The sequence below is a fragment of the Martes martes genome (genome assembly GCF_963455335.1).
Source record: "Martes martes genome assembly, chromosome: 3".
In the NCBI taxonomy this organism is placed as follows: Eukaryota; Metazoa; Chordata; class Mammalia; order Carnivora; family Mustelidae; genus Martes; species Martes martes.
The window spans coordinates 186534280-186678458 of NC_137890.1; the positions used below are offsets into that span (position 1 = coordinate 186534280).

The following is a 144179-nucleotide window of genomic DNA, read 5'->3' on the forward strand; positions in this document are numbered from 1 at the left end:
CCTAACTATGGAGCATTTTAAACTAATTATCCACATAACTGTCCTCCTTTGCAACTAAATAAAATCTTTTTATTAAAATATTGTAATATAATTTTTTTTATATTTGGCAGTTTTCATTAGCATATTGTTTTTCCAGCAGAAAGACTCTTCTGTGGAAAGAAATCCTCAAAAGTGCTACCTAAAGACTAAAGTGTTTGTTTTTAAAAAAACAAAAAACTATTTTTCTCCTTTTAGACTCCAGAAACAGTTTCCTCTTAAAGTGACTTCCTTTCTGGAAATGATTTTTGTTTCCAACCATCTTGAGAATCCTTTTTTTTTTTTTTTCATTCCTTCTCTCTTATTCTTTCTCTTTCTCCCACCCTTCCTCCCTCCTTTTGCTTTTCTGGTAATAGCAGAGAGGAAGGAGGGGGTGGGCACAGGGAAGAGGGAAAAGAGAAAACAGAGAAAGAATTGCATGCCATTATGCCTGAATATATCCTTTACTTGTAGATAATTCCATCCGAGTTGCACTTTTGCCTTTTATTTCCGTTTTTGGACACCTCTTTTATCATCCAGCCAACTGGGACAGACAAAGCACTCTTGGTGCCCTGAGCGACAGAACTCTGGTAGGGGGCTGGCTGCAAATTGACGTGGCATGGAAATTCTCCGCTAAGTTGTAGCAGCTTGCATGTTTCTCCTAAGATCAAGCCCAGCCTCCCAGAGCTGTAGCTTAATCATCATGGGTTCAACGACTTTACAGAAAAATGGATAGAAAAAGTCTTCAGCTCCTTTCTTTGGACTCAAATGTTTTCTTTTTGACTACTTATGGTTTAGCTGGAAAAATCAAAGCAGTTAAGTCTGTAACTTTCTTTTTGCAGCTAAAACAACAGAATTTGCTGCTCTCCCTCCCCTATCCTGCAATTTAATTCCTTACAGATTTTGCTATGGGGTGCGGACTTAGAAAGCTAGAAGACCCTGATGATAGCAGTCCTGGAAAAATATTTTCTACCCTGAAGAGACCGCAAGTGGAAACAAAGACAGAATTTGCTTACGAATATGTATTGCTGGATTTTACTTTACAAGGTAATTTTTGCTTCTATTTTATTTGTTAAATGAAATCTTTCAGGGAAGGCACTAGTTTTTTTAAGTGTTGCTTGTGAATTTTCAGACTGGTCTTCACGATAGATTGTATAAATCTAACAATAATGCTTTGTTTCTTGATTATATTTTTGGAAGATTTTTGTTTTGTTTGCTTCGTTTTTTGTAATATGGCTCATATGTACTTTATAAAATTAGAAAAAAATGCCTGGAATTATTTCTTTCATTTTTAAATCAAATGCTTATTGTAGAAGTATAGATAAAAATATTTGACTTCCCAGCCAAATAGCTGTAGCCTTAATGACAGTTTGGGTCTTGAAAAAGATTTGAAAGTCACAAGAAGGTAGCATGTAGGGTACATGATTTGCATCGTGAGGAAGAGTATTTGCTAAGATAATTCTGAGGTTTCCAACTATGTAAAATTTTGTGACTGTGCTAACCATTTTATATTTTTGACCAAGCTAAACTTGAAGTTTGAAAATACAGTAAAAAAAAAAAAAAAGAAAAGAAAAAGAAGGAAAAAAGATAGTCTTCTGTAAGACACTTCCTTTGCTTGGTGCCCCGTCCCTAACAGAGAAACTCCCTGTTCCAGAAAGTTAGAAACACAAATAAACAAGCCCAGATGGCAGCCCTGTGGAAGGAGCAGAGGCAGCTCAAACTCACAAATACTTTGCCTCACTTCCTTTGGAAACTTTAGAGTATACAACTGCATGGATAAAACTGAGTTTTTAAAACAGAACAATATCTTTAATCATGAGATACTGAAAATGAAATTTAGGATGTCTTGCTTGCTGTTAGAATTTCCAGATATCAGTATTTTAAGTTCTTATTACAATGTTACACTTTCACTCTAATAAGGTACACATTTTATCAGTTAATAGAAAGCTTATACTAAATAAGTTATCATGTTGGCTATTAATTTCTTTTCAACTTAAACACAAATTCTCCATTTTTTGGTTTGTTGTGTGAACAGTGCATCTTTGTGCCACAAGCAAGAACAGCCCATTTTTCTTTGTCAAAAATTGAGCTAGCCAGCAAGCAAACTCCCTTCCAGGGACACACAAAATCTGTACATATACTTTCAACATATTCACATTCCTATTTTTATCTAAACCTAAGGCTGCCAAGGAAAAAATGTCAATACTCTTCATTTTATTTTTAATTATGGAAGTTAAAAGTGGATGGAGGAAACAGTGACAATCAGAGAACTAACCAATCATGTGAATTTTTTCCGTACTTTTTCAAAAATCATCCTTAGAGAAATATTCATGATGTGCCATGTTTTCTCCGTTGATGGTTCTTATCCGTTATTTTTAGGGCAAGTTTCTGTAAATTCATAGGACACAAACACACACTTTCCTTAACCTTAAAACCTTGTCTACTCAAACTTTAGGCCAGAGCCATTTTGATCTGCACTTTAAGAACTGCTGCACAATCCGCCCTAGGATCCCAGGGCTTAAAGTAACTTGACATTTTTTTTCTGATTGATTTCCTTCTAACCATGCTAACAGTCTCGAACGAATGTGTATGAATGCAGTCATGCTTGAATCAGAAACGTCTACAGCTTTCTTCAGGAGGCATTCTGGCTTTGTTGTTCCCAGAAGCCCTCCTCTCTGTGAAGGGAGTGTCATTGCTCCCTCCACCCTAGGTGTTCCGAGGAGGTAACAGAATGTCACACTGTGAAGTGTAGGTACGGTCACAGATGGCCAAGGTTAGCACAGAAAGCAGGCACGTATTTTAAAGTTGCATCTGGTTCCTATTTGGTTGAGGCGCCGCGTCTCCTGGTGCCCCTTTCTGTCCAGTTCTTCCACACTTTTTTTTTGTTGTGTTTGTTTTGATTTTGCCTTTGCCTTTGCCTCAGAAGCCAAGACTCTGTATCCGCCCAACTGCACAAGCCACCTTTCTTTATCCCGTCCTCTGACCTCCACCTGCCCCTCCAGTGTATAGAGGAACGAGGCCGGGGGTGGGGGAGTGGGGAGAACATGCCAGCCTTCTGTTTAGCGTGGGCAGCGCCGTCCTGGGATTGCTGTGAGTTCTAACTAGTGGCACCTCCTGCTTCTCAGGGGCCACTGTGAGCGACCTCTCAGGAAACAGAATGGTCTGGTGACAGCTGTGTGTGCTCATGATCAGCCTGTCTCGTACCTTGTTTTCCTCCGTTTTTCCAAACAGAGGACATGAGACAGAGAGTAAAGTCTCAGTGGGTCAAGAGGAGGAGGCCCTTTGAAAATACCAGGGCCCCGTGTTCGGATGCCTAATTATCCTGAACGATTTCTTTATTTTCCATTCAGTTTCATTCTCTATTTCTTTCTCTCTCTCTCTCCCCCTATCCCTCTCCCTCTCGTGTGTGCTCTCTCTCTCTCTCTCTCTCTCTGCATCCCCACACTTTTTTTGGATGGGTGGGCAGGGGGACTTTGAGCCATTATTTACATCTCCATGGGAGAAATAATGACACAGTCATTAACCACACAGGACTCTGGAATCAAAGTTTTCACTCTCTAACTGTGGCAGATTTCTAAATGTTGCTATATCTCAGTTTCCCCTTCTGAAAAAAGAAGGGTTCTGATGGTGCTCACATAATAGAGTTGTTTTGAGGATTAAAGAGGATAATACAAGATAATCCACTTAATAAAAGTTAACTATTATTATCCAGCCTGGCTTTGTGCCAGGTCTACCAACTGCACTAGTGAGATTTTGGTACAATTTTTGTGATAAGTTTTCTGGATTATTGTATAGTAACCCATGAATGCGTATTTATGCACGTGTGTGAGTGTATATATGAGCGTGTTACAGAATTCCTTAATGAATAGTTAAATTAACTCTGCGAAGGATCCAAAAGTGTTGGTTTCATCCTTAAAGCCCAGAAAAGAATCTGAATAACAATAGCCTTAAGGATTTTTAAAGCACTTACAGCTTTAAGATTAAAGGAGTTTTTACAATACTAAAAACCCAACAGGACAGATGGTAGCTTTGAATTTCTAGTAAAATTATGTAAAATATATGAAGTAAAATGTTGCTGGCCTCTAACTTGCTTCCTTATTATTAAAAGAAGAAACTCTCGTTTTTTATCACTGCTGTTCACAGCAATCAATACATATAACATATGTATTCTGTAGAAGATGTTGATAAGTACTAGAAATTCAAAGAGGAATGAGACAGTTTCTGCCCTCAAGTATTTTATATTTTGTCCAGGGTCAAACTGGACAAGATCATGAACGCCTCAAAATCCAGAACTAGATCTTATCCACCTTTGTATCCCCTGTGGCTAGCACAGTGTTTGGCACATGAACAACGGTCAATAAGTTTTATTGAATTAATGAATAAAAAATTACAATACAAGATACAAGAGGTGTCAGAAAAAGGAACAAATCAATTTTGAATAGGATCAGTTGGAATTGGAACCAGGACTTTAACTGACCCTGAAGAACATATAGGGCTTATTAGTCAGAAAAGGATTAGGAGGTTGAGACATATTCAAGGACCACTGACTAGAGCGGTGAGCAAAGGGGCAGGGGCGGGGGCGGGGGGGTCGTTGGAGAAAGGGAGAAAATGAGGTTGGAAATAAATGGAGTTTGAAATGCTATGAACCTGGCTAAGGAAGGATTCTTTGATTCTACTGAAATTAAGTAGCTGTAAAGGCTTTTGAATGAGTAGTCAACAGGTACAGAGAAGTACTTTGAGAAGATTAACGTGAGATTGAGTGGGAAGAGGTGGCAGCGAGGCTACTGATTTGGAAGGCCTCTTGTGGTGGCGAAGGCTCCAAGTGACAATGAGGACACACATGTGGGGAACAGCAAAAGGATGGACTGCGTGGGGCAAATATAAGGCAACATGAAGAAGGAACTTACTAGCTTGTGGCTGGCTGGATATGAAGGGACAGAAAGAATGAGGAATCCGGGATGACTTCCTGCTTCTGAGTGAGTGAGTGACTGAGCCTGAGTAACTGTGGAAATAATGATGCCTCACACAGCAGGAAGGGCCTCCCAGAGAGTCGGTGTGTGGTAAAGAGCAGTTCCATGCCAGGCACGTTGCATTTGAGGGGGCAGGGGACATCTTACAGATACATAAGGACTGCTTCTATAAGAGACCCTTACAGATACTGGAGCTGGAGTATGGTGATTTCCACCAAGACGAATTGAAACAGGGAAAGTCTTAAAGAGACGGAATGTGGGAAGAGCGCAAGCATCTTGGGCTGAGTTGTCAGGCATATTTAGCCATATTGAGACAACTCAACAAAACGACAGAGAATGGGAAGACAGTCAGGACCATGTAGCACCAGAGAACGCAAGGAAAGGAAAGGCTTCAGAAAGCAAGAAGTGGTCAGTAATTTTAAATTGTAGAGAACTTTTTAAGAATGAAGATACAGCCCTGAAGAGAACGCATTGAGGAATCAACAAGCAGTGAATAAAGGATCAGAAATGAGGGAAGGAAGTGGATAGGAGAAGAAAAAGAGAAAGGAAGGGTGGGTCCAACTAAATTTTCTGTATCTGTCTGAGTCTAGTAAGTTCATGAGCATTTCCTCAAACAGTCAAAAGTGACTAACTTTACTCAAACATCAACGTAATCCCTGTCATAGTGCCTAGCCCAAATTCCTACCAGGTGATAAAACCTATATGGGGAGTTCCATTATGTTTGAAATGGTGAGGTATTTGGTTTAGAAGAATAATAAAACCTCACAAATCCAGACTATTGTGGAAGAGAACACCCAGCCTGAACTGGGAGAGAAGAGAGTCTCTGATAATAGCATACAGTTGATCCTCTTAAATACTGATGCTGAGAGAAAATGCATATACATTTCTATCGGCAGTGTAACTTGTATCTTCTATCCTACATATACTTCTTATATCTGGGTGGACAGCTACTCATTCATCAAACTAATATTTACTGAGTACCTACTGAGCTAAGAGCTAGGGTACAAAGCTAAATAAAGCCTAGTCCCTGGTCTTTATGAACCTATACCCTAGTGAGCATCCTGCTGAGGGACACTCAGTGAGAATGTGTACATCATACACTATGATACAGGCTGTGTTAGAAGTGTGAGAGTTATAGAAGCATATACCTGATTGGTGGGATCCAGAGAGATTCCTTAAAAGATGGGTCACCTCAATCTGAGGTGTAGGATGTAAAGAATGAGTGGGACTTAGACAAAGGTTTGTACCCACAATAGAGAAAATACAACTGCAAATTGATAAGGAAAAAACAAACAACCCAACAGAAAAAAATGCACAAGGAATTTGGACAGGCACTTCACAAAATAGTTAATCCAATAGGTCAATGGACATATGAAACTGTGCTCAACCTTTTTAGTAACCGGGAAAATACATGTGAAAACCACAGTGAGATACCACTAAAAATCATCCAAAATGGCTAAAATTTTAAAAGACTGCTGATACCACATGTTAAACTGTACACCATTTTGGGGGGGGGGGGTGCTTTAGCATTATCTGGTTAGCTGAAGATACACCGAATACAGACGTGTGCACAGGCATACTGTGAGGCACATACAAGAGTGTTCAGGGAAGTGTTATTTATGATAGCCCAAAAGAATGAACAACACAGAAATCCAAGAATAAGAGATCAGAAAAATCAGTTGTGGTATACTCACACAGTGGAACACTATACTGCAAAAGTCAGCAAACTCTTTCTGTGAGGGGTTACACAGTAAATACTTTAGTCTTTGTGGGCCACGTGGTCTCTGTCACAATTACTCAGCTCTGCCATTGTAGTACCAACGTACCCTATGTTATGAAATAAGCCATAGGCAGTACTTCGCCAACCTGGACTGTACTGCAGTGAAAATGAATGAACTAAAACTACGCAAGCTACACAAGACAAATCTCACAGGCATAATGCTGAGTGAAAGAAGACAGACACTGGGGGCGCCTGGCTGGCTCAGTCAATACAGTGTGCGACTCTTGATCTCGGAGTTGTGAGTTCAAGCCCCATGCTAGGTGTAGAGATTACTTAAAAAAATAATAATAAAAATTAAAAATCTTCAAAAAAGCAGAAGAAGATAGATACAGAAGGATATGCCATATGATTCCATTTATATAAAACAAAAATGGGCAAAACTGAACTAATGGTGTTTAAGGCTGCATTCTTGGGTAGTAGACTAGAAAGAAGAGAAAGGAAATGATGGCCATAAAATCCAAGATAGCCCAGAGTGGGAGAGGGGGATTGTGATTGGAAAGGGCAAAATGGAAAGCTTCTGGAGTGCCCGCCATGTTCTGATTTTTGAACAGATGGTGGTTACCCACGTGCTGTCAGTGTTAAGTATGTTTTATCTTATTTGTGTATGCTAGTGACATATCTACCCCTACCCAAAGATCTTTAAAAGATTTTTTTTTTAAAAAGGCTAGGAAGTATAGGTAAAGCAAAAAAGACTGAAAGACAAGATATACAGATTCAGAAATGAGAGAAAATTTCATGGTCTGTCCAAGAACCACAGATAAACAGAATGGATGGAGAGAAGGTCAGGACGGAGGCAGCAGTGAAACAGAAAGCTGCAGGAGTCTGAACTGGTCATAATTTGATCTTTCATTCATCTGTCTATAGTAACGAACCTGTAGTTCAATAGAGTTTTAGCATATTTGAAACTACAGTTACATTACTTCGATTAAATATACTAATGAGTGACTATAAAAATGGCAGCTTCCATGGAAACATAAAAGATTACGTAATTTGGATATTGTTCATCTAGCAGTTTACATTGCTAAATAATTTTAAGCATTTTGATAAGTAGAGTAAACCAAATAGTCCTATTAATATCCATACGTGAAATTGCTTAACAATTTATTATAGTCCAAAAGCTTTAGCCTAACTCATGTCTGAATTTTCACAAATTCTTAACATGACCCAAATCAATGGAGTTTTACTTTCGTACAGGCGCTGAAGTGTATGGCTGTGGAGTCATCTTGTCTGGTTTAGTCACAGCATCACCACTTACTAGCAATTTGGACAAGTTACCAGATCTCTCTCTTCCTGCGTTTCCTCATCTGATAATAATGATAGTACCTACCTTATGGAGTTGTAAGGGTTAATTAAGATTAGGCATGTAAAGCATTTCTCATAGGGCCTGGCACAAAATAGGCATTTGGTATATGTTATGCATTATTTTTTACTATAATTACTAAACATATACGGAGATTGACAGTCTATTCCCTTTTGAAAATATGGTGAAATTACTTGCCAGTGTTTGTACATTGTATGTTTATCTGAGGAAACAATGTTTCATAAATATTTCAAAAACACATACCAATCTTCAGAAGTAAATTGGTGGAAAGAACATATATACGTCTTGGACAGTTTTCATAGAGTTATGTCATCAGAACAAAGCTTTTGGCATTGAGCAAGTTCTTAGCTTTATACTGGAAGGTAAATCTTTCTGTTTCTAAAATGTGATCTTTGCCTAAGAAGCTTTTAAGCAAATGAGCATAAAAAAGTCTATTTATATTTTATTTTAGAAACTATGAGAACAAATGTTAAAATGTTGCTTGACCTTCAGTGTTTTTCAATTTTAATCATAAAAATCCACTTTGCATTTGTATAGTTTTCAAAGCAATTACAAAATACTTTCTCTCATCAGTAATTCACAATAGTCTTGTAAAGTATAATAAAGCATTTACAAATCATGCAGCATCAATTTCCCAGTAACCAACCATACCCAATAATGCTGTGAACAGCACCATTTGTTCCTTCTCCCAAAGAACTGAGAAAGGACGGAGGGTGGCTGCAGAGCTAAGAGGAGGAAGACGGATGGCTTGCAGCTGCTGCTCACCGCCTGTGCTGTTCAAATTCTAGCCAAAACAACTACCACCTCCCCCTGAATTTCCTGGTTTCAAAAGTAATAGAGCCACGGGGTGCCTGGCTGGCTCAGTCAGTAGAGCATGTGACCTTGATCTCAGGGTTATGAGTTCAAGCCCCACATTGGGTATAGAGATTACTTAAAAACAAAATCTTAGGGGCACCTGGGTGCCTCAGTGCATTAAAGCCTCTGCCTTCAGCTCAGGTCATGATCTCAGGGTCCTGGGATCGAGCCCTGCATCGGGCTCTCTGCTCAGCGGGGAGCCTGCTTCCTCCTCTCTCTCTGCCGGCCTCTCTGCCTACTTGTGATCTCTGTCTGTCAAATAAATAAATAAAATCTTTTTTAAAAATTAAAAAAATAAATCTTAAAAAAAGTAATTAAAAAGATAAACAACAACAACAAATTGACCCTCTGATATTACTGCCCCAGTAAAAAGACATCAAATCAAAGGCTTGGCCTCAAACACCGAGCCTGTTGTGGAGGGGAAGTACTCACTCTGGTCAGCATGATGAAAATTCCTCTCTGTGTGCACAACTCTCCCCTTCCTCACATCTCTCAGCTCAATCAGGCTTCTAGTTTCTTTTCAGCACAAGTAACAATCGAAGGGACTTACATGAAGGGAAGTCCTCATAAAAATTCCTGGATTTATTTTTCCTCTTTATGCTCCTGGCTTTACTTTTCTTGAATGATGCTGGCGTGTTTAAAGCAAGTCCCAATGTCAGATAAGGAGGACAATTTGTTAAAAGAGTGAACCCCAGCCCTTCTATCACCATCCTTCTCCTCTTCCCATTAATGAAGAATTGGATCACTTTTTCTGTGTCGTAGGATGCTGGACACTGTCTAACATGATCTAGGTGGCCTGGCCTGGACCTGAGCAGGCTCTAGTCAGCAGAGTTCCTGGTGTGACCCACAGCAGAAGTTGCAAACCAAGGAGATAATGGGCCATATTCAGCCTTCAGACAGGTCTCACTTGGTGTGTACAGTATTAAAATACTTGAATTAACTATCATTTTTTTAAATGTGCAAATATTACATAAGAATCTGGATTTGGGGTTCTTCTTAAAAATTGGAAGATCCAATAACAACTGGGCCCACATGCTTATATGGCAGCCCTTAGCTGAACCTAGTGCTCTCTTTGGATGAGGTTCTGAGTCTTTTCTAGGTCCCACAGCCTCCTCCAGAACAGGTCCTTTCTTCATTTTATCAGCCTGGCGCCTTCAGCTGCCTTACTGGACACTTAAGTGTCCTTACTGGGACTCAGTGTACTAAGTCAGTGAGTTAGGAAGCCCTGATCTGGAGTGTGAGCTTCGGAGCACCTAATCCACAGGGTGAGTTGGGACATGAGATCTAGAGCATGCATAAGGACCTCTGATCTAGAGTGGGAGTTAGAGACCTCTAGAATTCTACAGGATGGGAAGCAGGCCATGTTTTTGGAATAAATCCAAATCTCTACAGTGATCTTTTTTCTGGAAATTTTTTAAGTGTTTTTTTTAAAGATTTTATTTATTTGACAGACAGAGATTACAAGTAGGCAGAGAGGCAGGCAGAGAGAGAGAGGAGGAAGCAGAGCTCGCTGAGCAGAGAGCCCGATGCGGAACTCGATCCCAGGACCCAGGGATCATGACCAGAGCCGATGGCAGAGGCTTTAACCCACTGAGCCACCCAGATGCCCCCTTTCTGGAGATTTTTAAACCAACAATGACATCCTTGAAGACACCTTCCCTGGAAGCTCTCTTTCCTGAACTGGACCACCAAGAGACAGGCACAGCCCTGGTGTCTGAGTTTACTTTGTGCCAAGTACTGGACTCATATTACTATTGAACAATCTATGAAATACTAGAGTTACTTATCCTCATCTCAGAGAGGCAAAGTAACTTGTTTCAGATCTAGTAAATGGCATAATCATGATTTGAACCCAGGTGACTTGCTTCAAGAGCCTAACACTCTGAGGAAAATACTGCATTTCCTCTCTTTCTGGAGGAAAGGACCTTATTTATTTAACAAAGCAGGCAACCGTTGTATGGCACATACTGCACACCAGCTACTTTCTAGGAACAAATATTAACTTATTTAATCCTTCTGACAATCCTATAGGGTAGATCCTCTTTGCGGTGGGGGAAGGGAGGGGTAGATCCTATTCTCATTCTCAGTTTGCAGATCCTATTCTCAATCTCACTTTCCAGGCTAATAAGTGGCAGAGCTAAAATTCGCATCCAAGTTCTAGAGTCTGTTTTCTAAACCGATGCTCCGTGAGAACCCTGAAGCTCTGTTCATTGAATACCTAATTTTTATACCTAATTTTTTCATTTGTTGGTCCTTTAATAAGTATTCTTAAGCACTTCCCATAACTGTCATGTCTGTGCTGAGGGCTGCTTACAAAAAGGCACAGACCTGCAGACAGAAGAACATACACACTTGAGGTGGGTCAATACTGACCATAAGGCACTGAGCCCAAAGAAACATGATCTCTACCTAAACTTATGTTAAGATATAGTTGTATAATTTTTTCTCCCTCTCTCACTTTTCTAGATTTCTGTTTGGAATTCCTCCCCAAACCACTGCATGTGTGTGTGTCTGTGTGTGTGTGTTTAGTGCATTAACATTTCTTTTGCTTTGAGACTCAAGACAATAACCTTATTTTAGTGAGAGTGCAAGAGGGTGTGGAGTCGACCTGGAAAGCTGGACTTATTCCATTGACATCACCAGAGAACGAGGTGTTCCTTAGAAATACATTCTCCAGGGGCGCCTGGGTGGCTCAGTGGGTTAAGCCTCTGCCTTCGGCTCAGGTCCTGATCTCAGGTCCTGGGATAGAGCCCCGCATCGGACTCTCTGCTCCTCGGGGAGACTGCTTCCTCCTCTCTCACTGCTTGCCTCTCTGACTACTTGCGATCTCTGTCTGTCAAATAAATAAAATCTTTAAAAAAGAAAAAAAAAAGAAATACATTCTCCACCTGTACAGGAACCCCCTTAAGCACCAATGTTATTCTGTTATAATTATCTTCTTGGTGATTGTTTTTAACATGTTACGTAACTCTGCCTTTGAAAACCATATTCTGAAATAAGAGAATGGAGGGTATGAGCTCATTTTCATGATCAGTTTGGGAAAATGAAGTGTAGAAAGCCCATTAAGTGACCCTAAACTTGAAAGTTTTTATAGTTCTTTTATCCAGTTTTATAATTCATTTTATCCCTCTGATGTCATCTGTCTCCCTTGCTACTGTCATTGTGTCCTTGCTCCTCAGTAGGTCTCTGAGCCTCGACCAAATCACTTGGCACTGGACATGAGATGCTTTCAAGTTGTACACACAGGCAGAGAATTAAATAACACTGAGTCTCATAGACAGAAAGTTATGCCCTTTTCAATTCTTTTTAGCCCTTCCAATTAATTTGGAATTAATGTATCTTTAACACCTCTCTAATGGCTAATTTTCCTTTTCAACAAAGAGAGAACAGAGGTATGGCTCAGAATCTTTGGTAGAGATCAGTATCTCGCTAGAATCTAGTATTTTCATTGTATTCATTTGTATGACAGCTTTCTACTTATGGTAAGTGATTCTGCTTTTATGGTCATATGAGAAATATAGATTCCTTTTGAAATAAATGCAAGTTTAAATGAAAAGTAAGAGGCACCTGGGTGACTCAGTCAGTTGAGCATCTGACTCTTGTTCTCAGCTCAGGTCTTGATCTCAGGGTCGTGGGTTCAGGCCCCCGCACTGGGCTCCACACTTTAAAAAACAAAAAAGAAAATCAAAAGAGGAAATTTAAGAATATGGAAATCCAATGGTACTCAGATATGACGAAAATTGTGAATGTGTGCTCAGTGACTTAAGTTTGGGATACACCACCTCAGTCCAAACACGCCTGGTAGTAAGGGGAGCTGAAGGCTCCAGGCCTCTCATGGAAAAGCGGGTGATCCTTGCGAGGCCCGCACCTACACTTAAAGACCTGAGCATGTCAGAGCCATGCTGTCCTTCCCGGCCACCTGCAGCTGGGGTGAATACTCCTCCAGGTAGCTGTCCCCTCCACCGTTCAGCCAGTGCCACACCAGCCTGCTGCTTCTGTGGGACAGCCCTTCACATACATCCAGATGGCATCCTGGGTCCTCCCTTACTTGACACATAATTGCAGAACACCTGTAAGGGCCTTCAGATCCCTCACTATCCTGAGCACCTTTTTTTTTAATGTACTCCAGCTTGAAACTGCGTCTGATTTGGCCCTTACATTGAACACAATCCACTTAGTAATTCAACAAATATTAACTGAGCATCGGTGTGGTAGGCACTGTTCTAGGTACAAAGAAATAGCGGTGAACAAAGTGTGAATATGCCCCTGCCTTCATAGAGCTTTCAGTGTGGTGAGGGAGGCAGACCTTAAATAAGATAACGGGGTGACGGGCACCTGGGGGGCTCAGTCAGTTGGGCCTCCAACTCTTGACTTAGGCTCAATCATGATCTCATGGGTCAAGGTATCAAGTCCCAGTTTGGGCTCCACACTCAGCGGGGAGTCTGCTTGAAGATTCTCTCTGCTGCCCCTCCCCTGACGCGCGTGGACGTGTGCGCACAGGTACCCACTCCCTCTCTCTCTCTCAAATAAATAAATCTTTAGAAGAAGATAACCAGGTGAATACACTAGTATATTCTGATTATTACTTAGATGGTGATAAATGTGTAGGGGAAGGAAAACAAACAGGAAGCATTCCAGTGTTGCTACACTGAGCACAGAATTCAGTGAGCCACCTTCCTGTGGCAATTTTCTTTCAGATGACCATAATCACATTAGATTGACTGCTAACTTATTTTTTTAAGATTTTATTTATTTATTTGAGAGAGAGAGAGACAGTATAAGAGGGGGAAGGGTCAGAGAGAGAAGCAGACTCGCCACGGAGCAAGGATCCCGATGTGGGGCTTGATACCAGGACCCTGAGATCATGCCCTGAGCTGAAAGCAGATGACCCGCTGAGCCACCCAGGCACCCCTAACTGCTAACTTACAATTAATCTGTGGTCAGCTGAAGTTTCTAGGGTTTCCACCTTCCCCCACCAAATGAACATGTATTAAATCAGATTTTTCTCATTCTGTGTTTTGAACTATGAAAAGAACTAAGAATTTATCCCTGTTCAGATTTTTTTTTAACATTTATAGCACCCAACCAAGAGTTCTTCAAATCCTCATTCTCTTAGCCAATGTATTTGCAACACTTCTTTGTATATAATTATCATTTTTCATTGACTCCAAAACATTGTTGATTGTAAAACACACTATTACTTTATGTACTGCTAAGGGAGAAAAAAAATGTATGAATTAAACTATGACTTACTACTTTCTCACTTAGTAATTTGATTTTTACCAATGATAAAACATCTTTCAGACATTTTTAAACATTAATTATTCCTTCTACCTCTCTCCTACATACATAGAAAAAGGAAAACTAAGTGCAATAAAGATATCCCTAAAACATCTTTAATTACACTCAAGCCCCAGTTCTTCCAAATCACTTTCAAACTCAGAGCCCATGTGTCCCCTTTTTTCCACATAATTTTTTCCTCTGGGCTGTCAGGAGCATTGGAAATGCCACATTTCTTAAAAGACTTTGGGCTTCTCTCTGAAGCACCTGACACCCATTCTACGGGTTTGCGACTGGGGCTTCCTTGATATTGCCAGAAGCTACCAATGGCAAGTTTTCAGGCAAGAACCAGGGAACTAGGACTCACAGTTGTAGTTCAAGTGATCCTTAAATGGTTTGTTGACTGAAACCTCAAGCACTCTGTTTAGTCATGCCATATGGAAAAACAACCCAACTTCACACAGGTAATGATACCCACTGTCATTATCACCTGCCAACAGTAGTGGTTAATGCCAGGATAGATTTCCAAGCCAAGGCATATCCCTTACTCTTGTATTGAATTTTATAATTTATGAAGACACACTTTCATAAAAATGAAATGCTCATCTCTACTCACGTGTTTTTAAGTTATCATCTGTAATCTACATACATCTGTGTTTCACTTTTGTCAGGTAAATAGTATTTCTCATAAACTTTAAAATTTCTTATACTTTCATGAATTTTTAAGTTTTCATTTTGCAGTCTACCTCATTAAGGTCATCATTAAAACCAATGGGAAAGCATCAAAGTTTTTTTTATCTATCTGCCATCATTTTGAGGAAGAAGTAATAAAACACCTTTTCTTTTTATAAACTTTTTTTTTTAAGATTTCATTTATTTATTTGTCAGAGAGAGTGAGCACAGGCAGACAGAGAGGCAAGCAGAGGTAGAGGGAGAAGCAGGTTCCCCGCCGAGCAAGGAGCCCGATGTGGGACTCAATCCCAGGACCCCGGGATCATGACCTGAGCCGAAGGCAGCCACTTAACCAACTGAGCCACCCAGGCATCCCAAAACACCTTTTCAATGGGTGAAAAAAACCCACTGAGCCTAGGTGGCTCCGTGGGTTAAGCCTTTGCCTTCAGCTCAGGTCATAATCTCAGGGTCCTGGGATCGAGCCCTGCATCGGGCTCTCTGCTCAGCAGGAAGCCTGTTTCCCCCACTCTCTCTGCCTGCCTCTTTGCCTGCTTGTGATATCTCTCTCTGTCAAATAAATAAATAAAATCTTTAAAAAAAAAAAACACCTTTTTAAACCAATAAACAAGTGCCATTATACTTAAAAAAAAAAAAAAAAAAACTTTGACCTAAATGTAAGACCTAAAGCTATAAAACTCCTAGAAGAAAACATATGGGAGAACCTTCATGACATTGGATTTGGCAAAGATTTTTCATATATAATACCAAAAGCAGAGGCAACAAAAGCAAAAATAGGTAATGGGACTATAACAAACTTAAAAACTTCTGTACATCAAAGGGCACAATCAACAGAGTGGAAAGTCAACCTATGAAATGGGAGTAAATATTATATCCAGAATATATAAAGAACTCCTATAACTTAACAACAAAAATAACCCGTTAAAAATGGGCAAAGGGCTTGAATAGGCATTTCTCCAAAAATGATACACAAATGACCAATGAGCATATGATGTTCAACATCACTAATCATTAGGGAATTGCAAATCAAAACTACAGTGAAATATCACCCCATACCCATTAGGATGGCTACTATTTAAAAAAAAAAATGTACAAAAAACAAGTGTTGACAAGGATGTAAAGAAATTAGAACACTTGTACACCGTTGACGTGAATGTAAAATCATGTGACTACTATCGAAAACAATATGGCTATTCCTCAAATAATTAAAAATAGAATTTAACATATAATTCAGCAATCAACTTGTGGGTATATATCCGAAAGAACCGAAAGCAGGATCTCATACAGATATTAGCACATCTCCATTCATAGCAGCAGTATTCACAATAGGCACAAAGTAGAATCAACTCAAACATCCACTGATGTATGAATGGATAAACAAAATGTGGTATATACATACAATGGAATCTTCTTCAGTCTTGAAAAGAAATCCTGTCACATGCTACAACATGGATGAACCACGTGCCATTATATTAAGTGAAATAAGCCAGTCACAAAAAGACAAAATTTAAGTTGACCTACGAACAACACAGATTTGAACTACACAGGTTCACTTACATGCAGATTTTTTTATAAATGCAGTACAGTACTCTAAATGTCTTTCTCTTCCTGATGATTTTCTTCATAACATTTTCTTTTCCCCAGCTCACTTTATTGTAAGGAGACAGTACATAATACAATGTGTTAATCGACTATTTATGTTGCTTCCAGTTGACAGGAGGCTATTAGTAGTTAAGTCTTTAGGGAGTCAAAAGTTATCCGCAGATTTTTGTCTGCATGGGGGTTGATGCCCCAAACCCCACCATTGTTCAAGGGTCAACTGTAATGTATGATTCTACTTATATAAAGTATCTAAGGTCATCAAATTCAGAAGGAGAAAGTAGATTTTAATATGTACCTATATGATATATATTTTCTTTGACATAGAACCTTTTTTATTGTGGTAAAATATAAAGTTTACCATCTTCACCATTTTTTTAAAGATTTTATATATTTATTTAACAGTGAGAAATATCACAAGTAGGCAGAGAGAGAGAGGGAAGCAGGCTCCCTCCTGAGCAGAGAGCGCGATGTTGGGCTCGATCCGAGGACCCCGAGATCATGACCTAAACTGAAGGCAGAGGCTAACAATTGAGCCACCCAGGCGCCCCATCTTCACCATTTTTACGTGTACAGTTAGTGGCATTAAGTACATACACATTATATGCAAATAAAGATTATAAGCAGATACCATACAAGCTTTAATGATGAAGGTGGCATTGTGGAACTAAAATAAATAATATTAATTATTACTGAACTGCTGAGCACCTGGTAAAATACAGAATCGTTGAAGTACTTTCAAATATTCTATATTTACTAACACCATAAGTGCCTTTTGAACTCAGTAAGTACCTTTTCTATATCGGCTGCCGCAGCCCTCCACTCCCTGGGATGGTGGCAATTTCACAGAGAACAAGCAGAGCGAGGGATGTCTGAATTGCTCGAGGAAAGCAGACTTGTCCCAATCCTCAGTTCTTGGTTTCTGGGGTTTCATTCCAACTTGTGGCAGGAGAGTAGACTAGGTGAGACAACATGGGACCAAGCAGTGACCCCAAGCACAGCAGCAGGGGAAGCAAGACCAGCAGGATGGAGGAGCTCTCCAAGCCTACAGTCTCATTCACTGCATGGGATGTGGCCCTTTGACAAATTTCTCCAGTTTTCACTCCAAGGTGGAGCTAATTACACCCGATGTGGCTCTACCTCTCATTCCTTTTTAACCTCCTTTTCTATGTGGTTTTCTCATTGCAATATTATTAATGTAAGGAACATAAAATGGGGCCTGAAGGTAGAGCCTTCTGAAGTGAATATGACCTTGAACTCTCCCTGGTTGGATTCTCACCAGGTTCTTGACCACCTTCACTTTTACAATCAAAAAAGAGTAGCAATTCCACAGCACTGCCTGTGTGTTCGTTCTCTGTTGTGCCTCCCTCCAACAAGTCCTAGAGAAATTGTACTTTTTTTTTTTTTTTAATTTTATTTATTTATTTTTTACACACAGAGATCACAAGGAGGCAGAGAGACAGGCAGAGAGAGAGGAAGGGAAGCAGGCTCCCTGCCAAGCAGAGAGCCCGATGTGGGGCTCGATCCCAGGACCCTGAGACCATGACCTGAGCCGAAGGCAGAGGCCTTAAGCCACTGAGCCACCCAGGCGCCCCGAGAAATTGTACTTTTGTTCCTGAACTTACTAGATAACTTTTTTGGTTTCCATTAGCTAACCTTGATGGCTTTCCCTCCTTTATGCAAAAATTTCACCTCATAGTTCCCCTTCTGAACAGAATTTCCAACTTAACATAATAACCTAAGGAAAACACTGAGCCTAGAAAGAGTCATAGGGTAGGTTCCTTGCCCTGAAGGAGAGACAAACATAAAAACAAGTAACTCTCAAGTCTGAAAGGGAACTAGCAGAACCACAGCACAGGGGAAGAGGTGATTCACCAGGCACAGGGAGCCGGAAGGGAAATCAAAGCCTGGCGGCGTGAGACAGAATGCGAGGTTCAGGAAGTGCAGTAGTACACGCCCGCCGAGAAAGACGCACCAGAAAACCGGTGACAAGAGTGAAGGCTGAATGAGAAGAAAGAGGCCAGACCATGAAGATTCTTTGGTATCATGCTAAAGCATTTCCACTTTGGGCAGTAAGCAACAAGATCCATTAGAAGACTGCATTTCTTTGAAATGTTGTGGAATTAGTATGCAATTCTAAAAATAAGTTTAGGTTATGTTTCATTCCTTAGTCTTAACAGTTTATTCTGTTTTATAGTTTGTCCTTTTCTTTGTTTGAAAATCAGGGTTGGTCATTAAAGAATAAAACCTCATGAATGGCAGAGTGATCGCCACACACCACGCAGGACAGGGCCGTTTTGCCATGAAACCCAGCTGTTCCTCCAAAGTCCAAGATGATTCTCTTGTGTTTTCGTTCCTGTACATAACGATAAAGAAAATATATTGTAAATAGATTCGTGTAAATCCAAAGGAAGATCAGAATTTGAGGAAACGGATCTGTCTTGGTTTATTTAACTTTCCTATTGAGTGTTTTATTTTCTTTTGGGAAGTTGGCATGAATACCTAGTGTTGGAGGTTCTGTTCCATCACGTGGATATTAGTGTAAGGGGAGGTGGGGATTTCCTCTGACCCTTCTTCTTTGTCTGCCTCTTAACCTCCTTCCTGTGTTCAGGCAATTAGCAGCAGTTCTTTGCTGGACACCCCCGGCCAAACTGGCAGAAGGCGAACAGCCAGCGTTGCCTATACCTGGAATTAATTTCATATGTTTTTCTACTCAAGAGAATCAAACTGCAGGTCTATTTCTAGATACAAATTCTTGATTGTTTTCCAGAAAATGAGGAATATTGTTACAGAAAATAAAATTGTTTTTTAAATTAACTCTGCTTGAACATGAAGAACACTTTCCCAAATAACACACCCTTTTCCTTTTGCTAAAAACTGTACACAACGTACTGCTCTATAGTTTCTACAGATTTGCCCTGCTTCAAAGAGATAATTCAACTGCGTATCAATTTTGCATTTAAAGTTCCTCTACATTTAGGAATTTTACTTATTAAAAAAGAACTTCTGGGGCACCTGGGTGCTCAATCAGTTAAGCATCCAACTCTTTAAAAAAAAAAAGAAGTTTTATTTGTCGGAGAGAGCACGTAAGCAAGGAGAGTAGAAGGCAGAGGGAAAAGCAGGCTCCTGCTGAGGAAGGATGCCAATCCCAGGACCCTGAGGCCACGACTTGAGCCAAAGGCAGATGCTTAACTGCCTGAGCCAACCAGGTGCCCCAAGTGTCCAACTCTTGATTTCACCCCGGGCCATGATCTCAGGGTTGCGTGGTTAAGCCCCGTGTCAGGCTCTGTGCTGGCGTGGGACTGCGTGAGGTTCTCTCTCTCCCTCTGCCCCTCCCTCCATTCTTTTTCTCTCTCTCCCTCTCTCAGAAAAAAAAGACTTTCTGGTTTCCTTTACTTTTCAATTCCTTTCCTCAAGCATTTATATAAGTATTAAAATCAGTATTCTTCTAAGTGAAATAAGTCATAGAAAGACAAGTATCATATGATTTCACTCATGTGGAATTTAAGAAACAAAACAAGATGAACACACACAGGAGAAGGGAAGTAAAAAGAAAATAAGTTTAATAACAGAGAGGAAGGCAAACCATAAGAGACTTTACAGGTAAGAGAACAAACTGAGGCTTGCTGGAGGGGAGGAAGGTGGGGGTGTGCTAAATGGGTGGTGGGCATTAAGGAGGGCACTTGCTGGGAATGAGCACTGGGTGTTACACGTGATAGAAATAAGAAAGCACTTGACGACCTCTGCTTAACAAATATCATTACATCCACTTGTAATTTTTAGATTTGTATGAATTTTATATTAAAAAATTTTGCATCGGGGGCACCTGGGTAGCTCAGTTGTTAAGTATCTGCCTTCGGCTCAGGTCATGGTCCTGGGATCGAGCCCCATATTGGGCTCCCTGCTCAGTGGAGAGCCTGCTTCTCCCTCTCCCGCTGCTGCTCCCTCTGCTTGTGCTCTCTCACTTGCTCTCTCTCTCTCTCTCTCTGTCAAATAAATAAATAAATAAAATCTTTTTTTAAGTTTAGTTTAATTTAAAAACAAACAAACAAATAAATAAATATGCATCTTATCCTGTTCAGAATTGTAAAAACAATGAGCTCTTCAACTTAATATTGTTTCTCTTATGTATGTCTTCAGTATCTATTAATGGAATACAGTCACTCAAAGGAAATCCTAAAGAATAAAGCTACCTTAACTGAAAAATATGTATAAGGCATTTTTACTTTAAAACATATTGGTAATATAACATATCCACCAGCATAGAAGGTTACTTTTGCTTTTTTTCCACAATTAATTTAGATATAATACATGTTAGTGTAACTTTATTTGAGATTAAATCATATGAATATGCTTCCTATTCATTAGGATTATCACACATAGATAGAAATAATGTTTTATAAAATAATATTTTATAAATGTACAAATTTCTCATTGCATTTGCTATTTCAGCTTCGCCGAACCCAGAAGTCATCAAGATAAATTCAATTCCAGATATAGTAACAAAAGTGGAAGACTACTATCTTAAAGGATACATTGTTGGAGCCATTCATTCCGTGATACAACCTGTGGGGCAGAGGAAACACCTACCCGCAAGTTACATGTACAGAGTGGTGCTGTTGCGCTTGAAATCAAGGTAAGCCTGGGGCTCAAGGACACAGACTAGGAAGCTGTTGAGACAGTTTCTTCAGCTACAAGAAAAGGAAGTTTGAATGTGGTAATGAGGAATAAAGGATAATTAGGGAGGTTGGTTTAGAGCACATTTTCCAGTAATTCAACCTGGATTGAGAGAAGGAAACTTACACCTCCTTCCTTTTAAAGCTCCTCATTGATTTTAGTGCTTTGCAGAAAATGCATCTTACGTGAGGATGTCAGTGAACAAAGGAAAAGGAAAACAGACGCAAAAAGTTCCTAAAGGAAACAAAAGCGAAAATGAACTTTTGGGACTTCATCAAGATCAAAAGCTTCTGCACAGCAAAGGAAACAGTCAACAAAACAAAGAAGCAACCCACGGAATGAGAGAAGATATTTGCAAATGACAGTACAGACAAAAGGTTGATACCCAGGATCTATAAAGAACTTCTCAAACTCAACACACACAAAACAGATAATCATGTCAAAAAATGGGCAGAAGACATGAACAGACACTTCTCCAATGAAGACATACAAGTGATTATCAGACACATGAAAAAATGTTCATCATCACTAGCCATCAGGGAGATTCAAATTAAAACCACATTGAGATACCACCTTACACCAGTTAGAATGGCCAAAATTAGCAAGACAGGAAACAATGCGTGTGGGAGAGGATGTGGAGAAAGGGGAACCCTCTTACACTGTTGGTGGGAATGCAAGTTGGTGCAGCCATTTTGGAGAACAGTGTGGAGATTCCTTAAGAAATTAAAAATAGAGCTCCCCTATGGCCCTGCAATTGCACTACTGGGCATTTACCCCAAAGATACAGATGCAGTGAAAAGAGGGGCCAGCTGTACCCCAATGTTCATAGCAGCAATGGCCACGGTCGCCAAACTGTGGAAAGGACCAAGATGCCTTTCAACGGACGAATGGATAAGGAAGATGTGGTCCATATACACTATGAACTATTACGCCTCCATCAGAAAGGATGAATACCCAACTTTTGTATCAACATGGACGGGACTGGAAGAGATTATGCTGAGTGAAATAAGTCAAGCAGAGACAGTCAGTTATCATATGGTTTCACTTATTTGTGGAGCATAACAAATAACATGAAGGACATGGGGAGATGGAGAGGAGAAGGGAGTTGAGGGAAATTGGAAGGGGAGGTGAACCATGAGAGATTATGGACTCTGAAAAACAAGCTGAGGGTTTTGAAGGGGCGGGGGGTGGGAGGTTGGGGGAGCCAGGTGGTGGGTATTAAGGAGGGCACATATTGCATGGAGCACTGGGTGTGGTGCAAAAACAATGAATTCTGTTATGCTGAAAAGAAATTAAAAAAAAAAAAAAAGTTCCTAGACCCTTCAGCAGAGTAACCGTCAGCTACAGGTGCTGTCACTGGACTGAAAGAGCTGACTGGACCAATGAAGGCCACTTTCACTAAGCATTGTTTTTTAACTGTCCTATAGTATTTTATTTATAGTGGCGACAGAAACACTCTCTCCCTGTTAAAACTTTCACAGCAGAAAGACCTACCTGCCAAGTTCTCACAAATCAGATAGACTTACCAGCTTTTTCCAAAAAAAAAAGTAGGATGTAAAAACCATTTTTTTCACTTTTTTCAAGAAGCTGTTTTCCCAAACAATACTGCAACCATTTTTGTCAGCCTAACTTGTAAGTTTGATAGTTTTCAAAATACAATTGCCCTTTCCAATGAAGAATGAAAATAACCAAGCCAATGTCTTTAACACATCAATTTTTTTTTTTTTTTACACAACTCTGGCACTATATCAAGCCATCTCAAAGACCAGGGTAAACACTGTTTTCTCTTTTTAGTGCTGGCCTAGTAATTGATCACTTTAACTAGGAAAGGGCTAAGCAAGGAAAGAAAAATGAAATAAGAAGAGAAAAAAAAAACAGGAAAATTGAAAAAACAAACAAACAAACAAAAAAGGACTTGAAAAAATTCCAGTTGTGCTTTTAAGGGACACTGCCCTGCTACTCAGTAATTGCCAACTTATAGAAATCTGAGAGGGTTTGTACAGGCCCCAGCTTTCACCATGAGATGGAACCTCATCTAGTATTTCAAGCATTAGTAAATAAACATGCTATTTTATGACATGGTAGCAACGCTTATGTCCTAATTACAAATCTGTTAAACTGTGTATAAATTACTGTTCCTCTTTTAGCATAACTTCCGGTGGACTTAGCAGTGCTCTGACAAGGCTAAGAATAAGCAAGGGGTAAAGATCAGAAAAGGAAAAAAAGGAAAAAGACAGGATGATATTTTTTGGCACTTAAATAGGACACTTACTTGTGCTTCTGTACAAAAATGAGGTATAACAGTGATCTAAAATCATTTCTCACAGTTTTTATTAAAACGACTGGTGAATTTTTTTCTTCCATATTAAATTAGAAAATAAATTAATAGAGGTTTAAACTAAGAAAATTAAAATTAATAGAAGTTATTCTGTTTTTCTAGTATTTTTACCTAAGAAGACAACCATTAGGCTTAGGGGGAAAAAAATTGTCTTGACCTTATTTATGAGTTGCTCACTCATTTTTACATTGAGCATATTAGCTGAAAATAATCAACTAACTTCCAACATGAATACATTCTCTGTTACAGCCCGAAGCATTCAGCAGTACCCAGCGGACAAAGACGCCCGAGACTTGTGATTGAGGAATGTCCTCTAACTGATGAGACACAAACAAATGACATAGCAAAAGAACTGATAGAAAAGGTACATGTATATAATTTTTCATGTGGTCTTGAGAAATACTTGGTATTTCTTCTTCATCAGTTTCCTTTCTTACTTTAAAAAGAACAGGGAAATATGGTCAGTGACTTCTTCTACCAGAGGTTAAAACATACTGAAGCACACATACCAAATTGTACACTTAGAAACAGCAATGCAGGCCAATGAAACAGAATGGAAATGCCAGAAATAAATTTACACACATATAAGAAGTTTGGTAATAAACCTGATGAAATAAAATGGGGCACAACCATTATTTAGTAAGTGCTGCTCGGAAAATGGATAATTGTTCTGTAGAAAAATAGACTCCACACATTTTAAATGAGATAAAGGGGTAACTTTTTTACCTAAAAAAAAGTCCAGAAGAAAATGAAAGAGTATACTGAGTAGATATACTCAATTACAAATAGGTTGAGGAGTTTGAGTATATAAATATAACTTATATACTAGGAAAATTAAGCTTTAAAAAAAGAATGGTGGTGAGGAATTCCCAACAAATGTGTCCTATGGGAGCTTCATTTAGAATTTACAGGAAACAAATCCAAATACATGAAAGTAATACCCAGTCTTGAATGGACAGACAGAATCCATGGACAGCAAAATACAAGGAAACACGAAAGACACTTGGGAAAGGGTCAACCTAACTAATAATTTTTTAAGTAAAACAGTATTAATACCTCACCAATATTAACTGAGAAATTAAATTGAAGATATTAAATCTAGTGTTGAAAGAGCTTTAAGAAAGCATGTGTATATTGCAACTGGCATTGTAATGAATTAGTACAGTGTTTCTGAATATCAGTCTGGTGATAAAAATCATAAATCCCATTTTACCTCTTCTATTAGAATTTATCCAAGAAATTAACTAAAAAAGGAAAGACTTGCACGCCTAGGTGGCTCAGTCAGTTGTGTCCAACTCTTGATTTTAGCTCAGGTCATGATCTCAGGGTCTTGGGATCAAGCCCTAAGTGGGGCTCTCTTCTTAGCAGGGAGTCTGCTTCTCTCTATCTCCCTCTGACTCTCCCTGGTCCCGCTCCCCCCCACCCCCGCTCATGCATGTGCACTCTCCCTCTAAAATAAATAAATAAATCTCTTTTTAAAAAGAAAGAAAAGGGGGGAAATAATTTTTATATGAAGATAGTTTAATGATCAGTGAATAAGGGGCCAGATTCTTAATAATCGGAAAACCGAGGAGGCGGCAATAGTACATCCATACAATGTACAGTTTATGGAGATTGAACAACTATATTGACTGTTGAGCTAGAAAAGTCTACACAATATAACTTAATTGAATCTCAAATGAAAACCTGAACACTATATATACATGTTAATTAAAACCCAGAAAAATTATACATTCATGAGTATTCTAAATTGATGAGATTTTAAGTGAAAGTTTGTTCTTAGTTGCATTGACGTATTTGTAAGGTTTTAGCTTTTTTTTAAGTGAATACAGCCAAAAACCTAAGGCATTTCAAGTAAGCAACTGTGAAATTTGTTCACTGTCTCTATTATTGTTGCCAAGTTTTAAATGGCCGTGTGTGTCTGTAGTTTCGTGTACAGCCAGATATAGCTGCTAATGATGTTCCCTTTTAGGTATAATGTCACCATTCAGTAATGTTTTCAGGAACAGTCCTTGAGACTAGATTTTTATAAACAACCTACACATACTGTTTACTACTACCATTCTGGGAAATTTCAATTTGTTTTTCTGGGAATAAATCCACTCCAAAAATTTTCTTTTGAAACAAAAATGTAACTACTAATTTAGTCTTGATAGATCACCATCAGAGCCCTTGTTTCCCATTTAACTTCCTGGACACAGTTAAAGATCTATTTAAACAGGAAAGTAACTGTTATTCCAGCAATTAGAGTAATGGGGTTATTCCATGAAGAGAAAAGCTTCAGGAAACATAGCACGTGAGCTCTTTGAACATTGCCCCATGTGTGGACAAGAGCAGTAGACGAATGCCAAAAGTTATTTTGGAACAGCTGTCTTACAAAAAGAGTTTATTGTTAAATAGCTAGATTTTAAGTCATTTTATCATTATATCAATATTTACTCTATTTTTAAAATTAGGTTTATGAGTGTTTTTTCCCAGGATTTTAAAATAAAAATAACATTTAAAAAATATCAATTTTCCAACTTAAAAAAATGGAAAAAAATTAATATTCTATTTGTTACCAGACTTTTCCAGATAAAACTTTCTAGTAATAGAAAATAGAAAAAGCCTTCTGAACTTTTTCACCCAAATGAACTAATAAGGCCTAGAGAAAGAACTGACAATAAATGTACCCATTCCCACCTGCAGAACGATCCCTCCTTACCACTTCTCTTTCCTCTCCCAGGACATCTGATACAAAGGACAGTTTGTGGTTACTTTTAAGACTTCGTGCATCGTTACAACCTCAGTATGTTCGTTTATAAGAGTAAATGATACTGTGTCAGTGTCGGCCTCTGTCCCAGCTCCACACACCCGCATCTCTGTCCTGCTCAGAATTCTCATTTTTGGCTGGAGCTGAGTGACCATTGTGGACATTGCTGTCTGGTTTTGCCCCAATTGTTCCTGGCCCTTTTCATTTATTTCATTTCTGACCATAGGTGTTTGCATTTGCAACATCCACCATAAGTCTTTTTCCCCTCCCAGGTAACATTTAAAATATTTAATTTAGGGGTGCTTGAGTGACTCAGTGGGTTAAATCTCTGACTTTTGGTTTTGGCTCAGGTCATAATCTCAGGGTCATGAGATCAAGCCCCACACCAGGCTCCTCACTCAGCAAGGAGTCTGCTTGATGATTCTCTCTCTCCCTCTTCCTCTGCCCCTCCCCACACATGCACTCTCTTTCTCTCTCTCTCTCTCTCTATCAGATAAATAAGTCTTTAAAGAAATAATTTAATTTAAATGTTTAAAACAGTGACCAAATAAAAGATGTTGTTATTTCTTCATTTTTACTTATTTAACAAGTACTTATAGAGCACCCACAGGTACAAAACAGCACAATACAGAAATGATTAATACACACACACACAGACATACACATATATATATATGTATATATACATATATATATGTATATACAGTCCTAGCCCTCAAAAGAATTGCCAGTTTAACAGAGGAGAAAAACATAGATACAAAAAAGAACAAAGAAATGAAGCAAAAGCAGAGTAAGGGAAAGGTGCCTAGCAGAAAATCATCACTCTCAAGGTCTCACATTATTTCACTACATTATATTATGTGCTCCTGAATCCTATTCTTTAACTTACATGATTGAATCTAATCATGTGCATTTGGCCCGATAGAAATAGCATCAAGATGTAGGCATACGTGAAACCTTCCTGAGAGCAAATCAGGCCTACACATTATATGTAACACGTTTGTCAAGAATTAGACTTGTGACATTTTTCTTTACCTGCATCAAGAAAACGATGCTGTATGTTTTTGCTTTTAAATTAATGTTTCTTCTCATCGCTTCTCGACCTTTTGGCTAAGATCAAGTGAAATTAATATTTCTTCTTTATTAATTAGGATTGTGTTGTTTTTAGATGTCTTGGAATAGTTTTTAATATTGTCTCAGTGAGAGAAACCATTGTTAACAAGTCTGCAAAAATCATGTTATAGAATTATTAGTTCTTCCCAAATAGTAACCTTTTGAAGAAAAACATGATTTTTGTTCTCGTAATTTCTAAAGTGTATCTGTTTGAAGTTCTGTTTGAAGAAGTCACAGTAATAGTGTGACATAGTCTTAGGAGGAGTGCTTTATTGGAGGTTATTACTCTGTGTATGAATGGGTCTTTGCTTAGTGGTCAATTTACTTCTTCTTATGGATTTCCTTAATAAGCCTGTAGGCTAACTGATGAAGTAATCAATGTAAATGAATTTTACATTTTGTTCTACAATCTCTTTTCAGATTAATATAGCTGCTAAGAGAGGAATGAAATTTGTTGGATTCATATCACAGCCTTACCCACCACTTAAATTCTGCAATGGAATCAACCATGATGGAGATACAGAATCAACACTATCTGTGAGACACACTTCAGAGGAAAACTGTAAAAGTTGCAATGAAGGAACATTAAGTGGGCAATCATCTGAGAGTGGAATTGAGGAAGAACTTCATCATGAAAGTGGACAGTGTCAAATGGACCGAGATGGCAGCCCCAGTTACTCTAAATCCAGAAGAGGAGAAGGTAATAGACAAGAGAAGTAGAAATAGTGCAATAGTTTACATTAAGCAAAAATAAATTTTTCATTTTTTTTTAGAAATGTGAGGCAAAGTAAATTTCTAAAGATTATAAACACTGAATAAACTAATATAAACTTGTCTTGAATTTTTTTGAAATTATTATAGCCAAAAATAAGATAGGGCAGTTTATCAAACAGCTGTCCGTGGCATGGTCATACAGTGCCATCCACATAAGGAAATTTTGTTTTGAAAATTGGTTTCCACTTAGTCATTCACCAACTCCTGTATAAAATGGAGGCTGTGTGTGTATACAGAAAGTGATTCTATAAATATAGAAAGCTGTTCTGACTTATGTTTGTTTTTTAAAAACAGTGTGTGAGAATTTTAGTTTTGGCTTTTCCCATTTCTTGGATGGTTTTTGCCTTTGAAGTTAATTGGCTTTCTTTGATCATCAATTAGAATAAGAAAATGCAATTCATGATGAAACGATTAATATAACAATAGTGCCTGCATCCTAAAATAACCTTAAACATGAGTCTTATTCTACTTTGCCAACTGGCAAGTCTTCCAAAAAATTGAGACTGCTTTTTCATGTATTTTGGCCTGCTCAGAGTTTTCTGCTACCTTCGCAGGCGTGCTTTAAAAGGCACTACTAGAGACAGTCAAAGACGATGCATACCTTAGAATTAAGAGCTCTGGAGTCAGGCTGCCTCAATTTCTTCATAGAAAGGGGGTTGTTGTGAGAAGTTGCTAAAGATAAGACACTTAGTCCAGTGCCTGCCGCAGAATCAGTTCTGTATTAAGTTAACTGTTGTTGACCAATCCTTTGATCCATGCCAGGGCTGAAACTGCACACTCTGGTGTAACACACCGCACACACATACACCGGCCTTCTAGGTTGTAGTGAGATGTACTCAACATTCTGAGGATGGCAGAGACCCACTCGACCATGATCAGCACCATCTTTTTAAGAATGAACCAGAAGCATTTTCTAATTCATCATCTCACCCCTCCTCACCACCACCACCCTCCCATTTTTTTCCCCAGCTCCCTAGCTAACAACCATCCCAATTTTCCTGCAGTGTAAACATTTTAGGAACAAAAGGGTTGTTGGAGCTATCGTCAGAGACCTATTTTCTATCTTCCATACAATGCTACCTTTAAAGTCCTGCTGGTTCCTATCCTAACTTCAATAACATCAGGTGTTTATTCCAGTCCTTTTAAGTTCTAAATCCAATATGCTACCAATTTAATTTGATTATCCATCTTTAGTTTCTACTTTCTTTTTTTAATTTCTTTAAAATTTTTTAGAGGGTGGGTGGAGGGACAGAGAGAGAATCTTAAGCAGTCTCCATGCCCAGTGCATAGCCCAACCCAGGGCTTGGTCTCACAACCCTGAGATCACTACCTGAGCTGAAATCAAGAGTCAGACGCTTAATCAACTGAGCCACCCAGGCGCCCCAGACTCCATTTTCTAAATAGTTTAAATCATAAACTTCTTAATAATTTGTCTGTGGCAGTATTTCTTAACCTTGTGTGCAGGGGTGGGATGGTGGCAACATGAGTTAGAGGGAGACACACACAAAAGGCCTCTTAGAGAATCTGCTGAAACCCATGGAGACTCAATCCGGAAAATTGTACATGGGGACACCCAAGTGGCTCAGTTCACCGGGCATCCGACTCTTGGTTTTGGCGCAGGTCATGATCTCATGGTCATGAGATCGAGTCCTGCATCTGGCTCCACACTCTGAGTGGAGTCTGCTGGAGTTTCTCGCTCTCTTTCTCTCCCCCTGCCCCTTCCCCTACTTGAACACTCTCTAAACTAATTAATTAATTTAATTAAATAAATAAAATCTTTTGTAAAAAATGCACATGACATACATACCCCCAAGTACTTCTGCAACACAAGTGGCGTTGGTCTTCCTAAGCATAACCATATAGGTGGGTCCGTAGACCACTCCCCAAGTTAAGAATTTGTCAACTTATAGAAAACTAGAAGATATGACCCAGCAGTTCCATGTCTAAATAAGTATTCTGGAGTCACTCCTACATGAGAGGCATGAATAGTGCTTACGATAACAAAATTTTGGAAACAATATATCAACAAGAGAATAATAAACTGGAATATTATACAGCAGTTTAACTAAATGAATAAGGTCTATGTGTATTAACTCCACTTCAAGCATAAAAAAATCAAATTATAGTGGCACCTGGGTGGCTCAGTTGATTAAGTGTCTGCCTTCGGCTCAGGTCATGATCTTGGGTTCCTGGGATCAAGGCCCCCTCCCCCCGTCTCCCCTCCTTGGGATCCCTACTCGTGGGGAGTCTGCTTCTCCCTCTCTTTCTTCTCCTCCCCCCACAACACTTTGCTCTCTCTCTCTCTCAAATAATATATAAAATCTTTCTAAAAAATCAACTTATAGGGATGCCTGGGTGGCTCAGTTGGTTAAGCCTCTGCCTTCGGCTCAGGTCATGATCCCGGGGTCCTGGGATTGAGCCCCACATCGGGCTCTCTGCTCAGCAGGGAGCTTGCTTCCCCCTCCCTCTCTGTCTGCCTCTCTGCCTCCTTGTGACCTCTCTCTGTGTGTCAAGTAAATAAATAAAATCTTTAAAAAAATAAAAATAAAATCCCTGACTGACTGACAAACAAGGGACTGACAAGCTATTTAAAAAAAAAAATTTATAGATCATATATACAATATCATACTGCTTTAAACGTTTTTTCAAACTGCAAAACATAATATATACTAATGGATATATAAATGTGCACTAAGAGAGTAAAAGCTTGATTGAGAATAATAAACACAAAATCATTATGGTAGCTTCTCACAACTACTGGAGAATTGGATTAGGGAAGATTACAAAGTGAGCCTCAACTACATCCATTTCTCATTTCCTGGCAAAAAGTCTAAAGGAAACATGGCATAAGGTTAACATTTAATAAAGCTGAGTGTTAGGTAATTTTATTATTCTCTATGCTTGTCACTTTGCTTGAAATACATGAGTAATAAAAAAAATTTTAGGAACCTTTTTAATAAATGAATAAATAAATATTTTTTCTTCTTTCTGAACATCTATCCCCAGATAACAAATTGTATATGATATTCAATGTTTTTGATGATGAATCAACCTGTTGGACCTATCAGGAAGGCATCCTGTCAATGAAAGTAACAAGAAAAGGATCTGTCATTAGTACGCTTGATGCTGATTGGCTGGAATTAACTACATTTTATTATAAGCAAGGCTTGTCTTTAATTGATTCTTTTGTATGCTGGGAAACATCTAAAGGTAAGTTATATATTATGATATATTCATAACTAAAGAATTTGACCTGTGTCAGAGCTGGTGGAAATGTTTTTGCCTCTCAAGATCTGTGGCTAAAAGGACAGGTATTAATCATTAGGAATTAGATTGCAATTATGACACAGCCATGTAGCTCTAATTTAAAAGTTTAACCATCATGCTTTCCTGTTGCCCCTGCTTTTGGCAACCTTGAAAGGAAAGAAAATAAACAGGTAACAGAATTTCCACAAGACCCCGAAAAGCATTAAGGAAAACCTTCTTCCCTCTGAGCCACAGGTCCTGATGACCCAGATTTTGGACAATGTGTCACATCTGGTCAGGGCCAGTGACTAAGAAGCCCAATCATGTTCCAATTTGTATAGCATGGGTCGGCATGACCGTAAATGAGAACAGCAAGGTGTAAACAGCAAGGTCTTTCCACATCCCTGTGAAACAAAGGTCTTCAAGCTTAGCCTCCTTGAAGAGATGGCCTATGATCTGTCTCCCAGCCAAACACAGGCTTGTGAGTGGGGCTCTGGGAACACTAAGAACCTGGAGGATCCAGTGCCCTCTGGTCCCTTGTGCCTTTCCTTTTTTGTGGAACGTAACTTGACAGTAAGCTGAGGGCAACATCCTCAAGCCCCGTCTTCCCATCACCACAGCGGCATACTCCTCCCCAGGGCTCAGCCTTCACTCCTGAAGAAGTTGATGCTCCCGGAGACTGGGCACAGATTCCCCCTGTGAATCGTAATAAAGAGATTGTGATGATAGAGGATAGACAGACAGATGCAAGCTTAGCCATCATATGTGGTAGAATTATAGTGGAATATTTGCTGTTGGGTTGTAACTGACAGGAATAGACAAAACTGTACGATTGACTAGGATTTTCCAAATAAGATGTATTATAACATCCCATTTAGGAGGATTATAATTGCATTTGACAGTTACTATCCAAACTTACACACTATCTCAATTTTGGACACTATCTACCATGTATTCTAGTCTATATCTGACTCTATAATTTGTATAGAAAATAACCTTTGGTTCAAAAATGATATTGACTCTATTTATTTCTTCCTCCTTTTATCTTTCAACTTCCTCTAGCCTTCCTCTTAGTTGCAATGGAATATGTAATCATTCATGTCTATCACAAAAACAAACAAATCTTTCCAAAAATTTCTTTCTAGAGAACCTATTTTGAAAAAGAGTTTAGTGGTAAAAGAAGAGAAAAATTCATGGTTAGGAGATTTGAAAAATAAGTTAGGAATGATGAAGGCTATGAAAACCAGGGTAATTAATTACCTCAATGAGGTTAGAGGAAAGAAAAAAAAAAGCAGATAAGATGAGATCTCAATATACCTTATTATCATTAAATCAGACTATCATTCAGGGGCACCTGGGTGGCTCAGTCATTAAGCATCTGCCTTTGGCTCGGGTCATGATCCTAGGGTCCTGGGATCAAGCCCCGTGTCAGGCTCCCTGCTCGGCAGGAAGACTGCTTCTCCCTCTCCCACTCCCCCTGCTTGTGTTCCCTTCCTCACTGTGTCTCTCTCTGTCAAATAATAAATAAAACCCTTGAAAAAAAAAAAAAAAAAAGACCATCATTCAGTATGGAGTTTCCTCAAAAAGTTAAAAATAGAACTACACTACGATCCCGCAATGGCATTACTAGGTATTTCCCAAAGAATACAAAAATACTGTTTGAAGGGACACATGCACCCCGATGTTTATAGCAGCACTATCAACAATAGCCAAATTAGAGAAAGAGCCCAAATGTCCATCAACTGATGAATGAATAAAGATGTATGTATGTGTGTGTATATATACACATACAAATACACAATGGAATATTACTCAGCCATCAAAAAGAATGAAATCTTTCCTTTTGCAACACTGTCAGATGGAGCTAGAGTGTATTATGCTAAGAAAAATAAGTCAGGGAAAGACAAATGCCATATGATTTCACTTGTAAGTGGAAGAAACGAAACAGATGAACCACAGGGTAAGAAGTAAAAAAGAGGGGGGAGGCAAATCATAAGAGACTTTTTTTTTTAAGATTTTATTTATTTATTTGACAGACAGAGATCACAAGTAGGCAGAGAGGCAGGCAGAGAGAGAGGGGGAAGCAGGCTCCTGAGAGCCCAATGCGGGGCTCAATCCCAGCACCCTGGGATCATGACCTGAGCTGAAGGCAGAGGATTTAACCCACTGAGTCACCCAGGTGCCCCTTTAAGAGATTTTTTTTTTTTTAAGATTTTATTTGCTTATTTGAGAGAGAGAGAGAGCATGAGCAGGGATTGGGGGTGCTAAGAGAGAGGGAGAGGCAGACTCCCCACTGATCAAGGAGCCAGACATGGGGCTCAGTCCCAGGAACCTGGGATCATGACCTGAGCAGAAGGCAGACGTTTAACCAGCTGAGCCACCCGGGTGCCCCATGAGACTCTCAACTACAGAGAGCAAACTGAAGGTTGTTGGAGGAGAGGTGGGCAGGAATGGTCTAAATGGGTGATGAGTATAAAGGAGGCACTTGTTGGGGTGCCTGGGTGGTTCAGTGGGTTAAGCCTCTGCCTTTGGCTCAGGTCATGATCACAGGGTCCTGGGATCAAGCCCCGCATCGGGCTCTCTGCTCAGCAGGGAGCCTGCTTCCCCCTCTCTCTCTGCCTGCCTCTCTGCCTACTTGTGATCTCTGTCAAATAAATAAATAAAATCTTAAAAAAAAAAAAAAAGAATCATGGTCTAATAGGTTCTTTTAACTAGAAGCCAAGACTAAGGATCTAGCCCATTGGAACACCCAGAAATTATGGCCCATAACACACAGCCCACAGCTGTGCTCAATAGATATTCCTTAGTATTTGGGGTTATTATAAACTTCTCCCAAGTTTGCCTTTTATGGAAGCACCAACATCTAGTAAGAAGAGCGGATAAGACCAGGGTTAAAACCGTATGTCCTCAACTTAGTAGCGGGTGATCTGGAGAAGTTAGGGAGCTTACGGAGCCGCATTTTCCTAAAAGGCAAATAAAAATATGCCCTACTTTACTGCTGTGAAAATTTAATGAGACAGAGGGTGTGCAGGGCCCCGCCCCGCCAGAGCCGGCTTCCCGCAGCGCGTCCCCCCGCGGCTCTCCCAGGGCCGCCCCAGCCCCGCGCGCCGCCCGCTCGGAGGTCGGTTTGCGCTTCTGTGGTTCTCTTTCTTCTCTTTCCCCTTCTCTTCCTTCCAGAAAGTCTAAGTTGGAGCCATTTCAAATTTTGGTTCGTGACTAACTGCTGAAGGGAAAACGAAAAATACTCCTTTGAAAATCCCTTTCAGGCCTGCCGGCCTTGGGCCTCGCCCGGTGCAAATAAAATGAGCCCCAGCGGTGGCCAGCCCGAGGCTCTGGAGGCCTTTTGTTCGCGAAGCCTCAGAAGCTGGTGGGGAGCCCCGGGAGCAGCTCTCCCTCTCGGCCACTGGGAAGGTCTCATTAGACAGCTTAGCGGAGGGCTTTGCCAAGGCCCTAACGAGCCACCGCGGGGTGTGGGGTCCGGCGAGTGGGTGTGTCCCCCGGGACTTCCGAGGAGCGCAGGGAGGCGGCGCAGGGGACTGGGACCCACGTCTGCGTCCCCGTGAGAAGCAAGTCGGCGGAAGCGGGGCTGAATCGGTCGCTTTGTTCCGGGGTATGTGATGCCTGACAGCGGGAGCACAGGGGACACAGTGTGTGTTCTGTTTTGTCGTGCTTCCATCCTCTTCCAAAATACTGTCAGCAGTCAGCCTGTCGCGAGGGATAGGAGGACAACACCAGACGGGGCACGGACATGTAAATAGTTACCCCACAAATCTCGTTTTAGAAGATACCTTCCTCGAGAGACAGGGAGAGGAGGATCAAACTCTTTAAAAAGTTTTCTCCTTTGGTGGGGTCACGGTGGAGGGCTTGTGAGGTCTGTGAATTCTTCTTCCGCGCCCTTTCCCACGCACCCCCAAAGCCTTTTCTGCTTCGAAAAGCTCCACGGGAGAGGCGCCCAGTGGCCGGCGTGCTGTCCTCACAGCCTGAGGGTTCCCACCGCCGCGGCCTCCTCTATCTGACCTTGTCCAGCACTGCCAGGCCCTCACCAAACGTCCTCTGCTGGAATCACTGGATAAGCCCGAGAGCCTTGCACTGTAGGGCAAAAACCCCAAATGGTCCCCGGAGAGCCTACAACAGGCTTCCCCAGATGAGCCAGCAAAGACAAAGCCCTCTATTTTACCAGAATGTGTAGAGATTCAGTGGGCAGTTGGCCTGGGCTGAGATGAGCAGCTTTGCCAGCTGGTATAGAACACACACACACACACACACACACACACACACACGAGGTCCTCCAACTTTACTAGCCTATAAATGCCCCCATCATTGTCAGAGAATAGTCTCTTCCCACCTTGAGTACACTCACATTTTAAGGCTACATTTTTATTTTTTATGAATTTTTAGACTTAAATTCATTTCGATCTCTTCACCCCTATAAAAACGCTTGTGTGGAGCCGGCAGGCAAGCCGTACCAAGGGAGTGGGGTAGAGTACTGACAAAGAAACGTGTCTTAATTCACTTCATGTGTACCCAGGCACTTGGTTTACGATGATGAGCAAAACAGACATCTTCCCTGTGGAGATGAGAGTAGGGACATCTTCCCTACTCTCAGAAAGCTGGCCCTGGGGCACAAGGCAGTCGGGCCGCAACGGGTATGGAAGCACACGTGTCTGATTTCAAAATTGAGAGTAGCGCTGCGACATTACCCAACGTGATATTGTAAGGAGGGCTCAAGAGGTCCTGCCTGACAAATCACCAGTCACACCGAGCCTGGAAAACCTGCATTGGAGAGCCAGAGACAGACCGTTGTAGGCTGAAGAAACACCCCCAGATGTTCAGAAACCCCAGGGCAGGAAGGAGGATGAGGGAAAATGTCTGTGTCGCTGGGGCAGGGTATGCAGAGGGACCGGCTCCAGGCAAGGTAGGAGAGGTGAGCAGCAGCCGGTCTTAACATAACGCAACAAGAGCTGACCTGTGTTTGTGCTTATTATTATACACCAGCATTGTTCTAAGCACTTTACAGTTTTTAACTCATTTAATCCCCACAGCAACCCTATGAGGTTGGCATGATTATTCCCCTTTTATAGATGAGGAAGCTGAGGCACAGAAATATTAAATAAAAATGTGCCCATGCTCATGCCACGAGACAGTGAGGCACAGGGGCATCTAGGTGGAGTGTGGGCTCTTAGCCAATTAGCCATCCTGCCGGGATTGATTTTTTTTTTCCTTTTTTTGTCATCCTACCAGGATTTTTATTCCAAGTCATTCACTGAAGATTTAAAGAGGGATTTATGACCTGATCTGCATTTTTAAAAGAACCTCTTTGGCCTCATTTTGGGAAGTGGATCAGGGAGGGCAAGAGTGGAAGGGGGTGCCATTAAGAGGCTGTTGCGTTGACTCATACAGAGGGTAGAGACGGAGAAAAATAAACAGGCTGAGATTTGTTTTGGAGACAGAATGTTCATGAATAATCTCCAAATGAGAGTTTCTGTATGTGCTCTCCAGTTCTCAGAGATGGTCCAGGACAAAAATGACACGTGGGCCAAAAATACTAAAACGGAATGTTACTTTTCCTCACATTTACAGAAATGTCAATGTCATGCGTAGCTGAAATGAATGTGTCAGGACACGTATCCAGACAAGTAAACCATTCCCTGAGAATCCTTTAAGCTTGTGCTTCTCAAACCAGGGTCCAAGTACCCTGGGGGTATGCAGCCTTGTGCTAGGGTGTACAAAGGTTCACAGGATAAAACTCTTCCTAGAATATCAATATTACTCAAGATGGGGAGATGGAGAACCATACTTTTTCACATATAAGAACATACTTGAAAAGAATGCAAAGTTTGCATGGATTTTAAGATACGATATTAGAATTGAAAGAATTATTCTTGTACACTTGAAGTACACTTCAAACTGTACGTGGAGACCATCCTCAAGGACAAAGGTGTAGTTGCCTTTGCTATTGGTGGTATTTGGCTTAAAAAAAATTAAGCGGCACTGCATCAGGTCAACGATTTGTAACTTTTTCGTATTACGTACACATAGAAAATGGTAATATTATATAAAGCATACAGGTAGAAGAGGATAAAGTTTTTCTGAGCGGGAGGGGGCGCCCTATATCTTGGCACTCCTGTAGCAGGCTCTCTGCATACCAGTGAGCCAAGGCATACTGGGTGGGAAGCTCTGGGATGTGTAATGTTAAGAAGTGACCCAGTTTGGGAACAGTTATTAAGTAATTGGTCATAATTATCACCTCACCCCATTACCTGAAAGATTTAACACACCAAGCACCCAAACAGTCACTCTCCATGAGACCTTCCCTGCCACCCTGCCTTGCCACCACTTCTGTTAGGGCGAATTTTTCAAGTGATATAAGTAATTTCTCCTGTAATTATCCTTTGTCAGTGGCTCTGGGGATTGGCATGGGCCCCAAGAAGGCCATCCAGGGCTCTGGGAGCTCTAAAGTGAGAGGGAGGGACCTAAGTATAATATCCACATAGTAAAGTACATTAACCTCACATGTACAGCCAAATAGAACACAAACGTTCAAGATATAAAACATCTCTTTATATGCCAGTTGTATCTCAATAAAGCTGGGAGGGGGGAATATAGGGGGGAGGGAAGTGGTACAGAACAATTCCAACATCCCAGAAAACCACCTCACGACCCCTCCCAGTCAATGTCCCCCCACCCAGAGTAAGCACCCTTCTGACAGCCACCCCCATAGATCAGTCTTGCCTATCTCTGACCTTCACACAGATTGACAAATACAGTATGTACTCTCTGTCTGGTCTCTTTTGCTCAACATAGTATCTGAAATTCATCCTTGTTGCTACACAGCAGTGAGTCTTGCTTGTTTATTCTTGTGTGGTATTGCTCTGTATGAGTCTGCCATACTTTCATTCGCTCTAAACCAAAAGAATTTAGAAGTACTAGGGTACCCCAATACTAGAACAAGGAAACAGACACAGAGCCACAAACCCGATGGTTCTCACATTATATAATCCCCAAGTAAATTAGAGGCAGATTATAATTACACAATTATCACAGCATATAATTATTTCTAAAATTCATACCCCCATTCTAAAAAAGGGCTTGGGGCACACATAGTTTTATAGATGGTCTTATGATGCTCTAAACTTACAGTCAGAAAGATTTACTTCCACTGGTCACTTTGTGGTGACAGTGGACAAGTACATTTAAAGGAAGTGGAACATAAACATATGCTGTAATCAGAAAACTAATTCCAACTAGTGAATTAAACTTTACTGGGTTTTTGGGAACCAGTCTGAACAATGTAAATTCTTCATGATGTTCTGCCCTTGCTGTAAATAATGTAAATAATAATAATAATAATAGTAAGGAGTTTCTCTTAAAGTTCACAGCCTATTAATAAAAATCAAAACTAAAAATTACATTGAAATTATGTTTGTCTTTTTTAACTTTAAACTTAAAAGATCACTTGAAAACTTTGTAGGTTATAATTTAGATAACTGTCCACCAGGGAAACCTTGATGTGACATTGTACAGTATAAAAAACCAAAATGTTTAACCAGCACATGACCATGGGAAAATTGTCTTCTATTGCAAAATAAGACACAAAAGAACGTCCATAAAATCAGTTAAGTTTTCACCAGCTGGTTATTGTCTGCTATTCAAGAAAATGTCAGAGGCCCTCCCTTAAAACTTCCTTCCCAGCAGGAATTCTTTTGACAATGACTTCTGTGTAAGATTTTCCTGTTACCATTCTTTTATTATTTTTTTAAAGCATCATGGAGGTGAAGAATTGTTTTGTGTTTACAGTTTTTGAAGTGGTCTTACCTCACATTAGTTTTAATATCACACCTGTAACTTCAAGGATTAACATTTTTTATGTTTTCTCTCTTAATGGTGTAATTCATACACATAAACATACAGACCGGAAACCAAAATTTGATTTCAAGGTGAAGGTCATTTCCCGATGCTTTCTAGGCTTAGGAAATCCACTTGCTTCCTATTGTACAATATTATTTTATCTTGGTTTTCTTATTGTAGTTTTCATATTTACAGTGTGATTTTATTTTATTTTTTTTTAAGATTTTATTTATTTATTTGTCAGAGAGAGTGAGCACAGGCAGACAGAGAGACAGGCAGAGGCAGAGGGAGAAGCAGGCTCCCTGCTGAGCAAGGAGCCCGATGCGGGACTCGATCCCAGGACGCTGGGATCATGACCTGAGCCGAAGGCAGCCGCTTAACCAACTGAGCCACCCAGGCGTCCCTACAGTGTGATTTTAATTCAGTGAAGTGCAAACCTGTCTTGAGCTTTCCCACAAAAAAATATAATCATAATGACCTTCAAAGAGAAGGAGGATGTTGATTCAGCCAAAACAAAAGCTTATTAATTTGTATGCTTTCATTTCTGCTTACTGAAAGTGTTATCTAAGGATTTAAATGATCTTAAGAGACACTCCGTATTTGCAACTCTTCTTAATTGTATCCTTTTCCTCACAGGGGACCCTCTGCCTAAATCTTTGGAAGGATTCTTTATCTACGAAGAAGAAGGCTCTGGAGTTCCAGGTGCCATTAGGAAAGGAAATGATGCCATCGTAGTAGAACAATGGACCGTTATTGAGGTAAACTGCAGTTTTCTCCCATCCGAGTACTAACCAGGCCCGACCCTGCTTAGCTTCCGAGATCAGACGAGATCGGGCGCGTTCAGGGTGGTATGGCCGTAGACTAAACTGCAGTTTTCTGACAATTTAGCTTTACTCTTTTATTTAGTTTTACATGATAAAGATCTTCATTGCCTAATCCAGGCAGCATCCTTCAAACACGTGTCTGTGCAGGATTCAGAATTTCATCACAAATGTATCACCAAACTTTGTTCGCATTTGTGGAAAGGTGATTTCCTTGACTCAATGTTCCACTTCATTGTAAGACAGCAAAATATTTACCTATATCTAGATAGCAGCAGTAGATTCCCATTCTAATCCGAGGTAAAGTTCCCTGGCACCGAGATTCTCTTGACGCATGCCATGACAACTGGCTGAAACTGAAAAAAACTCAGTCAATAACTGCGATTTTACCTCCAAGCAACCAAAGTGACTGACTTTTTATTTACCTTGTGAATTGACTTTCAAGGGCAAAAATATCCAAAAGGTGTTCTCTCTCTCGCCAGGCCAAATATGTACACACAGCAGTGTCCTTCCTAATCAGAGATGACATTGCTGCTGATGTTGTGCACTCTGAATTCAGATGTCCCCGAATGGACTGCCCTTGAGGTGTACAGACTGAATTCAGGTATATCGTGTTGTGTGCATGAGGCCCTCACTGACAGGCTCTTTCGTGGACATGGTTGCAGTTCTGGCCTTCGAAGGGCATAGAGAGAGGCATAGCTCATTTTCAAAGAAACTAGAAATCCCACTGAGCGGGGAGGAAAGGATTTGGGGAGAGAGGTAAAGCTCCAAGTAAAAACCAATTCCAAATGAGTAAGAAACAGGAAAACGAGTCCGCATCTAAGCCCCACTCACCTTTCACTTCCCCATCTCCACTCCCTCCTCTTGTCCTCACTTCCCAATCCCTTGACCAGTGCTTCCAAAACTGTGGTCTATAAACTACTTGGATCCAAATGACAAGGGAGCTTTTTTAAATGCAGATCCCCAAGCCCCGTACCTTAAAGTCTGATGCCTGAACAAGACCAGGGGAACAAGACAGAAGGAAGGCGCAGACTCTGGAGAACCTCATGGAAACCTCTCTCCACGCTGATCCCCAGTGTTTCTACCTTGGTTCAAAGGTTAGAAGGCAGCAGTAGCAGGAAATGCAGCCCAGGAAGAGTGCGGCTGGTGAAACCGTATTTCATGGAGCGTGAACCCCCTTTCCTGTCACACCCCCCTCCCCTCGTTGTAATCCCCTGTGTATCTGGTTGTCTTTGCCTTTAAGACTGTGAGCTCTTAACGCTTATTCACACAGGGCTATGAAATCAAAACGGATTACGGCCCTCTGCTGCACACCCTGGCGGAGTTTGGATGGCTCCTGACAAGCGTGTTGCCCACACCTATACTAAGACATGACAGGTAATGCCAAAGGATCCTTACGAACTCTCATTTAATCCTAAAACACAGCTCATTTGTTAGAGAACTCAGTTCAACGAATGCTTAATTCACGTCTACAAAAAGTATTTCACTGAACTTCCCATCTGATTTCATGAACCTTGGAGATCAGCTCATCTGATCCCCTCCAGTTGTAGATGTACAAACTACAACACCTCCTTCGGGCAGGGGCGGGGGCAAGCTCCGGTTCACAGGGCAGAACCAGGCAGGGGTGTGGAGACTGACTCCCAGCTCAGGGCCACTCAAGATACCAGCTCTTGCTGGAGTCAGATCGAGTTGACATCGATCAGCAAAAAGAACAACTCAGCCCCCTCTGTAGACCCTTCGTCCTCTTCGGTATTGTGTGTGCAGATCCGCCCTCGCCACAGTGCACAGCCAGCGTCAGGACCGCGGTGCAGGCCGGGAGGCCCAGATGCAGAAGCACAGGCACTGCGGCCTCCCCCCTCTCCAGCGAGGTGGCTCAGCCACCCCCCGCCCCCGCCCCCAGACTTGTTAGCTGGTCAGGCTCAAATGAAGTGCGCGCATTAGAACCAAAATGCCATTACTTCCCCAATACCAACCTTTCTTATTTCCTTTCCTGGGAAGGAAAAATTGAATCGTACCTTTTTTTAAGAGAGAGAAAGACAGAAACCAGTAAGTCTTCTATACAAAGCGCTTTGCTGTCCCAAGGACTCAGCCATGTTCCCTCTACCTTCTTTGGCTTCCAGAAAATGATTGAGTGCCAGCCCGGCTCTGCCTGGGCATGGCTGCCTGCAGAGGACAGCACAGTGCCAGTGGCCTTCCCCTTCAGCGGCCTCAGGGACCCGCCGATCAGCACCGAGTAACTCTCAGGGGTAGTTCAAGGCGGCAGCTCCTTTCTCAGTCTCACCCACGCTCCCGCCTTCTCTGGTTTTTCCAGCCCAGGATTTACCCCTGTCCAGTATCCCAACTTCCTCACAAACTTTAAAACATGTGATGCCATGGCTTTATAATAAAACTTATAATAAAAACTTCAGACAGGGAGAGGGACAAAGATTGATGCAGAGTAAAGATGATGAAGCTTTGAAAGGAGGGGTTAGATAAGCAATTGATCTGCTTTGGGTCTCAGGGATCTGTTGGTAACTGTTCTCAGATGACGAGTGACAACTCCCCGATGCATTATTTCCCAACTTTTTAAATCTGGGACATTCCTGTCAGGTCGCAGTACAGAGGTAATTCTCAAGATTCGGTCTTCAGACCGAGCAGCGTGGGCCCCCTGGGGAGCCCGTGCACAGACGGACGCTGGAGGCTCACCCCAGTGGAACAGTCAGAAGCTTCGAGGGCGAGACCTGTGAATCCGCATCTTCACAAGTCCCTGAAGCTCCTTAGCTTTAGAGGAATTTTGCCTTTCTACCCCTCACAATCATGCCCAAGCATTGATCTATTCCACTCCCCACCCCCCTCAGAGTAACTTGTGTATGTGGCCTTCTCATCTCTTTTTGGTGGTTCTCTAGCTCCTTACTCTGAATTCTGAACCTTTCATGTTCCTTTTTCATCAATGAAAAATATATTTATCACCACCTTTCCATTTACTCAGGGATTCTGCTCTCATGAGTCTAAGTTCTTCTTGGGACGCCTGGCTGGCTCAGTCAGCAGAGCATGTGACTCTTGATCTCGGGGTCCTGAGTTCAAGCCCCATATTGGGAGTGGAGCCTACTTAAAATAAAAACTTTTTAAACATTTTCTTAAAATGGTATGAATGACTGATTGGGCACTGATTAGGTCTAGCCTACCGGGCTGGGCTGGAGCTCCTCCAGCATCTCCTGCTTCCGGTTGGTTTGGGGATGAGGACAGGACTGAGACCCAAGGTGGGAAGGAGAAGGCCTCGAGTCTAACGTGAAGGGAGAGGGTGGTGGAGCCCGGAGCCACACTCGACTTGACCATCTTGTCCAGAGTGTCAAACTCCATAAGGTCACAGGCTGTCCCCATTGAGTAGAAGGCTCGGCTCGCTGGAATGAGGAGTGGCTGCACGTTGTTTCTGAAGCAGAGGTAGCACCACTACCTCACCACCATCCCAGCTTCTCCCGTCCCCTTAGGACACTTGAGGCACCGTGGGGTCAGAGCAGGGCTCTCAGGCCCTCCTTGTGAAGCCTCATCTAATATGTAATTAAGGTAGCAAAAAAGCTAGTTGCAGGACTGCCTATTTAGCAACTGTTTATAATAGCAAAAAACTGGACGCAATATCAATGTCTATCGAAAGGAGCGGTGTGTGTGAGGGCTGAAAAGCTACACAGCAAATTCTAGCAAATGGTCAGCTCCTGGGATTACGGATGGGGGTCAGGACTACTTTGTCTTTATACGTTTTCTGTGATTTGACTTCTTACAAGGAATACATATCTATTCTGTGATTTAAAAAAAAAAAAAAATTTAGGGGTGCGGGTGGCTCAGTGAGTTAAGTGTCTGCCTTTGGCTCAGGTCATGATCCCGGAGTCCTGGGGCTGAGCCCCGCATTAGGTTTCCTGGGAGTAGAGAGCCTGCTTCTCCCTCTGCTCCTCCCATCACTCCTGCTCTCACTCTCCCTCTCTCTCAAATAAATAAGATCTTTAAATACATACATACATACAATTTCAAAAAGTAAAAAAAATAATCAATCAATTAATAAAAAGACATGAAAACTATAGATTGTGTCTGTCTTGAAGGAGCCTGTGGCTGGGTAAGCTTGAATTTAGTACCTAACCAGGCTTGCATCAGGTTGAGGCAGGTCAAACTTACGTACCTCAGCAAGCGGAGGTTGTACAAGAGCAGTAAAAAGGAGAGGATAAACTTCCAATTTAGATGGAATCTTCACTTAGTAATGAGATTAAAAAAGCATCCCCATGTAGCAGATCCCCATCTAGAATCTGCTATTTACCCTGGATAGAAGATAGTAGAAAAATAATTTTTTTATAAAGATTTTATTTATTTGACAGAGATCACAAGTAGGCAGAGAGGCAGGCAGAGAGAGAGGGGAAGAAGCAGGCTCCCTGCGGAACAGAAAGCCCGATGCGGGGTTCGATCCCAGGACCCTGGGATCATGACCTGAGCTGAAGGCAGAGGCTTTAACCCACTAAGGCACCCAGGAACTCTAGAAAAATACTTTTTAACAATAATCACCCTTATGCAACAAGGCACACTAGAACAAACAACATCTACTGTTCTCCCATATGCCAGGAACATCGTGTAATATTGATATTTATTTTGTTCCTTCACATTTTGTAACTTGGGTCCTTTCAGGTGTCTGCAAGGCCTAGAAAGAAAGTGAAAGTTCATTGTTATTATCTGGTAACAAAGATGATTGGTAAAACCTGTTAATCCTCTGGCTTGTCCAAATATGCTATCTCTGCAACAGTCACATCCTGTCTTGGCCTCTTCAGTACGCACAAAGGTTGTACTCACTGTCAGCATGCCATCTTTAAATATAAAGAGAAATACTACAGACAGTTCATGTTGGTCAAGGTAGTGGGTAGAGCCGAAAAGATTTTTGGTCTCTAAAACTAGAAGGAGAGTCCAGGCTGTGAACTAAAAACAGCTCATTTTAATTACAGCTTCACCGTGAACTAGCCATGGGACCTTGGGAAGTCTCCCAACCTCCTTAAGTCTCATTTTCCTCACCTGGAAAATGGTACAATAATATCAACTTCACTGTCATAATGATTCAGCAAGACCATACCTGCAAATACCCATGCCAGAGGCTCTGCAAACCAGGCTAATAAATTAGAGCTATCTTATGGAAACCAATCCTTTAGCAGAGCCAAAATCCTGAAGAAACTGAAGCTAATTATACTAATTACACAAAGGTGATCACTCCACTTGTCCTAAATCAGGATATTCCAGAAAATGTAAATACCATTGTTCACTCTATGCCAAATCAGCCCTAAGGATTACAAGCCAAATAAAGGAACAGAAATAAAAAACAACACTGTAAAGATATAGACTTACAGGGCACACGGGTGGCTCAATTGGTTACGCCTGAGCCTTCGGCTCAGGTCATGATCCTGGGTCCTGGGATGGAGCCCCGCGTAGGGCTCCCCCTGCTCTGCAGGGAGCCTGCTTCCCCTCCCTCTCTGCTACTCTGCCACTCCACCTGCTTGTGCGCTCTCTCTCTCTCTCTCTCTCTCTCTGTCAAATGAATAAATAAAATGTTTAAAAAGAGAAAGAGAGAGAGAAAAAGATAATAGACTTACAAGTATACCCGCACCGAGAAAAGCCAGTATTTGTTATGATCTTTTGGGGGCGCCCACACGTCTGAAAACATGACTTAGAACCAACCATTGCCAATAAAAATTTTCTTCTTTAAATGTTTTTGCCTCTTACACAACAGCAGTGTCTTAAGCAATTTCAACTTTTCCCCACTCTTCTGTCACTTAAACCATAACTTGAATCATCTATACATAGGGTATTTCCTCTCATTTCTCTCAGTACTCAATTATATTCTGTTACTGGATTGCATAAAAGTATTTTCCCAGTGTGTCCTTACACTAGGGTTGTTGCTTCATTATCCTAGGCAATGTCGCACCACCAACGTTTAAAGCGACATTGCCATGGAAACTTCATAATGTGGTAATCAGATAGCACTACATTATTCCGGGGTTTTTGTTGTCAGCTGTGAAAACTTGCCAGAATCCCTTCTTAATCGTTATCACTATGTAATTATACAAATGGACCCAATTCTTTTCTTTTCCAGAAATCAAGATGAAAATTGACACTAAAGTCTTAGGGCAAATCTGGTAGAGGATCAAATTACCTCAAGGAGCCCTAATATTGCCGACCTTAAAATAATCACCAGAATAAAATGCGAGAGGAGCCCAAGTTCCCTCTGTTCGGCTACCTCAAACCAGCAAGGTCACTCCCCTCTTCCCGAATAATAATCTGGAAAGGGAGGGGGAAGGGAGCATTGTAACAAGAACCCAAGGTGATTCTGATGTACTTTCAGAACACTGAATTACAGCCTTACGGAGAGAGAAAGCATTTTAGAACACAAAACAGAAGAAAGGTGTACACCCTCGTTTTTATCTTAGAAGACAGAATTTAAAGACAGGGTGTTTTGGGTACCATGAATCAAGTTATACTGTCCTGAGAATACAAAAAAGTCTGGTCCTTAGGAACAAGATCTGAATAACAAAAAGAGGAAACTGTCTTCTCTCTGTGATGGGGGGTGGGGGGTGTGGCCTGCCCATCTAGCATTCTCAGCAGCCCTGTGGTCACCACAGCCCAGAAGCACCGAGAAGTCTATGTAGCTGTTTGAGACACTTAAGTGCCCCAGTGATTTCCTCTCAACCCTCAAGTGGCAGCCAAAGCCGGAGCTGCATATTTATAGACAGGCGAGGGACAGGCTAGGGCTTCATGTCTGGTCCGTTTTAATGCCGTTCTCGCCCCTTCTAATTTAAATTCTGTAGAAACAGTACGCTGTAATTCAGAGTTAAGTTCATAGTAATCGTGCAGTGAGCAGCATTTTGATAAGGCCGCGTCTTTTTTAAATAATCAGTTTGTCTCCTGCAGATACTTCCAGTTATCCCTTCCCCATCTGAACTTCAAGTTTTAACATTTTGTCAGGCAGAGAGGTTGGGAGGAGCTAAATTGTGGGAGTGCTCTTTTTAGTTTTGTATCGCAAGCATACTAACGTGAGTATGACCCTGAGAAACAAACCAGGGTCATCAGGCAAAGGAACTTCGTGACTAAGCACATAGATATAAAAAGGTGCATGCTAAAATTGAGTTTTTTAATTTTGCTTTTAAAAAAGTGAATTTTATTTCCTATTTTAAAAGCAAGAATTTACTCATTTATCTCTGAGTTGCAAATATTAAACATGGCAATTAATTAATGAATGAAATGATGCAAAACTAATCAGAAAAATAAATTAACCTAACAATTCTGTTTCCTCTAGTCTAATGGATTTTGGAACCAACAATGAAAGCTTTTGTAAGAGCACGTTTATTTCATAAATGACCAGGCGGTTGCAGATAAGCCATTCATTTGGAACCAGCTCAGCTGTATTCAAACCGAACCACATTTTCACATTTTATTTTAAAATGTTCTTTCAGTTCAACTCGAATATCTACTGAGGACCTGGTATGTACAAGGCAATATTTTACCCACTCTAGAGGCTGACTGTGGCCTCATAATTGGCTTGAAGACACAACACAGTTACAAGTAACTAATGCAGCTACCCCTGAAACTAATAATACACTGTATGTTAACTAAACTGAAGTTAAATTAAAAAAAATGTTTGAACACACAGACAAGTAACTAATACAGAACCGACTGTGACAGGTGCCTCAGCGGAGGGCTAGAACATGTATTCTCAAGAGCGGTGATACTGCCCTGGGCCAGTGAAAATGGGTTGTGGGAGGAGGTGAAAAAATCTTAAGATACTACAGCGGTTTGTGGCCCTCTAAAAGGTCACAGAACATAAAACACAAACACGGCGTATCTTTAGTATTAACATTTTTATTTATTTTTTTATTTTTTAGAGAGAGATTGAGAGTATGAGCAGGAGGGGAGGGGCAGAGGGACAAGCAGGCTCCCTGCTGAGCAAGGAGCCAGACTCAGAGCTCCCTCCCAGGACCCTGAGATCCTGACCTGAGCCAAAGCCAGACACTTCACCCACTGAGCCACCCAGGTACCCCTCTTTAGTATTAAAATGTAAAGGGGGGACACGGTGCCCCTGACTTTGGCTCTGGTCAGGATCTTGGGTCCTGGCTCTACACTCAACAAGGAGCCTGCTTCTCCCTCTCCCTCTGCCCCTCCCCAGCTCCTCCTCCTCTCTCTCTCTCTCTCTCTCTCTCTCTCAAATAAATAGATAAAATCTTTAAAAGAAATTTAAGGGGGGATGTGGGAAATGAGAGGAAAAATATCCAAAAAGTCTTCTTGAGGAAGCGATAAAGAGTTGAGCAGAAGGCAGGTGATACGCTTGAGGACTTCAGTGGCGGAGGAGGGCCGGGCCAGGAAAACTGTGGTGGCTGAGGGAGACCTTCAGGGAAGAACAGATCTCCCCAAAGCAGAGGAGAGGAGAATACGCCCGATGGCAGAGAGGGCTAAGTATTTATCCCTCAGCCTCACCGCCCGCAGCAGCACTCCTCTCGTGGCCGCCTCTAACACTCTAAAACCCAAGGAATCTGAGACTAGCACCAGGCTTAGCAAGGAGGACCACAATGACCAGTTAGTGACGTCTGCCACGTGCGCAGAAGGCGGGAGGTTGATGTGTGAGCACCCCAACTTGTCTCCTTTCTCTGGCAACCTTAAGCAAAAACAAATTAACAAACAAACAAGAGAAAACAGGAATGTGCAAGATACATTCAAGGAAAAGTGAATACAGGCCGAGGAATTCCTAAAGACCTCTTCTAATTTAAAACCCAGAGAATTCAAGACTGATTTTTGCCAGATAATAAATGTGAAAGGGGAGGGAGCATATGTATCATGTGTAAACCTACATTCTCCCGCACGTCACCATTGCATGTACTCCTAAAACGGTCTGTCTTCAACACACAACGGAGGAAGTACCCAAAACACAAATGGGGGTAACTGTAACCACTTGTGTAATTTCCACTGGACAGTCCACCTGCTGTTGGCGCCTTAGAAGCACCCTGTGTATTTCCTACTCTCTTCACTCAGGGGTTAACATCCCAGTTTTTAGGATAATCACTTCCGTGCTTGGCCTAAGAGTTTGATCATTCATGTAGGTATACCTAAACAATGCTGGTTTTGAAATACATACATATATATGTATACACACACACACACACACACACATAAAATATACTTCAACATGTTGTTTCTTTCACTTACATTGTGAGATTTACCCTTGCTGTTTCCTGTAGCAATTTATTAATCCATCCTGCTTACTGGTGATGGCGTTGCCTCCAGCGCTCGGTTCTGACGAGCAGGGCTGTGCTGGACATGAGCAGGGATCCCAGCGCACGTGGCCGTGAACTTCTCAAGGGTATAGATCTAGAAGCGTAATTGCTGGGCCATAGGGCGTTTCTTTAGCTTTATTAGATAAATGCCAAACTCTTGCCAAGTGGAATGTTGCCGTTTGCGCTCCTAACCACAGAACAGGAAGTCCCTATTGCTCCAATAAAAATATTGTCAGATTTCTACATTTTGCCATCCTAGTGTGGATACAGTATGATCTCGGTGTGGTTTTAATTCGTATTTACGTAGTTACTACGGAGATTGAGCATATTTTCATGTTTATTGGCCACTTGGATTTTTCTTTTGTAAAGAATCTATTTAAATCTTTCTCCTACATTTGAAGTTCTATTTATAAGACTTTTTTATATATATACTGGATATAAGTCCTTTATTTGTTACATGTGTTGAAATTATCTTCCCTAATTCTTTGTGGCTTGTCTTTTTACTCTTTTTTGTGATGTCTTTTGATTAACATAAGTTTTTAATTTTAAAATAGGGAAATGTATCTATCTTCACCCTTCTTGGTATATTGTTTAAGAATAATCTTCCCGAGGGTGCCTGGGTGGCTCAGTGGGTTAAAGCCTCTGTCTTCAGCTCAGCTCATGATCCCAGGGTCCTGGGATCAAGCCCCATGTCGGGCTCTCCTGCTTCCTCCTCTCTCTCTGTCTGCTTCTCTGCGTACTTGTGATCTCTGTCTGTCAAATAAATAAATTAAATCTTTAAAAAAAAAAAAAAAAGAATAATCTTCCCCCTTCCTAAAGCAGGAGAAAGGGGAAAGGGGAGAAGCGAATTATTTTTACATTTGACTGTAATATGAGACATTTTAATATCTCTAATTAACATAAAATTCTCTAGGTACAGTTATCATAAGCTGGTGAGCCTAAAGGGTAAGTTTTGTGTGGAGGAGAAGGAAGAGGTAAAGCTTTAAAGAGTCATACTAACCATCAAGGAACATCATAGATGTAAAAATACCTAAGAAGCCTTTTATTTCGCCTCCAAGACTTTGCTCACTTTTTATGATTTTTTTTTTTTAATGCATGTTCTGGACATCAATACATTATCATAGAGATCAAATGACCACTTTTTCATAAAGTATTTGAGTCTCCAAATATTTACTGAGCACCATTTAGAAAGGGGACGCTCTGCTAGTTAACACGCAAGATGCAGAGGGAGGGAGCTAAGATGCCCGGGAGGCTGGGATGTGGTAGGAGGGAGACGTGTTCCCCGGGAAAGGGAATGAGCTTGACGTGAGGTTCCGTGGGGGCCCCAAAAGGGAGGTGCTGCTCTTCGGTTGAGGGATCACTGGAGACTTTCCGCAGGAGGTCGTCCGCAAAATGAATCTCAAAAGATGGGCAGCCTGGAAAGAGGCAGAACTGGTGTCATGGGCATGCCAGTGGGAGGAGGCCACGAGCAGGAATTCCGAGATGAGACGTGAGCAACTGACAATTCACACAGGACTATCAATCTTGGGGGGTTTTCATGTTTTAAAGAATGCAGAAAGACTTGCTCCCATCTACCCACAAGTTCTAAGTGCTTCAGCTCTGTTTCAAAGATGTGCGAGGAGCACCTGGGAGGCTCCGTCGGTTAAGCGTCTGCCTTCAGCTCAGCTCACGGTCGCAGGGTCCTGGGATCGAGCCCCACACCGGGCCTGACGAACAGGGAGACTGCTTCCCCCTCTCTCTCTGCCTGCTGTCCTCCTTGCTTGTGCTCTCTCTCTATCAAATGAACACATAAAATCCTTAAAAAAAAAAAAAAAGACGTTTGAAATCATAAGCAAATATTGGACTAAGCACAAGTTCATGTTGTCCTCATAACTTCCTGCAAAAATAATCTACAAGTTTAAGTATCACCAAAGATACTATCAAACTGTGATAGAACTGCTTTTCAGTTTTGTTTTGTGCTTGTTTTAAGTAATGCTGTTCACTCTTAACTGAATTCATGGGGTAAATTTTTTAAGGCACAGTTTCGTGATCCACCTTATATGTGGTACTTAAACGCCAAACGGGTCAAGAACTTACTCCTGCCTCTCCTTCCTTTTGCCATACGAACACCAGGACCTGTGTGGTCTGTTTAAACAGTCTAATTGGCCCAAGGAAAAAATGAACACTTGTCTTTATTTTCTTCATTATTCTCCAGTACAACTCCTAAACATTATAAGCAGAAATGATACATTTGGGAGATGCTACATAATGTCTGAACTTCTGCAGAAACAGTCTGTGCTTATCCATTCATTACAAAGTTTTCCGGTCAGAATGGAATTAAATTAGGCCACTCCTCTCTGTAGTCAAGGCTTTACTGAATTCATTCTACATTTCTTTTTTTTTTTTTTTTTTAAGATTCTATTTATTTATTTGACAGAGAGCAAGACAGCAAAAGAGGGAGAACAAGCAGGGGGAGGGGAAGAGGGAGAAGCAGGCTTCCCACCGAGCAGGGAGCCAGATGCGGGACTCGATCCTAGGACCCCTGGATCACAACCCGAGCAGAAGGCATATGCATAACAACCGAGTCACCCAGGCGCCCCTCTACATTTCTTGTATAGATAGTATGGTGTTGTAGGAAATAGAGGAGACTCAAGGCAAAACTCCTAAAAAACTCTGGGTCTCAATTTCATTATCCATAAAATGAGGAAAATAATATCTTCTGCGCTCACCTTAAAGAACAATCCCAAGGGGGTGTCTGGCTGGCTCAGTCAGTGGAGGGTGCACATCTTGAGCGCACGGCTGTAGTTTCGCGCTCCACGCTGGATGTAGAGATTACGTAAAAATGAAATCTTTTTAGAAGGTGGGGGGCTATCATAAGAAACAAGCGTGCTCATTTACATGGAAAGGACTCAGTACCTCAAAAGCAAACACAAATCCAAGTTACCCTTCTTAGTTCAGTCCGTGAGGTCTTCTGCTGTTGGAGGTCGTTCTTTGTCTTGGTAGTCTGTTGCGGCCATAGCAAACCCCACTCCCTTAAACAACACCCAAACAGAAAGTCTTCCTTTTGTCTTCATATGAAAGCCATAGAAGAAGGTAAGGAAGAGAGAAGGAAAATTTATTGAGCGTCTACTATGCTGCAAGATCCGTGCTAAGAATTTTTCTTCCACCACCTCACCAGTACTGTAAGAACCACCTCTGTTGTACAGAAGAGAAAGAGAAGGCTCAGAAAGTCTGGGTGACTAGCTCAGCATCACGTAGCTAGTAAGGGGCAAAACTGGGATGCAAACCCAGCATTGGTCTGACTCGAAAGCCATGTATGCTGTTTCCCCCACACTCGACTGCCTCTCCAATAAATACGTCACCGACAAATGATGTGTCCGCACATTTCAAAGCTGTAGAGCTGGTCAAAAACCCATTTTCTCTCCCATCTGTGGCCTGACTCCTCTGCTTCTGCTGTAAATACAATCCTGGGCTCACTTTCCCCAGATCCTACGCTAGTGTTGGCCCACATCGAAAGGTGAGTGTAAGGGGTGCCTGGGTGGCTGAGTGGGTTAAGCCTCTGCCTTCGGCTCAGGTCATGATCTCAGGGTCCTGGGCTCGAGCCCCACATCGGGCTCTCTGCTCAGTGGGGAGCCTGCTTCCTCCTCTCTCTCTGCCTGCTGCTCTGCCTACTTACCCTTTGCAAAGTCCCTGACAGGAAATGAGAGTCAGAGAATTTTCAAACTTTGCTAAAGTCACCAGCTATGAGGTGGTATCATCAGCTATTATGGAAGAGTTGGGATTTAAACCCAGGAACTCTTTGGCTCCAAAGCCACTGCTTTTTCCAGCATATTCTGTACTTCCCAAACACAGACCAGCCTATTCTGCATACTCTTAGTCTCTTCCCTGTATGCCTACGTCATAAGCCATGTCTCCTGATGCTTGTTCCCAAAAGTAACAATCTACAGTTGGCCCTTAAACAACATGGGTTTGAACTGCACAGGTCCACTTATAAGTAGATTTATTTTGACAAATATAGTACAAAACTGTAAATGTATTTTCTCCTCCTTATGATATTTTTCATAACATTTTTTTCTCTAGCTTATTTTATTGTAAGAATACAGTTTATAATATATTTAACATACAAAATCTGTGTTAGTTAACTGTTAATATATTTGGCGAGGTTTCTAGTCAACAGCAGGCTCTTAGTAGTTAAGTTTTTGGAGAGTCTAAAGTATATGTGGATTTTTTTTTAAAGATTTTATTTTGGGGGCACCTTGTGGCTCAGTGGGTTGAGCCTCTGCCGTCGGCTCAGGTCATGATCTCAGGGTTCTGGGATCGAGCCCCACATCGGGCTCTCTGCTCAGCGGCAAGCCTGCTTCCCCCTCTCTCTCTGCTGCCTCCCTGCCTACTTGTGCTCTCTCTCTCTGTGTCAAATAAATAAATAAAATCTTTAAAAAAATGATTTTATTTTTAAATAATCTCTACCCCCAAACTGGGGCTCATATTCACAGCCCCAAGATCAAGAATCACATGCTCTACCTACTGAACCAGCCAAGTGGCCCCCCATGTGGATTTTTGACTGGGGTGGGGAGGGGGTGATGCCCTTAAGCCCCACGTTGTTCAAGGGTCAACTACACTTCATACCAAGTCTTTCTTCTAATCAAAGATAAAGTTAAACTAAACTGATATTAGACTAGAAGCATTCTTTTAAAAATAAAAAAGGAGCAGTCTCTCATTACCACTTTGGAGAAAATTTTGCTGCTCAAAATTCAACAGTAGCAGTAAGTTTGGGATTTTCAGATGGTGTCGGGTTGACATATACCGCTAGGGCCGGAGTTTCAATGTTGCATTTGTTTTCCAGAAAAAGAGCTCAGCATAAAATGCAGCTAATAGTAAGGTTTTGTTTGGGTTTTTTGCATAATAAAAGTCGTAACTGAGCAACATTAGCTACAGACACTCCCTCCCATAAATCCATGGAGACTGTGAAAAGCATTTCAGAGAAATACAAACCCCAAGTAGTCTTTGGCAAGGGGTAATTTGCCATGATGATAGTTAAATAAGGAGAATACTGAGTAGCTGACTACAAAGAAGCATCTGAAAATAAAACTAGCTGTGGCTCAAGCCCCTCATCTGAAAATGTATATAAAATCTCTCACGTGTGGTAGCCTCAATTAGTCTCTTCTTCTTATGAGGCAAATTTGACGATGCATACCAAGAAGCTTAAATCATGCCCTTTTGACCCAATAATCCCACTCCTGAGACTTTATCTCAAAGAAATAAGTCATAAGAATAAGGAAGACTATCCATATTTTACAGCAGCATTATTTAAAATTTAGTGGAAAATAGGAAACAACCTAATTTTCCAATAATACAGGAAAGGCGTAATGCATTTTAGTATCTCAATTCTTTGAGAGACTGCAGCTATTAAGCATATGATCACAAGTGTACAAACAAGGAAAGGGGTGTTTGATGAAAAGCATAGAACACAGAAATGTGGAAATTCACATGTTGATAAAGACTAGGAGGGGGCAAAAAAAAGGTGAAAATACTTACATTAGCATATTGAGATTACAAGTTCTAAACAAATTTTTCTTTGGTAAGGACTGTATTCAGTTTTTAGGCATTTTTTTCTTGTTTTTCCAGTTACAACTTATATAGAATCATATTTCATAATTATTTTTGGATCAGAAGATTATATTACAAAGGATACATATGAAATATTCTAGCCAAGGATGAAATTGAGAATTACTAATTTGCAAATACTAATGCTATTGCTTTCATTTGCAGTGAAGGGAATTTGGCTACAAAACAAGTTGTGTTCCTTCAGAGACCAGTTATGTGGAATTCAGCTGCTCAAACACCAGAAGTGAGTAAAACTGATGCTTTATTACTAAATGTTCTATTGAAGCATTTAATCCTTAACTCTCATTGTGATTCTAAATGGTGAATACAGATGAGGAAATGTGGACTTGATATGGAAATATTCTCTAAACCAACATATAGCAACAAAGGAAATGTGTCAGTAACTTGGTGCTGGGAGACAGTTCTGAAGGGGATCAAAATATGTCACCCCAAAATCTGCCACGTGGGTAAAGGATTATCTTCAGCTGAATGCAGTTAAGAATCACATACATAGGAGTAACTTTCTATCCCTTCCCTTTGTGATAAAAAGCAGGGCATAAATTTCCTTTTTTTTTTTTTTTAATAAATTCCCCTTTTTAAAGATAACATAGGGTTGCCTGGCTGACTCAGTAGACTCTTCATCTTGAACTCACTCAGACTCTTGATCTCAGGGTTGTGAGTTCAAGCCTCATGTTGGGTGTAGAGATTATTTAAAAAATAAAATCTTAAAAAAAAAAAAGGTAACATAAATTTCCAGTTGTAAAGTTGTCCTCCTTCCCTGTACTAGGGAGAAAAGACTCCTACTAATTACCAGAGATGACTTATTGCTAGAGGTGGCACTGACTTGAGTCTACAGAAGTAAACCTTACTAAAATAACCCTTATCTTCTGTTAGGTTCACCACATTTGCACCTTTCCACAATCTGCTGCCCATAGAAGCCCAAAGCCCTCTTCCTTTGTTAAAATCACTTTGCTAAAATCATGTATAAGCTCCCAGGTCTAACTGCCTCTTTAGGTTTTCACTTTTTCTTTGTGAAGCCCCCACAGACATCCAAAATAAACCTTTTTTCCTGTTAATCTGTCTTTTGTTAACTTGCAAGCCTCATGAGATAAGAGGGTAGAGGGAAATTGTTTGTGAGTGTGCCTAATATTGCAACAGACATACAGATGGCCAATACACATGTGAGAAAATGCTCAGCATCACTAATCATCAGAAAAATGCAAATCAAAGCCGCAATGACAGATCACCTCACATCAGTCACAAGGGTTAATATAAAAAAGATGAGAAATAAGAAATACTGCGAGGATGTGGAGAAAAGGGAACCTTTGTGCACTGTTGGTGGGAATGTAAATTGGTGCAGCCACTGTGGAAAACTGTATGCAGTCTCCTCAAAAAACTAAAAACAGAATTACCGTATGATCCAGTAACTGCACTTGTGGGCATTTACCCAAAGAATGTGAAAACACTAATTTGAAAAGAGATATGCACCCCTATGTCTACTGCAGCATTATTTACAATAGCCATGATATGGGAAAAGTCCAATAGTCCATCAATATGTGAATGGATAAAGAAGGTGTGATCTCTCGCTCTCTCAATATGTATATGTATATATATGGTAGAATATTATTCAGCCATAAAAAAGAATAAAGTCTTGCTGTCAGCAACAACATGGCTGAATCTAGAGGATATAATACTAAGTGAAATAAGTCAAGTAGATAAAGACAAGTACCGTATGATTTCATACATATGTGAAATTTAAGAAACAAAACAGATGAAAAAAGAAAAAGACAAAAAAAAAAAAAAAACCCAAACCCAGACTCTTAAATATAGAAAACAAACTTGTGGTTACCAAGGGGAAGTGGGTGGGGAGATGGATAAAATAGGTGAAGAGGATTAAAAGTGTACTTATCTTTTTTTTTTTTAAGATTTTATTTATTTATTTGACAGACAGAGATCACAAGTAGGCAGAGAGGCAGGCAGAGAGAGGAGGAAGCAGGCTCCCTGCTGAGCAGAGAGCCCCATGTGGGGCTCGATCCCAGGACCCTGGGATCATGACCTGAGCCGAAGGCAGAGGCTTTAACCCACTGAGCCACCCAGGCACCCCAAGAGTACACTTATCTTGATGAACACTGAGTAATGGATATAATTGTTGAATCACTATTTGTACACCTGATACTAACATAGCACTACCAATACTACCATGCATTACCAATATTGTAATTTAAAAATAATAATAATAAATAAATAATAATAAATAAAAATATTATAGAGATTCCATTTATATGATATTCTCAAAAAGATAAAACTATATGTGGGGAACAGATCAGTGGTTGCTAGGAATTAGAGTTTTGGGGAAGGGAAATGATAAAGGGATCCTATGGGAGTTTTAGCGGAGATAATGGAACTGTTCTGTATCCTATTGTGGTTACACAAAACTATGAATGGCTGTGGAAATTCATAGAACTATATACTTTTGGTATACAATAATCTAAAAATTAAAAGATTGCTTTATAAATCACATAGACTACATTTCTTATGTCTTTGTCCTTCATTAAAGACTTTCCTTGGTAGAAACAAAAAGAACAGTAGAACAGATGAAAGTAGGACCTGGTTCTTTGAAAGAATTAATAATATCAAAAAACCCTTGGCCAGACTTATCAAAAAGAAAGGAAGAAGGACCCAAGTAAATAAAATCACGAATGAAAGAGGAGAGATCACAACCAACACCGAAGAAATACAAACAACTTTAAGAACATATGATGAGCAGGGGCGCCTGGGTGGCTCAGTGGGTTAAACCTCTGCCTTCGGCTCAGGTCATGATCCCAGGGTCCTAGGATCAAGCCTGCATCAGGCTCTCTGCTCAGCAGGGGGCCTACTTCCTCCTCTCTCTCTGCCTGCCTCTCTGCTTATTTGTGATCTCTGTCTGTCAAATGGATAAAATCTTTAAAAAAAAAAAAAAAAGAACATATGCTGAGCAACTATATGCCAGCAAATAAGGCAACCTGAAGAAACGGATGCAATCCTAGAGACATATAAACTACCAAAACTGAACCAGGAAGACATAGAAAACCTGAACAGACACAACCAGTAAGGAGATTGAAGCAGTCATCAAAAATCTCCAAAGAGGTGCCTGGGTGGCTCAGTGGGTCAAAGCCTCTGCCTTCGGCTCAGGTCATGATCCCAGGGCCCTGGGATCAAGGCCCGCATCGTGCTCTCGGCTCAGCAGGGAGCCTGCTTCCCCCCCTCTCTCTGCCTGCCTCTCTCCCTACTTGTGATCTCTCTCTCTGTGTCAAATAAATAAATAAAATCTTTAAAAAAAAAAAAAAAAAACTCCTAAAAAACAAGAGCCCAGGGCTAGACGGCTTCCCAGGGGAATTCTACCAAACATTTAAAGAATTGATACCTATTCTTCTGAAGCAGTTTCAAAAAATAGAAATGGAAGAAAGACTTCCCAACTCTTTCTATGAGGTCAGCATGACCTTCATCCCCAAACCAGACAAAGACCCCACTAAAAAGGAAAATTACAGACCAATATCCCTGATGAACATGGATGCAAAAATTCTCACCAAGATACTTGCCAATAGGATCCAACAATACATTAAAAGGACTATTCACTGGGCACATGGGTGGCTCAGTGGGTTGAGCCTCTGCCTTCGGCTCAGGTCATGATCTCAGGATCCTGGGATCAAGCCCCGAGTCCGGCTCTCTGCTGGGCGGGGAGCCTGCTTCCCCCTCTCTCTGCCTGCCTCTCGGCCTACTTGTGATTTCTCTCTCTGTCGAATAAATAAATAAAATTTTAAAAAACAAAAAAAAGGACTATTCACCATGACCAAGTGAGATTTATTCCTTCCTGGGCTGTAAAGATGGTTCAACAGTTGCAAATCAATCAATGTGATACACTATATTAATAAAAGAGAGGACAAGAACCATATGATCCTCTCAATAGATGCAGAAAAAGCATTTGACAAAGTACAGCATCCTTTCCTGATTAAAACTCTTCACAGTGTGGGGACAGAGGGAACATACCTCAATGTGATAAAAGTCATCTATGAAGAGCCCACAGTGAATATCATTCTCTCTTTTTTTTTTTTAAGATTTTATTTTTATTGATTTGACAGAGAGACACTGAGAGAGTGAACACAAGCAGAGGGAGCGGCAGAGGGAGAAGCAGTCTTCCTTCTGATCAGAGAGCCAGATGTGGTGCTTGATCCCAGGACCCTGGGATCATGACCAGAGCCAAATGCAGACGCTTAATGGCTGGTCACCCAGGTGCCCTGCAAATATCATTCTCAAAGGGGAAAAAATGAGAGATTTTCCCCTAAGGTCAGGAACTCAACAGGGATGTCCACTACCACCACTGCTGTTCAATATAGTACTAGAAGTCCCAGCCTCAGCAATCAGACAAAAAAAAAAAAGAAAGAAAGGCATCCAAATCCACAAAGAAGTCAAACTCTCCTCTTCATAGATGACACGATATTCTATGTGGAAACCCAAAAGACTCCACCCCAAAATTGCTACAACTCATACAGGAATTCAGCAAAGTGGTAGGATATAAAATCAATGCACAGAAATCCATTACATTTCTATACACTAACAATGAGACAGAAGAAAGAGAAATTAAGGAGTCAATCCCATTCACAACTACACCCAAAACCGTAAGATACCCAGGAATAAACCTAACCAAAGAGGCAAAGGATCTACCCTCAGAAAACTATAGAACACTCATGAAAGAAATTGAGGAAGACCCCAAAATTGGAAAAATGTTCTATGCTAACAGATTGGAAGAACAATTATTGTTAAAATGTCAATGCTACCTAAAGCAATCTACACAGTCAGTGCAATCCCTATCAAAATACCATCAACTTTTTTCACAGAACTGGAACAAACAATCCTAAAACTTTGTATGGAACCAGAAAAGACCCCAAATAGCCAAGGAAATGTTGAAAAAGAAAACCAAAGCTGGTGGCATCACATTGCCTGACTTCAAGCTCTATTACAAAGCTGTCATCATCAAGACAGTATGGTACTGGCACAAAAACAGACACACAGATCAGTGGAATAGAACAGAGAAGCCAGAAATGGACCCTCCACTCTATGGTCAACTAATCTTCAGAAGAGCAGAAAAGAATACCCAATGGAAAAAAGACAGTCTCTTCAACAAATGGTGTTGGAAAAATTGGACAGCCACATGCAGAAGAATGAAACTGGACTACTTTCTTACACCACATACAAAAATAGACTCAAAATGGACAAGAGACCTAACTGTGAGAAAGGAATCCATCAAAATCCAAGAGAAGAACATAGGCAGCAATGTCTATGATCTTGGCCACAGCAACGTCTTGCTAGACACATTTCCAAAGGCAAGGAAAACAAAGGCAAAAATGAACTACTGGGACCTCCTCAAGATAAAAAGCTTTTGCACAGCAAAGGAAACAATCCACAAAACTGAAAGACAACCAACAAAATGGGAGAAGATATTTGCAAATGACAGATAAAGGGCTCGTATCCAAAATCCATAAAGAACTTATCAAACTCAACACCCAAAGAACAAATAATCCAGTCAAGAAATGAACAAAGCAGAAGACACGAACAGACGTTTCTGCAAAGACGACATCCAGATGGCCACCAGACACATGAAAAAATGCTCCACATCACTCGCCATCAGGGAAATACAAATCAAAACCACAATGAGAGACCACCTCACACCAGTCAGAACGGCTAAAATTAACAACTCAGGAAACAACAGATGTTGGTGAGGATGCCAAGAAAAGGGAACCCTCTTACACTGTTGGTGGGAAGGTAAGCCGGTATAGCCACTCTGGAAAACAGCATGGAGGTTCCTCAAAAAGTTTAAAATAGAGCTACCCTGTGACCCAGGAACTGCACTACTGGGTATTTACCCCAGAGATACAAATATAGTGTCTGAAGGGGAACCTGTACCCCAGTGTTTATAGCAGCATAATTGCCCAACTATGGGAAGAGCCCAGATGTCCATTGACAGATGAATGGATAAAGAAGATATGGTAGATATATATACAATTGATACTATTCAGTCATCAAAAAAATGAAATCTTGCCATTCATAATGATGTGGATGGAGCTAGAGGGTATTACACTAAATGAAATAACCCAATTAAAGAAAGACAATTATCATATGATCTCACTCACATATGGAATTTCAGAAACAAAACAGAGGATCATAGGGAAGGGAGGGAAAAATAAAACAAGTCTAAATGAGAGAGGGAGACGTGGAGCCTGGGTGGCTCAGTGGGTTGAGCCTCTGCCTTCAGCTTGGGTCATGGTCTCAGGGTCCTGGGATTGAGCCCCGCATTGGGCTCTCTGCTCAGCAGGGAGCCTCTCCCTCTGCCTGCCTCTCTGCCTACTTGTGATCTCTCCTTCTCTGTCAAATAAATAAATAAATAATCTTTTTTAAGAAATGAGAGAGGGAGACAAATCATTAGAGATTCTTAATCATAGGAAACAAACTGATGGTTGCTGGTAGGGGGAGGAGGGAATGGGGTAACTGGGGGGTTGGCATTAAGGAGGGCACATGACATAATGAACACTGGTTATTATATAAGATTGACGAATCACTGAACTCTACCTCTGAAACTAATAATATATGTAAATTAATTCAATTTAAAAAACAATAAATCTTGCCAAAGAAAAAAAGACTGTCCTTCGTAATGAAATTCTCATGAAGTAAGGCTATGCAGGGTTAAAGCAATGTCCTTTCTATCTTGGTCCTTTTATCTATTCTTATTTTTCTTTTGCTGGGAGGCCTCTAAATGAATTCAAGGATGTGACATGCAGTAAGATAAGAGACTCCCAACCAGGATTTTAACTCCATCTATTAAATGTTCCCAACTTTTTCTTCCAAGATTTTTTCCTCTAAGATCTTTGGAATTCAGAAAAGAATTTCAAGATTCTTTTTTGTTTTGAAGACTCAAAACTAATCAAAATTTTTTATTACCTAAAAGTCTCTATTTCAGTTAAATTCTTCAGCCCATATCTCTTTGATAATTATATAAAAGTATTTAGTTTCCACTAACTCAGAGTAGAGTTTCCACTCACTGGTGTTTTCAGGAGTAGAAAACAAAACATGAAAAGGATTCCAGGGGATGGGATGCATGTGTGTGTGGGTGTGGGTGTGTGTGCCCGTGCCACACTCTCCAAGCCTCCATATCTTCATCTATAAAATATGGACAATGTTAGTACTTACCACAGGGTTGTGAGGGGGATTCAATTAGAATACATGTAGAGAGCTTAGCACAGTGGCTGGTCATATGAAATGTTGCTTTTGTTTTCAATAGGAATATTTTTCTTTCAATACTCGATAATTAAACACTACAATAATTCTATGAAGAAAGTGAAGAAGAATCTAGAAATTCCTAATGACACTCCATTTTCTCCAGCTAAAAATTACCTTCAGCTAGTATGCAGGAATGTAGGGGATAAATGTTTTTGATTATCCAAAAAACATAAACATATACATATACATGAAATATGGTAACATATTAACATGTTTAGAATTAGGTAATGAGTATATAGTGTTTGTTGTATTATCCTTTAAACTTTCTGTCGACTTGAAATTTTTCGTAATTAGAAAGTTGGGGAAAATTAAGCTAAAAAGCGTTAGTCATCAACAACTTTTTCACGTTATTAATTAGTAACTAACGAGTTACTAAGATGCTATACCAAAAAGGCCCATAAGGAATGATTTAATACAACAGAAGGGTCTCTCTCTCCTAATCGTCTAAAGATGGGCAGGACCTCCAAGGTAGGGCAAGGCTCTGCTTCACGACTGGTCAGCTCTGCTGCCCTCAACATTTGGCTTCTACCTCTGGACCCAGGGCTGGTCACAGTCGTTGCTACGTCCAGCCAGCAAGAAGGAAAGAGGAATTCCAAGCATGCTTCAAAGGCACTGACCCCTAAGTCACATATTTCTTCTCGCATCCCACTGACATGAACTTATCTATGCCCCCAGGAGGGTCTGCAAGGGAGGCTGGGATATGCCATCTGGGCAACCATGTGCTGGTGCCACAGCGAAATAGCACATGGCCGGCCACAAATTGCAAGGCATCGGCAGGGAGGAGTTCCATTATTGAAAGAAGGAGAGAGTAGGGAGACATGAGTTTAATGTTAGTGGTACCAATTTTAATTTATTTTCCTTCTTTAGAGCAGTATTACATTCAAATAATATTCTTGTCTTTGAAATTTATCTCACAATGAATGGTTTCAGGAGGCGAAGCCTTCTTGGGCACATCTATAGAATCCTTTCTCTAACACAAACCTAGAAGTGAAGAAGCAGCCGCAGGAAAATGTTCGAAATTAGATCTTTTCCAAAGTAGCTATAATGAGGTCATAAAAATACTAAGAAATATTTAAGGGACACCTTAACTTCTTCCTTTACCTGACAGTGAGACGATTACTAAACTTTGTTCTTACTTTTTCAGTCATTTGAAGTTGATATGAAATTATCTGAAAATCACGAGGGTCATACTTTACTTGTCAACTGTTAGTATCCTCAACTGAGGTCCACGTGAAATCAAATCAGGTGCCAGTGTAAGCAGAGGATGTCGCGCGTCTCAAAGAGCATTTAGTAAAATTCAAGATAAAAGCACTTTGCTTTTATATTTAATGATGTTCTTCACCTAGGGAATGCTTTCCACTCAAAGCAAATGGGTTTTTCCTGGTATGAGCTGAAGAGGAAGAGTGGTCCCCGCTGCCACAGGGCAAGGTTCAGGCTGGAGAACAGCTCTCTTCTCGGCCACCCGTGCTATGACCTCTTGGTGTCCCTCCCTGGGCATGTGAGGGACAGAAACCCTGCTCAGACAGCCTTGTATATAAGGGAATGTATTGGCTTCTAGGTGGGAAGGATACTGGCATAGCTTATAACATCAAAAAAGAGCTACAAGAACCCTCAGGTACTGGCATGAGAGATTCAGTGTTGCCAGGATGTTCTCCTTCATCGGTTTGTTTCATCTTCTATGTGCATATGTGCAGAGGGCTTCTGAGAAGGTGAGCATGGCCACCTCATCAAAAAGAGCTTCTTAGGGTGCCTGGGTAGCTCAGTCAGTTAAGCATCCAACTCTTGATTTAGGCTCAGGTCATGATTTCAGGGTTCTGAGACTGAGTCCCCACTGGGCTCTATGCTGGGCATGGAGCCCGCTTAAGATTCTCTCTCTCGGAGCACCCGGGTGGCTCACTTGGTTAAGCGTCCACCTTCAGCTCAGGTCATGATCTCAGGGTCCTGGAGTCAAGTCCCGTGTTAGGTTCCCTTCTCAACAGGGAGTCTGCTTCTCCCTCTGCCTCTCCACTCTGCTTGTGCTCTCTCTCTCTCTCTCTCTCTCTCTCTCAAATAAATAAATAAAATCTTAAAAAAGAAGAAGAAGAAGAAGAAGAAGAAGAAGAAGAAGAAGAAGAGGAAGAAGAAAAGATTCTCTCCCTCTCCCTCTGCCCTTTCCCCACCCTCTTCTCTAAAAAAATAAAGAGCTTCTTTATCCTACAGTCCATCTAGCAATCCCAGGGAAGGACTCTGACTGGATCTGATCAGGCCATGTGTCCACTCAGCTGCAGAGAAGAAGGTGGATAGGAAAGTTGGCTTTTCCTTCCCAGACTTGAATGATTTTGACAACCCCAAGCTGGGATGCCCCAGGAACAAGTTCTGTGAGCCAGCACGGGTTGTGTCTCTCCATATGTTTTCAAAAATCTTTCAAACTCTTCCAAGTGGTACTAGAGCTACATTTCAGCTTGCAGAGGCTTCCTGATCCCACCCACCCCCCCCCGCCAAGCTTGAGACACATAAGGAAGACACGTCCTGAATGTCCACTCCAAGTTTTTACTGTTTTATAAACTTCATTCTTTCCTTTTTGTTTTTAAGACCCTGACAGTGAAAAATGGAAGCCAGAATGGTAGGATACCCTAAATTCAACTGACTTGTCATTGAGTCTCATATATTTGAAATGGGTCACCCATTTTTAGCAAATATTGACACTGATTCTCAAAAGTTAATAGATTTTTATCAAGAATGGCATTAGAGGGGCACCTGGGTGGCTCAGTGGGTTAAGCCGCTGTCTTCAGCTCAGGTCGTGATCCCAGGGTCCTAGGATCGAGCCCCACATTGGGCTTTCTGCTCAGCAGGGAGCCTGCTTTCCTTCCTCTCTCTGCCTGCCTCTCTACCTACTTGTGATCTCTGTCTGTCAAATAAATAAATAAAATCTTAAAAAAAAAAAAAAGAATGGCATTAGATCTGCATCCAGATCTTGGTATTTTCTCCAATTTTATAGTGAAAATATCAGAAAAAAAAATGAGAAGTTACATGAATAAACCTGGCCATGTATCATGGAAAATTTCTCCTTATTGACATAGAGAAATACTAAAAATAGAGTGCTAAGTAAAAAAAGTGTGTCGTACACATCTATATGTGCATAAGCAAACACATACATATTTACAGAAAGAAACAGTAAAATATGGCAAATTTTAACAGTGGTATCTCTACAAGATAGGATTGTGGGGTGGGTTTTGCTTTTCTGTTTTTGCCAGACTTTCTACACTGAACATGTATTATTTTTGTAACTGAAGGAAAATTATATTTGGGAAACACACAGATCTTTGACCTTAAATCTACTCATATTTTTGCAGCTGTGGATGATACAGAGTTCGAAGAATGAGATAAGATACTTGGGATCTAGTTTGAGACCAACCATTCCCTGACCTTGGGCAAATCCTGTCTTTCTTCTGGGCCTGGGTCCTACCTCTATAGGATGATGAGTTATAGTAGATGATCTCTCAAGACTGGTCGGGCTCCTACATTCTAAATTGTGAGAACATTGCAACTTGATCTGTGGAAAAAGCTTTTAGCTCACGTGGAAAGTGGGGTAGGGGAGGCAATAGCATTGCTGAAGATGTATTTATTAAGATCATATGATAAAAAAGTAAAAGTGTTCTGAAATTTTTTTAGACTTAGCATGCTAGGTATTGTCATCTTCTAATATTTGAAATTTACATTTGGTGGCTGCTTACTTATTAATACTTATCTAAAAGTAAATTACTATGAGTATCATATCATTCTGATTAACACCCACATTTTATTAAGAAAATTCTCCTTGAGTATGTGAATTGGTTGACATACAATAAGGAATTTGTTACTGAATTTACGTTTGGCCCTGTTCCTGGTCAGGAAAGAAAGATCCAGGCGGCCAAGTGCTCCCAGGCATCCCCGCCTTCCTATCTTTCTCTCAGTCAACACTGAGAGGTCATTCAAGAGTGAACACATTCTTCCTGCGTGTGGGAAAGGGCGCCAGCAGTCAGGCCGCGCTCATCAGCCCTGCCTGTAGCCACAAGGCCCAATCCTCACTGACCAGCTCCCAGGGACAGAGAGAATGTGCCATTCTCAAATTCAACACCCGAAGGATAAAGCCGTCAGGTTCCACTGCTTGCATTAAATTCCATACTTCTGGTGTGAGAATCCAAAAGAAAAGGATCTGAGAGCTGATATTTGCATTTGGTGGATACAGGAGGCCAGTGGAAGTGTCCTGGCACAGCTCTGTCTGATTTGGGACCACGAAGGCTCTTGTTGAGGCAGGACCCGCTTGTTGCCTTACACTTGCCCAAGGCCTCCAGTAACTCAGCCAAAAAAAAGAACTGCCGACACGCCTTTCTGTGCAACACGCCGAGGGCTGCGGCTTCCCACACAAGCAACGTCACACGTGGTGGTTGCATTCCATGGTAGCCTAGTAAATCTAATTTAATAAGGCTTTTGTTTGCATTGTATATTTGCCGTAAAACCAGCAGACAATACTTTCATATTTTACACACTACAGTTCAACAAACCTACGGGTTAACAGAGTTTTCTCAGACCAGCCTGGGCATCTGACTTCTACATTTTTTTCCTAAGTTTTATAAGTTGTACCTCTTGCATTTAGGAAAATACAATCCTAGGTCCTAATTAACATATAAATGAACTTCCAAGAAATAAACTCTGTAAATTGGGAAATTACTATGCTTTTTTATTTATCTTTTTAAATTTTGTCTTTATCTTTTTCTGTTTATCCTTGTTCAGACTTTTGTACCTAAGAGGATGTGATCCTATTCTTTTTTGGTTTTTTTAAGATTTTATTTATTTGACAGTCAAAGATCATAAGCAGGCAGAGTGGCAGGCAGAGAGAGGGGGGGAAGCAGGCTCCCCACTGAGCAGAGAGCCTGAAGCGGGGCTCGATCCCAGGACCCTGAGATCATGACCTGAGCGGAAGGCAGAGGCCTAACCCACTGAGCCACCCAGGCACCCCAGATGTGATCATATTCTAATATGTGCCGTTATCAGTATTAAAGATGCCGTTGTAGGGGAATCTCATCAGGACCCAGAACATCCACTTGTTAAGTTGCTACATTTCTCCCCGAGATTTCCTTGTATCGACTGAGATACCTTATTTTGACTTGTTACCTTGGCAAAGACCATGTCCTCTGCACTCTGAACTGCACCAAGGACATTGCAGACACATCCACAGTTTCTCGGAGAGTCTGCAGACCGAGCTGCTCCGGCGGGCGAGTGCTCCTGCCCTGTCAGGCAGAAGCGGGGTGCAGCAGGACGAGGAGAGGGGCTGCGCGACCCGGGAAGACCCTCCAGCCACTCTGCGATATAAACGTGCTCAGAATCATTGTGACTCCTCGGCGCCGTCAGTGCCTATGGGACCTGGGTGTGAGGCGGCCAATGCAGCACTTTTCTGGATCCTATGCGACACCAAGAAGAAAAATGGAACTTTAATGTATTTTTACCCTCTTTTGTTCCCCAAAGTACGATCTCGGCAGGTTTCTCTCCCCCAAGGTACCCCCGTACGTGTACCAGACACGTACACAACCAACCGGTCAATGAGCAGAAGGACGTGCCGAGAAGCTGCTGAGCGCGTGCGACAGACCCGAGCTCGTTGTCACCTGGGGGGCGGCGGGGGGGGGGGGCGGGGGTTGTGAAGGTGACTCGGAGCTGGTCCTGGAAGACGAGCAGGATTTTGAGGGGAAGCGCGGAAAGGACATGTTGGGCAGAGTGTAGTCTGCGCTGGGGCAGGACAGGACAGCACCCACCTTGTTAACTTCTCGGGGCCGATCTCTTGTGTTTCAGAGGAGAGCCAGCCGGCACGGGAAGGGTGAGGACAGGAACAAAGTCACCAGCAGGAGCATCGGGCTGGACACGGCCACGTCACCGCCGGCAGAGAGCAGAAACCTGCCGGAGGAGCGCCTCCTCTCTCCTCCGAGAGAACGCGGGGCGAGGGAGCCGAGGCCGGCGCAGTCCAGCAGCGCGTCCGGGCTCAGCAGCGGCGACAGCGTGTTGCGGGAATTAGACGACGGACAGTTTGACCAGGAAGACGGAGTGACTCAAGTCACTTGTATGTGACCGAGGAAGTCACGCAACGGAAGGCCCTGTAAATAGTTATTCAAATAATTGTCAGCTGACTTTATTATATTACTTTATCTGCATTTACGTAATACCTTAAATTTTTCCAGACTCAGGCTTTCCTCTGATCTGCATAAACGTTGGTTCAACCTCGGACAAGGAAAAATAATCAACATATTTGTAAATTTAGAATCATGTTTACACTTCTCTCAACTAAAACATCTGTTTAAGCAGATGTTTCATTAGGTTATTAACCAATAATCTACTTCAGTTTCTCATGAATGTACAGGATGTACTTTTCGTTCAGTTCCTGGAGAGAAAACTAAATAGATCAACCAGTATTTCACCTAATTAGAAAGTTCTCAGGAAGTCAGAATCTTACTTAAGGTAAAAAGCAATCTCTCTCTCTCTCTCTTGAAATCCCTCTCTCTCTTTCCCATACCTGTAAAGGGCAAATTAATGAAATACCTATTTCCTGAATATAACAATCAATCCAAATTTTGTCTTTTAGAGATGACATGTATATACAAAGCAAGCTCCCATTTGTTAAAATATTCTTCAACATCATTTTGTATGTCTTTGCTTTTAAAGAAAGGGTCACCAAGTTACCAACCCAGTACTGACTCGTTGAGCTTAAACTTTATTGCTTCTAATGGCCTAGATATAGAGCAGAGCAGCCTTCCTCAAAATTCAGTATGAAAAGAACCCATAATCTCAACATTTAAAAACTTTAGTAGAATGAAATAATTTTCTTCATCTTAAATTACAAGAATAAAAAGGTACTCATAGTCCATGTGTATGGAGACCCCCTGTTCTATCTCTGCTTTTCTTGCTCTCCCTTGCCCAGTCTTTCCTAAAGATTAAAATTCTACGTCATAGAGGATTTTTATCTATCTATGAAAGGCTTACTTTGAAATGTGGGAATCTTCAAGTGAAATACAACTGACTTTGCCATTGATGAATGCAGCCTATTATCTATTTTTATTAGCATTGGTGTTGACATTATAAGATCGTTGGAATAATAAAATGTCATTTGTTACTGGGCTATCATTTTTTTAACACAAATGCTCCTAATATGCTTTGTACATATGATGGATAATTATTACATGTTATCAAATATAAAGTATGGCTAAACCGGGAAGATCTCCATGAATTGTTGATAAGATCAACATGGAATAACTCTACTTCTACCATGCAGAAGCATTACCTTTGTAAGTATAAATGAACTGAAGATCATTTTGCTTAGTATTATTCCATGGAAATAGCTATCAACAATATCTGTAGAAATTTTTTTTTTGTTTTGATTTTCAGATGAACTTGAGTCCTGTATTCAAGAGTTGGTGAGTTTTGGGTAGAAACAAACATTACTTCTGGAGCCCACAAAGTGCCATGAGTTATGAAGCACAGAGAATGTTCTCAGAAAGGTCAGTGAGTCCAATACTAAGATCTAAAAGAGACTCCTGTATCATTTTGTCACCACACAGAAGGGATTTCAAGTATTAAAAACAGAGACAGAAATTTGTACTTCTAATTTAAAGGAAAACTAGGGAATCCATCAATCACTTAATTTTTAAAAATTTGCTTTAAGCATCTTTTTTTACAGTTTGCTTTTAATCTAATGTTATTTCTTCTTGTTAGAAAAACTTAATATGAAAACTTAGCAGTTATATCCCCAAAATCTATTTTATAAGCATTTACTCCAACAACTACCCTTAAGTTACATGGCAAAACTGTATTACCGTGAATAAATAATGACCAAGTGGTTCTAGAGCATCTTAAATATATATAAGTAGCTCCAAGTCTATTAAAAAAAAAAAGATAACAAAACTTGGACTCTATATGCCCAAGGAGTTAAATGTGACCAATGGTTATCTGCCAACTGTATATTTAGTTCTTTTCATAACACTATGTAATTCTAGGGGCCCTAGCATATGAACATATGAATTACTAACACCTATAAACTATAATGAAAAAGTATTAGGATCATAAATGTGGGTGTCAAGTTCTGCCGTTCTCCTCAGTGCAGTATCTCCAGGACTTCTGTCTTGGGTCTTAAAGACCAGCCGTTAGTTCCTTCCCATTTGACTTGAAGGTCACCCTCTTATCCTCCATGGGCAACATTTAACACCTGCTCCCCAGAGAAACCACCTCTGAGCTGACGAGCAGCTCTATCAATGTCACAGCCGTTCCCCTTCAGTGTTAAATAAATGAACAGATAAACGGGTTTTCAAGAATCTTCAGACACCCATACGAGCAGGAAGCAGAGCTGTAGTCAACCCAAACCACAGCTATCATCAAGTTATTCATCAGGAGCAAGGGTTTATATATTTGAATATAAATGTACCAGAAGCGGTTTCATTTCTTTCATCCTGGGAGAGCTGAGAAATGGTCTCATTTTCCTGGCCTTTCCCCACGACCTGGACTCCTCACCACCATGCCTTCTGGGCCCAAAGGACTGTGGCTCTTTCAGCATCAGGCTAACAAGGATTTCCCTCTCCCAGATCCTCAGGGCCCCAGAGAACCCCTGTATGGAAAGACTAATCAGCGGAGAATTCACATAGAATAGGTGTTAACAACGGAAAGTGTCTGTCACTAAACATGTGAAATCAATTTACCAGCAGGTATGTGGGAAAGCTGGCTAAATGCCAACCATCAGAATTCGGAGCACATCCATTTACATAATATTCCTTGTGGCTATTTATCATACCTTGAGAGTGAAATTTATTGGTGCACTTACCTAAAGTTTATAGAGCCAGTTCTGACAGGTGATTAAGTTCTAAGATGGCGTTTGGGGTGGAAAATTTGGTAAAACTCTAAAATAATGAGGCCGGTTTCTGGTATGGTCATAAATCCATTCCAAAAATGGATTCCAAAAATGTTTTGGCCGTTCATATCATTGTATGTGTAAGTATCAGGGTGATTCCTGGTAGGTTTATACAAGCAGCATTTTTCATTGGAAGCAACAGAAGTTGACCTTGGCTCATTTTGCATTAAAGCAGTTTATTTCAAAAGATATCTAGAATTGGGCTTCATCAAAATTTAAAACTTCTGTTCATTAAACTCAGTTTTAGAAATGAAAAAGGAAGCAACAGACTGGGAGAATATGTTTGCAAAATACATACCTGACAAAAGATTCGTATCAAGGATATATAAATGGCTCTTGTAAATCAATAACAAAAAAGCCCAGTACCCAATTATAAATGGGCAAGAGGCTTACACACTTAATGAAAGAAAATACAGAGACTTCTGCTCCCAGAAAGATGGTGTAGATTCCTCCCATGAAGTATGTGTATCTAAAAATCCTGAACATTTTATATAAAACAAACACAAGATGACCAGTGTCAAGTTCCTTGTTTTCTTTTTCCTCACATATCTCAGACTTGAGACCTGAAGAAGCCAGCAATCTAGAAATGCCCATGTTGCAGATCAAAGCACCCTGACAAAAGCCTAGCAAGACAGCAAATATTTAGACAATAGCCACTCTACTCGAGACAAACTCCAATAAAACCTGTGACCTCACCCCTACCTGTAACCAGTGTGGACTGAACGGGTGTGGACTGTGAGGGTGATTTCCACCCTCACAGGTCTATATGAAGGAGCCCCAATACCTTGGCTAGGGTGATGTCAGAGAAAGACAAGCAGGGAACCATAATTTCAACCCCACTGGCCAGTAAGAGCCCCCCAACCTTATCCCAAAGTGTTAGTGGAGCTCATGTAGGAAGCTTAGACTTTACCCCCATCCAGTAGTGATGAGGCGTGTCTCTCCCTGCCCATTGTGGTGGCCTCAGAGGAGGCTTTGTGCAGAGTCAGGACTTTAGCTACTGGTCAGTGGTAATGAGGCCACTTCCACAGAGGCGTCAGCAAGGACCATGTACGCAACTGGAACTCCCAGCCCTGCCCAGGCCAGCAGTGGAGACGAATACCCACATCAGCTGTCAACAGGGGTTGAGTGGGGAACTTGGTTTTCTACCTCTACTCAGCACCGAGCAAGCGGTACTCCCTTTCCCACACTTGGGTCAGAAAAAGCCAGTTGATACAGAAGGTATATATAAGATCTAGAATCTCATAATATGAAAATATCCAGTTTCAGTAGACAATTATTCCTCAAACCAAGAACTAGAAAGATCCCAAGCTAAATGAAAAAAAGACAAAAAATAGATGCTAACAGTACAGAGACATCAGAATTAACTTTAAAAGTGTGGGGAGCACCTATCATGAAAAATGCTTCAACAAACAATTATGAATGTGCTTAAAACAAATGAAAAAAAAAATAGAAAGCATCAGCGAAGAAATAGAGGATATAAAGAAGAACCAAATGGAAATTTTAGAACTGAGAGCTGCAGTACCAAAATAAAAAGCTCAGTGCATGGGCTCAGCACAGAATGGAGAGGACAAAAAAAAAACAAAAACAAAAACTGGGGGTGGGGGGTGGGGGGAGCAATAGAAACTGCTCGATCTGAACAACAGAGAGAAATAGATTAAAAAAAAAAAAAGAACAACCCCTTCAGGGTTTTGGACTGTAACGAAACAACAAAGGTGTAATATTCACATCATTAGAGTTCTGGGGGCTGCGGGGAGTATTGGAGGAAGGGAATCGGGTGGCTGAAATTCCCAAATCTGGTCAGAGACAAACTAGCCTTCAAGAAGGTGAAACCAATCTTCAATGTTGAAAATCAGAGTAGTGGCTGCTTATGGGGTTGGGGCGGTGCGGGGGGCAGTGGGGTGGTGACTGTTAACTTGGCTCACTCAGGCTGCTGTAACAGAATACCATGGACCAGTGGCTTTTAAGCAATAGAAATTTGCTTCTCACCGTTCTGGAGGTTCAAAGTCCAAGATCAAGGTGTTGGCAGATTCAGTGTCTGGAAAACCTTGCTTCCTTATTCATAGATGGCTATCGTCTTCTTTTTTTTTTAACCTAAACTCAGTTTAATGAATAGTGTATTATTAGTTTTCAGAGGTAGAATTAAGTGATTCATCAGTTGCATATAACACACAGTGCTCATTACATCAAGTGCCCTCCAAGTGTCCCATCACCCAATTACCCCATCCCCTGACCTCCCCTCCAGCAACCCTCAGTTTATTGCCTTTAACTAAGGGTCCCTTATGGTTTGTTTCCCTCTCTGATTTTGTATTCTTTTTCCTTTCCTTCCCCTGTGTTCACCTGTTTTGTTTCTTAAATTCCACATGAGTGAAATCATATGATATTTCTTTTTCTCAGACTGATTCATTTCACTTAGCATAATACCCTCTAGTTCCATCCATGTCCTTGAAAATGGCAAGATTTCATTTTTTGATGGCTGAATAATATTCCATTGTATATTATTACCACATCTTCTTTATCCATTCATCTGTCAATGGACATCTGGGCTCCTTCTACAATTTGGCTATTGTGGACACTGCTGCTATAAATATTGTGCAGGTGCACCTCTGAAACACTATGTTTGTATCCTTTGGATACTTTGTATTTGCATTTGTTGGGCCATAAGGTAGATCTATTTTCGAATTTTTGAGGAACCTCCATACTGTTTTCCAGAGTGGCTATATCGGCTTGCCTTCCCACCAACAGTGTAAGAGGGTTTCCCCTTTCTCAGCATCCTCACCAACATCTGTTATTTCCAGAGTTGTTAATTTCAGCCATTCTGACTGGTGTGAGGTGGTATCTCATTGTGGTTTTGATTTGTATTTCCCTGATGCCAAGTGATGTGGAGCATTTTTTCATGTGTCTATTGGCCTTTTGGATATTTTCTTTGGAGAAATGTCTGTTCATGTCTTCTGCCCATTTCTTGACAGGATTATTTGTTCTTTGGGTGTTGAGTTTGGTAAGTTCTTTATAGATTTTGGGTACTAGACCTTTATCTGTTATGTCATTTGCAGATACCTTCTCCCATTCTGTTGGTTGCCTTTTGGTTTTGTTCGCTGTTGCCTTTGCTGTGCAAAAGCTTTTGATCTTGAGGAGGTCCCAGTGGTTCATTTTTGCCTTTGTTTCCCTTGCCTTTGGAAACCGCATGGCCAAGATCACAGACTTAGCTGTCTGTGTTCTCGTCTCAGATTCTGATGGATTCCTTTCTCACCTTTAGGTCTTTTGTCCATTTTGAGCCTATTTTTGTATATGGTGTAAGAAAGTGGTCCAGTTTCATTCTTCTACATGTGGCTGTCCAATTTTTCCAACACCATTTGTTGAAGAGACTGTCTTTTTTCCATTGGGCATTCTTTCCTACTTTGTCAAAGATTAGTTGACCATAGAGTGGAGGGTCCATTTCTGGCTTCTCTGTTCTGTTCCATTGATCTATGTGTCTGTTTTTGTGCCAGTGCCATACTGTCTTGATGATGACAGCTTTGTAATAGAGCTTGAGGTCAGGAAATGTGATGCCACCAGCTTTGGTTTTCTTTTTCAACATTTCTTTGGCTATTTGGGGTCTTTTCTGGTTCCATACAAATTTTAGGATTGTTTGTTCCAGTTCTGTGAAAAAAAGTTGATGGTATTTTGATAGGGATTGCATTGACTGTGAGATTGCTTTAGTGAGCATAGACATTTAAACAATAATTGTTCTTCCAACCTGTTAGCATAGAATATCTTCCCAATTTTTTGTGTCTTCCTCAATTACTTTCATGAGTGTTCTATAGCTTTCTGAGTGCATAACCTTTGCCTCTTTGATTAGGTTTATTCCTAGGTATCTTATGGTTTTGGGTGTAGTTGTAAATGGGATTGACTCCTTAATTTCTCTTTCTTCTGTCTCATTGTTAGTGTATAGAAATGCAACAGATTTCTGTGCACTGATTTTATATCCTGTCACTTTGCTGAATTCTTGTATGAGTTCTAGCAAATTTTGCGTGGAGTCTTTGGGTTTTCCACATAGAGTATCATGTCATCTGTGAAGAATGAGAGTTTGACTTCTTCTTTGCTGATCTGAACGCCATTTCTTTTTGTTGTCTGATTGCTGAAAGTAGGACTTCCAGTACTATGTTGAACAACAGTAGATAGCTGTCTTCTTGGCATAACTTCACACGGTGGAAGGGGCAAGGGAGCTCTCAGACTCTCTTCAGTATGGGCATAAAGCCCATTCATAAGGGCTCCATCCCATGACGTAACAAACTACCAAAGGCTCACCTCTCAACACATCACACTGAGGATTTCAACATTTGAACTTTGGGGGGACATAGCCATTCAGTGTATAACAACTATAAAGGCACACAGGGGAACTTTCTTGGGTGACAGAAATGTTCTATATCTTTATTTGGTTGAAACCCAAATAAAGGGTTGAAATAACACAAGTGTATGCAATTGTCAAAAACCCATTGAACTATATACTTACGATAGGTGCATTTTATTATGTGTAAATTGTGTCTTAATAGAAGAAATACTGATTGGAGAATTTACAGAGTTGTCAGGAGGACTAGAGAACCAAGCTCAATGTTAAGCTCCCAGGATAAAGTGCAAACCTACGCAAGAGAACAAGCCTGTTGAGGCACCAAGGGCCACTGCTGGGACTCTAACTGTCCAGGTCACAGCTGTAACCTTTTTCAGGATTTTGCATCCCCTAACCCAAATGTTTCCCCTGCCATCCTTTTTGGCAAAACGACTGCCCTTTGTTCAACATTCTTCCTCTCCTGACTCGCTTGTGAATCAGCATCTCACATCGGTGAGCCTGTGCTCAACTTGGGAATGAGTCTTCTGAGTTCTACTGAATTAAGAATATGAGTATTTTAGGTACTGGGCAGGCAGCATTCATCAGGCTCAATTTCCCAAACATAGCACACATGTTTATTTATGGTGTCAAGTCAAACTTTGATTGGACCTTAAGCAAAAGATCAAAAGTTACTATCAACAATAATGGAACAAACCAACAGCCTGTGATTCCTGATACATGCTGAGAAGGACACAATATCATTTGTGGCTCTCCTGGCAAAGAAAAAAAAAAAAAAAGCGCAGCCTGAATAAAATCATTAGGAAATGCTAGATGAACCCAAACGTTCTATAAAAAAACTGACCTACATAGCTTTAAAAATGTCCAGGTCATGGGGCACCTGGGTGGCTCAGAGGGTTAAAGCCTCTGCCTTTGGCTCAAGTCATGATCTCAGGGTTCTGGGATCAAGCCCCCATCAGGCTCTCTGCTCAGTGGGGAGCCTGCTTCCCCCTCTCTCTCTGCCTGCCTCTCTGCCTGTCAAAGAAATACATAAAATCTGAAAAAAAAAAAATGTCCAGGTCATGAAAGGCAAAGTACATGAAATATAATAGGAACTGTTGACAACTAACTGCAATCCATGACCTTGGACTACATCCTAGATGGAGAGGAGGGGTGGCTGTTGTGTCAACAGGAAGTTATATAACATAACTAGGACTATGGCCTGCTGATTAGATTATAATACTGTATCAATGTTAAATTTCTTTTTTAATTTTTTTAAAAGATTTTTATTTATTCATTTGACAGAGATCACAAGTAGGCAGAGAGGCAGGCAGAGAGAGAAGAGGAAGCAGGCTCCCTGCTGAGCAGAGAGCCAGATGCGGGGCTCGATCCCAGGACTCTGGGATCATGACCTGAGCTGAAGGCAGAGGCTTTAACCCACTGAGCCACCCAGGTGCCCCTCTTTTTTTAATTTTTTAAAAGATTTTATTTATCAGAGAGAGGGAGAAGGAGAGCAAACACAAGCAGGAGGAACAGTAGGTGGAGGGAGACGCAGGCCCCCCGCTGAGCAAGGAGTCCAATGTGGGACTCGATCCCAGGACTCTAGGATCATGACCTGAGACAAAGGCAGACGCTTAACTAACTGAGCCACCCAGGCGCCCCTCCATGTTAAGTTTCTTGATTTTGGTTACAGTACTGTGGCTGTGTAAAAAAATGTCTTACAAAATATACACAAAAATATTTAGACCCAAAGGGACTAATGTCTGGCACTTAACTTTCAAATGATTCAGAAAATTAAACGTGTGTATGTATCTATGTTGAGAGACAGACAGAGAAATAGAAAATTTGATAAAGCAAATGTGGCAAAATGTAAACAATTGGTAAATCTGGATAAAGGGTATATGACAGTTCCTTTTTTTTTAAAGTACATTTTACACCCAACATGGGACTCAAACACATGACCCTAAGATCAAGAGTCTCAGACTCCACTGACTGAGCCAACCACGTACACCAAGATGGTTTTGGGGGGTTTTTGACAGCTCCTTTCACTCTTCCGGCAACTTCTTTGTAAGTCTGAAATTCTATCAAATAAAAAGTTTCCCCCCCCAAAAAAAAAAAATTCACCAGTCAGCCAGAAAACATGACATATGTTTACTACAAATAACGGCTTTCTTTTTTTTTTTTTAAGATTTTATTTACTTATTGCACAGTGAGCATGAAGAGGGGAAAGACAGAAGGAGAAGCACACTCCCAGCTAAGCAGGGAGCCCAACGTGTTGCAGAGGTCCATGCAGGGCTCCTGGGGGACTCCATGCCGGGCTTTATCCCAGGACCCTGAGATCATGACCTGATCCCGAAGGCAGCTGCTTAACTGACTGAGCCACCCAGGTACCCCACAAATAGTCGCTTTCAAGGGGTTTGCTATAAAGCAGCAAATGCATGACTTTTAGAAAGTCTTGGTTCTGGGTCTCATTTGGGTACTGACACCTGGTATCATGGCAAGATAAAGCTTATCCTCTCTACCAATTTAGTTAAAGATCCAGCATATTCTACTCAGAATTCTTACAGCATGTTAAAAGGCCCCTTAAGGATATGAAAAATGCTATAAAATAATTGTATTAAATCCTGTAAAATTTTCTAACAAAAGATGTCAAGCCTTAAAAAAAGGAAGGAGACTAAAACTACTGAGTGGCTCATATTTCCCAGACCAGGCGCTTTCACATGTGCTGTCGCATCCTCACCACAATCATCTAACGTTGGGTTTATTCCAGTTCACAGATTTGGAAACTGAGATCCAGAAAGTTACAGCAAATTGCTAATGATGCATACCTTTGAAGGAGAGAAACTAGAATTCAGAACTTGGCTCGATTCCAAGTCCACTGATCACTGGGAAGTGATAGATTTTCCAACTCAAAGTAGTATTTCTCTTTCCTAGAATTTCCTTTGTCCCTTTCTATTCTGAGCATTTAATTAGGTGTCATTCAAGCTCTGCAGGGAAGACAATGGATAATACCGGAAAGTACCAATGGAAGTAGTGATTAATCTGCCAGATCTTTCCTCACCACTGCTAAACTGTCTACAAATCAATGTCAACAGAGAGCTAAACTCAAAAAGCTCCATTCATGACTAATCCTTCCAACTCCCTCACAAAACATCAGGCCACAGTGAGAATGCCAGGATGGCAAGACACTTATGGGAAAATCCACTCAATACTTTTGACTTATTAGGAGGAAACTCAAGAACGACATATGTATGATTGGTCATTCCCTAGCAGTAAAAGAGAAAGAATGAAAAGAAAGCTATTACTTATGAAACAGGAAAAAAAAAAAAAGGAACAAATTAAAAAGGAGGTCACCACCTAGGAACATAGTTGAGAACAACTAGACATTAATTATCTTCAGTTCATCCTCTCTCTGTTGTATATTAGACAAGTTGCCTAACGTCTCTGAGATTTAGTTTACCTGTAAAATGGGGACGGTAATATTGATTTCAGGGGCAATACTGAGGATTGCACAAACAGCATCTGCCACATTTCGCTGTTGTATACCTAGACAGCAGCTTCAAAGGACAATCAGCTCTAGTAACACGGAGAACAAGTTTTGTTTTTTTAGTTCCTTCACCTATTAAATCATTTCCCTACAAAATACTATCTCAGTTGCTGAAAAAGACATTCCAAAGCATGTACCAAGGCATAAAATGTCAATGAAGCAAAACAATAAAAATATAAATCAAGTTATTATTTTCTCATCAAAAATGGGATTACTAAATAAAACATTAAGGGGAATGAGAAGACTTGCTTGCATGGAAAGAAGTTTGAATGGACCAATGAGTTTCACTCAAATGTTCCTTTTTCCCTCCCTGTTAATCATTGCTGTGCCTGAGCCACTAGGCCTGGCTCTGGCTTGGGCTGGCCAAGAACCACCCAAAGAGACATATGGGAAATCCTGAAGTCCAGGCTTTCCAACCTAAGAATTTCTTTTATTGGTTATGCTAAAAAACACTAAAACATGTGATCTAATGGGCATGCTAATCTTTAGGAATGAAGTTGTTTTCAAATGTGAATTGGCGTCTCACATGGGTAAGCCCATGTTAAAATTTCAAAAAAGAGAACCACTCACATCACTGTGATAGATGTGGCTAGTACAAGTGATTTTCTATTTCTTAAGGAATGTCTTTTGAAAATCAATCTGAGGGTTTGGGAGGGGCAGGGTGTGGGGGGTTGGGAGAGCCTGGTGGTGGGTATAATGGAGGGCACATATTGCATGGAGCACTGGGTGTGGTACATAAAAAATGAATTCTGGAACACTGAAAAGAAACTTAAAAAATAAATTTTTTTTTAAAAGAATGTCTTTAAATTTCAGTAATTAGTATAAAACTGAAACACACCAAATTTGGATATTTTATTTACATTTCCTTCTTCTTTCCCAGACTAAAGGAATAGCCTCATGTTTATACTACACATACAAAAAGTGGGGCATAAAATTTCAATATTTTTTTCTGAAAATATTAGTTCCTTAACCACACATCATTTTTTTGAATTTGTTCTTCTGGGTAACCATGGTTCTCAAACTTTTTATTTTTTAATCCCCTCCAAAAGTATTAAGATTTCATTTTTTTTAAATGTCCAGCTTTATGATGCAGCTGCTGTCTGACAATGTATGTATGTCTCTCCCTTTCTTCCCACATAGTTATGCAAAGAGCTACTGCCACAGACCCATGTTACAATGAATGAGATTCATTCCTATTCCAAAATACCTTCCAGATGAATAAAAGATTTAAATGTAAAAAACAAAACTATAAAAATACTGAAATAATATATGACCAAATATTTAAAGCATAGTTCAAAACCCAGAAGCCATAAAGGAAAAAAACTATGTAAATTCCAAGACTAAATATTTACAACTTCCACCAGGAAAACACTCATTAACAACACCAAAAAGGAAACAAAAAACTGGAATCAAGAAATGATTGAATTACAGGGGCGCCTGGGTGGCTCAGTGGGTTAAGCCTCTGCCTTGGGCTCAGGGTCCTGGGACCGAGCCCCACATTGGGCTCTCTGCGAAGTGGGGAGCCTGCTTCCCCCTATCTCTCTGCCTACCTCTCTGCCTACTTGTGATCTCTGTCAAATAAATAATTTTTTAATTAAATGATTGAATTATGAAGGGCTAATATTCTAAATACACAAAGAGATGTTAATAAAATACAGATATACAGCCAAGTAGAAAAAAACTGCAAACAACACAAATAGGTAGTTTTGGTTTTTTTTTTTAAGATTTTATTTATTTATTTGGCAGAGACACAGCGAGAGAGGGAACACAAGCAGGGAGAGTGGGAGAGGGAGAAGCAGGCTTCCTGCTGAGCATGGAACCCGATGTGGGGCTTGATCCCAGGACCCTGGGATCATGACCTGAGCCAAAGGCAGACACTTAATGACTGAGCCACCCAGGCACCCCCACAAATAGGTAGCTTAAAAAAAACATACATAACCAAGAAAAAAGATGATTTCAACTCACTAATAAAAAACTGCAAAACACCAAAAAAAAAAAAAAAAGCATCTTTCTTCTCACTGAGCTGGCAGAGTTTTAAAAAGATTGATAATACCCACTGTGGCCCAGTGCGTGGTAGAGAGGAGCAGCCTTCTTGCGGAGTAACCGCTGAGACAGCCTTGAAGACGCAGGCATGGTGGGATAAAAAGACAGAAGCCGCTGGGGACACAGATGAAAGAATGGGAGCTGCTGCCGTTGTCTGGCACTGCTGACTGCTGGTCTTGTTACAAAACTAAAAAATAAATAAATAAAAAAAATAGAAATCTTATTTGGATAAGCCAGTGCATTTCAACACATGCTGCCTAAGGCAATCCTACGCATACAAGGAGTAACACAGGGCTCCCGAGAGGGCAGCAGCAATGCTCAGAAACATGTGAGGCAGCACCGCAAAATGGAGAAGGCTGAGCTTTGGAGCGGGGACTGAGTTCAGATCCTGACCCTGCTGCTTGTTCCTTGGACGCTGAACAACTACTTTGAAGCTCAGTTTCCTTGTATGTAAAATGGGGATAGCAACAAACAAATCATATGAAAACTAAGTGGCATCATGTGAGAATGTACTTACCACAGTTTCTGACACCAAGTTAGCTGCTCAATAAATTGAAACCAATTTTTTTAAATGTCTAATTTTAAGGTTTTTTTGTTTGTTTGTCTTCAAAGATAGATTTATTTATTTATTTATTTATTTGACAGAGAGAGAGAGAGAGAGAGAGAGAGAGCGCACAAGTAGGCAGAGCAGCAGACAGAGGGAGAGGGAGAAGCAGGCTCTCCGCGGAGCAGGGAGCCCAATGTGGGGCTCGATCCCAGGACACTGGGATCATGACCTGAGCCAAAGGCAGCCGCTTAATCAACTGAGCCACCCAGGTGCCCCTAATTTTAAGTTTTTGAAATAGTTCCTTTTCGTATGGTGAACAAGATTTCTCCTGGGAAATTTCAGAATAAATCCAGGGCATCTTTAAAATGGGAATATCCAGGGCACCTGGGTGGCTCAGTGGGTTAAAGCCACTGCCTTCGGTTCAGGTCACGATCCCAGAGTCCTGGGATCGAGCCCTCCATCGGGCTCTAGCCCCGCAACGGGCTCTCTGCTCAGCGGGGAGCCTGCTTCCGGCCCACCCACCTCCTACTGCCTGCCTCTCTGCCTACTTGTGATCTCTGTCTGTCAAATAAATAAATAAAATCTTAAAATAAAATGGGAATATCCACATTTAAATATATTTCTACGTAGTTAATAAAAAGTTTCATCACTACTCTCCCAAGTGTATTAGGCAGTTGACAGGATCTCCAGAAGAGCCAGAGCCCCAGGACCAGGACCAGATGCTCAGCAGCCAAGAGCAAATCATGTCTGTGGACAGCCATGCTGTATCCCTAGGGGCACGGAGGCCGCTAAAGGCAGATATCTCTAATAGAAGATGGAGGAGAATATATTTCAAGAATGCTTTTTAGTTTTCAATGCTCGGGCCCTTGACAGGGATGAAATCCTCCTCCTGAAACAGACCCCCGTGAAAGGATGCAGATTCGCTCGCTCACCCACTCATTCATTTAACAAATATTTATTGACTCTTGGTCAGACACCATGCTAGGGCCTAGGGACTAGAGAACAAACAGGCAGTCTTGCCCTTCCGGAATCAATAGGCTAGCAGAGGAGAAAGATAATAATAGAAATAATGATATAGTTGTAGTTGATGGGAAAAAATACTCTTAGAGAAACCAAAATTTGCTAGGAGAACATATAACAGATAAACTTAATATATTCAAGGTCAGGGAGGGCTTCTCTAGCCAAATGATAATGATAAATAATATCTCTAATAATAGCATGTGTTTGTGTTATAAAATTATAAGCAGATCATTCCAAATGAAGAGCTATAAACTTTTCAGGGGTCCCAAAAAAGGTTTGAGACCAGTTTAAAAAATATAGTGGCTGTAAAAATAATGAAAACTGCAAAACTAAAATATTTAATAGCTACAAAATATAAAACTTATCAACATTAGTTCCTTTCATACTCACGAAAATGTCTTTAATTTTGAAAATGATAGGTAGATTAGCTTTTCTCAATTCCAACAAATTTCAGAGAATGTGTGATTATTGATGAGAAAACAGCCAATTGTAAACTGAGTGACCAACAGAGAGCCCAATTCTTAAAATCAATTACAAAAAACCGTTCAACTTTATATTTTTAAATATAAAAATTACATTTAACGTGTAATGGGGTTACATTTTAATATATTTGGTTTTGTGCAGGATAGAATCCATTACCTACAAAGATCTTAAAATTGTCTGACTTTTAAGGTCTTAGGCAGCTCAGTACACGGAATCCCAGACCAAATAAAGCAGCAAGTGGCTGTGTCAGAACCTGGGATTAGGGGGTACAGATGGGTCTTTAGCGGTAGATATAGGATGTCAAAGACACTGGACGAGAGTAGGCAATTGGGAACTCGCAGGTTGAAACATTCTTCTCCCATAGGTTTAGCAGACATTGACATCAAGAGAAATCTAGTCCTGTCACCCTCCACCTGGCCTCCCATTCACCATCACCAATACATTTCCAGGCCACATCTTTAATGATTTTTATTTCTGAATGCATATATAATGAACTCGGGGGTACTGATGAGCCCTTGAATCTTGCAAATGAGTGGAGTCTGAGAAGTGGCAGATGATAAGAATGATGCCTTCAATTGGAGGGCCCTGACAGCCAGAAAGACACCCTTGAGAAGCATCTCCTTCTGACGAGACTCTCCCTTCTGACCCTTAACAACCATTTCACAGACTGGCCTCTAGTAATGTCCCAGAAATGTGACAGTCAGTATGGTCACATTCTACTTGCTATTATCTTGCTCAATCTGAGCTCTCCTGATGGGTTCTTCTTATAGTGATCGCTCTGCATCTGGAACTGGTACTTAATAATAGCAAAAAAAACTTAGTCTCTACCCTTGCCCTAAAAGTTGACATCTTATTCAGAAATAACAAACCTCATTCATTCCACCCATAGTGTTCTTACCACCAAGCTCATTTTGCCACATACCATACTATATTTCCCTTGCCCCAAGCAATGCTTGAAAACTCCCTCTCCTAATTCCCCTAAATCACCACTTGTTATTTTAAATCCTGTTGTATTAACACATTTAACTATGATCAAAATATGTTCAAAATAACTATATATAAATACACCACCAAAGAAAATTGATTGGTAAATGGATAGGGTATGAATAAAACTTAGAAAAAACTCCCTATTAATGTGAAAGAGCAAAAAGGATATTTTAACAGAGGTTGTTACCAAGACCTAATCTCTTCAACTAGACATGATAGGACAGTAACATAAGCTATTACGGTTATCCTCCCTTATCTGCACGGCGTAAGTTCCAACACCCCCAGTGGATGCCTGAAATCATGGAGGGTACTGAACCCTACATAGCATATTGTTTTTTTCCTATACATATATACCTATGATAAAGTTTAACTTATTAGGCACAGCAAGAGATGAACAACAATTAATAAAACAAAGACAACAATACACTGTAATGAAAGTTATGTGAATGGGGTCTCCTCTTGCGCTGTAATCAGCCTTCTTGTGAGATGTGATATGATGAAATACCTACAGGAGGAGATGAGTGAGGCAACTGGCATAGGCCCTGTGATGCAGCATTAGGATACTACCACCGGCTTTCTGCAGGCACGGCAGGAGCGGATCATCTGCTTCCAGACCACAGTTGACTACGAGGAGCTCAAACTACAGAAAACGAAACCACAGATAAGGGGGAAACTGTATTACAACACAAAACTGCTATGTTACTCAGTGAACTTTTTTTAACTTTTTAGAAGTAATTTTCACAAGTAACACTAGAATGTGGAATTGAAAAACTATATATTGTAAGATTTTCTGAACTTAGGGAAAAATTGAAATCTACAGTTAAAGACACTCTTTTCCGTAACTTATTCCTCTGCTTTGGAGGTCAAAGACATCACTGTTTCTTTCTTCTCCAGCAATCTTGTTTCTGGTGTCCAGAAACTGTGGTGTTTACATAGCTGTTATCTAGAGCTTATTTTATAATTTGCTTTCAAAATCATAAATATGGTCCTGAAAATGTTTCATCCATTTACCTAACTGGACAGATGCAAATGTATTTTCACCAGAAAACAGCCTTTTTTAAAGGAAAACCATCCATGAATTATGTCCTCTGTGTTAATAGCTTACAATACCTCAATTTATTCACTCAACCAGACCTAGATTATAATAGATTGAATTTTTGAAAAGTGAGGATTTGAAATTCTGTGTTTGATATTAAGTCACTTGATACATAAACAGAGAAGGCTATAGCCGAGTGACAACACCTCAATGAGCAAGTCTGACTGCAAGCAGCACATCTGAGTCCTACTTGAGAGATCCATCAGGTTAGTGCTTGCTTTACAGGAAGCCCTGGGGAAGAATGGGTACATTGTGAAGCTTTTGGCATACTTATAAATTAGCTAATGAAAGCTGGAGGCAAATGGGATTTTAGCCAGTTGATGACTGACCTATTTTTAATTTAGAATTGTAAGCAGGAGAAGAGGCTGTTTATAATCAGCCAAAATCACAGTAGTGATTAAGATAGGTCCTAGAAATAAATCAGGAGTTTTGGAAGTCCCCAAACATCCCTACTATTTAGTGTGCTACATCTAATGTGCCAAATACTCGATTAGATGAAAAGATTTTGCACAACTCCCCACCTCTAACCTGCTCCCAGAAACTTAAGATAATGACTCCATTGTTAAGCTCTGGCTCCAAGAAGCACTTTGCTGACCAACTAGGGAGTCTTATCGAAAATACAATTTAACTTCAGTGTTTTAAGAATGGACATTACCAGAGTCCAAGATAGCAGAGGAGTAGGAGACCTTAAGTTTGTCTGGTCCCAGGAATTCGGCTAGATCGCTATCACATCATTCCGAACCTCCGTAAGCTCAACCATAGAGCTACGTAAAGAATAGCTGCAACTCTGTAAATAGTAAAGCGTCACCTTCTTGAAGGTAGGACGTGCGGAGAAGTGAATCTGAGGTGATGTTTGGGAAGACAGACCACGGCGGGGGGGCGGGGGGAGGCTCTGTCAGCAGGCTCCCGGCAAGTGAGAGAGCAGCGGAGCACAAAATCAGAACTTTTAGAAGTCTGCTCTGCTGAAAGACATCACTCCAGTGGCTAAGCAGGGGTGGAGCCCTCGCTGGGAGAGTGGGGTCTCGGGACTCGGGGTCACAGAAGGATCCGGGGTGCTTGGGTGTGGCAGAATTCCCAGGTATTGGAGTAGGGAAGCCGGCTTCAAAGACCGAGCCGAGGAGTGGGCTCTCAGCTCGGGGCTGCCATAAACTGTGATCTGAGGCACAGTCGGGCCACTACTTTCAAGCAGGGTCCCCACAAGTGGCAAATCCAGGGAGACCCCCCAACTTCCTCCCCTGGGAGGAGTGGTGCGGGAGTGCACTGCAGGAATCTGCTGGGTTCAGAGACTCCACACGGGGCGTGTCCGGAGACAGAGACTCTCAGTCACAAGCCAGGTGAGCTCGGAGTGTGGCCAGAGACCAAGGAGCCAGGAGTCATTGCTTTTCTCTGAGGGCGCGCTGAAGGAGGGGGGCGAGCTCTTGGGTCCTCCAGCCCAAGGTTGGGAGGCCGCCATTCTCATTCTTGTCCTCCAAAGGTGTGCGGAAAGCTTTCAGGGAACAAAAGCTGCCAAAAGCAAACCCAAGCAGATTACTGAGCCTGGCCCCTGGCAAGGGCAGTGCGACATCGACCAGGGAAATAGACTTGAGGGTCAACCCTCTGGCCTATCCCCCAGAAGATCATCAAGAACATCCAGCCAACACCAAGTTTACTGATCAATGAGAACTGCAAAACTTCAGAGCTACAGGAATACAGCACATAGAATTCATGGCTTTCCCCCATGAGTCTTTAGTCTTTCAAAGTTATTTTTTTTCTTCCTTTTTCAACCAATTTATTATTTTATCAATTCTTTTTTAAAATCCTCTTTAATTTTCATCTTTATAGTTACATTATATCCTTTCAATATATTTATCTTTACATATATAAGTTTTTCATTTTTTATGATTTTGAGATATAGTTTCTTCTAACAAACTGACCAAAATACACTCAGGAGAGAGTATATTGCTCCGTTCAGTTCACCTATTTGTTTATATCCCTTTTTTGTTTTTCGTTTTGTTTTGTTTTTTGGTTTTCTTTTAATTACCTATTTTACAGTTACATTCTTTTTTTTTAAGATTTTATTTATTTATTTGACAGACAGAGATCACAAGTAGGCAGAGAAGCAGGCAGAGAGAGAGGGGGAAGCAGGCTCCCTGCTGGGCAGAGAGCCCGATATGGGGCTTGATCCCAGGACTCCAGGATCATGACCTGAGCCAAAGGCAGAGGCTTAACCCACTGAGCCACCCAGGTGCCCCTTATAGTTACATTCTATTGTTTCAGTGTATTTAACTTTATTTTTATACATATATACGTTTTTCTTTAAATTTTGGGAACTAGTTTTCTGAAAAACAGACCAAAATACACAGAATCCAGTGCACTGCTTTATTCTGCTCCCCTATCTGATTATATTCTTTTCTAAGTGTCTTTTTTTTTCCCCTGATCTCTTCTGATTCCTTTAGTGTATATTTCTCTGGGGTTGTTGTTGCCATTTTAGTATTTTGTTCTCTCATTCATCTATGCTTCTCAAGACAGAATGAAAAAATGGGAAAACTCACCTCAAAAAAAGAGAATAAGAGGCAGTACTGACTGCCAGGAACCTAATCAGTATGGACAGAAGTAAGATATAGGAACTAGGGTTCAAAATAATGATTATGAAGATACTAGGCAGGCTTGAAAAAATCATAGAAGACACTAGAGAATCCCTTTCTGGAGAAATAAAAGAACTAAAATCTAACCAAGTCAAAATCAAAAAGGCTATTAATGAGATGCAATAAAAAATGGAGGCTCTAACTGCTGGGATAAATGAGGCAGAAGAGAGAATTAGGGACACGGAAGACCATATGATGGAGAATAAAGAACCTGAGAAAGAGATAAACAACTCCTGGATCATGAGGGGAGAATTTGAGATATAAGTGATACCATTAAGCAAAACAATATTAGAATAATTGGGATCCCAGGAGAAGAGGGAGCAGAAGGTATATTGGAGCAAATTAAAGTGGAGAACTTCCCTGATCTTGGGAAGGAAACAGGCATCCAAGTCCAGGGAGCACAGAAAACCACCCTCAACCTCAATAAAAGTAGGTCAACACCCTTACATATAATAGTAAAACTTACAAATCTCAGAGGCAAGGAGAATATCCTAAAAGCAGCTTGGGAGAAGACGTTGGTGACCTAAAAGAGTAGAAACATTAGACTGGCAGCAGACTTATCCACAGAGACCTGGCAGGCCAGAAAGGACTGGCAAGATATATTCAGGGTGCTAAATGAGAAAAATATGCAGCCAAGAATACCTTATCCAGCTAGGATGTCATTCAAAATAGAAGGAAAGAGAAACTTCAAGAACAAACAGAAACTAAAAGAATTTGTGATCACCAAACCAGCCCTGCAAGAAATATTAAAAGGGATCCTTTGAGTGAAGAGACCCCAAAAGTAACAGACCAGAAAGGATCAGAGACAACATATAGAAACAGTGACTTTACAGGTAATACAATGGCACTAAATTCATATCTTTCGATATTTACTCTGAATGTAAATGGGCTAAATGTCCCAATCAAAAGACACAGGGTATCAGAATGGATAAAAAAGCAAGACCCATCAATATGCTGTGAGCAAGAGATTCATTTTAGATCCAAAGTCACCTCCAGATTGAAAGTGAGGGGCTGGAAAACCATTTATCATGTTAATGAACATCAAAAGAAAGCTGAGATGGCAATCCTTCTACCAGAAAATTTAGATTTTAAACCAAAGATGGTAATAAGAGATGAGGAAGGACACTATGTCATAAAGAGTCTCTCCAACAAGAAGATCTAACAATTGTAAATATTTATGCCCCTAACATGGGAATAGTCAATTATATAAACCAATTAATAACAAAATCAAATGCATCGACAATAATACAATAATAGTAGAGGACACTGACACCCCCCTCACTGAAATGGACAGATCATCTAAGCAAAAGATCAACAAGGAAATAAAGGTGTTTTTTTTTTAAGATTTTATTTATTTGAGAGGGAGAGAGAGAGATCGCAAGTAGGCAGAGAGGGAGGCACAGAGAGAGGGGGAAGCAGGCTCCCTGCTGAGCAGAGAGCCTGATGCAGGGCTCAATCCCAGGACCCTGAGATCATGACCTGAGCCGAAGGCAGAGGCTTAGCCCACTGAGCCACTTAGGCACCCTGGAAATAAAGGTTTTAAATAACACACTGGTCCAGATGGACATCACAGATATATTCAGAATATTCCATCCTAAAGCAACAGAATACACTTTCTTCTAAAGTGCACATGGAGCATTCTACAGAACAGATCACATACTGGGTCACAAATCAGGTCTCAACCGGTACTAAAAGGCTGGGATTATTCCTTACATTTTTTGGATCACAATGCTTTAAAACCGGAACTCAATCACAACAAGAAATTTGGAAAGAACTCAAATACATGGAGGCTAAAGAGTATCCTTCTAAAGAATGAATGGGTCAACCAAAGAATCTAAAAAGTTCATGGAAACAAATGAAAATGAAAACACAACTATTCAAAATCTTTGGGAATACAACTAAAGTTGTCCTAAGAGGGAAGTATGTATCAATAAAACCCTTGTAAAGAAACAAGAAAGGTCTCAAAAACACAACCTAACCTTACACCTAAAGGAGCTGGAGAAAGAACATCAAATAAAGTCTAAACCCACAGAAGAGAAATAATAAAGATTAGAGCAGGAATCAATGAAATAGAAACCAAAAGAACAGTACAGGGACACCAGGGTGGCTCAGTTGGTTAAGCCACTGCCTTCAGCTCAGGTCATGATCCCGGGATCCTGGGATCAAGACCCACATCCGGCTCCTTGCTCAGCGGGGAGCCTGCTTCTCTCTCCACTTCTGCCTGCTTGTTCTCTCTCTCTCTCTCTCTCTCTCTCTCTCTCTCTCTGACAAATAAATAAATAATAAATAAAAAATCTTAAAAAAAAAAAAAAAGAACAGATCAAGAAAACTAGGAGCTTGTTCTTTGAAAGAATTAATAAGATTGATAAACCTTTGGCCAGACTTATCAAAAAGAAAAGAGAAAGGACCCGCATGAATAAAACCATAAATGAAAGAGGAGAGATCACAACCAACACTGAAGAAATACAACTATAAAAACATATGATGAGCAACTAAATGGCAACAAATAAGGCAACCTAGTAGAAATGGATGCAGTCCTAGAGACATATAAACTACCAAAACTGAAACAGGAAGACATAGAAAACCTGAACAGACACATAACCAGCAAGGAAATTGCAGCAGTCATCAAAAATCTCCTAAAAAAACAAGAGCCCAGGGCCAGACGGCTTCCCAGAGGAATTCTACCAAACATTTAAATAATTGATACCTATTCTTCTGAAGCGGTTTCAAAATGGAAATGCAAGGAAGACTTCCCAACTTTTCCTGAGGCCAGCATGACCTTGATCCCTAAACCAGACAAAGACCCCACCAAAAAGGAGAATTACAGAATAATATCCCTGATGAACATGGATGCAAAAATTCTCACCAAGACACTTGCAATAGGATCTAATAGTACATTAAAAGGACTATTCACCACAACCAAGTGGGATTTATTCCTGGGTGGCAAGGGTGGTTCAACATCCACAAATCAATCAATGTGATATACTACAGGGGCACCTAGGTGACACAATTGTTAAGCATCTGCCTTGGGCTCAGGGCATGATCTCATGGTCCTCGGATGGAGCCCCACATCGGGCTCCCTGCTCAGCGGGAAGCCTGCTTCTCCCTCTCCCACTCCCCCTGCTTGGGTTGCTGTGTCTCTCTCTGTCAAATAAATAAATAAAATCTTCTTTAAAAATGTGATACACCAAAAAAAAAAAAAAAGATACACTACATTTAAAAGAGAAAGGACAAGAACCATATGATTGTTTCAATAGATGCAGAAAAAGCATTTGACCAAGTACAGCATCCTTTCTTGATTAAAACCCTGCACAGTGTAGGGATAGAGGGCACATACCTCAATATGATAAAAAGCCATCTATGAAAACTCCACAGTGAGTATCACTCTTAATGGGAAAGAACTGAGAGCTTTTCCCCTAAGGTCAGGAACACAACAGGGATGTTCACTATCACCACTGTTGTTCAACATAGTATTAGAAGTCCTGACCTCAGCAATCAGACAAAAAAAAGAAATAAAGGGTATCTGAATCAGCAAAGAAGAAGTCAAACTCTCACTCTTTAGAGATGACATGACACTCTATGTACAAAACCCAAAACACTCCACCCCAAAATTGCTACAACTCATACAGAAATTCAGCAAAGTGACAGGATATAAAATCAGTGCACAGAAATCTGTTGCATTTTTATACACTAACAATGAGACAGAAGAAAGAGAAATTAAGGAGTCAATCCCATTCACAACTATACCCAAAACCGTAAGATACCTAGGAATAAACCTAACCAAAGAGGCAAAGGATCTACACTCAGAAAACTATAGCACACTCATGGAAGAAATTGAGGAAGACACAAAAAATTGGAAAAATGTTCTATGCTAACAGATTGGAAGAACAATTATTGTTAAAATGTCTATGCTACCTAAAGCAATCTACACAGTCAATGCAATCCCTATCAAAATACCATTACCTTTTTCACAGAACTGGAACAAACAATCCTAAAAATTTGTATGGAACAAGAAAAGACCCCAAATAGCCAAGGAAATGTTGAAAAAGAAAACCAAAGCTGGTGACATCACAATGCCTGATTTCAAAGGCATTTTGTATGACTGTATGACTTCACATACAAAGCTGTAATCATCAAGACCGTATGGCACTGGCACAAAAACAGACACATAGATCAATGGAACAGAACAGAGAAGCCAGAAATGGATCCTCCACTCTATGGTCAACTAATATTTAACAAAGCAGGAAAAAATATCCAATGGAAAAAAGACAGTCTCTTCAACAAATGCTGTTGGAAAAACTAGTCAGCCACATGTAGAAGAATGAAACTGGACCACTTTCTTACACCACACACAAAAATAGGCTCAAAATGGATGAAAGACCTAAATGTGAGACAGAAATCCGTCAAAATCTGAGAGGAGAACACAGGCAGCGAAGTCTGTGACCTCGACCACAGCAATGTCTTACTGGACCTGTCTCCAAAGGCAAGGGAAACAAAGGGAAAAACAAACTACTGCTACCTTCTCAAGATCAAAAGCTTTTACACAGAGAAGGAAACAGTTGACAAAACCAAAGGGCAACCAACAGAATGGGAGAAGATATTTGCAAATGACATAACAGATAAAGGTCTAGTACCCTAAAGCTATAAAGAACTCAAAACTCAAACCCAAAATCCAAAGAATAAATAATCCAATCAAGAAATGGGTAGAAGACATGAACATCTCCAAAGATACCCAAATGGCCAACAGAAAAAAATGCAAATCAAAACCACAATAAGATACCACCTCATGCCAGTCAGAATGGCTAAAATTAACAACTCTGAAAATAACAGATGTTGGTGAGGATGCCAAGAAAGGGAAACCCCTTTATGCTGTTAGTGGGAAAGCAAGCTGGTGCAGCCCCCTTGGAAAATAGTATGGAGGTTCCTCAAAAAGTTGAAAATAAAGTTACCCTATGACCCAGCAATTGCACTACTAAGTATTTATCTCAAAGATACAAATGCAGTGAAAAAAAAAAAGATACAAATGCAGTGTTCTGAAGGGGCACCTGCACCCCAATGTTTATAGCACCAATGTCCACAATAGCCAAACTGTGGAAAGAGCCCAGATGTCCACTGACAGATGAATGGATAAAGAGCATGTGTTTTATATATATAATAGAATATTATTCAGCCATCAAAAATGAAATCTTCCCATTTGCAATGATGTAGATAAACCTAGAGAGTACTATGCTAAGTGAAATAAGTTAATCACAGAAAGACAGTTATCATATGATCTCATACATGGAATTTAAGAAACAAAACAGAGGATCATAGGGGAAGAGAAAAAAAATAAAAGGAAATCAGAGAGGGAGACAAACCATAAGAAACTTCCATCACAGGAAACAAACTGAGGGCTGCTGGAGGGGAGGAGGTGGAGGGATGGGGTAGCAGGGTGATGGCCATTAAGGAAAGCATGTAATGTAATGAGCTCTGGGTATTATATAAGACGATGAATCACAGAACTTTACCTCTGAAACCAGTAATACATTATATATTAATTGAATTTAAATTTAAAAATAATAAAATAGAAGTCATCAGTCTTAAAAAAAAAAAAAATGGAGATTACCTGATGGTGCATCTTCACAGTACTGGTACTACTGAGAAGTCACATGGGCCACGATGCTAGTTTCCTAGGCCCCATCCTTTCTTCGTCTTTTCTACATTAACTTCCACACTGTTCGGGGATTTGAGGCCCCAGCTCTGCACTATCTATCTGTGGAAATTCTGGACCAACATTTAATTTCTGTGGCCTTGTTGTTGGGTTTTAGTTTTGTTTTTAAATCTGTAAAACAAGAGGACAAGGGAGCCTCAACTCACCAATTGCTAAGATTCTGGCTCTGAATATTTCTTCTTTTTCCTTGGGATTTGCTAATACCAGCACAACAGAGCCCTCTAAGTTGTGCTAAGAAGAGCTCTTACTTTAGATTCAGTTTCTAAAATTAAGCAAACCCAAGTGATTCAAAAGTGGTGATATGGATTCAATGTCCATGTTGCTCCCAAACATAAAAATGTTTCCCAGTCTAGAAAGTGCTATACAAGACTGCACAAGCCTGATAGCCCTAAGTGTCCTAAAGATTCCAGACCAGCTGGTATGGGGCACACTCAAGTCTTACAAAAAGAATAACTAAATAGCAATTTCCCCTATCCCTACCTCGCATCTACCTGAGATGCACCTAGAAATTCTGCAATGGCAGCAATCTTTGTAAGCAACCAAAACATTACAGACCTGTTAAAATTTACTTGATTTCTGGGGTGCCTGGGCACAGTCAGTTGTGTTCAACTATTGCTTTTGGCTCAGGTCGTGATCCTAGGGTTGCAGGATTGAGCCCCAGGTCAGGCTCTGCACTGAGTCTGCTTGGGACTCATTCTCCCTTTCACTCTGCCCCTTCCTCCTACTCTAAAATAAATGGATAAAATCTTTGAAAAAAAAATTTTTAGGGGTACCTGGGTGGCTTGGTCAGTTAAGCGTCTGCCTTCAACTTGGGTCATGATCCTGGGTCTGGGGATCGAGCCCCATGTCAGGCTCCCTGCATGATGGGGAACCTGCTTCTTCCTCTCCCACTCCCTCTGCTTGTTCTCTGTCAAATAAATAAATAATAAACAAATATTTTTACCTGATTTCCCTCAGTCAAATCAACCCAAAATACAAGAGGGTTATTCTCCCCAAAGTCATGGTTAAAGATTCTCATACAGTATTAATCTCATAAAACAAGTCAGTTGCTCAGTCAGTTAAGCAGCTGCCTTCTGCTTAGGTCATGATCCCGGGGTCCTGGGATCCAGCCCCTGCTCTGGCAGTGGGAATCTGCTTCTCATCCTGCCTGTCACTCCCCGTGCTTGTACTGTCACATAAATACATAAAATCTTGGGGGGAAAAAAAAAGGCTTTTGAAATCCACCAAACTATTAAGATTCAACAGGTCTGAAATAGTCTGTCACATTTAAAAGAGGAAACAAGGTAACTGACAACTCTGACAACAATCTGCTAACAGGCAGGTCAGGGGCTATCCTCTTCCTCTTTTTTGCTCTATGTAGCTTTCATTATCCTCTTCAACCCTGAGAAAAGCAGATGGTTATGCCCCAAGCTCACTCTTTCCCCTAGGAACTTACCCTAGAAGTGAATGTTTTTAATATCACCAGATTTCTCTCTCCTTAAGGAAACAATAGCTACAATTACTACTTCTTGTTTTGGAGTCTTTTACCTCATTTCCTGATGATACATCAGAGGGACTCCTAAAGCTTTTGTTTTTTTAAAGATTTTATTTGTCAGAGAGAGAGCACAAGCAGGGGGAGGCAGGAAGGGGGAGAAGCAGGCTCCCCACAAGTCTGATTCGGGGCTCGATCCCAGGACCCTGGGATCATGACCTGAGTTGAAGACAGTTAACCAACTGAGCCACCCAGGCGCCCCCTGCCACCCTGGAAGCTTTTAAAACTGTGACCCTCCCATTCCAATCAAATCAGTTTCCAAAGGCAGAACCCAACAATCTGTAGTTTTGGGGTTTTTTTGTTTTTTTTTTTATTTGACAGAGATCACAAGTATGCAGAGAGGCAGGCAGAGAGAGAGAGAGGAGGAAGCAGGCTCCTCGCTGAGCAGAGAGCCTGATGCGGGCTCCATCCCAGGACCCTGAGATCATGACTTCAGCCAAAGGCAGAGGCTTTAACCCACTGAGCCACCCAGGCACCCCAACAATCTGTAGTTTTAAACTCTTCCTTTTTGATGTACAGAGAGGTTTGGAAAACATTCTTCCAGCCCACTGTCTTGCAACTCTCCTACTCTTTCACAAACTGGTAAGCAAGGTCTCTGAATCACAGAATTGTTTCATGTATCAAAAACTTAGCTATTAATGGATCAGTACAAAGAGGTTGCGGTAAATGGTAACCTGCAGGAAATGGTCTCAAGGTCAACTTTTTTTTTTTTAAGGTCAACATTTTCAATCAGAGATTTAAATGAAGCATGTGATTGGAAGACATAAAGAAGTAGGTAACATACAAGAAACAGGAAGTACCACTAAAAGATTAAAAATTAAGAGTGTAGGGGCACCTGGGTGGCTCAGTGGGTTAAAGCCTCTGCCTTCAGCTCAGGTCATGAACCCAAGGTCCTGGGATTGAGCCCCATATCGGGCTCTCTGCTTAGTGGGGAGCCTGCTTCCTCCTCTCTCTCTCTGCCTTCTCTGCCTACTTGTGATCTGTCAAATGAATAAATAAAATCTTTAAAAAAAAATTGAGTGTAGCATGGAGAATTGAGATTAACAATTAATTTGAGGATTGCTGTGGTAGGCTGAATAAAGGCCCCCTAAAACATCCATTTCATAATCCCAGAACCTGTGACTGTGCTTATATAAAAGGGATTTTGCAAATGTGATTAAGGATTCTGAAATGGGGAAATTATTTGGATTATCCAGGTAGGCCCAATGACATAATCACAAATCCCCTGAGAAGGAAGCAGAGATCAGTATACAGTAATGTGATGATTAAGGGAGAGACTAGAATGATGTGGCCACAAGTGATGAATGCCTTCCAGCAACTCCCAGCAGCTAAAAGAGGCAAGGAATGGATTTTCCCCTGGGCTTCTAAAAAGAACCAGGAAACTAATTTTAGCCTAGTAAAACTGATTTCAAGCTTCTGATCTCAAGAACTGTAAGAAGGAATTTATATTAAGTCACTAAACTACTATAGCAGATTTCAAAATTAATACAATGACTAATGGTTATCTCAAGAATCAGAATCCAAGATCTGCATTTGTTTTATAAAATGTTTAAAAACCCAGAAGCACCGGGGCACCTGAGTGGCTCAGATGGTTAGGCAGCTGCCTTCAGCTCAGGTCACAATCCCAGGGTTCTGGGATCAAGCCCCACATCGGGCTCTCCGCACAGCAGTGAGTTTGCTTCTCCCTCTCCCTCCATAATCTCTCTCACTTTCACTCTCTCTCAAATAAATAAATAAAATCTTAAAAAAAAAAAAAACAAAAAAAACCCCCAGAAGCACCAAATATTCTGGGCACCTGTGTGACTCAGTTAAGTGTCTGTCTTCAGCTCTGGTCATGATCCCAGGGTCCTGGTATAGAGTCCTTTATTGGACGGAGAGGCGGGTGGGGGTGGGGGTCTCTGCTCATCAAAGAGCCTGCTTGTCCCTCTCCCTCTGCGCTTTCCTCCAGCTCACTAAAAATAAGTAAATAAATAAATAAATAAATAAAATTTAAAAAATAAAAAAAAATATTAAAAAAATAAAAAAAATTTAACCCATTTAAAAACCCAGAAACCAAGTATTTTTTAAGGTGGTTTAAATATTACCAAAATCAAGGAAATCATAATTTTTCTCTATATACACCTGGTTTTAAAGACACAATGACCGGGGCACATGGGTGGCTCAGTCGGTTAAGCATCCAACTCTTGGTTTTGGCTCAGGTTCATGAGATTAAGCCCCAGGTTGGGTTCAGCGCAGAGTCTACTTGGTATTCTTTAAAAAAAAAAAAAAGAAAAAAATTTTTAATTCATTTGAGAGAGAGGCAGAGAGAGAGGGAGAAGCAGACTCCGCGCTGAGCCAGGACCTCAAGACCAAGACCTGGAGATCATGACCTGAGCAGAAGGCCTCTCCTTCCCCCTCTGTTTCCTCCCCTCCCACTTTGCACCCACATGCATGCTCTCAAAAAAAATCTTTTAAAAAACCCACAAAAACACCATGACATTTTTGGGGGCAGTTAAGTACAAATTTCCCACAAAAATCAAGAGTTCTGGGGGCGCCTGGGTGGCTCAGTGGGTTAAAGCCTCTGCATTCGGCTCAGGTCATGATCCCAGGGTGCTGGGATCGAGCCCCGAATCAGGCTCTCCGCTCAGCAGGGAGTCTGCTTCCTCCTCTCTCTCTGCCTGCCTCTCTGCCTACTTGTGCCCTCTATCAAATAAAATAAATTTTAAAAAAATCAAGAGTTCTATTAAATTACCCTAATCGGATAAAATGGGTATCTCATTTGTAATGACCATATCCACCATTTCCTTATCTCAGGAGTTTTGTTGTTCCTTTGACTCCCCTTGGTCTATCTCTGAGGGAGACAGAGGAAAAATACAAGGACACAATTATATTGTTCCTACGTGATTCAACCTATTACTTTAAAAATAATGTATAAGGCATTTTTTTTCTTTTTTAAAGATTTTATTTATTTGACAAAGAGAGAGAGATCACAAGTAGGCAGAGAGGCACGCAGACAGAGAGGAGAAGCAGGCTCTTCCTGAGCAGAGAGCCTGATGTGGGGCTCGATCTCAGGACGCTGACATGATGACCTGAGCCAAAGGCAGAGGCTTAAACTCACTGAGCCACCCAGGCGCCCCAAGGCATTTTTAAAAATAACATTTCCTGGGATGCCTGGGTGGCTCAGTCATTAAGTGTCTGCCTTCAGCTCAGGTCATGGTCCCTGGTCCTGGGATCGAGCCCCACACTGGGCTCCCTGCTCTGCAGGAAGCCTGCTTCTCCTTCTCCCATTCCCTTGCTTGTGTTCCCTCTCTCCCTGTGTCTTTTATCAAATAAGTAAATAAAATCTTTAAAAAAAATTTAAAAAATAACATTTCCTTCTAGGCAGACACTAAGGAAAACCAAAAATATTAAAATCAGCAAATATAGATATGAAGAAAATTTTCACATAAAGCGTACTGTATAAGAATATCCCTTTGGGGCACCTGGGTGGCTCAGTGGGTTAAAGCCTCTGCCTTCGGCTCAGGTCATGATCCCAGGGTCCTGGGATCGAGCCCCGCATCGAGCCCCGCATCGGGCTCTCTGCTGAGCGGGGAGCCTGCTTCTTCCTCCTCTCTCTCTGCCCGCCTCTCTGCCTGCTTGTGATCTGTCTGTCAAATAAATAAATAAAATCTTTTAAAAAAAAAAAAAAGAATATCCCTTTGACAGCATCGCAAACAGGAGTGAAAATCCTACAAATCCATTAACTATAACTTTTAGGTTATAGTTATAAGAATTTCTAGTTTTGTACAAGATATAGATGGCCCTCATGTGATCCACCCAAAATAAAGTAGTAAATACACTACTAATGGAATTTTGAGATTTTATTTTTAACTCGTCTCTACACCAAATGTGGGGCTTGAACTTATAACCCCAAGATCAAGAATTGCATGCTCTACCGACTGAGCCAGCCCAGGCACCCCCACTGTTTAGAGAATGATAAATTGCTTTTACCAAGGTTTATAGCAGCAATACAGAATAGGATAAAATGCTAACTTCATTTTAATAAATGAATAGCTAATTCTGAATGTTGATGCTATAATTAATCCTAGAATCAGTATCAGACATTTAATTGACATGCTTCCTTCATGAATATAAATTCAAAATATCAATTGTATTTATCCTTTGGAAATTTAGGTTTTTATCAAAATTTAGTAGTCTGCTTAATTATATTAGGTTCTCATATCTGATATACAGCTTTTAGTACTATAAAAATAAATGTAAATAGAGAAATCAAACAAGTGAAGCAATGTAATTAATTACCAGCCCATATAAAATAAAATAAAATACCCAGGTATCCCCAAATATTAAGAGTGAGACTCCTAGTTAAAATTTTTGGAGGAGTAACCTAACCCTCTAGTAGATTTACTTGGTAGTTATCTGACTTTACTATGTACACTACACTAAAAATGTGTTTTTCAAAACCCACATTTGGATCTTTAGACCATCTCAAATACGCCGCTAAATGTGTTGTATAATACATCTGTAGTGGCTGCTTAGTTAACAACTAGCTGCATTCAAGAAATGAATTATCATCTACTTCTACTAAAACATTTGGACAGCATGGAAAAACACCCAGAAACCTTTTAACCACATTCAAGTATTCAAAAAATAATATAAAGGGGTGCCTGGGTGGCTCAGTCAGTTAAGCCTCTGCCTTAAACGTCTGCCTTCAGTTCAGGTCATGATCTCAGGGTCCTGGGATCCAGCCCACATCTGGCTTCCCTGCTCAACGGTGAGTCAACTTCTCCCTCTCTGCCCCTCCTCCCTGCTTGTGCTCTCGTTCTCTCATATAAATAAAATCTTTAAAAAAAAAAAAGGTATATAAATAAAATGTAGAATTTAACTGTGCAAATAAAACTACAGGAAACCTTCAAGCAAAAAGTTGTCATCACATAGACAGTAGGGCAAAAGACCCAGGGAAAAAATAATTTAGTTCTATTATAAGGAATTTCACATCAGTTAGTAAATATGTTTAAAACCATAACATGGGTGGTGCCTGGGTGGCTCAGTCGGTTAAAGCATCTGCCTTCGGCTCAGGTCATAATCCCAGGGTCCTGGGATGGAGCCTGCGGGGAGCCTGCTTCGCTCTTTCTCTCTGCCTGCTGCTCTGCCTACTTCTGATCTCTGTCAAATAAATAAATAAAACCTTAAAAAAAAAAAACAACCATAACATGGTCCTTGCTAACAATGTAATAATCATGGATTTCTAATTTAATTCTAATATTAAAAAGCATGAACTCATTAAGAATTTAACTGAGAAACTGTTTGAGAAACCCAAATTTACAGAGAAATCAGAAATATAGACACACAAAAGAATGATACTTAGAGAAACATAAATTATTAAAAGTTACTTTTCCAGATATGATAGAAGAAACAATGAGCTGACTATAGGATCAAAATAATTTAGGGGAAAAAAGTTTTAACTTTCAGATCTATGTTGGATAATCAAAACAAAAGTGCAATCTAACTTCCTTATTGCCCAAAATTGAGTTTTCTATACCCCTCTTCTTAGAAGATTTATTGTATAATTCCTTTGCTAGGCTCATTTTTTAAAATACCACTTAGGTACCATGCATGTGTATTTTCAAAATTCTGTACACAGTATTAAAGAAAAATAGTAACTTTCATTTAGGTCTTACCTAGTACAGTGAGTGAATTTCATAGTACAATGAATATGAATGAGATGTCAGTATGAATACAAAAGTAAGCCTACAAACTGATGTTTCTTTTTGGGTTTGTTTTTGTTTTTATGATCAGTCCCAAACACAGTATAGGGAAAATGGAATGAGTAAGAAAAAAACATCGTATTTTATTTCCCCCATTAACACCAAGTCATATTATTCAGAATGTATTTCAAAATACTTAGCCAGATCACCAATCCCATCCACTGCCTTAGTTCAAATGTTCACTAAGAAAATAAGCAAACAACAGAAATCCATTATGAAACTCCATCTATAGAGAACAGCTACATTGCTATATATAATTTATTAACTTAGTAATTTAGTCTCCCAATATTTACCAAGTTTGTGTAAAAATTTCTATTCCCATTGGTTTATAGTGACATTAATATAAATGCATAATTTCAAAGTCAACATTCCTTTCACTATGAACATAAAACTTAGAAAGATACTTGTGGGTTACAGTAAAGTAATGACTGGCTGCTGGGATAGCACTGTTCAAGGCCAAATACGCTGGAAGGCTTAGAATGGCATAAATATATATACACACACTCTCAATACGCTACAACTTCCCACATTTCTGCTATACATCCTTGTTGTATAATATGGTATAAATTATTTCCTCAAACTTGAAAAAAAATCCAGATGAATACATTTTCATCTTCACTTCAAAATAACCCTTTTAAATGAAAAAGAAGTTCCCATTTGTTAACTCTGCTCAAGGGATGGATTTAAATATTTTCTTCACTACATGTATAATATTTTTTTTACCCTATCTTAGTGCCTCATTACAACCAGTTTAACAATAAGACCTCCAGTTGTTGAAAATTGCTTTCAGTAGATTAAAAGGTTGTAAAATCTGCAGCTGAATCTTTAAGACATGAATCATAACAAAGTTCAAAAAATGTATGACCATCAACTCCTTGGAAGCTGTGAATTATTGCCCAAAAAACCTCACAAGTGCATATAATTCAAACATAAACTTTGTGGGGAAGGGATGTAAAATAAATACTACAATATTTTTCAATTCTATTTAAATGTTACTTAGATGCTTAGATGAAAGGCTTAATACTACCAACAGGAAGAATCAAACTATTTTAAAGACTGCTTTCCAAGTAATTAGAACAATTTCGCAAAACAAAGACAAGCAAGAGCCTATGCCAATACATTTTTCCTGTAGTGTAATGTAATTGCTAATATGAGGTATAATCTGTAAGCAATTAATACAAATATAAATAGGTATAAGCCACACTAACTCACAGTCTGGTGAAAAGCTTCTCAGCTACTGTACTTCGGATAGGGAGTTAAAAGAAATGAGAACAGAAGGACAGGGCAGGTTTCCAGTGGGAACGTCATTTACATGCCTTATCATTATCATCATTTTGTATTTAACAGTCCACTGTTGCAAAAAGGTAAATCCTTTCGAGTATGCTGGTCTAGAATATACTTTAGTAGCACAGTAAGATTATTTAAGTATTACTAATACTTCATTTGCATTTATATTTGGATTATACACATAATCATATGTGTATCAAAAACTATAAACAACTTTAAAACATTTTCATCTCATTTCTGAAAAGTTAACAGTTAAGACTGAACTATGTACTACAGAATTTTCTAGAATATCTAAACTAGGGGTAAAACCAAAGGAAAACTTGACTATTTCTTTAGTAAATGGCTTGTGCGAAACCTCAAGCTCACTCATCTTTTTATAGATGGGTTTATTTGATGAGGATTGTGATCCAATGATTGTTTAGCAGCAATTTTACCAAACTGTAAATTCTTTTATTAACAGGCATTATAAACAGATAATACTAATCTTATTTAAAAACCATGAGTGCCACACTGGTGAATATACAGCTCATGAATAACTTAAAAAGTATTTCCCATTTTAAAAGGCAACACTCAGCATACAAAAACCTATACTAAACAAAGAAGCTATAATATGGATACATGATTGATGTGTCTAAAATGATATATATACAGTACATAATTATTGTTAATTATGTGATCAGTACATTTTTTTTCTATATGATTCCCTTCATGCTTCACTTTCCCCAGAAACTGAATTCTGAACTTCCTCTTCTAAAATTGGTACAATCAGGTTATCCTTGGACATCAAATTATATTTCATCACAAATTTAGTAAACCGGTGACACAAAAATGTTTCGTTCTGTAGAGAGAAAGGAAAAAAGCAATTTTAGCTTACTATTCAGAACCAAAAAAACTAGACATAATATCAACATATACCATTATCATTCTGCTAAAAATGCATCAGGATAATTAGTGAAATATACTTACTTCATATTCATCAAATATCTGCCGATGGTGAAAATAAGCATGTGAAAATATTCTGTAAATCCTACGGCATACTGATCCTAGTTTTGCTACAGATGATTCCTTTATGCTAACCCTAGAAACAGGAAAGAAATCAGAGTCATAGAGCTGGACAGATCTTACGAAAAAATAGTCTAATCTTCTTAATTCACAAGTGTGGAAACTTAGACTTAGGGGAAAAAAGTGACCAGTGCAAGGTCACAGTGCTAGTAGGTGGCAAGACTAGAACTAGGACCCCTGTTCTTTACTCCTAGGCCAGTGCTATATCTACCTAACCACAGCACCCAAAAAATTCAGTATTATAACTTTTGAAACTTTAAAGTTCAATGCAGTTAAATCCCTGACAAATCAAAATTTACTAAAACTTAACACTTTGTCCACTAAAGATGATTAAAACCACTAAAAGGAATTGTTTTATTCTATACAACTTGATTTTTTTTTTTTTAAGATTTTATTTACTTATTTGACAGATGGAGATCACAGAGAGGCAGGCAGACAGAGAGGAGGAAGCAGGCTCCCCGCTGAGCAGAGAGCCCGATGCGGGGCTCAATCCCAGGACCTTGGGTTCATGACCTGAGCTGAAGGCAGAGGCTTTAACCCACTGAGCCACCCAGGCACCCCACAACTTGACTTTTTAATAAAAAATGCCTACAAATTTTGGTATTAAAAAAATGTAAAGGGGCACCTGGGTGGCTCACTTGTTAGGCATCTGCCTTTGGCTCAGGTCATGATCCCAGGGTCCTGGGATCAAGCCCTGCATCAGGTTCCCTGCTCGTGGGGCTCCCTGTTCATGGGGCTCCCTGTTCATGGGGCTCCCTGCTCCCTCTTCTCCCTCTCCCACTCCCCCTGCTTGTGTTCCTGCTCTCGCTACCTATCAAATAAATAAAACCTTAAAAAAAAAAAAAGTAAAAATAAAATTTAGGGGCACCTGGTTCAGTCAGCAGAGTGGGCGACTCTTGATCTCGGGGCTGAGTTTAAGCCCCATGTCAAGTGTAGAGATTACTCAAAAATATAAAATTTTTTAAAATGGGGCACCTGGGTGGCTTAGTGAGTTAAGCCTCTGCCTTCGGCTCAGGTCATGATCTCAGAGGGGTCCTGGGATCGAGGCCCACATCGGGCTCTCTGCTCCTCGGGGAGCTGCTTCCCCCTCTCTCTGCCTGCCTCTCTGCCTACTTGTGACCTCTCTCTCTGTCAAATAAATAAATAAAATCTTTTAAAAAGATTTTTTAAAAAATGTACACAGGATACAGAAGCAAAAAATAGTATTTTTAACTATAGTATATAACTATAGTATTTAACTATAGTATATAAAAATACTATAAGTATTTTTAAGTATTTTATATGAGCTCTATATTTGGGGAAAGAACCTCCAAATCTATCCACCTGGTAACAGATATCTTAATTGAATAAAGGCCAGGCAACAAACCTCTCCAATAATATAATATACAGAAGCTTCGTCCCAGATCTTAAAAACCTATAGGCAAGATAAGGAATCCTTCAAAAACAAGCAGTCCAACTTAGGAAATTCTGCTCTCTAGGCATACCATGTAAGAGGACACTAGCTCTAGCACAGAGACTCAAGTAAGTCAGTGTGTAAGTAACCCAACTCTAAAGCATGAGAGGGAGAGCCTCGGAGGACACACAGCAGCAGCGACTACCCTTGACTACACTGACCTGTGAGCTTTGGGAGCCAAGTCCTGTGGCTTTTAGTTTAACCACAACCCTAAATTTCAAAATTTGAGTAATTCTGAACTAGTTAAACATACAATAGCATAAAAAAAAAGTTTTAAAGAATACAATGCAGTAACAGCAACCTAGTTTGTTTTAATAAAAATACCAATCTTCTAAATTAAATCCAAAAAGTTTAACACTAAGTTTAAAAGTTTTATTTACCTGCTAGGAAAATATTTATTGCTATTCAGGAGACATGCAGCACCATCAAGTGTATGTCTAGTATAGTCTATTGCAGGACACTATAAAAGAAAGGATATACATGAGGTCTGTTTATTATATACTTGTCTTATTCCAAAAACCTGAGCATGTTTGAATAAAAAGGTCTCTTACAATATCAGAATGATTATAAAATTCAATGTTACAACAAATAAAGTTTTATTTAAAAAGTAAACAGGTGAAATTAATTTTAATGATATATTTTATTTAACTCTATATAGCCAAAATTATGTCAACATATAATTGATATAAAAGTTATTAATGGGCTTCTTTGGGGTATTTAAAAAATAAGATGTAATTCACGTACCATAAAATTTCTCTTTTAAAATGTGTAACTCTCAAGTTTTCAGTATATTCACAAATTTATGCAACCATCACCAACTACATTCCTGAACATTTTCATCACCCCAAAAAGAAATCCAGTATCAATCAGCAGTCAATTCTCATTGTCTCCTCCCCCTAATTTGAAGCAACAATTAATCTACTTTCTGTCTTCCATGGATTTGTCTATTCTGGGTATTTCCTAAAAATGGAATAATATGGGGATGCCTGGGTGGCTCAGTCAGTTAAGCCTCAGACTCCTGATACCAGCTCAGGTCATGGTCTTGGAGTCATGAGATCCAGCCCCACGCTGGGCTCTGCACTGGCCATGGAGCTTCCCCTAAGAGTCTCCCTCTCCCCATCCCTCCCCCTTCCAACCCCCCACCACCACCGACACATTAGCTCTCTCACTCTCTGTCTCAAAAAACAGAAAAGGAATAATATGTGGACTTTTGTATCACTTAGCATGTTTTCAAGGCTCATCCATAGTGTAGCACTGAGTACTTTATTTTTTCTTTTATTCAAAATCTTTTGAGAGTTTAATGTTTCTAATATATACAAAATGTTGTAATCCCTTATAACTTCCTTTTTATGGCTGAATAATATTCCACTGTGTGCATACACTACATTTTGTCTGTTTACGCATCTTCAGTTATTGAAAACTTGGTCGTTTCCATGTCTGGCTATCATGAACAATGTGACTATACTAGTGTACAAGTTTTGCATGGACATATGTTCTCATTTCTTTTGGGTATATACCTAAGAGTGGAATTGCTAAGTCATATAGTAACTATGCTTATCTTTTTAAGGGACTCCCAAACTGTTTTCCAAAGTGGCTACAGTATTTTACAGTCCTATCAGCAGAATATGAGAGTTCTACTCTCTTGACATCCTGGCCAATATTCTCTTTTATATTTTAATCATTCTAGTAGATGAAGGGTATGCCATCGTAGAGCGTATCTTTTCTTTTTCCATTTAAAAAAATGTGGTAAACTATATTTCAGATGAGGGCGCCTGGGTGGCTCAGGTGGTTGAGCAACTGCCTTCGGCTCAGGTCATGATCCTGGAGTCCTGGGATTGAGTTCCGCATCGGGCTCCCTGCTCTACAGGGAGTCTGTTTCTCCCTTTGACCCTCCCCCTCTCTTGCTCTTTCTCTCTCTCTCATTCTCTCTCTCTCAAATAAATAAAATCTTTTTTTTTTTTAAGATTTTATTTAATTTAGACACAAGTAGGCAGAGAGGCAGGCAGGGTGGGGGGCAAGCAGGCCCCCTGCTGAACAGAGAGCCTAATGCGGGGCTCAATCCCAAGACCCTGAGATCATAACCTGAGCCGAAGGCAATTAAAAAAAATTTTTTTAATTAAAAAAATATATATCAAATGTATTTTGCCATTTCAAGTTTTTTAAATGTACAACTCAGTGGCATTAATTACATTCACTATTGTGCAACCGTCACTACTGTGTGTTTCTGACCAAAAGTTTTTCTTCATCCCAAACAGAAACTCTATAAACCATTAAGCAACAACATCCCATGCCCACCATCCTTTCTAGATATTTCATGTAAGTGGAATCATACAATATCTGTCCTTTTGTGTCTAGTTTACTTCATTTAGCATGATGTCCTCAAAGTTCATCAACATTGTAGCATGTATCAGAACTTCACTCTCTTTTATGGCTGAATAATACTCTATTCTATACATTCTGTTGATCCATTCTCATCGTGGTTTTAATGATTAATGATGCTGAGCACCTTCCCATATGTTTTCTGGCCATTTGTTTACCTTCTTTAGAGAAATGTCTATTCAAATCTTTTGCTCACTTTTTAATTGGGTAGTCTTTTAACTGCTGAATTGCAACAGTTCTTTATGTATCTGAATACCAGACCCTTATCAGAGATACAATTTATAAAAATTATTTTTCCCATTCTTTAGATTGTCTTTTCACTTTCCTCACAGTGTCAAGGCAAAAAAAATTTTTTTTTAATTTTGAAAAAATCTGATCTGTATTTTCTTCTTTTATTTGTACTTTTGGTGTCATATCTAAGAAATCAGTGCCTAGTCCATGTGAAGAGTTACACGTGTGTTTTTTTCTAAGAGTTTTATAATTCTGGTTGTTTTATTTGGCTTTTGATCCATTCTCAGCTGAATTTTGTATAAGGTGTGAGGTAGGGTCTAACTTCATTCTTTTGTATGCAGATATCCAGTTATCTCTTAATAAGATATGTGACATTGCCTTTTTGTACTAACTCTTTGAAACTGGTATTTTACTTTACACTTAGAACACATCTCAGATTGGACTACCAACATTAAATGCACTGTACCACATGTGGTTCATGGCTATTGTTGTACCAGTATAACTTTAGATCTTTAATTGGTTTCTGAAAAAAATTTTTTTTGGAGTGGGAAGAAAAGTTTTACCTTGTTTCAGCTGCTTCCTTCCTTCCCTCCCCCCCTCAATTAATTCTCAGTTAACTCATCCTACTTTGTATCATTTTTAACAGCAAAAAGTTGGCAAAATACAGAAGGTTACCAAATAAAGTTTTATAAATTCTATTTTGCCAAGCATATATGTATAATGCTACTGCAGTCTGCATGTGACTGAAAGGGCTAGCAGATAATAACACATTATAACCTTTGTCACTTACAATAAGTGTCACTTATCACTGTGTACAGTTAACTCAATTTGCTGCAATGAGTCTCTTTAATTCTCAAGACATTGAGTAAATCATCACTGGTACAGAGTACTCTAACTCTTCTACTTCAGAATCCTACCATTCTTTTAACCCAAAAGAGCAACTTTTTTAGCTACTAATCTGTTAGTTGCTATTATTTCCTGCCTGCATAATTATTCCAAGAGTTCAGAAAGTATCCTTCCAAGATTTTCTTTTGTTTGTGTTTTTACATTTAAATCCCTTTCCAGAAAACTACCCCTTGAATATTCTACCATGATCTTCCCTTGACATATACACAATTCAGTGGAGCTTGTCTTCAGCAAGCAATGTTACAATTTTAAGACTCATTCACAGGACTCAATGCTGATGATCATCCTATCTTACATTTAATATTAATCAAGAAAAGAGTAGATGTGACAATGAGAGTACATATAAATCTCACAATCACAAACTGGGTATCTTTTCTACTCTAAAGTGAAAATAACACATCCTTACTATTTGCAAAAATTAAACTAGTCTTCTTGATTCAATTTCTTAATTGCAATTATCATATAATTCACTATACTTATTAAGTAGCAATTTCAGTAACTTATCAATAAACTGCTATGTGGGTTTTCCCAGATGTAAAATGATACACAATCTTAATATTGCTTCAATTAACTAACACACACACACACAAAACAGCCTGAATAAAATCAGTCAACTAAATAAGCACTATTTGCTTAGACAGGTACAAGATACTCCTTATTTTAGAAAATTTACATTCTCAAATAAACGAACACCAAATGTTCATTTTGCAACTAGAAAGTCACCTGTTGTCAAGTCTTAGAAGTCTAGCAATAAAATGATCATCTGCAGGTCTATTATTCTACAAAACTGGCCTAACCCAAATATTTTCAACAAGTTTAAGTGTCAAGTAAAAAGTACTCCAGATTAAAAGGAAATGCAGATCAAGGGAAATGCAATGCATAAACAAACCAGCTGTAATTATTGAGATAACTAAGGAAAATTGAATTATGTGCTATTAGATAATATGAAAGAATTATTTCTAACTAAAAATGTTTATATAAACAATTGCTACTTCCTAGATCCTCACCTTGACAAAAACTGTATGAGGAGAAAACAAGAATAACTTTTTCAATGCAGGACTAATTATGGAGAGGAAAATCATTATGGTGGGTTTCAAATAAAGGGTAGGAAATATTAATAAAATGTAGAGCAAAAAATATTGACCTATAAAGTCAGAGTCCTAAAGCAACATTTCATTAACAGATTAAGCATCAACTAGTAATCACCAACAGTTACTCCTATCAAAAGAAATTATGACTAGAAAAAAAGAAAAAATTCTGACTGAACCAAAAAACTAAACACATATATGTCATCCATTATACATCAGATATCAGCATGATATGACAGATGTTATTCTGTGATAGCCAGTAAATCATAAAGTGAGTTCTAACCCATGATACTGCCCAGTTACTAAAAAATTGACACTAATCGTAAGAAATCCTAAAATAGTACTGTGGCAATAAATTTTCAATGAAGAATTCTAATCCAACTAGCAAAAACAAACAGCAAACACTAAAAATTTATCTACCACTCTCTTGGAGAGATTAAGGTTATGATGATTTTATTAGTCATTCTATTTCATAATTTCTCACCTCTTTTGGAGTTTTATGAGCTGCACAAAGAAAAATCCACTGTTCAGTTGCTGTCATCTGAGTACATGTATCTGGATGGCATTCACTCTGTTAGAAAAGAGTTACATTTCTTAATATATAAACAATAAAGTTTATCATTTGGGTTACTACATTTCCATGTAAAATTCTAGAATAATTAGAAATGATGGGTAACTCCTTGTAAACACCTTAAGTTACAAAAACAGAAAAATCAGAACTTCCAATTATAGCTTTAACTTAAAGAAAATATTACCTGAAGTTTAACAGCAAGTCCATTTAGTTCAAGACAGAATTGCCTAAAAATGCAAATACATAAATGAAAAGTCTTATCCATTCTCCACATTATTTTTAGAATTTCTAATTATAAAAACAGAATCCCATTAGTATCATCCTTCCTCTCTCATCCCCATTATCAACCACCATTGGAATTTACATGGCACATTTCTTAAAAAGACATACAGATTAGTAAGTAAAACCCAAAACTAACAACCCTAATAACGTTCAATATCAGAGTACAGTGAGTTGATCAGACTTATACACTGGAAATTTGTATACTTTTTCTGAGAAGTAATCTGTAAATATATACTAAAACTCTTAGGAAGTGTATATTTTTTTCTAAGTCATTCTCCTAAGAATCTATTCTAATAAAATAATCAAAATTCCATGCAGATATATGTACAAAGATGTTCAGAGAAAATACACATAAAAAATTTTTTTGTAAACATTTTTTTGAAATATTCCAAATAATCAGCAATTGCAGAGTAGTAAACTGTTGGTATATATATGTTGTATATACACAAACTGTATATAAGCAATAAACTATTGGTATATATATGTTGTATATACACAAATATTCATATAGAAAAAGGACTAAGGGCACCTGGGTGGCTCAGTCAATTAAGGGTCTGCCTTCAGGTCAGGTCACGATTCCAGGGTCCTGGGATATGCCCTGCATCACACTCCCTGCTCAACAGAGTCTGCTTCTCTCTCTCCCTTTGCCCCTCCCCGTTCTTTGTGCTCACCCTCTCTCATAAATAAATAAATAAAGTCTTAAAAAAAAAAAAAAAAAGACTGGACCTTTTATATGCCTATATATTTTACAAGTTTTGTTCCGATTACAAACAACATACTCCTTATAAAAAGTCAAACATGAACATATAATGTACAATAAGAAAATCCTCCATAATTCTACTACCTCTTCCCAAAAGTTATTATTTACAACTAAATTTGATTTTCTATGCAGAGTAAAATATATTGGGATCATATCATACATAATTTTGTAACTTGCTTTTGGTCACTTAGTAGACTGCAAGCATTTTTTCATGATATACTTTTCTTCTAAAACTGCCAAACTAAGAATTATAAAGCCTAGAACAATGCTCAGAACCTAGCGTTTTATTTATATATATATATATATATTTTTTTAAAGATTTTATTTATTTATTTGACAGAGGGAGAGATCACAAGTAGGCAGAGAGGCAGGCAGAGAGAGGCGGTGGGGGGGGGCAGGCTCCCCGCTGAGCAGAGAGCCCAATGAGAGGATCTATCCCAGGACTCTGAGACCTGAGCTGAAGGCAGAGGCTTAACCCACTGAGACACCCAGACGTCCCCAAAAATATTTTTGAATAAATGAAGAATGAAGGAAATTTCATAGCATCAAGATTATCTTTTATTTTTTTAACCATTTTTAAGATTTTATTTATTTAACAAAGAGAGACATAGCAAGAGAGGGAACATAAGCAGGGGGAGTGGGAGAGGGAGAAGCAGGCCTCTCGCTGAGCAGGGAGCCCAATGTGGGACTCGATTCCAGAAACCAGGGATCATGACCGGAGCCAAAGGCAAATGCTCAACCAACTGAGCCACCCAGGCACACCCAAGATGATCATTTTTATATGAAATATCATTTTTATATCATTTTATATGAAAAGACAATAATTTATGTTATAAAGCTAACTTACTTTATTGCTGTCAAACTACTGAATGTACCACCTCTTAAAAATCTTACCAATCACTATGTTTCCCCAACAAATGAGAACAGTCTGATTCCCTAAAAATGCAAAGCTAAACCTACAAAGGTAAAAGATAAGACAGTCCCAAAGGGCAAAAAGAAAAAACAAAAAAAACCCCCAAACCCTGCCCACATATGAAAGAAAAACTATTTAAAGTTTATGATAAAAGAAAGCAAATAGCCAAATTTTCACTTGTCTGTGAATGTATTTCCTTTGAGATCCCTAACAATAATGCTCTTTTTAAATCACAAAAATAACACTATTTCTGAATTAGCACATCACCCTCTACTCCCCCATATCTGTAGCTTGCATGTTTCAGGTTTTTGAGTTGTTTTTCACTCAGTAATAAAGACAGGTAGTGAAAAATAAGTTTCTCATCTAGTTTAGCTCACTTAGGGCCAATAGCAAAATGAAGCTACCGATCTGGCAGTGTTATGGATACAATCTGTGGCACATAGTGCAAATTTAACAGCTTCAAGTTTATTCAGTACAGGACTAACAGATACAGTTGTGCAGGTGAAGAGACAAGCCAGAGCTGAAATCCAGCCTACACTGTAATCTCTAAACCATGCATCCTGGCATGGGATTGTATCCACTCAGAAGGGGCATCTCTTCCTATTATAAATATTCCATATGGGCTAGTGAGAGATTTGAATGAAGTCTCGTTAACACCATAATTATCAACTATATTAACCAATAAAAAAGAGCAAGTACTGGGGCACCTGGGTGGCTCAGTGGGTTAGGCCTCTGACTTCGGCTCAGGTCATAATCTCAGGGTCCTGGAATCAAGCCCGCATTGGGCTCTCTGCTCAGCAGGGAGCCTGCTTCCCCCTCCCCCTCTGCCTGCCTCTCTGCCTACTTTTGATCTCTCTCTGTTAAATACATAAATAAAATCTTTAAAAAAATTTAAAAAGATTTTTAAAAAGGAGCAAATATTAAGCCTCAAATCAATTACATCAAGCACATGAAAAAAACAAAAAGTTACTTCTGAAATTCTTCTTGGTGAACTATAAAGATGTATAGACTATGATAAAGACACGAAAGAATGTATTTGTGACGTATAATACATAAATACAAAACCAAAATAAATTGGATAATATTCAATGGAAAAAAAAGTAAAAATAACAGCACCAGAACAGGACAAAGATTTTATAAATATGCAATATAAAATATTACATATTTTATAGTCTAAGTTAAATAGGGAGGAAGAGTTGTTCTTAGATCTGAAATTAAGATCTTGTATACTAAAATCAGCCCTTGGGGGTACCTGTTGGTAAAGCATGTGACTCTCGATCTCAGGATTTCAAGCCCCATGTTGGGTATGGAGCCCTATAATAAATCAATCAATATAAATTTATGAACTCTAAAATCAGCCCTCACTTCTTTGGAATTATACCGGCAGTGGAAAAAACATCATTTATTTTCATCATTAATCCCAACAGGTAAGTAGGTCGTTATTTTCAAAGCTGATTAAAGTAAGGCAGAGAATATGCACTGAAGTGCTACCTTGATTTATAAGAGCAGGAAAATATAAAACGCATGTTCATACTTTCAATTATCATGCATTAAGATGTGGTTTTAAAAAACTGGATCAGGAAAAATGAACTATTGGGACTTCATCAAGATCAAAACCTTTTGCACAGCAAAGGAAACAGTCAACAAAACCAAAAGACAACTGACAGAATGGGAGAAGATATTTGCAAATGACCTATCAGATAAAGGACTAGTATCCAAAATCTATAAAGAACTTATCAAACCCAACATCCAAAGAATAATCCAATCAAGAAATGGGCAGAGGACATGAGCACACATTTCTGCAAAGAAGATATCCAGATGGCCACCAGACACATGAAAAAGTGCTCCACATCACTCGGCATCAGGGAAATACAAATCAAAACCACAATGAGATACCACCTCACACCAGTCAGAATGGCTAAAATTAACAAGTCAGGAAATGACAGATGCTGGCGAGGATGTGGAGAAAGGGGAACCCTTCTACACTGCTGGTGGGAATGCAAGCTGGTACATCCACTCTGGAAAACAGCATGGAGGTTCCTCAAAAAGTTGAAAACAGAGCTACCCTACAAGCCAGCAATTGCACTACTGGGTATTTACCCTAAAGATACAAATGTAGTGATCTGAAGGGGCATGTGCACCCGAATGTTTATAGCAGCAATGTCCACAATAGCCAAACTATGAATAGAACCTAGATGTCCATCAACAGATGAATGGATAAAGAAGATGTGGTATATATGTACAACTGAATACTATGCAGCCATCAAAAGAAATGGAGTCTTGCCATTTGCAACAACGTGGATGGAATTAGAGGGTATTATGCGTAGCAAAATAAGTCAATCAGAGAAAGACAATTATCATATGATCTCCCTGATATGCAGAATTTGAGAGGCAATGTAGGGGGTTTGGGGTAGGGAAGGAAGAAATGAAACAATATGGGATCGGGAGGGAGAAAAACCATAAAAGACTCTTGATCTCACGAAACAAACTGAGGGTTGCCGGGGGGAGGGGGTTAAGGAGAGGGTAGTTGGGTTACGGACCCTTGGGAGGGTATGTGCTATGGTGAGTGCTGTGAAGTGTGTAAGCCTGACGATTCACAGACCTGTACCCCTGGGGCTAATAATACATTTTATGTTAATAAAAAAAAATAAAAAAATAAATTGAATCGGGGTGACTGGCCAGCTCAGTCGGTAAAGCATGCAACCATTAATCTTGGGGTTGTGGGTTTGAGCCCCATGTTATGTGTAGAGATTACCTAAAAATAAACTCTTAAACAAAACAAAACTAGATCAAGTAGTCAAGTGATTTGTCCAAGAAACTGGTGGAATACAAAGAAGTCTTAGCAACCTGATACTGCTGAACTATTATGACAAGACATTATCTCTTAGCAATGTCTAGCAGGAAATGTGATCTAATTTATTTATGGAAAGTCCTATTTCTACTCCACATATTATGTAAAAATCAACTCAAAATGTAACAAACCCTGATGAACATATATTTCATGCTACATTCTTTATATTTCACCTATCAACTCATCTCAGCTCCCATTTACAGTGGCAAGTTCGTAACTTCCAGAAACAACTTTGTAACTTCAGGATTTAGCTGCTTTTAAAGTTAACTCTAGTTAACTAGTCATTCACTAGTCATCAATTTGCTCATTCAAAGGGCATCATGAAAAAGTGCCCAAGCTCCTTACCTCAGAATTACAATCAGTTTTTAAAGATTCATTTATTTGAGAGAGAGAGTAACCACATGTGTACACATATGCTTGCAAGCCAGGGGGAGGGGCAGAGATAGAAAGAGAAACTCCAGCAGACCACCCGCTGAATGCAGAGCCTGACAGGGGACTCAATCTCATGACCCTGACTGAGATCATGACTTGAGCTGAAATCAAGAGTCGAACACTTAATCTACTGAACCACCCAGGTGCCCCCAGAATTACAATTAATCTTTACTTACCACATGGAAGACTAGAAGTTCACAATAGGCAACTCATCAGATACCAAGCCTAGACGAGGGCCTTCTTGTGATCCTCTATAGAAAAATAAAGTTTGGGGTGCCTGGGTGGCTCAGTAGGTTAAGCCTCTGCCTTCAGCTCAGGTCATGATCTCAGGTCCTAGGATCAAGCCCCGCATGGTGGGGGGGGGGGGTCTCTGCTCAGCAGGGAGCCTGCTTTCCCCTCTCTCTCTGCCTGCCTCTCTGCCTACTTGTGATCTCTCTGTGTCAAATAAATAAATAAAATTTTTTTAAAAATCTTTAAAAAGATGGGGCACCTGGGTGGCTCAGTGGGTTAAAGCCTCTGCCTTCAGCTCCGGTCATGATCCCAGGGTCCTGGGATCGAGCCCCGTATCAGGCTCTCTGCCCAGCAGAGAGCCTGCTTCCTTTCCTCTCTCTCTGTCTGCCTCTATGCCAACTTGTGATCTCTGTCTGTCAAATAAATAAATAAAATCTTTAAAAAAAAATCTTTAAAAAGAGAAAAGAAAAATAAAATTTATGAGTGGATAAATTGAAATAATGCATTTGTGGTAAAGGAATAATTTGTGGTTAAGAAAAACTGTGCAGGGGCACCTCGTTGGCTCAGTATAGAGCATGCAACTTTTTTTTTTTTTTTTAGGATTTTATTTATTTATTTATTTATTTATTTGTCAGAGAGGGAGAGAGAGAGAGCACACAAGCAGGCAGAGAGGCAGGCAGAGGCAGAGAGAGAAGCAGGCTCCCTGCTGAGCAAGAACCCCAATGCGGGACTTGATCCCAGGACCCTGGGATCATGACCTGAGCCAAAGGCAGAGGCTTAACCCACTGAGCCACCCAGGCATCCCTAGAGCATGCAACTCTTGATCTTAGGGTTGTGGGTTCAAGTCCCACATTGAGAGGTTAGGTGTAGAGATAAGAAGAAAAAAAGATAAGGAAAGAGGGAACGCGCCTCCTCCCCCCACTGCGGGAGGAGAAAGAGAGAGAAAAAATGAAAGAACAAAAAGCTGTGTAAAGAGAAAATAATGCCCATATCCATAAATGAAGAAAAAAATCAGTAAATAACAAAGTTGAAAACTTTTTAACACTGAAAACACAAAAGCTTTAAAATCTGGCTCTTTAGAGTCTGCGATTACACAAAGATTTTATTTATAATTCATAATCATCAACATTATTACAAGAGGAAGTACTACTACTATTTTGTTACATCATAAAGATTTACCTTAAATGTTCATATTTCCATACACCTTCATCTTGGCCTTCAGGTGGTTCAAGTATTTTGTCAATATTGGAACAGTCTGCTCTTATGTTTTGTTGAATATACTATAACAAAAAAAGTTCTCATAGTTAATTAAGATATTATACTTCATGATAAATCTTATGTTAAATATATTTAATTTTTGAACACATGACTGCTCTTATGTTCCAACTTTTTTGGGTTATACACAAAACAAGAAACCAAGTACAAAATCATAATCACTAATTCAGAAGAAAGGAGGTAATCCTTACCGATGCTTTCTCCAATTCAACTTCTTTGGGGTAAGATGTACCATATAAATGCAGATATGGTACTTACCAGGACCGAATATGGGATCAAAACCGTAAACTACAATCTTTCTAAGAACATAAAATGTAGGCAATATAACTATGGTACACAGTATAGGATTCCACTAATATCAATTATTTAGAATAGGCAAATCTATGAAGACAAAAAATAGTTGTTTAGGACTGGGAAAAGAAGAGGAGACAAAGGAGAACAGAGATAACTGCAAATGTAAATGAAATTTCTTTCGAGTGGGGAATGGCGATCTTCTAAAATCAGACTGTTGTGATGGTGTACAACCTTGTGAATATACTAAAAACCATGTATGTATATTTTAAATGTGCAATTTCTATGGTATGTGGTATCCCATAAAGTTGTTTTCAAAAAATGTCCAGCAGAAAAACTAAGTTAAAAGAAAAAAAGGCATGGACATTCACTTTTACTTTATATAAAATAAAACTTTAAATTTCAGATTTTTTTTTCTTTTTAAGTTTTTTTTTTTTTTTAATTTATTTGACAGAGATCACAAGTAGGCAGAGAGACAGGCAGAGAGAGGAGGAAGCAGGCTCCCTGCTGAGCAGAGAGCCCGATGGAGGGCTCGATCCCAGGACCCTGGGATCATGACCCGAGCCGAAGGCAGAGGCTTTAACCCACTGAGCTACCCAGGCGCCCCACATCTTTTTTTTTTTTTTAAGATTTTATTTATTTGACAGACAGAGATCACAAGCAGGCAGAGAGGCAGGCAGAGAGAGGAAGCAGGCTCCCCGTTGAGCAGAGAGCCCGATGCGTGGCTCGATCCCAGGACCCTGAGATCATGAGCTGAGCCGAAGGCAGAGGCTTTAACCCACTGAGCCACCCAGGCGCCCCATAAATTTCAGATCTTTTTAATGTTTCATGCATTCTATGATATAAATACTGTGAAATTTGAATAGGCTATATTAGCTTAAAATGCCTGATTACAGAAACTGAAGGCCCTAAATACAGGGCCTTGTTAAAGCTATCTTTTATGCTTATTTTCAGGCAGTATTTCCTGACTGTTACTCTCACGTCAAAAATCTGCTCAAAAGATTTTGACTCCCTGATGCCTATTTAAACCACTCTCCCTAACTTTCTGACCCAAAGTTCTAAATTCCAAAGTTCTGCATAAAACTGATTTTCTCCTCAAGCAGAAAACTGCAAATTCTTTACCTTTTCCACTGGCTGCCTCAAACTCCATAAATTTTTTTTTTTAAGATTTTATTTATGAGAGAGAGAGCACGTGCGCACGCGCGCACATGAGCAGGGGGAGTGGGAGATGGAGAAGTTGACTCGTCGCTGAGCAGGGAGCCGGATATGGGGCTCTATCCCAGGACTCTGGTATCATGACCTGAGCAGAAGGGTGACAGAGCCACCCAGGCACCCCCACACAATTCTTTCCAAATTCTCTCTCCCCCAGCACATTCAAATCTTTCCTGATTATTCTAGTGCTCACAGAACTCCGTCTGATTTCCTCCATTTGTCACTATATAATCTAAATTAGCAATTTGTCTATGCACTCTTACCTTTCCTGCTCCCATCACACCTCCTATAGAACTCTTACAAGCATTTATTTATATTTAATATATAACAGTTATTATCAAGGGTCTCCCTCAAATAAAAAAGAGAATTTTAAATTTTAGTATTAGCATCTGGCACACAGGAGATTTTTAACAAATTTGTATTGTCTTTTCCTAAACTATATTACTTGAAGTCAAGGATAAAGATATGTAATTACCTAAAATGTTAAAGCCATGAAAGATTAGGGATGAAAAAATTTACCAGAAATGGAGTGTAGTCCCTGATTCTTTAATATTCTTTAGTGGTCCCAAAGACAGTTTGGTAGTGAGCACACAAAAATATATTCTCTGCAATATGGTTTGCTCATAATCAATATTAATTTGTTAACCACATATTTAGTAACTGAATTTATATATAATTATTAAAGTTTTTATAAGTAGAAGTACAAGCTGTCAATTGTTAGGGGATCTAGAATCTTTTTATTACTGATGATTTATCAAAATAAAACCTGTTTAGCCTGCTTAAACAAAAATATCAACATTTTCTATGGGATTAAATACAACCAGAGTCTAGGGGCACGTGAATGGCTCAGTCGTTGGGCATGTGCCTTTGGCTGGGAACATAACCCCAGAGTCTGAGATCAAGCCCTGCATTGGGCTCCTTGCTCGGCAGGAAGCCCACGTCTCCCTCTCCCTCTCCCCTGGCTTGTGTTCCCTCTCTCACTCATTCTCTCTCTGTCAAATAAATAAATAAAATATAAATAAAATATAAATAAATAAATAAATAAATAAATAAAACCAGAGTCTAAACATAATATTCAAAATGCCCAGAATATAATCCAAAATTACTCGGTATACAAAGAACACATGAAAATCTCAATACAAGAAGATGAGTGTGCTGGGGGAAGGGAGTTGTGGGAAGTTGTTATTGTTTAATGGGCACAGAGTTTCAGCTGTTAAAAGTTGAAAAGTTAACCCTAACCCTAACCCTTTCGGGTCCCTTCCTCTTTGGGAACTTTTTATTATCACTCAAGAAACTGCTTTGCTGACCACCAAAAAACTACAACAACAACAACAACAAAAACCCCTTCAGATAGAGTTGGTAATGATCACACAATAATGTGAATGTACTTAATGCCCCAGAACTGTACACTTAAGGGGCCCTAGTTGGCATAGTCAGTAGAACATGCAATTCTTGATCTCAGGGCCATGAGTTCGAGCCTCATACTGGAGGTAGAGTTTACTTAAAAAATTAAATTAAAGTTTACTTAAAAAATTAAATTAAAAACTTAAGAAAAAAAATACATTTAAAGATGGCAAAATGGTAAATTTTATCCTACATATATTTACCACAATAGAGAAAAGCAGAGTGAACACCAAACAAGAAAACCCAAAGAAACCCACACCAAGACACATAATCAAAGTGCCAAAAACTAAAGATAAGCCATTGAAAAAAGATACAGGACCTACAAAATGTTAAAAAAAAACTGTAGCTTTCTCATCAGAAACCACAGACAGTAGGGAGTGGCACATGTTGAGAGCGCTGAAAGAAAAGAAGAGTCAGGGCACCAGTGCGGCTCAATCAGTTGAGATTCTGCCTTTGGCTCAAGTCATGATCTAGGGTCCTGGGATTAAGCCCTGCATTATCATCATGGAGCTCCCTGCTCAGGGGCAAGTCTGCTTGTCTCTCTCCCTCTGCGCCTCCCCCGTCCCTTGCTCACTCACTTTCTCTCTCAAATAAATAAAAATCTTAAAAAAAAAAAAATCATCAGCCCAGAATTCTGTATCTAACAAATATACCCTTCAGGAATGAAGATAAAGACATTATCAGAAGAAAGAAAACTAAGGATAAATTCAAGCCAGCAGATCACTCTAAAAGAATTGCTAAAGGAAGTTCTTTAGACAGAGGAAATAAATAAATAAATAAATAAATAAATAAATAAGACCAACAGAAAATTTAGAATATCAGGAGCAATCGAAATTATAAATATCTGGGTATATATATAATAAACCATTCTCCCCCCGAGTTCTTTAAAATATGTTTGGCGGTGAAAGCAAAAAATGTTAACATTGTCTGATGAGGTTTTCAATGTAGGTAGATGTAATACAGATGACAAAACCATAAAGGGATAATGGGATCTATAGGAAGATAGTTTTTACATTTTAATTAAAGTGGTAAAATACTGATTCTAAGTAGACTGAAAAGTATTTAGTAATCTCCAGAGCAATTATCAAAAATATCATATAAAGAAATATCTGGGATGCGAGGGTGGCTCAGTCTGTTAAGTATCTGCCTTCAGCTCAGGTCATGATCCCAGGGTCCTGGAATGGAGCCTCACATCAGGCTCCTTGCTAAGCAGGGAGCCTGCTTCTCCCTCTCCTTCTGCCCCCCACCCCACTTGTGTGTATGTGTTCTCTCTGTTTAATAAATAAAATCTTTAAAAATAATAAAAATAGGGACACCGGGATGGCTCACTCAGTGAAACATCTGCCTTCGGCTCAGGTCATGATCCCTGGCTCCTGGGATTGAGTCCCACATCAGGCTTCCAGCTCAACAGGGAGTCTGCTTCTCTCTCTCCCTATCTCCCTCCTCCTGCTTGTGCTCTCTAAGAAATAAATAAAATCTTTTAAAAAATTAAAAATAAAAATAAAAATAAATAAACAGATACTCAAGGGGTGCCTGAGTGGCTCAGTTGGTCAAGTGTCTGCCTTCGGTTCAGGTCATGATCTCAGGGTCCTGGGATTGAGCCCTACAACTGGCTCTCTGTTCAGCAGGGAGTCTACTTCTCTGTCTCCCTCTGCCTCTGCTCCTGAACTGCGTGCATGCGCACACTTCTCTCTCTCTCTGTCAAATAAATAAAATATTTTTAAAAGATTTTATTTATTTATTTGACAGAGACAGAGTGAAAGAGGGAACACAAGCAGGGTGTGTGGGAGAGGGAGAAGCAGGCTTCCGCCAAGCATGGAGCCCAACGCGGGGCTCAATTCCAGGGCCCTCACATCATGACCTGAGCAGAAGGCAGACGCTTAATGAATGAGCCACCCAGGCGCCCCAAATAAAATATTTTTAAAAATAAAAATTAAAAAAGATAAGCAAAATTAGAATTAAAACACTAAAAGTGGGGGTGCCTGAGTGGATCAGTTGTTAAGCATCTGCCTTCAGCTCAGGTCATGATCCACAGTCCTAGGATTGAGCCCCATGTTGGGTTCCCTGCTTGGTAAGTCTGCTTCTCCCTCTGCCTGCTGCTCCCCCACTTGTGCTCTCTCTGTCAAATAAATAAAATCTTTAAGAAAAATAAATAAATAGGGGCGCCTGAGTGGCTCAGTGGGTTAAGCCTCTCCCTTAGGCTCAGGTTATGATTTCAGGGTCCTGGGATCCAGCCCTGCATCGGGCTCTTTGCTCAGCAGGGAGTCTGCTTCCCCCTCTCTCTCTGCCTGCCTCTCTGCCTACTTGTGGTTTCTCTGTCAAATAAATAAAATCTTTTTAAAAAAGAAAAGAAAAATAAATAAGTAAATAAAATAAAATAGTAAAAGTGCTCAATTCGTAAAATGGCAGAAAGGGGGAAAGGAACGAAAAAAGGAGGGAACAAACTAAAAACAAGTAATATGATGGCAGACCTAAATCTAAACATAACCTACCTGTAACTAAATTAATATTAAATGGCCTAAATATACCCACTAAAAGACAAAGACTATCACAAAGAGTAAGACAGCCATACACTGACTGTAAGAAACTTACTTCAAATATAATGATATAGGTAGGCTAAAAGTAAAAGGATGGGAAAAGATATACCAAACAAACATCAATCAAAAGGAAGCTGCAAGGAATGAAAATTGGTTCAAAACTAAGAAAAAAAAAAAAAATCAGAGCACCTGGCTGGCTCAGTTGGTGGAGTGTATGACTCTTAATCTCGTAGTTTTGAGTCTGAGCCCCACAATGGGTGTAGAGATTACTTGGAAATAAAAATTCTAAAAAAAATTTTTTTAATCAATGAATATACTATGTTAACATACAAAGGGAAAAAACCACAATCGTCTCAATGCAGAAAATGCATTTGATAAAATCCATTATCTTTACATGATGAAAACATTCAGAAAACTAAGTACAGAAGAGAACTTCCCAATTATGATGAAGGGCATTTATGAAAAACAATGGGTAATGTCATACTCAATGGTGAGACTGAAAGGTTTTCCTCTAATATCAGAAAAGAGACGAGGATGCCAGCTTTCACCATTGCTATTCAACAATGTGCAGGATTTCTAGCCAGAACAATAAGACAGGAAAGAGAAGTGAATAAGACTATCTCTATTTGCAGATGACATAATCTTATATACCGAAATCCCAAAGAATCCACAGGAAAGCTAATAAGCTAATAAACAAAATCAGCAAAGTAGCAGGATGCAAGATCATATACAAAAGATGAGTTGTGTCTGTATACTCCTTCAATGAATAATCCAAAAAGGAAATTAAGAAAGCAATTCTAGGGGCACATGCATGGCTCAGTTGGTTAAGCAACTGCCTTCGGCTCAGGTCATGATCCCCCAGGGTCCTGGTATCGAGTCCCACATCAGGCTACCCCTGCTCTGCAGGGAGCCTGCTTCCCCCTTCTCCTTCTGCCTGCCACTCCCCTTGCTTGTGTTCTCTGTCAAATAAATAAAACCTTTAAAAAAAAAAAAAAAGAAAGAAAGAAAGCAATTTTGGGGGTTCCTGGGTGGCTCAGTCAGTTAAGCATCTGACTCAGCTCATGATTTCAGGGTCTTGGGAGCAAGCCCCACATCGGGCTCCCCACTCTGAAGGGACTGCCTCTCTCCCTGCTGTTGTGCAACTGAAGAAAAGCCCTGGGGCACCTGGGTGGCTCAGTAGGTTAAGCCTCTGCCTTCGGCTCAGGTCATGATCTCAGGGTCCTGGGATCGAGCCCCACATCAGGCTCTCTGCTCAGTAGGGAGCCTGCTTCCCTCTCTCTCTCTGCCACTTCTCTGCCTACTTGTGATCTCTGTCAAAAAAATAAATAAAATCTTTAAAAAAAAAAAAAAAAGCAAGCAAGCAAGCAAGCAAGCAAGCCAAGCCAAGCCAAGCCAAGCCCTGGACCCAGTGGCTTCACTGGTGAATTTTACCAAACATCTGAAGAACATCAATCCTCCTCAAACTCTTCCAAAAAACAAAAACACTGAAGGAAAACTAGAAATCAATACCCCTTATAAATATGGATATAAAAATCCTAACAAGCTGAATTCAGCTGCAAATTAAAAAAGATTATACATCACGATCAGTGGGATTTATTCCTAGAATGCAAGGATGGTTCGACATGCAAAAACTGATCAATACACCACATTAAAAAACGAAGGGGGAAAAAACCCCATGTTATCTCAATTGGTGCATTTAACAAAATTCAACACCTTTTTAGGATAACAACAGTCAATAAACTAGAATTAGAAGGAAACCAGTAACGTAATAATCCAACATAATAAAGGTCATATATGAAAAACCCACAGTGCTCCTTATACTCAATGTGCAAGACTGAAAGGTTTCCTCTAAGATCAAGAACAAGACAAAGATGCTTGCTTTTGCCACTTCTATTAAAAGCAGTATTGGAAGTTCTAGCCAGGCAATTAGGTGAGAAATAGAAATAAAAAGCATCAGGACTAGAAAGGAAGAAGATTGCCTGTTTACAGATGACATGCTCTTGGTATGTAGAAAACCCTAAAGATTCCACAAAAAAATTGTTCGAACTAATAAATTCAATAAAGTAGAAGCACACAACCCCTACTTTAAAAAAAAAATTATTTATTTGAGAGAGTGAGAGAGAGAGCACACAAGCAGCAGGAGAAGAAGAAGGAGAGGCAGACTCCCCTGCTCAGCAGGGAGTATGACGCCTGAGCTGAAGGTAGATGCTTAACCAACTGAGCCAACTAGGAGCCCCACAACCTCTACTTTTAAAGGTAGAAACATTTATACATTTTTCCTCTTATTTTTCCCGATTTCCAGACATTGAGCTCTAGGTTTATATTTCTGTATCCTCCATAAGGCCTATCTCATTGCCCAATAAACATTTGCTGATTGAACAATATTCTTTTTTTTTTTTTAAGATTTTATTTATTTATTTGACAGAGAGAGACACAGCGAGAGAGGGAACACAAGCAGGAGGAGCAGCAGAGGGAGAGGGAGAAGCAGGCTTTCCCGCAGAGCAGGGAGCCCAATGTGGGGCTCGAGCCCAGGACCCTGGGATCATGACCCGAGCCCAAGGCAGACGCTTAATGACTGAGCCACTCAGGCGCCCCTGAACAATACCTTCTTAAAAGGCAATGTCCAAATAGCCATTCATTCATGAATAGTCGTCCATTTCCTATGCTAAGTATCTAAATATTATACTGAGTCCATTCTAAAGGTTTTTGGTATTTGTTAATGTTATGACTTGTTTTTTAAGCTCAAAGAATTCAACTATATTCCTATTTCATTTTCCAGGATCTTCAAATAACACAATAAATCCAAGTAGCTATCTACGTTTATTATCTAGCCATCAAGATAAAACCAGCTTCTCTTTATTGAGTATTTTTCCTTTAAACACGTTAGTTAACCAATGTCTAGTCCAATATACTAGTACTCCCTAATTTCAGTCATCATTTTGTTAACCCCTTAAAGCAACTTTTAATAATTAGCTACAGGAACTATTTTTCCCCAGATTATAGATTTTATTCATTTTGGAAGAACTGCTACATTTTTTTTTAAACCCAGTTAAGTATACAATGCAATTCTCATTAAGAATGTATAAGAGTCGGGGCTCCTGGGTGGCTCAATTGTTAAGTGCCTGCCTTTGTCTTGGGTCATGATACCGAGCCCCACATCTGGCTTCCTGTGCGTCAGGAACCCTGCTTCTCCCTCTCCTGCTTCCCCTGCTGGTGTTCTCTCTTTCACTGTGTCTCTCTCTGTCAAATAAATAAATAAAATCTTAAAAAAAAAAAAAGGAACTTGTAAGAATCTCTTGAGGTGCTTTTCAAACCAAACATGCTACAGAAACCCACCTCCTTGATATTCAATGCCTTAGTGAGCTACTTGATAGTGGCAACAACCTAAAGGGAGGCATCTTAGCCTTCACATATATTAGAGCAGCACAAAAGTTAAGAACTAATGGGAACTTTTGGTAAATTTAGATACATGTTCTCAAGTGTTCAGTCACCAACTAGGTATGTTCTCTTTCCTACTTCATTATGTTATTCTAATTTAGCATTCAATTAACTTTGAATTAAATTCATTCTAAAATCAAATTTTGTACCCTAATTTGGTAGATTATTAATAGATACTAAATTGTACTTAAGTTTCATTACAGTCTACTATACCATCTTAAGACAAAATGGAGGATTGATAAAAGTTTTAAACATGCATTCTATTATTTCCATGGATTCTGACTTGCACTAAAAGATACAGGAATATTTATGCTAAAGGAGGTAAAATGCTTAGGTTATTGGAGTTGCAAAAGAAACTACAGTTATTACCTGCTGAACAGCTAGGGTACTGTCCATTTCATCAAAGGATTCATCAGGCCAATTATAGAAATCCTATAAAAAAAAACTCATTGTTAAAGCACATACAAAGTCAAAAAAGGCAACAGTACTGAGATTAACTTCAATTCTTAATAAAGATCCAAAGCTGCACTAGAGAAAAAGCTCTCATACTATAAGTAACAGGATTACCAGTGAATAAGGGAACTTTACTCAATGTTTTTAAATGAACACCAAGATTTTATATAACTGAACTACAAGTTACATTTTTTCAACCACAAACCCCTCAAATAGGGCTCCCATAAACTTTTCATGTATTACCTGAAGAGCTAAATCTATCACTTGTTTGTTTACGGTGGTTTAATATTTCTCAAAAAGTTAAGCTGAAAAAGAATCTCCAAGCACTGGATCAGTTTTTTACCTAAAGAAAATGGTCTGTGGTGGGGTTAGGTACTGTTCCATAAGTACTATTGTAGACCGACATTATAAATTATTATTCCAATTCCAAATGGTGTCTCAAATTTCTAAATCAAAATATGAGCTCCATCAAAAAGTAGTCATCCAGTCTTCTTTTAAGGGCAATCAATACTTTTGTGGATCACCTGCACTGGTCCTGAATTCCTCTATAAATAGTCCAATCCACAGATACTCCCCTAAGTGATTAAGAGTCTTTCCATCTGACAGATGTTTGCAGCAAGGTCTACATATGGCAAGGTCTACCTATGTATCCTTAGCAAGCAGTACAATGCCTAACACAGAGTAGTCGCCTGATATCCCCGGGGTCTAACTGGGGGAAACAGTAGTAGTGAACCAATGATCTCTACCAATTAACATGGGTAAGTCACCAAACACCTTAAGCAAACTGGAGCAAACTGAAGAATTCAGTGTATGATACCACATGAATAGAAGTTTAAGAAATCTAAAGCATACCTATAGATATAATGCATACATAGGAAAAGTATGAAGAAAAGGAATGATAATCAACCATCACTGGTTGGAAGGAGTGGGAAGACAGAAGAATGTGATAAAGAGGGATTCATCTATATTAGTAACGTCTTAGTTATGAGGGTAGGTGATGGGTATACCTTCTTAAATGTCTTAAACTTTTCATATTATTCTTTTTTATAGTTGCCCTGTATGAATGAAAATGAATTTCTTTTTAATATGTCAAGAAATAAAAACAACTTTCTGGAAGTTGTTCCAAGATGTCTCTTCCTAGATATCACCTAAGTATTATTGAAGTAGTTTTTAAATTGTTCCTATGTAATTTATACTGAAAGTTGTTTCTATCAATATGCTTTGACTATTCTTTCCTTTAAAAAAATTAAGGTAGTTCTAAAAATATTTTGTTTTAAAAATATTAGAAAGCACATGAAGGAATATCCAGAAAACATACAAAACTGTTAACTGGTAATCAAATGTTTTGTCTCATCACAACTGTCATATAAACACAAAAGGAACCAAAATCAGCTTAATGAACATTCTCATCTATTTCAGGGAATAAACATTTATTAAAAACCAACTACATGTCTATATCCCAATCTAACCAATTAAAAAAAAAAGGAAAAAAAAAGTAGGAAGATATAGCTCCAAATAAATCATTTAGAATAGACCTATTTCAGTGAAGGAAATTAGTGTGACAAGAAATAGGAAAGAAAGCTGCTTATGCAGTCTTTTTTTTTTTTTTTAATCCTGACCTTTCCTGTGATGATTTAACAACCTTGATCTATGACAATGTGGAAAAAAGCAAAGGAGATTTTTTTTATGTGACTTATAACACAGAAAACAGATGTGTTACAATATTAACTTAAAATATTTTACAACATTTCAAAAAAATATAACATTTCAAAATTAAGGAGTAAATAAAAATGGATGGCGATTCTCAGAATGTGAGTACAAAAGTCGACCTCTGAGTATAAGAGAAATGATGTTTCCAAAGAAAAAAGAAGTTACCTGAGAAAAGAGCATTTATAAAGAAAGTTTGAAAAAGGTAAAAACAATAATACATAAATTTCCAGCAATATGTCCATAAAACGGCCAGAAGCAACTGACAGCTAAATCTGATTCTATAATGGGATGTTTAAGCTCAATACTCTAAAATTCAGTACTACAAAAAAACTTGTTAAAGAGAAAAGGTCACCAGTGAACTAAGAATCCAGAGACTATGTAATCTTGAGCAAATGCAGCCGATTCTCTGGGACTCGGTTTCCTTATCTGTATCATGGATCTAGGAAGGTGTCTGGATCTAAAAGATACTTTGAAAGGACTCCCTTTCTAAAATTCTGTACAGCATATTAAAATCTATTCTCTGGCATATGGTCAGAGCTCCATGGTTTTTTCCTGGGTCTTCTTCCCCCCACCTATATCACTTTTTCTTTAAAATTACACTTTGACACATCTCTTCCGATGTTAGAGCATATACTCAACAGCAATGTATTTCAGCTGGTAGGTTAATCACTTCAAATCTAAATGCCTGGTTGACTTTTCTTTATAATGTGAGACATACCGTCTTTTGAAAACCCCCAGAATCAATATCTAAACGAACACCACCTCACCCCTAAATACTGCCCTACTAAAAGTGGACAAAATGACCAGTTCATCCCCTGACTACGCGTCCTGTAACAAGGAATGACATCTAACCAGAGCAGCCCGAGAACGAAAGCTTGATGGAGCAGAGAACAGCTGCAGCGAGAAATGCTCAAAGGCGAACTGCAGGAGGATAAAGTATATTGTCGCCACCCGGATCCGGCTAGACGGGCTGGATGGCAGAGGCCGGGCAGGCACGTCACAAACCAGGAAGGAACCGGAAGCCAGGAAGAGGCTGGCGGTGTTTACACCCCCTCCCGCCGTGGCGCCCCCAACCCTCCCGAAATCCCCAGGGTCTCCACCTGGCGGGCCGCGCCCTCCGACGACGGTCAGCAATGGTTCAGGGGAGAGACGAGAACAAGCAGCCGCTGCTGACAAGCTCTCGGCCCCGAGCCTCGGCGGTCGCCGCCCGCGTCTTCCGCCCACCCCTCATGCCCACCCTCAAGTCGGGGCTCGGCAGGCCTCACGAGCCGCCGCCGCCTCAGCCATACCCAGGGGCTGCGGCTCCGGAAGAGGAGGCCGGGTACGGGTGCCCCTGCCCGCCAGCTTACCGCCCCGGCCCAACCTCCTCTCAGGGGCGGCCAGCTTCCAGGTGCGGCGCGGCTCGCCACCGAGAGTTCCCAGGCAGGGAAGGTGCAGAGGGAGTACCTGCGCCTTGGTGCCCGGCCTGTTCCGCCTCAGCACTGCCGTCCCCTCCGCCATGACCATAGTGCCAGAGTCTGAGCGGCTGGAGTCGATACCCGGATGTAGGGGAAGGCTGCCCGCGCGGGGGGGGGGGGGCGGCGGGGGGAGGCGGGCGAGAGGGGAGGGGCGCGACGGGGTGGAGCGGCGCTCCGGGTCCGGACGTCAGGGAGGGGCGGTAGCTGACGGATCAGCCGTAGTCCGCGCGGAGCAGGGCGGGAGGCCGGGGAGGAGTCCCAGAAAGGACCGGCTGGCGGAGGGAGAGACACAGAAAAGGGAACAGCCGACGACTCACGCGGCGCGACGTGGAGGCAGGGAGAGACATGGCCGCGGGGGCGGGGAGTGGCTTCGGGCGAGCCGGCCCGCACCGAGGGCCCCTGCGAGAGTGAGCCAGGCCGGCGTAACGTGTCGGTCCATCTCCCTGGGCTTACATTAGTCGCGCCGAAAAGACAGGGTTTGCACAATGGTGACTGCTTCAATAAACCCTTGTACAAGCAGATACCCGGAGAAGCATAATTCTGCCCTCGAATCCGCCTAGACAAAGTGGAGAAACAGGCCAGCGGTCTGGGAAAATTCCTCAGACCCCCGCAGGAAACCGACCCAGTTTCAAAAAAGACTAGAGCTTAGACTGTCAAATGATGTTTCCACCATCCGCTGACTTCAAAGCCAAGGACCTTTTCAATGACAAGTTTGTGTAGATAAAAGACTCAGAGGCTAATTATCTGGGTGAGCCTGGACATCTGGTATTCTGCGTTAGGCGGACAAAATTAGCTCTTATTTTTTTGCAAGTCAGAAGCAGGAAGAGAAAACGAATGCCCCTTGACAGATGGTGGGAGTTGTACATCTTTACATGATTCTAAATTTCTTTTGTTGCAAGTTTTAAGTGTTCTCCTAACGTTATGTAATCATGGAAGTTCGGCAAACTTTTGTTTCCTGTTTAGAAACGTTAAATCTTTGATCTGGGATGAGGGAGGCCATAGGATACCAGATGTGAAGCCAGCTCAAAGGGTAAAAACTGCATATAGGAGGGTGATTTCCAAAAGAAGAAAACATCAAATAACCCATCAAATACACCTAAAGGTGTATTGAGAATGCCTGAGACCTGTATCACAGCCAGCCTCCAAAACTGGAGGGAGGAATGGAAGAAAGGTTCGTTAAACTAGTGGGTGCAAATTGCACTGAATAATTGTCAGTGACTTGGAACTTTGCTCAAAGGGGTTAGACAACAGGAAGTTGGTTTGCCTTTGAGATTCCTTCTTTCTGGAAGATGTATAGACTGGTAACTTCTCCAGAGCAAGGAACTTAATTCCATCACTACCTCCTAGTATACTTATTTATTCAACAAATATTTATTAAGCCCCACTATGTGTTCGGCACTGAGGTACAAGTATGAAAAGGCCCAATCTTTAACCATAAATTGCTTAGAGTGTAGCACTGGGGACAGACAGGCAATCACCAATTCTCTTGCTAAATATGGTGAGACTCTAGGACAAGTGGCACCCAAATGATGCCTTCCTAACAGGCATGGGGTGGGCCCGGGGAAGAGCAGAGTCCTAGGTAGGCCTCTAAGTCTGTGAACAACTCTTACCTCCAAGGATTAAATTAAAATTTCCCAGATTGTGTGGTAGTGTCCCTCACTTGGCAAATATCAGTTACCTATAATTGAAGGGGCTCATCTTAATGTTCTCTTAAGTCCAGATTTGTTATATGATTTCACCTCATCTGAAAAGAACAAGAGAAAAACTGAATAAGTAGGGTTTAAATTCAGGAACAGAATATGCATTCATCTCTGAAAAGTCTGATAAGGTTGCATTGTGATGTCGACTCTGGCCTTGCTCACAGGAAGAACCTTGTTCTTTAGAGTTGAAATGTTTCTAGCTCATAACCTTCACATTTTGATTCCTCTGTCAGTCTGCAGATTATGAACTCCAAACAAAAACAATTTTCTAACCAGTGTTTGAGGGGTGAGAGAGGGAAGTGAAGAAGAAGAGAAAGACAGCATGAGTACTAATAAAAATTGCATGTAGTAATGGGTTACTTGAATATTTTGGTTAAAGAAGGAATGATCTTTTTAAAGGTAATATGGCCATATGGAAAAAACTCTGGGATGGGATTCAGAAAATCTAAATTCTCTTGCCTGTTGACTATAAGACTTTGAATGAACTATCAAAAGTTTCTTTATTTGTAATGAAAATAATGCACGGCACTTCTTTCTCTCTACTTCATAGAGGATGAAAGCAAGTATAAAAGTAAATATTCCTGGGATATCTGGCTGACTCAGCTGGTAGAGTATGTGACTTGTGATCTTGAGGTGGTGAGTTCAAACCCCACACTGGGTGTAGAGAGTACTTAAAAATAAAAACTTCAAAAAAGTAAATATTCCTGGACTTTTTTTTTAAGATTTTATTTATTTATTTGACAGAGATCACAAGTAGGCAGAGAGGCAGGCAGAGAGAGAGGAGGAAGCAGGCTCCCTGATGAGCAGAGAGCCCGATGCGGGGCTCAATCCCAGGACCTTGGGTTCATGACCTGAGCTGAAGGCAGAGGCTTTAACCCACTGAGCCACCCAGGCGCCCCAATATTCCTTGACTTTTATTAAAGTTTTAGAAGAAAATATTTTACAAATCCAAAATATCATAAGTAATTTCAAAAATATCTATCTTAGATGAAATTCTCTTTGGGGAAGGTTAAAATCCAAGTAAAATAGTGAATGCCCATTGTGTGAAGGGCAATAAGCAAATGCTGAGAAACATAAATAAGATGTATAAGCTCCTTTCCTCAGAGAATTTAAAAATGAATGGGGAAGGGTGATATGTAGATTACCGTATTTTACTATACTACATAACAAAATGTCAGGGCACCCTGGGTGACTCAGTCAGTTGAGTGTCTGACTCTTGATCTTAGCTCAGGTCTTGATCTCAGGGTCATGAGTTCAAGCCCTGCATTGGGATCCATACAGGGTGTGGAGCCTAGCTGGAAAAAAAAAAAAAAAGGCAGCAAAATGTCTTAAGTCTCTTGTCCATTCCCCTTCCCACGTGTTCTTTGCAAACATACTTTTATCTTGCTCAGTATCCATCTCTCTTCATGTGACCAGGGAAAGGTAAACCCATCTCTAGTTGAGGTTTGAGTCCCTATTGTCCTAAGCCAAGGTTTGGTTAAATGGTAAGCATCTGACTCCGTTTAGCCTAAAGAGGTATAAAAGTATATCTGATGGAGGCCTTTGGAAAGGTTTGGGGGAAGAGTTAGGGTTAGGAGAAAGGTTTTCTTGTTCTTGAGGAGATACCAAAAGAGATAGTTCTTTTTTTCTGCCCATGAACTTTGCCAAGTTCCTTAACTGCCTTAACCATATTGGCTTGAAGGGAGCCAACCTAAGAGCAAAACTGACACACTATGAATGATGCATGAAGTAGTGAAAATGTGGCTTAAAGTATGGGTAGCATTTCTATGTGGAGATGCAGATTTCATCCCAGGCCAAGCAACGTTGAGGCAGCAGGGAAGTATGGGGAGGTATGTTCATAGTTGAACAGATTGAATAATGAACAACATATTTAAAAGATTTCAAACTTAGACAACTTTGACTACACTACAGATGAGAAGATACCAAAGTCCCATGGCACTTCACTTTCTCTCTAAAATTCTAGAACATTCGACCAAATCAGTGATTATAGTAGGCAGCTGCCAAGATGGGTCCCAGTGATTATTATATCCTGGTATGTACACTTTTTAAAAAATTATTTTTTTTAGAAATCTCTATACCCATCGTGGGGCTCAAACTCATGACCCTGGGACCAAGAGTTGCATGCTCTTCCAACTGAACCAGGCAGGTGCCTCATTTCCTGTTTTCAATAGGGCACCTGATGTCTTTCATGAAGTTAGCAGCACTTTCTGTCTTTATTTTCTCAATGACACTAATCCCTATCTAAAATTGTGCTGGGGACCTGGCTGACTCAGTCGGTAGAGCATATGGCTCTGGATCTTGGCGTTTTGAGTTTGAACCCCATATTGAGGGTAGAGTTTACTTAATAAATAAATGTGTGTTATTAATTTAGTTGTTCACTTCTCCCTCCCCAATTTTATTCATTCCTGTTTCTCCAACAGTGCCTGGCACATATTCAAAAAAAAATTAATGACTTAACGGGAACAAAATGGCCTTTTTGAATTGACACTCAAGTCAGGTAAGTACCCACTGATACTTTTGCAAGTCAAGTCTCCAGGCTAAATGCTACTGAAAGGCCATTTTGCAAGACTTGGGCGAAATTTTAACATGTCTTAAGGAACTAGGCTTAATCTGTAAGAGGGAAGGGGGTTGGTTGGATCCATTCCTTATGTCTTATAACAAGAAAATCTCCAGATAAAGTTAAGACTGAAATTTAAAAAAAAAAAAAAACAACTGTAAAAACACCTATAGAAACCATGGAAGAACCTTTAAATAATGGAGAAGACTTTTCAGTTTGACATAATACCCAGAAGCCATAAATGGAAAATACTAATTTAGCTATACTAAAATGACTTCCTGCAAGTTCAAAGCATAAACAGAATCAAAGCCAAAATGATAAACTGGAGGGAAAAACTTATCACAAAGAACCAACTTCCATAATCAATAAAGATATCACACAAATTTTAAAAGGCCAATTGTCCAACAGAAAGACATGTAGAGGATATTCACAGTCAATAGGAATAGTCAGTTAGCAGTAAAGAAACAGAAAAGACTGTCAAACACAAGACGCTCACCTCTTCATAATGATCAAAGTAGAATTGTTTGGGGCGCCCGGGTGGCTCCGTGGGTTAAGCCTCTGCCTTCAGCTCAGGTCATGGTCTCAGGGTCCTGGGATCGAGCCCCCCATCAGGCTCTCTGCTCAGCGGGGAGCCTGCTTCCCCCTCTCTCTCTGCCTGCCTCTCTGCCTGCCTCTCTGCCTACTTGTGATCTCTGTCAAATACATAAATAAAATCTTTTTTTTAAAAAAGTAGAATTGTTTAAGAATGGCAACACAAAACCTTCATAACATCTTCTATCAGTGAGGCTGGGAAGAAATCAGTCTCATACATTGCTGTTAGGACTATTAATTGATAGAACTTCTAGGAAGGGCAACTTGGAGATATGCGTGTGTATATACACATATGACTAAAATCCACATCCCCTTTGACATAGTGATTAATCTTATAGTTGTTCACAGGCAAAGTAATTTATGCAAAAATTTTATTCACTGCAGAAGTATTTCTAATTTAAATAAGACTAGAATTTAAATATTCATCAGTGGAGAATGCTTAAATTATGATTCACCCATATAATAGAACATTATACAGCTATAATGAAAAATTTAAAGTTTTTTTTTTTTTTTGACAGAGATCACAAGTAGGCAGAGAGGCAGGTAGAGAGAGGAAGGGAAGCAGGCTCCCCGCCAAGCAGAGAGCCCAACGCGGGGCTCGATCCCAGGACCCTGGATCATGACCTGAGCCAAGGCAGAGGCTTTAACCCACTGAGCCACCCAGGTGCCCCTATAATGAAAAATTTAAAAAGCTCTAGATTCTTTATAGAGTCATTCCAAAGACTATTATAAAAAAAGGTGTCAAATGGTATGTATGGAATGTTATTTTTTGAAAAAGAAAAAATGAATATATGTATTTTACATACATGAGACACACATGTATACATGGCATGCGCAGGCACATACACATGCAATGTATACATAAGATACCCCTGAAAATATATAATGTAACACTAGTTGCCTCTGAGGATGTAACTGTATGGCTGGGGGATAGGGTAGGGAAGGATACTTTTAGTGTGTATCTCCTTAGTGTATATCTTTTCTTGTTTTTAGATTTTATTTATTTATTTGAGAGCAAAAGTGAGAGAGATCACAAAGGGAGAGGGAGAAGCAGACTCACCGCTGAGCGGAGAGCCCAATGCTGGGCTTGATCCCAGAACCCTGGGATCATGACCAAAGCAGAAGGCAGACGCCTAACCATCTGAGCCACCCAGATGCCACAGTGTATATCCTTGTGAATTTTTAACTATGTGAATGCTACCCATTTTTTTAACTTATTTATTTGACAGAGAGAGATCACAAGTAGGCAGAGAGGCAGGCAGAGAGAGGGGGGGAACCAGGCTCCCTGCAGAGCAGAGAGCCTGATGTGGGCTCGATCCCAGGACTCTGAGATCATGACCTGAGCCGAAGGTGGAGGCTTAACCCACTGAGCCACCCAGGCGCCCCCCCCCATTTTTAAATAAAACCAAAGTTTAAGAAACAAAATAACAGGCCTGACTCAAAATGTTAAGGGACATCTAGTCCCCTCCTTTTACAATTAATTCTTAAACTAAGAGGTGATTTGTCCATGTCACATAACCAGTACGTAAGCAACACAGGATCCGAGCTTGGACTTGACTGGGCTTTCTCTAGAAGGTTGCGTAAAGGTAAAGGAAACCATATAAATACTCTTCACAGAAATAAAAAGTTCAAAATTCCATTTTGGTGTGGGTGCAGAGAAAACAAACAACTTGCTGGAAGAGGCATGATTTGGTGTCACTCTGGAGAGCAATCTGGTAGTCTTTACCAAGAAGATTAAAAATGTTCACAAATAGGTAAGTGCATGGGAAGACTTGCCTTATCAGATATCAAACTTACATATAAAAGTTTATATTTATATTGAATACAATGTGGTAGAATAGAGAAATCAATGGAACAAGGCTATAAAACCCACAAATAGACTTATTTAAAAATTTAATGTACAATGAAGGTGATTCCTCACATTTCAAGGTGGGGGAGTGGATGGTGGGTGAAATGGATAATCTAACAAAGTTGACACAAGCTAATTGTTGGTCAAATAAAGTCAGACACATAACCATATAGTAAATAAATTATGGATTAATTACTTACATGTTCAAAATTTTAAAAACTACTAGAAGTGAAATTTGACTAGCTAGAAATTAAAAATGCACATCAAATTAGGACAAATATGGCAAGTTAGTACCTCTAATATATAAAACCTTATGATCCATATTGGTTGGTGGTAATGCAAAATGGTGCAGCCGCTATGGAAAACAACATATAGGTTCCTCAAAAAAAAAAAAAAAAAAAATAGACTGAACTTGGCCAGTTCAGTCGGTGGAGCGTGCGACTCTTGATCTTGGGGTTGTGACTTAGAGCCCTGTGGTGGGTGCAGAGATTACTCAAAAAATATAGAATCTTTTAAAAAAATTTAAAATGGGACCACCAAAGTGCTTTTTAAGATTTTACTGGGGGGAGGGGCAGAGGGAGAGGCAGACTCTTCGCTAAGCAGAGAGCCTGGTGCAGGGCTTGATCCCAAGACCCCAGGATCACGGCCTGAGCCAAATGCAGCTGCTTAACCAACTGAGCCACCCAGGCACCCCAGAAACTACCATAGTTCTATCTAGCAATCCCACTTCTGCATATTTATCCAAAAGAACGGAAATCAGAATCACTAAAAGGTATTAGCACTTCTACGTTAATTGCAACACTATTCACAAAAGCTAAAGATGTAGAAACAACCTAAATGCCTACGTACCAGAAGAATGGACAAAAGAAACGTGGTAAATACATTCAGCTTTAAACAAGGAAATACTGCAATATGTGACGTGAATAAACTTTGAGGACGTTATAAATGAAATAGCCAAACATAGGATAAATATTGCAATAATCCATTTACGAGTTATCTAAAATAGTCACTCATAGAAGCAGAGTAGAATGGTAGTTGCCAAGCACTAGGGAGGGGGGAAAATGGGGCGCTGCTAATCAAGACATAACGTTCCTGATAAGCAAGATGAAAAGTTCTAAAGATGTGTTGTACAACACTGTGCCTATAATGAACAATACTGTATTGTACACTTAAAAATCTATTAAGAGGATAAATCTCACGGTGTGTTATCATAATAAATAAAAATGAAATCTTATAATGCCAACTTTTTAGATAAAAAATTTTGTAAAGCATACACTTTCTGGAATAATAGGAGCGAAAGCCACGTTAACAGTAATACTCACACAGCACAACTCATACAGTTCCTGGTAATTTTATTCTCAATTTCCCCAACTTTTGGTGTCAAATAATTTATGACACATTTTTTTAAAGATGTTAATCATTGAGAAAGAGATTGCATTTGAGGTGGGAAGAAAGGTACAGCGAGAGTCTCATGCGTGGAGCCCAAACTCACAACCTTGAGATCATGACTCGAGCCCCAATCAGGAGGTGGACATTTAACTGACTGAACCACGCACGCACCCCTTAAGGCACACTTTAAAGTCAGACAAACCTGAGTTCAATTCCAGGTTATAACTTAAAAGTGGTGTCACCTTGAGCAAGTTATTCACCTACAAGGCAAGGAATATCTGCCTCCCAGGGTTGCTATGATCACATGTAATTAAACAAGGTTATATATTAAATGCCTAGACCAGTGCATGGCAAATGCTCAAGAATGGTAGTATAATCACAAAAATTCCAGTTGGAATTTTACGTCCGTTATTTTTTCTGTTGACCAAAAGATAAAGGACAGCATAGTGTTGTGAAACATGTGGTTCCACACCCTCAGCACCCTGAGTTTTGGTCTACGTTTCTCAGCCTAAATTCTTTTCCCTACTCATTCCCAATATAATCTCATAATCTAAAATTATTTTAAGATTTTATTTGTCAGAGAGAGAGCAAGAGTGTGAGCACAACAAGCAGGGAGAGCAGCAGGGAGAGGGAGAAGCAGGCTCCCTGCTGAGCAAGGAGCGCAATGTGGGACTCAATCCCAGGACCCTGGGATCATGACCTGAGCCAAAGGCAGACGCTTAACCCACTGAGCCACCCAGGCGCCCCTAAAATTACTTCTTTAGCAATTCTTCTAGGCAAGCATTATGGGACTACTGCCATGGTACCAAAAAAAAAAAAATTCCCCCATCCTTCTAATTTAGATTATAAACGGAGTCCTGAAATTTTAAATATACCAAGGATAAACAAAGGTTTGGAAACTATTGCCTAAGATCTCAAAACTCATTTGCTTGGGTGTTTGAAAAACAAAATTGGGGAACATGGCCTCTGCACTGGTTGCCTAGCTACAATTTACCAGCCACAGAGCCTTGAAGAGGTTTCCTCATCTCTACTCAGTCTTCTCATTGGTAAAACAGGGAAATCCATGCTTGACAAGGTTGTAAAGAGCAAAGCTGAATATCTAGCTGTGCTTCAGGGACAACAGGAAACTGATGACCCACTAGGGTGCTGTAAATCGAGCTTTTCATCATAATTCTCATAACTGAGGATGACAAAGATTAAGCTTTAGTATACCAAATGGCACTAACACATACATTAATGTAAATACACAGTTTACTGATGACATGACCAAAAGTTGAGACTTATTCTGTGCAACTTATAATTTTTTAAAAAGAGATATCATTTGAGAGAGCACAAGCAGGGAGAGCAGCAGAGGGAGAGGGAGAAGCAGCCTCCTTGTTGAGCAGGGAGCCTGATGTGGGGGCTCAATCCCAAGACCCAAGGGCTCAGACGCTTAAAATGACGGAACCACCCAGGTGCCCATCATTAACAATTTCATTTAGATTTCAATTCCACAAGACAAACACAGGTCACACTCTAAAAGATATGATCACACTCATTTTTAGGTAACCAAGATTAGAAAATATGACCAAGAATAGCTGGTCTGAAAAGCAAAGTCTAGGGGTTTGTAATTAAGTCTGAAGGACTGTTTGGGTTCAAATTCTCTCCCTAGCTGCTATAGCTAAATTTAGGTATTTGTCCAGGTCTAACTCCATTTCCTATTTTTCAAATTCAACAAATTATGAACTAGATACCAATTATTACCTCTCATACCTGATCTACCTGATCTCAGTGGTTACCCATACCCATCAGGTATGGCTACCCATACCTGATCTCAGTGGTTATCAACCATGATTGAAATGTCTATTGAGTGCTTAGAATTATCTGACAAAGCAACCACAGATGAAGTTTTGGACAGCAGCATCTGGAGGTAGACTGCCAAATCCCGGCTTTGCCCCTTCCTACTGAGTGTGTGATTATTACTCAATCTGCTTGAGTGCCTTACCTTCCTCATTTGCAAAAGAACTACCATACCCTACAGGGTTGTTCAAATATTTAAGATAAGCCATGCACACCAAGTACCCACAACAGTAGCCAGTGGACAGAAAATGCTCCTGAGGTGTTGGCTGTAATCACCATCATGCAGCACCAGGCACATAAAAGGCATCCAACCAATGGTAGCTGTTAAACCAGCCATGGATTTTTGCCAAGTAAATTATGTAGTAATATCAAGTATTAAAAACTAGACAACCTCACCAAGTTTTTCTAAATACTTACAAAACAAGATATTTAACCCTAGCTCCGTAAGTGAAAAACTGAACTTCAATATAAGCTTGTTATAGATGAAGTTAAAATACTGCTACTTTGGGGGGCTGGAGGGGTCGGGAGAGGGTGGTTGGGTTATGGACATTGGGGAGGGTATGTGCTATGATGAGTGCTATGAATTCTATAAGCCTGATGATTCAGACATGTACCCCTGGGGCAAATACTACATTATATGTTAATAACAGTAATTTTTTAAAAAGTACTACATTTAAAATATAACTAAGTATAATTCCATGGCTTTATATCAGCATCAATATCTATGTAATAAAGTAAACTCAATGTGAAGACTGGAAAGCCTGTTTCCCAGAATTCTCTGCAGGTTACTTAGAAACATAAAACAAAAAACACTGGGGAACCCTAAAACCAGCTTAAATCACCAAATAAAGATTAACAACTCGTTTATCCATTTTTATTTGCTAATGTTTTATCAGTACACTAAAACTAAATTTTAGAGACAATGGATATTATTAGTTTGGATACTATTAGTTTATTATAAAAGAGACATGAAAATTATTTACATGATGAAAGATTTCACAACTTCACTGGAATGGGCAGCTTCACTTCATGCCATTGTAATAATGATTTCAGTCCACATACTTTCCAAGAATGTCACCATCTCTAAATAAGAAATAATCCTGCAAATAGAGAAACCATTAGTTAAGAAAACTAATAACAAATATTTAACTTTTAAAACAAGTTATTTATTTATTTGACAGAAAAAGAGCACAGGCAGGAAGAGCCCCAAAAGGTACAAGGAGCCTGATGTGGGACTCGATCCCAGGCCCCTGGGATCATAACTTGAGCCGAAAGCAGCTGCTTAACCAACCGAGTCATCCAGGTACCCCACAAATATTTAACTTTTAAGAAATAATAAATTTACACACCTTGTCATCTAGAACGACTTTGGTGCCTCCATATTCTGGGAGAAGAACTTTATCTCCAACTTTCACACTAACTGGTTGAATCTCTCCACCCTTAAAAAATAAGGATATTTATCAGTAAAACATCTAGTTTGAGAAAATTTATACCTTTTATTAACTAAATATGCTTATTCAAATCAACTGTTAAAAAAAGATTTGGGACCAAATGATATGATTTACACTATAATCACAGTTCTTGGCTCAAAAATATCACTGCAGAATTACTTTAAAAATGCACACATAGAGGCTTAAACTAAAACCTAATTTCAGAGTAAAGTTCAGAGTTAGAATGGCAACGCTAACTAAAGCTAACTTTTTATTGTTAAATATTAACATAACCTCCAGACTACGTGAAATAAATCAGTTTTAAAAAACCAGATATAGTGGTCATGTTTAACTTCTTCTAATACATACAAATCCAACAGGTATTTCCAGAATTTGGAACATAATACTTCTTTCATGATTCCATCTCCTTTACATCAAAGTGCAGATTTAAGGAGAGAGCCTGCAGCATAGTGCCCCCTCCTCAGAGCCTTCCTATTCCCGACTCCAGGATACCTCCTTGCTAGAACTTTCTTAGAGGCGACTGGAACAATGCGATTAATGTATATGACCCTAAAGGCACTATTCAGGCTGACTTTGAGATCTGAGGTTTAATCAATTAATTGGAGGAGAATGCCTATAAGCCTAAGTCTGATCTGTTCCTTGTTCAGAAGTATACAAACCAAGGCCAAAAATGGTTAAAAGACTAGGGCAATCAATAGTGTTAGAGATTAGATCTAGAGTTTAAATTTCCTCTCAACTCCTAAACGTACCCATGGATCATCCTTAAGTATTAATTTTTGTTTTATCAAAACTTTAGAATTTGAATAAAACTTTGGTCATACTAGACTATCAAAAGGTTATTAATTTTAATACTCTGCAACTCTCCATCACACAAAAAAAGCAACTTCATTCTACAGTCACTTTCCTTTAAGAGGGAGATGAGACGCGCCTGATTAGGGAATGATCCTGAAAATAACACAATTTAACAGATTCCTTTTATTTTTTTTTAAGATTTTACTTATTTATTTTAACAGACTACTTTTAATAATCACCAAGGATTTCTTTTTTCACCTCCACTTCACATAAAAATAGTTCCACGTTAGCCCCATTTACCTTTCCTTTAGAGCCGGATCCAACAGCTACTACTGTCGCTTGCAACACTTTTCCTTGAGATTTTTCTGGAAGCATGATACCGCCTTTGGTTACAGTTTCAGCTGCACTCCTTTCAACTAAAACTCGGTCAAAGAGGGGAAGAAACTTTCTAAACGCCTGTCCTGCCTGTAAGAAGAGAAATAATAAATCTGAAACAAAAGCAGTTACGTGTTTACCTTCTAACCGTTACACATCAAAAAGCACGTGTGGCTTTCCAAATCAACGCCAAAACTCAAGATTATTCGTGCAAGAAAACCATCTGAATATTCTGCTCTACATTCTGAGTTTAACTTCCCATTCCGCATATGTTAGGGGTCATTGTTGCTCCTCTGGTCAGCAATCAAACGAGCTTTATGGGCAACCTTCGTTTATTTCAAGGTCAAGTATTTTTCCTTCCTCAGATTTCCCTGGGAAACTTCAACAAAAACAGTCAACCCCTGCGCCTGGAGCCACGCTTTTCAAGATATTACATACCCACAAAGGCCTCGCAGGAGACTCGTGTGTGCCGTGGCGCGTGCGGTCCGGTCCCCGCCCCCAGGACCCCAGGCGTGCCGGGGACACGCGTGCACAGCCCTTGGCGGAGAGAAGGGTCGGTGCGCCCCGGCCTCTCCAGGGTTCCTGCAGGCGCGTGTCACTCAGTGACCCCCACCCCTCCCGCCAGGCCCAAACAGAAACGTCCGCCATCTCTGCGCCTCTCCCTGGCCTCCGGCCCACGCGGGACTCACCATGACTCCGGCCGCCGCAGTCCGTACTCTGCTCTAGAGCTGCCGCCGCTGCAAGGAGACGCGCAGAGCGACCCCGCGGCCACGTGAACGTGAGAAAAGGCCGCGCAGCGCGCAGGCGCGCTGGCTCCCGGCCCCCGCTCCTCCCCACAGAAGAGGGCGGCCGCACCAGCGCGCGCTGCGATTCGCCCCCAGGTCTGCGCGCCGGCCGCTGACGCGAGGACAGGGAAGCGGAAGAACAGAGGAGTTCTTTCTAGGCTTTTCTAGGCCGCCCGCCGAGGTGAAAGTACTAGCTCTTCGCCCCTCTCCCGGAAATGACGCGCTCTGAACCTTGACCCACAGAGCGCGCCGCGCTTCCCGGAAAGTTCTGGAACCGAGTGCAGCCCGGGAACTAGCCTAAGCCGGCCGGAGCAGGCTGCGCCCGCGGGCCTGGCACTGCTCGGGTAGGCAGGGGCGGAGCTAGCGCGTGGCCCGTGCCGATTGCGGGGCCCCGGCCGACGGGAAGGGGTGGGAGCCGCCCGCACACGCGGTGCGGCGGGGCGGGGGGAAAGCGGCGGAGGGAGGGGACACGGGCTCTTTGCCGTGCGCGCGGTGCACTCTGTCCCTCACTCGTCTGCGACGGCCTGCCTCACCGTGCGCACGCTCCGCCGCTGCCCCGCAGGTACACGGCCGTCCCGCGCCGCCGCTCCGGGCGCCCGGGACCCCCGAGCCGGCCCTCTCCCCCGCTGCGGTCCCGCCTGACTGGGTCGGCGGGCGAGAGCCAGGGCTTTTCCTCGGCGCCGCAGGCCCGGACCGCCGGGCCAGGCCTCACGGGTCCCTTTCGGTGCCCATCACGTGCGGCGTGGATTGCTCGCCGGGGCAGGGCGCAGGAGGGAGGGCTTGCCCGGGACTCCGTGTGCAACGGGGGAGTGTATTCACGTGGGCTTTCCGTTGCAACCCTGTCGTGGTCGACTGTGGGGCGCCGGGGAGGGTGGTCGCAGCCGCTTCTGGTCCCCTGCACCGCTCTCCACTCTTGACCTTGCTGAGGGCGTCCTAAAGGAAAGACACGTGGGGCCGGGCGGAGTGGGCCGGGCCGGAGCCCCCAGCATCGCCGCCCTGCGGGCCGCTCTGATACAGTAACCTGAGTGGTTACATGAAGACCCATCTCGCTAAGCAGATTTTTGCACCGTCAGGAATGTTTTTTCTCCCTTGGTCGCTCTAGTTTGTAGCCCACCCCTTACCTGCAGACTTGGTTTTTCAGGAGGACATTTGGAGTGGATTTGTTTTCAAGGCTATTTTAGCGGTGAAAGAGTAACTCGTTTTTAGCGGTCGGGGTAGGTGGCCTTGGGCAATGCGATGGTGTGCTTTGTGCTGGTGCTCTAGGCTAGGCGCGGGGACGGCCTCACGTGGGGACTTACGCAGGTAGTTGCTGTTCTGAACCTAGTTTCCGTGGCCCGGGAGCAGTGACTGGCAGAGGTCAATCCAACTTATATCTAACGTTTCTTGTTCTTTTGTGGTGTATAGATGCCCTGTTTGCTGTAATACACAGAGGTACTGCTAGTATTGATGTACTGCTAATCTGATTGTTTCCCCCCTCCACAGAAATGCTTCGATTACCCGCAGTCCTTCGCCAAATTAGGCCAGTGTCCAGAGCACTGGCTCCTCATCTCACTCGGGCCTATGCCAAAGATGTAAAATTTGGTGCAGATGCCCGAGCCTTAATGCTTCAAGGTGTAGACCTTTTAGCCGACGCTGTAGCCGTTACAATGGGGCCAAAGGTATTGATGTTTTTTATTCTGTTGCAATTTATAATATTGAGTTGAATAATATTTTAATGGTATCAGATAATCACACCAAACTATTGAATGGTAAGTACTTCCGTGTCCATGGTTGAGAAACCCCAATATACCCATAAGAGTTCCCAGTTACTGCTTAATCTTTTTTTTTCTTTTACTCAGATACAGTGGTCTTAAAACTT

General features: G+C 40.3%; 3 protein-coding genes across 5 annotated transcripts in view; 2 read left to right on the plus strand and 1 right to left on the minus strand.

Annotated features, from left to right (window-relative positions):
• The first annotated feature begins 387 nt into the window (after window positions 1-387).
• RFTN2 (raftlin family member 2) lies at window positions 388-69357 on the plus strand. Its single transcript, XM_080798999.1, has 9 exons — window positions 388-1062; window positions 20963-21146; window positions 23775-23889; window positions 27811-28090; window positions 31171-31374; window positions 39895-40016; window positions 41353-41456; window positions 55091-55169; window positions 68042-69357. Exons 1-9 carry the CDS (start codon window positions 924-926, stop codon window positions 68312-68314), a joined length of 1500 nt encoding a protein of 499 aa, XP_080655125.1. The 5' UTR covers window positions 388-923; the 3' UTR covers window positions 68315-69357.
• Window positions 69358-100825: 31468 nt separating this feature from the next.
• Window positions 100826-142446, minus strand: HSPE1 (heat shock protein family E (Hsp10) member 1). Of its 2 annotated transcripts, XM_080798677.1 has the most exons (8): window positions 128983-129095; window positions 125743-125805; window positions 116396-116496; window positions 109932-109974; window positions 109661-109747; window positions 104953-105032; window positions 103024-103135; window positions 100826-102895 (listed from the first exon to the last, which is right to left on the minus strand). In XM_080798677.1, the coding sequence occupies exons 1-8, from the start codon at window positions 129040-129042 to the stop codon at window positions 102764-102766; spliced, it is 678 nt and encodes a 225-aa protein (XP_080654803.1). In that variant the 5' UTR covers window positions 129043-129095; the 3' UTR covers window positions 100826-102763. The 2 variants fall into 2 exon arrangements, with proteins under 2 accessions (XP_080654803.1, XP_080654804.1); XM_080798678.1 differs by lacking the exons at window positions 100826-102895; window positions 103024-103135; window positions 104953-105032; ... (3 more) ...; window positions 125743-125805; window positions 128983-129095 and adding exons at window positions 139779-140018; window positions 140268-140357; window positions 141462-141626; window positions 142226-142446.
• The window catches only part of HSPD1 (heat shock protein family D (Hsp60) member 1), a 10250-nt gene continuing 8450 nt past the window's right edge, over window positions 142380-144179 (plus strand). The window contains exons 1-2 of one of the 2 annotated variants that reach the window (XM_080798676.1): window positions 142380-142665; window positions 143804-143979. In XM_080798676.1, the coding sequence (XP_080654802.1) occupies window positions 143806-143979 (174 nt within the window). In that variant the 5' untranslated portion in view covers window positions 142380-142665; window positions 143804-143805. Of the gene's footprint in view, window positions 142666-142750; window positions 142884-143803; window positions 143980-144179 lie in introns of those variants that run through there. The other variant, XM_080798675.1, reaches the window with a different exon arrangement.

Bases quoted from the DNA above. Each gene is read 5' to 3' on its own strand.
- RFTN2 (XM_080798999.1), top strand. From the start codon at position 924: ATGGGGTGCGGACTTAGAAAGCTAGAAGACCCTGATGATAGCAGTCCT. The intron at 1,063-20,962 runs GTAATTTTTGCT...TTGCTATTTCAG, and splicing joins GCTGGATTTTACTTTACAAG to CTTCGCCGAACCCAGAAGTC. The intron at 55,170-68,041 runs GTGAGTAAAACT...CTTGTGTTTCAG, and splicing joins CAGCTGCTCAAACACCAGAA to AGGAGAGCCAGCCGGCACGG.
- HSPE1 (XM_080798677.1), bottom strand. From the start codon at position 129,042: ATGGTCATGGCGGAGGGGACGGCAGTGCTGAGGCGGAACAGGCCGGGC. The intron at 116,497-125,742 runs GTAATAACTGTA...TTTTTGTTATAG, and splicing joins GTACCCTAGCTGTTCAGCAG to TATATTCAACAAAACATAAG. The intron at 109,748-109,931 runs GTAATATTTTCT...CTTTTCTAACAG, and splicing joins GACTTGCTGTTAAACTTCAG to AGTGAATGCCATCCAGATAC.